This window comes from Mchenga conophoros, linkage group LG17 (assembly GCF_057382185.1).
Source record: "Mchenga conophoros isolate Kocher_MC1m ecotype Shallow Benthic linkage group LG17, M_conophoros_male_GT1.1, whole genome shotgun sequence".
Lineage (NCBI taxonomy): Eukaryota > Metazoa > Chordata > Actinopteri > Cichliformes > Cichlidae > Mchenga > Mchenga conophoros.
In genome coordinates this window covers 14696948-14840675 of record NC_140542.1, presented here as the reverse complement: position 1 = coordinate 14840675, position 143728 = coordinate 14696948, and the positions used below count along the sequence as shown (strand labels likewise).

Here is a 143728-nt window from a genome sequence, read left to right as displayed (position 1 = left end):
CTACAACAATTAAGGGCATAAAATGTAAGAACATAGAACATAAAATCAGTCTCTATGCGGATGATGTGTTGCTTTTTCTGCAAAACACACAAACAAACCTCTATGAGGTAATTACTCTAATAAACTGGTTTTCAAGAGTTTCAGATTATTCAATTAACTGGCCAAAATCTACAGTTCTTCCCATTAACTGCTCCTTCCATAATTCTTCCTCTGCCCCACTACAATCTGGAAATATTAAATATTTAGGTATTAATGTTTCTCCTAAGCTTTCAGACTTAACTAAATTAAACCACATCCCACTTCTAAAGAAAGTAGAAGGCGATCTGACTAGATGGAAATCTTTACCCATATCACTCATGGGAAGGGTCGCCTCTATAAAAATGATGACCTTGCCAAAAATAAATTACTTATTTTTGATGATCCCTAACAAACCATCACAAGATTGGTTCAGATCTCTGGATTCATATATTTCCAAATTCCTTTGGAAAGATAAACCCCCGCGTATCAGCTTAAAAACGCTACAAAGAACCAAGGATAGAGGATGATTAGATCTGCCTAATTTTCACCAATACTTCTTAGCCAACAGGCTTCAGTTCATCTCAGAATGGTTAAAACATACCTTCTTAGATGAGCCCTGGCTAGATGTTGAACAGGCACTATGCAAGGATCTAGAGATTTCAGACCTACCATTTATTAGCTCAAACATCAAAAGACATGAATACTTTAAAAGTATCAACATCAGGTTTTCTCTGACAGCATGGTGGGAGTTTCTAAAAATAACTGAGTCTTCATTAATCCCATGCAAACGTACACCTATCTGGAAAACCCTGACATATTACAAAACAATAATATGATTAATTTCCCAGAATGGAGTTGTAAAGGAATTAAATACTTAGAACATATATTAGAGGGAACAGAATTTATTCCATTTGACAGACTAGTTGCACAATATGGGATCAACAAGAAAAGATTTTTAGAATATCAACAAATTAAATCCATAGTAAAAAGGAAATTTAACCTCAGTCAAGTTGAATTACAAACACCACCAAGTGCGGCACATTTCCTTACTCTTAAATCCCCCAAATTATTATCTAAAATATACAGAACACTTTCTAAATTAGATGAATCAACATCCCTTCCTATTTCAAAGTGGGAAGCAGATTTATCAGTCAGCTTAGAACAAAACTTCTGGTCTCAGGTATGCTTAAAAACCTTTAAATTGATTAAAAATCCCAGTCTGCAATTAATACAATACAAAATACTACATAGAGTGCACTATACAGGTCATCGGATGTTCAAGATGGGCTCTACATCTTCCAACAACTGCTCACACTGTCAAGGCAATACACCAGACAATTACATTCACGCTCTTTGGTTCTGTCCACCAGTGCAGAAGTTTTGGCACGAGATATGTGAAGACTTATCAAAGTGTCTGAAATGTAAAATTCCAACCTCCCCTTTAGTATGCTTGTTGGGAAAATTGGATGAGGTCACTACAGAAACTAATACAGTCCACATGGTTTTTACTGCCCTATGCATCGCCAATAAAACGGTCCTCATAAACTGGAAAAATAAAAATTCTAACCTTAATTCTAACCAATATAGAAACCTTCTAATAGATCACATTAGTCTCGATATAGCCTCTGCCACCACATTAGATCAATCCCTCTGGGCTCCTTTGATTGGCTCCATCACCTAGCGGGGGTAGGGGGTCGTGGTTTGGTCCCGCCTTAGCTACTGTGGTTGATATGGAGTTGGGGCGGGCTTAGGGCGCCTGGAGGACACCTAGAGGCGTTATCCCTGGTTAGTGGCTCTGGTCGCTCTTAGAGGTTGTTCTCCTCGTGGCTGCGTGCAGCGGGGCTGGAGGATGGTCTGTACTGGTGGACGTAGGTTACTGGCCTGGTGGCCTGGCTGCCCCTGAGTGGATCCGGGGCAGGCGTGGGGGTTTGGGGTTCGGGGGTGCTTCGCCTCCATGCTGGGGCTCTGGCTGGGCCTTGGGGGCTTCGGTCCTCGTCGGTGTGTCACCGAGGTTGTGAGCGGGTGGGTGCATGGGGGCTCAGCCCTGGCGCAGGGGGCCTCTTGTGCATCGGCCTAACTGGGGGGCTCTTCAACTGGCGGGGAGGTTGTTCCATCCTTGCAGGAGTCCACTCTGCAGGTGGGGGAGAGACATAAGAGAGGTGGAGAATAAACTTAACCTGGGTGTTTGTTGTCTTGTGTAGTCTGGGAGACGATTGAATGTTGGGGTGGGTACAGTTTCCTCTGCGGTGGGGTAGGGTGGGCTGCCCCAGTGGGGCTAAAATTCGCCGTCTTAGTGGGGCGATGTACAAAGCCGCTCAGTGGGGTTTTTTTGTACAGAAGCATTAAGTCGCAGAGTTGCGCAGTTCGAACTTTTTTGGTTCGCCGTCTTAGTCGGGCGAAATGTAGACCACTTTGTGGGATCCGCCGCTTTGTGGGGAATTTAGAAGTTCCGCGGGGTCCAAATTGTGCTGGACAATAGGCCTATTTTGTGTTGTTGTTGTTGTGTTTGAGTGTGTTTGTTTGAGTGGGTGTGGAGCAGAACACGTGGTCTGTGACACCGGCTGCTGTTGTTATCATGGGTTCCTAAACAACCAAGAGTGCGTCAGAGGGTGACAGACGTTTATGCTGGACTTTGCTCCTGGCAGCACAAAGTATTTTAAAAAAAAACAAAAAAAAACAGAGCAACGGCTCCTTAGCTACGCGGGTTCACGCGAGCACGGTGGCGCGGGTTTCACGCGGACCTGAGCCGTGCGGTTAATCGCAGGCTTATAAATGGAAGAGATTCAAATGTCAGAAGTTTTCATAAAATCAGAATCAGAATCAGAATCAGAATACTTTATTGATCCCTGGGGGAAATTATTTTTTGTTACAGTGCTCCATTTTAAACCAACATTAAGACAAGACAGACAATACGCTAACTAAGAATAGTACAATATATACATATATATACATACATACATACATAAGTCACTTATAAATAAATATTTGGAAAAGAAACATGTGTAGTTGTAGCAGCAAACAGTGTGTTAAGTGGATGCGTTGTACAGGGAGATGGCCACAGGCAGGAATGATTTCCTGTGTCGTTCAGTGGTGCTTTTCGGTAATCTCAGTCTCTCACTGAACGAGCTCCTGTGACTGACCAACATGTCATGGAGTGGGTGGGAGGTGTTATCCAACATTGTCTTTATCTTGGACAGCATCCGCCTCTCCGACACCACCTTGAGGGAGTCCAGCTCCATCCCCACAACATTGCTGGCCTTACGGATCAGTTTATTAAGTCTGTTGGCATCTGCGACCCTCAGCCTGCTCCCCCAGCATGCAACAGCATAGAGGATCGCACTGGCCACCACAGACTCATAGAAAATCCTCAGCATTTTCTGGCAGATGTTGAAGGACCTCAGTCGCCTCAAAAAATAGAGACGACTCTGGCCCTTCCTGTAAAGTGCTGTGGTGTTTTTAGCCCAGTCCAGTTTATTGTCAATGTGTACTCCAAGGTATTTATAGTCCTCCACAATGTCAACACTGACCCCCTGGATTGAAACAGGGGTCAAGTGTTTCCTGGTCTTCCTGAAGTCCACGATCAGTTCCTTGGTCTTTGCCACGTTGAGCTGCAGATGATTCTGCTCACACCACGTGACAAAGGAGTCGACCACAGCCCGGTACTCTGTCTCATCATCCCTGCTGATGCATCCAACCACCGCAGAGTCATCAGAAAACTTCTGAAGATGGCAGGTCTCTGTGCAGTGGCTGAAGTCTGTGGTGTAGAGGGTGAAGAGGAAGGGGGAGAGGACAGTCCCCTGTGGTGCCCCTGTGTTGCTAATCACCTTGTCAGACACACACTGTGGGAGACGTACATATTGTGGTCTTCCTGTCAGGTAATCAACAATCCAGGACACCAGAGAAGCATCCACCTGCATCGCTGCTAACTTATCACCCAGGAGGGTCGGCCTGATGGTGTTGAAAGCACTGGAAAAGTCAAAAAACATGACCCTCACAGTGCTCGCCGGCTGGTCCAGATGGGTGTAGACACGATTGAGCAGGTAGATGATGGCGTCCTCTGTTCCGAGACGAGGCTGATAAGCGAACTGAAGGGGATCCAGATGTGGTCTTACTATGGGTCGCAGCTGGTCCAGGATGAGCCTTTCCAGGGTCTTCATGATGTGGGAGGTCAGTGCCACGGGCCTGTAATCCTGGGGGCCACTGGGACGAGGCGTCTTTGGTACAGGGACGAGGCATGATGTCTTCCACATCACCGGGACCCTCTGCAGACTCAGACTCAGCATAAACAGTTTATGAAAGACTCCACACAGCTGGGGGGCACAGGCCTTGAGGACAAGGGGACTCACTCCGTCTGGTCCAGCAGACTTGCCTGAGTGAAGTCTCCTCATTTGCATCTCAAAACACACCAGCCTTAAAGAGCGTGTGGAGAAGGCCAGCCCACATCAGCAGCACTTAAGATATGCTCTGGTGAATGGCTTTCCCCCACCCCTTGCTGACATAAAATGTTTATTCTTTAGCTTGCCCTGATCGACAACAGCCTGTGTGCCAGACAAATCTGTTAAATCAAACTTCACATTTTCAACCAACTATAGATCATGAGAGTGATAAAGTACTCAGCATAACAGACAAGTATCATGTGCAGGTTTTCTCCAATCATTAAATCACTATTATTGCCATAATTTGTCCCAAATCATGAATCATCCCAATTTATTCCACAATTTAATCTGTGACTTTCCTTAAACAATGTCACTCCACCCATTTTATCACTATGAGTTCAATAGTTGCAGGCTAATGAGCCCATATTCAACTATTCCATAAACACTGCATCTCTTATTTGTTTTTCTCATGTCACTTGTCTGCTTCTGCTGAATCCTCTACATGCACTCTTAGAGAAAAAACAAACATTAGCAACACACATGGATCGTGTGGTGGGCAGACGTCGGCCATCCACATTCCAGAGGTGCCGTAAAAGGCCATAAAATTAAGCCTGCTGTAAAAAGAATAACACTGGTTTCAACACAGGAAATTTCTCACGTTATTCGCATCGTCAAAGTAATCTTCAACATTTTCCCAACAACACAGTGTAACAGCATCACCAACTCATAACCTGTAGTAGAGAAACAAACATCAACCCATTGTTCTGTTAGAAATCACATCATCAAATCACATGAAGAACTGTAATGCTGTAGAAAAGAGAATGTAAATGTTAGTGCTGCGCAGGTGTGTACACACTTTCTCACAGTAACTTCTGTGAGCAACACACCCCTGGTTGATTCCCAAACATAGAAAATGGCATTTAAAAGGTTAAACCATCACGCAACCTCAGATGTTGCTGTCATCTTTCTGCTCCTGTAAAAGGAAACACATAAATTCATCCACCCTTTTGTCCTGTCTAGGTGGAGGTTAACCTTGAGTCGTGGTCAAGTCTTGTCAGCTTTTACCAGTCAGTCAGTTTGTTTTTATTTCCATTCATTCATTCATCCATTCATTCATTCTTTCTTTGCTGATAGTGGAACCCATCGTCGCATTTAGTTTCCACTCTCAGCAAAATGACGTCATTTCAAAAAGAAAAAGAAGAACTTTAGATCGGATTACCTCGCTGAATCCTTTTTAGGCCGGGACTCTCATTTTCTAATTGTCCCAAATAAGTGGCTTTCTCCAGAGCCCATTTTAATGTGGAGAAACTCACTTACAACAATTTTCTCGACGACGTGTAGCACTTTTAATTCCCGACGTGCAGATCTGCTTAAAGAAAAGAAATTCACAAACAGAAATCAGTGCACTGTTCAAAAAATAAAAATAAAATGAAAAATGACAAATAAAACTGAAAAACAAAAGAAAAAGAAAAAATACAGAAGCCCGGTCTTAGGACTTGTCACAGAATATTCTTTCTCTTATAGGTGAGAAGACACCAAATCTAAAACTTGGTGCCATGGTAAAACCTTCCCCATACTTCAGAAACAAAAACAAAACAAAACAAAAACAAAAAATCTGCTAGTTTGACTCATTTAAACTCTGGCTGCAGGATTCTGTTCACCCCTGCTATCATGTTCCCCAAAATAATACTAATTCAGTCGTCTATGTATCAGTTCTCACCCCACTCAATAAACCAGACCAGATGATGGTAACAGTATTACCTACTTAAAATTGTGTTTGATCTTCATTACGTGTGTGTGTGTGTGTGTGTGTGTGTGTGTGTGTGTGTGTGTGTGTGTGTTAGTCGGGTTAATACATTTTCTGTTTTTATGTATCCTTTTATGTATCTCCCCCTTTTTTCTGAAACAAAACTCCGTTCACTCCAAATTTTGTTCCAGAAACATCTAACTGAAAAACTCTGCCATAGACAGGCACAGCTAAACCCCAAATGCTTGCAGGTTACCATAGGCAACCACACTGAGTGTTGTTAACCCCTTCTACAAATGCCCTATTTTAATGTGTAACACTTTGTGTATGATTTTTTGTTATCTCTGGTGCATATTATCTGCATGTGTGGTGTCACCTTTCCATTTTTTCTAACAGTACACTTGCATACCTCAGTGCTTGTCTTCCTCCCCCTTTTGTGGTGGTCTGGACACTGTGTCAATCCTCCATTTCCAGGCAGTCGCTTGTCTCCCCGGATGCTTTAACCTAATTTGATTCCCCACACTAAAACAGCCGCCTCAGTCCTCTTCTGCTCCTTTTCTTCTCTCCCACTTTGCAGTCCAGTGGCAGTCAGTTTTCTTCAGCTTTGTCCCGCGTATCTCTTTGTCCCACTGTCTCTTTCATTGCCATCTCACTCCAAACATGGCAAATGTCAAGCTCAGACAGTCTTCTCAAAAGTCCTTCACACACAGTGAGGTTGCAGCTTGCTGGAAACGCATCTCCATCCATCCAATCTAGATGGTGGATCTTCTCTTTCTGATGCCGTTTGCCCATAGTGCTGCTGGACCTCTCTGCTCAGAACTCTGGTATTGTCTCTTGGTCTTCTGTCCAGTGTTGATGTTCATGCTTGTGCTTCTGGAACTGCACTCGGTGTCTTCAGGGAGAGATTAGCTTCCTTGGAGCTTGCTTTTTCAGGATGAAGACGGGAAGCTGCAAAACAATTCAGCCAAAAATTCTGGCTGGGTGTTTCTATTTTTTTCTAATGATTTTAACCTATAATTTTCTTCCGACTGCTGCCCGTGGAGAATTGATTCAGGTCCGTTCCCCACCTGTAATCGACAGACTGAGAGACTTTCATTATTCGCTGTGACTGCATATGTTTTCATCACTCCTAAAGGCACACATCTCTATTCATTTTGTTTCTGAACTCTGACTTTAAACCTCAAAAATGAAATTTTTATTTGTTCTTAACTGCAAACACAAAAATCTTCTTGATGTTGTTGTTAATTATTTTCATCCACAACACTCCAAATTATGTTTTCGTTTTGTGTCCAGCAGGGGAAGAAGGTGACCTGTAGCATCACTGCTTCCCCCAGTTGGAGACAATTTCCCACTCACACTTCCACACTTTTTATTTTCTTTGTTTTCATCATTTTCTTTCTCTCTTTTTTTACCCCATTGTTTTACACCCACACATTAACCTGTTAACTCACTCCTCCAACCTCATCTTCCTTTCACCCCAACAACTCTCATACAGTCAGCAATCAAATTCTCCATTCATCCTTAAATACTTGGTCACCTTTAAATGTCACTGTTAATTTTATCAATTTATTTGTCATTACCTTAACACTAATCCACTGTTAATTTTTCTTTATTTATTTTCAGTTCACTTTCTCCTCTTTGATTACTAAGATTTCTTAACTATTATTATTTCACAGAAAATCAACTAATCTACTTTGTCTCCCTTTTTGTCATCAAGGAATTCACACACACACTCACAGGCTGGTCACTATCCCCCACCTTTTCTTTCTCTCTCACACACACACACATTTTACTCTTCGTTCGTTCCACCTGTGAACCCGCAGTCCCATTCAAACTTTCTGCGAGACACTTCTGCTGATTCAGGACAACGCCCTAATCAGCACACAGAGCGGGTGCTGTCCGCTCTTACACCTCAACCTAACTAGGACAATTAGGCTCACGATCTTCAGATCGCGCCACATTTGCCTCACAAACTATTCAAATTGCGCCACGGACTGGATACCGCAGTTTCTCTTCCCCATAAAAAATAAAACCAAATTAAACCCCCAATTGACTTCACAATTTGCAACAATTCGCGACACGGTCTCCTGCCGCAATTTCTGCATACCGCAAACACACACTTTTAGACACAAATTATTTTTGTTACTTTAATTGACTTCTGTGCTTCAGACGAGACGCCGACTCTAACGGCGCTTTCACACAACTACACAGTCTACACACACTGCAGTCAGTGGGACAAGCCAAGCAGTCGTTCTCTCACTAACAAAGCAACTTGCCCCCACTCTCATGCAGGTTATCAACCGTGACTAGGATCCAACATCTAGCTTTAGTTATTTAGGGCGCCCCCGGTGCCCAGGTCACCACCCCGGCAAATCCCAAGGACGCGTCCGACCAAGGGTGGAGTTGCCAAACTCGGAGCGCACACGGCCCTCAGCCGGCGACGAGGCCTTTCAGCCCCGCTTTCTAACTAATAGTAACACAAGTTCCCTGCTTTAATGCACGAGGACGGATCACACACTGCCACTTTTTTCCTAATAACTAAAGACGGATCACACACCGCCACAGATGAAACACCGATGCTATTAATTACTAACTAAGACGGATCACACACCGTTTCTTTAACATACTGAGTGAATTTACACTGCGATACGTTCAACTTAGCGAACAGATAATTTAGGCTTTAAACAATATGCACGGTTCGAAAATAAACAGGTCGTGCTTACCTTTTAATCATGTGAGCTAGCTCTCTGTTCGCCTCGTTTCACGATCTCAGCTCTGCCAATTCATCCTCTCTGGGCCTCGAGTGAATCCCGGGTTTCAGCACCAAAACTGTTGCGAAATCAGTTTTACCCCGGTTCTTTTATTCGTCGAAACTTCCAGAGACGGCACCGGAACTCAGTAGTCATTTCACAAAACCTTTATTTATCTTTATTCATCTTCATTTAAGCATGCACTTCTAGAAGGGAAGACGAGGCCGGTGTGTCCCTCTGCAAAAAATCTTCACTCCTTTGTCTGTGAAACACAGTTTTGTAGGGGCGACCCTATCATAAAACCCCCACGGTGTGCTGCAAACTCTGTGTCTGTGTCTATGTGCACGAGCACATGAATGCCTATGTGAGCGCGTTCCCGCATGTCTATGTGAGTGCTCGTGTGTGACTGTGTACGCATACCTGTGTGTATGTGTGAGTGCACATGAGTGAGTGTGCATGTGGATGTGTGTGCGTGACAGTTAAAACACTGTGGATTTAGGTGACTCCCTAGAGGTCATAAAACCCATCTCCCTTCCAGACCACAGTTATCCAGTTACAAATGTTGAGACCCCCACCCAAACATTCTCTGGGGAATTTCCACTCAGCATTAACTCCTCTCTGTTTTACTTTCACAGTTCAAGTGGGAGAGGGGTCTCCTACAATCTACTCCTAAGTTCACGACACAGTGAGGCCCTTATTATATTGAGGGCAGTGTCAGTGTCTCTACAATAGTTCTACATTCTATGTTAACACATTTCTAAACTCTAAAATAAGCTAAACATTCCTACAATAGATAGATAGATAGATAGATAGATAGATAGATAGATAGATAGATAGATAGATAGATAGATAGATAGATAGATAGATAGATAGATAGATAGATAGATAGATAGATAGATAGATAGTGACTCCCAAGGTAGATGAGTGGCTCCAGCAGATCCCAGGAACAACATCCGAGATCACTGTCAGGACTCTCAAGCTCCCAGGCCTGTGGTAGAGGACCTGAATTAGTGTGTCCTAATTTACATACATACATACATACATACATACATATATACATACATATATACATACATACATACATACATACATACATACATACATACATACATACTAAACCTTCTGGTAGTTCTGACTAGCTTTCCTCTTTTTGTTACCCACCTACTACACTTCTACAGTCTAAATGACATTTCTATCCTAGTAGTGTAAATCAGTGAATCGATGTCTAGTCTCATTCACTCTCGGCATACAGCTTTTATTCAATACTGGAATTTGAGGAATAATCGGACTGTTCAACCGTATCCGTTTCACATGGTTGTTCGGGTTTTTTCTAATTGTACTGTAATTAACTTTTACATTTAAGATATTAAGTGTGTGATAGATGGGGCGGAATGATGAATCTGAATACAGGCAGGAGGTAAAAAGGCTGAAAAGATGGTGCAGGGATACCAGTCTCAGTGTTTCATGAAGGGCAGAAACTCCCTTCCACCCCTACACATTGAGGAGCAGCTGAAAAGGTGTTCAGTTTTAATTATCTTGTTGAACATCCCTCTGAGGACCTGATCTGGAACAACAACCTTTTCTTTGTGGTTAACAAGGTGCACAGGCAAACTCTACTTTCTCAGGAAGTGAAGGAACACTGGACTTGGAAATTCAGTACTAAAACTATTTTACAGATGTGTGGTAGAGAGTTCCCTGTGCTCCTGCATCACTGGCATGGAATCTGCTCTATGGCAAAGAAGATGACTCTGCCAGCGGTTGTGAAAACTACACAGAGGATTGTAAGCAGCAGCCTCAACACCACCAAATTAATCTATACCAGCATATGTCAGAAATGTTCCCAGTTTAACAGTGAAACACAGAAGGATATAGGACAAGGGCTTTATTGTATCTTTATCATCAGCAGGGGCAGATCTACAGAAATTTCCTAAATTCTAAAGACCTACACCAAAATTTTGTAAACAATAAAGTTCTATACAACTATTTACCAAAAGATGCAAGCATCTTTTTGTTTTTTTGTACCTCTATTTAAAACTACTAAAACAAAAATTAGACAACAATCAGGTGTCACAGTAAGATGCCACACAAATTATTTGTGCCAGTGCAAAAAAATAGTTTGTCTGCCATAAGACAGAGGAGAACACCACAAGCTTAAACCCTGCAGGTCTGACAAGAGGAGGTGCAAACTTACTGTATTGCTCACTCTGTCAATGTTAACTGTAGCTAGGCTCAAAGTGTTAATATTAGCTTATTTTAATAAACAACACTGTCATATGCAAAACTTGGGTTCCACTAGGGATGGCAAGATATTAATTTTAGGTGGGCACATGCCACCCTTGCAGATTCACCATTGATCACTAGTAATATACAGAGAGAAATGCAGAAAATAAAAAGCACAAAGCAAAACAAATGAATAAATAAGAAATAGAAATTCTCCTTCTTGCTTCTATTTCCAAAGCATGCTTTGTTGTTGTAATAAGGATTCAGTTGTATCATCCATTATAAATAATTATTATATTATTATATTATTTTGGACATAATGGACATAATTGTCCATCATGACAACATACAAAGAAGTCTTACATACTTATTCCAAGTCAGCTTCAACAAGACTCTATCACCTTTTTTCATTGACTATACTTTAACAGTGGTTTGTAAACATAAGGTGAATATCCAAAAGGTTTTTGAGTCTTGTTAAAACATCATATGTTCTTTTGTTTGTTTGTTTTGTTATTCGGGACTTTAATGAAAGGTAAAGAGAAGGAGTCCAAGCAGCAGATGGAACATTCCCAGTCTGATAGAACAAGCATCACTTTTGGTTGTAGAGGCAGTTGTTGCAGTTGATGTAGCAGTTGTAGCTGCAGAGCTTATAGTTGTGGCGGTACTTGTAGTTGGGGTGGTGGTTGTAGTTGTGGCGGTACTTGTAGTTGGGGTGGTGGTTGTAGTTGTAGTTGGGGTGGTGGTTGTAGTTGTGGCGGTACTTGTAGTTGTGGCGGTACTTGTAGTTGGGGTAGTGGTTGTAGTTGTAGTTGGGGTAGTGGTTGGAGTTGTGGCGGTACTTGTAGTTGGGGTGGTGGTTGTAGTTGTGGCGGTACTTATAGTTGGGGTGGTGGTTTTAGTTGTGGCGGTAGTTGTAGTTGGGGTGGTGGTTATAGTTGCAGCTGGGGCGGTGATTGTAGTTGTAGTTGGGGTGGTGGTTGTAGTTGTAGCGGTGGTTGTAGTTGTAGTTGGGATAGTGGTTGTAGTTGGGGCGGTGGTTGTAGTTGTAGTTGGGGTGGTGGCTGTAGTTTTAGTTGTGGCGGTAGTTGTAGTTGTAGTTGGGGTGGTGGTTGTAGTTGTAGCTGGGGTGGTGGTTGTAGTTGTAGTTGGGGTGGTGGTTGTAGTTGTAGCGGTGGTTGTAGTTGTAGTTGGGGTGGTGGTTGTAGTTGTAGCTGGGGTGGTGGTTGTAGTTGTAGTTGGGGTGGTGGTTGTAGTTGTAGTTGGGGTGGTGGTTGTGGTCATGGCGGTGCTTGTAGTTGGGGTGGTGGTTGTAGTTGTGGCGGTACTTGTAGTTGGGATGGTGGTTGTAGTTGTAGTTGGGGCGGTGGTTGTAGTTGGGGTGGTGGTTGTAAGTATAGCGGTGGTTGTAGTCGTAGATGGGGTGGTGGTTGTAGTTGTAGTTGGGGGGGTGGTTGTAGTTGTAGCATGGGTGGAGGTTGTAGTTGTAGCTGGGGTAGTGGTTGTAGTTGTAGTTGGGGGGGTGGTTGTAGTTGTAGCATGGGTGGAGGTTGTAGTTGTAGCTGGGGTAGTGGTTGTAGTTGTAGTTGGGGTGGAGGTTGTTGTTGTAGTTGGGGTGGTGGTTGTAGTTGTGGCGGTAGTTGTAGTTGGGGTAGTGGTTGTAGTTGTAACTGGGGCGGTGATTGTAGTTGTAGTTGGGGTGGTGGTTGTAGTTGTAGTTGGGGCGGTGGTTGTAGTTGGGGTGGTGGTTGTAAGTATAGCGGTGGTTGTAGTCGTAGATGGGGTGGTGGTTGTAGTTGTAGTTGGGGGGGTGGTTGTAGTTGTAGCATGGGTGGAGGTTGTAGTTGTAGCTGGGGTAGTGGTTGTAGTTGTAGTTGGGGTGGAGGTTGTTGTTGTAGTTGGGGTGGTGGTTGTAGTTGTGGCGGTAGTTGTAGTTGGGGTAGTGGTTGTAGTTGTAACTGGGGCGGTGATTGTAGTTGTAGTTGGGGTGGTGGTTGTTGTTGTAGTTGGGGTGGTGGTTGTGGTCGTGGCGGTGCTTGTAGTTGGGGTGGTGGTTGTAGTTGTAGTTGGGGTGGTGGTTGTAGTTGTAGCTGGGGTGGTGGTTGTAGTTGTAGTTGGGGTGGTGGTTGTAGTTGTAGCTGGGGTGGTGGTTGTAGTTGTAGTTGGGGTGGTGGTTTTAGTTGTAGTTGGGGTGGTGGTTGTAGTTGTAGTTGGGGTGGTGGTTGTAGTTGTGGCGGTACTTGTAGTTGGGATGGTGGTTGTAGTTGTTGTTGGGTCGGTGGTTGTAGTTGTAGTTGGGGTGGTGGTTGTAAGTATAGCGGTGGTTGTAGTCGTAGATGGGGTGGTGGTTGTAGTTGTAGTTGGGGGGGTGGTTGTAGTTGTAGCTTGGGTGGAGGTTGTAGTTGTAGCTGGGGTAGTGGTTGTAGTTGTAGTTGGGGTGGTGGTTGTTGTTGTAGTTGGGGTGGTGGTTGTAGTTGTGGCGGTAGTTGTAGTTGGGGTAGTGGTTGTAGTTGTAACTGGGGCGGTGATTGTAGTTGTAGTTGGGGTGGTGGTTGTGGTCGTGGCGGTGCTTGTAGTTGGGGTGGTGGTTGTAGTTGTAGTTGGGGTGGTGGTTGTAGTTGTGGCGGTACTTGTAGTTGGGGTGGTGGTTGTAATTGGGGTGGTGGTTGTAGTTGCGGCGGTACTTGTAGTTGGGGCGGTGGTTGTAGTTGTGGCGGTCGTTGTAGTTGTAGTTGGGGTAGTGGTTGTTGTTGTAGTTGGGGTAGTAGTTGTAGTTGTCGCAGTACTTGTAGTTGAGGTGGTGGTTGTAGTTGTAGTTGGGGTGGTGGTTGTAGTTGTAGCTGGGGTGGTGGTTGTAGTTGTGGCGGTAGTTGTAGTTGGGGTAGTGGTTGTAGTTGTAACTGGGGCGGTGATTGTAGTTGTAGTTGGGGTGGTGGTTGTAGTTGTGGCGGTACTTGTAGTTGGGGTGGTGGTTGTAATTGGGGTGGTGGTTGTAGTTGCGGCGGTACTTGTAGTTGTAGTTGGGGTAGTGGTTGTTGTTGTAGTTGGGGTAGTAGTTGTAGTTGTCGCAGTACTTGTAGTTGGGGTGGTGGTTGTAGTTGTAGTTGGGGTGGTGGTTGTAGTTGTGGCGGTAGTTGTAGTTGGGGTAGTGGTTGTAGTTGTAACTGGGGCGGTGATTGTAGTTGTAGTTGGGGTGGTGGTTGTAGTTGTGGCGGTACTTGTAGTTGGGGTGGTGGTTGTAATTGGGGTGGTGGTTGTAGTTGTGGCGGTCGTTGTAGTTGTAGTTGGGGTAGTGGTTGTTGTTGTAGTTGGGGTAGTAGTTGTAGTTGTCGCAGTACTTGTAGTTGGGGTGGTGGTTGTAGTTGTAGCTGGGGTGGTGGTTGTAGTTGTGGCGGTAGTTGTAGTTGGGGTAGTGGTTGTAGTTGTAACTGGGGCGGTGATTGTAGTTGTAGTTGGGGTGGTGGTTGTGGTCGTGGCGGTGCTTGTAGTTGGGGTGGTGGTTGTAGTTGGGGTGGTGGTTGTAATTGTGGTGGTGGTTGTAGTTGCGGCGGTACTTGTAGTTGGGGCGGTGGTTGTAGTTGTGGCGGTCGTTGTAGTTGTAGTTGGGGTAGTGGTTGTTGTTGTAGTTGGGGTAGTAGTTGTAGTTGTCGCAGTACTTGTAGTTGGGGTGGTGGTTGTAGTTGTAGTTGGGGGGGTGGTTGTAGTTGTAGCTTGGGTGGAGGTTGTAGTTGTAGCTGGGGTAGTGGTTGTACTTGTAGTTGGGGTGGTGGTTGTAGTTGTAGCTGGGGTGGTGGTTGTAGTTGTGGCGGTAGTTGTAGTTGGGGTAGTGGTTGTAGTTGTAACTGGGGCGGTGATTGTAGTTGTAGTTGGGGTGGTGGTTGTGGTCGTGGCGGTGCTTGTAGTTGGGGTGGTGGTTGTAGTTGGGGTGGTGGTTGTAATTGGGGTGGTGGTTGTAGTTGCGGCGGTACTTGTAGTTGTGGCGGTGGTTGTAGTTGTGGCGGTCGTTGTAGTTGTAGTTGGGGTAGTGGTTGTTGTTGTAGTTGGGGTAGTAGTTGTAGTTGTCGCAGTACTTGTAGTTGGGGTGGTGGTTGTAGTTGTAGTTGGGGGGGTGGTTGTAGTTGTAGCTTGGGTGGAGGTTGTAGTTGTAGCTGGGGTAGTGGTTGTAGTTGTAACTGGGGCGGTGATTGTAGTTGTAGTTGGGGTGGTGGTTGTAGTTGTGGCGGTACTTGTAGTTGGGGTGGTGGTTGTAATTGGGGTGGTGGTTGTAGTTGCGGCGGTACTTGTAGTTGTAGTTGGGGTAGTGGTTGTTGTTGTAGTTGGGGTAGTAGTTGTAGTTGTCGCAGTACTTGTAGTTGGGGTGGTGGTTGTAGTTGTAGTTGGGGTGGTGGTTGTAGTTGTGGCGGTAGTTGTAGTTGGGGTAGTGGTTGTAGTTGTAACTGGGGCGGTGATTGTAGTTGTAGTTGGGGTGGTGGTTGTAGTTGTGGCGGTACTTGTAGTTGGGGTGGTGGTTGTAATTGGGGTGGTGGTTGTAGTTGTGGCGGTCGTTGTAGTTGTAGTTGGGGTAGTGGTTGTTGTTGTAGTTGGGGTAGTAGTTGTAGTTGTCGCAGTACTTGTAGTTGGGGTGGTGGTTGTAGTTGTAGCTGGGGTGGTGGTTGTAGTTGGGGTGGTGGTTGTAATTGGGGTGGTGGTTGTAGTTGCGGCGGTACTTGTAGTTGTGGCGGTGGTTGTAGTTGTGGCGGTCGTTGTAGTTGTAGTTGGGGTAGTGGTTGTTGTTGTAGTTGGGGTAGTAGTTGTAGTTGTCGCAGTACTTGTAGTTGGGGTGGTGGTTGTAGTTGTAGTTGGGGGGGTGGTTGTAGTTGTAGCTTGGGTGGAGGTTGTAGTTGTAGTTGGGGTGGTGGTTGTAGTTGTAGTTGGGGTGGTGGTTGTAGTTGTGGCGGTAGTTGTAGTTGGGGTAGTGGTTGTAGTTGTAACTGGGGCGGTGATTGTAGTTGTAGTTGGGGTGGTGGTTGTGGTCGTGGCGGTGCTTGTAGTTGGGGTGGTGGTTGTAGTTGTGGCGGTACTTGTAGTTGGGGTGGTGGTTGTAATTGGGGTGGTGGTTGTAGTTGCGGCGGTACTTGTAGTTGGGGCGGTGGTTGTAGTTGTGGCGGTCGTTGTAGTTGTAGTTGGGGTAGTGGTTGTTGTTGTAGTTGGGGTAGTAGTTGTAGTTGTCGCAGTACTTGTAGTTGGGGTGGTGGTTGTAGTTGTAGTTGGGGCGGTGGTTGTAGTTGTAGTTGGGGTGGTGATTGTAGTTGTAGCGGTGGTTGTAGTTGTAGTTGGGTTGGTGGTTGTAGTTGTAGTTGGGGTGGTGGTTGTAGTTGTGGCGGTACTTGTAGTTGGGGTGGTGGTTGTAGTTGTGGCAGTGGTTGTAGTTGTAGTTGGGGTGGTGGTTGAAGTTGTAGTTGGAGTGGTGGTTGTAGTTGTGGGGGTAGTTGTAGTTGGGGTAGTGGTTGTAGTTGTAGCTGGGGTGGTGGTTGGAGTTGTAGTTGGGGTTGTGGTTGTAGTTGTAGCTGGGGTAGTGGTTGTAGTTGTAGCTGGGGTGGTGGTTATAGTTGTGCCAGTGGTTGTAGTTGTAGTTGTGGCTGTGGTGGTTGTAGTTGGGATGGTGGTTGTAGTTGTAGTTTGGGTGGTGGTTGTAGTTGGGGTGGTGGTTGTAGTTGGGGCAGCAGAACAGGTAACACCTGATACTGTACCAACGCTCTGCATGAAAGGTAGAGAACCCAGGCTTAAAGCAGCTGCACACAGGTTTGCAGATGCGCAGCCGTAACCTGGATACGTGCTGGTGCCGCTATTGACTGCAGATCAAAAAGAAGAATTTCAGGATATGTTTTAAATTGGCTACTTTCCAGGAAGCTTAATATATTTCATGCATAAAACAACTTAACAGCTTTTTAAAACGTTTATGTGTTTGTCTGACTTCCAGGCTTGAAATTTAAAATCTTATCACAGTAACTTTCACACCCAAGGATAACATTTAGTATAAATTAGGGTAAAAGTTTCCGCTCTTTTATATGTCAGATGTATTACAAAATAATTTGAAATCATCTTTGATTGAAAACCGATGACACAACTGATACAACATAAAGACTCACTGGTTGATTGGAAGCATTGGTTCTCCACTCCCTGACACTGTAATGTGGAGGAGCACTGACCAGTGGAAGGGTCACAAAAGTTGCATACTCCACCATTATTTGACTGAGAAGAAGGATCTGAAACAGAAAAGGAGGACATTTCATTTCAGAACAGAGACTCTTACAACATCAGATTATTGCTTTTATTTCTTTATATTATTCTTTTGTCTTCGATGAGCAACGTAGTATTTAACTTACTTGGTAGAGTTGCTGAGTTGCAGTTATCTGTGTTGCAGCATTGAGCAGAAGCCAGAGCACTTTGAAAACCCAGGTCGACTGAAAATGTCTGAGAAGTTACGGCTGGACACAGGGAGGAAGATGCACATGCCTTGTAGATTTGTGTGACCGGAGTTCCAGATGAAGTAGCTACAAATTCAAAGTGCGGTTTGTCAATGTTGATGGAACACAAATAGCTTCACAGCAGTTGTAATTTGGTGAAAATATGAAATATGATATGAAGAAAACATTACCTAGAATGGTAGCTGTAACACACATTGTTTCCAATGAGGAGCATGTAAGTAGTGCTGTGCTTGAACATGCTGAATTTGTGCAGGTTTGGCACTGGAGGGCTCCAGCTGCAATCAGGAGAGAAACACAAAACTGATCATCACAATTTAAATATATAGCAAATATGAGATGTTCTGAAAGTTCATATTGGGTTACAGCAGGTTACAGTTGAGTCAATTCTACTCACTAACTTTGGGGGAAAAAATTACAATGTAAGATTTAAATAAAAGATTTAAAGCTTTAAATTAGACTCTCTTCTACCTGCAGGTGAAATGAGTGTAGTTACCTGTGGTGGAGAATGCCCAGAGGAGAAACAGAGAAAACAGCAGCTTCATTGTGATGAACAGGTCAGTTCTGCAGATTAGTTTGCCTGGACTGTGATACTAAAGCTGAGGAGCAGCACTGCACTTTATATACTGAACAGGTGACCTCACAATTGCATGTGTTCACATTTTTACAGCATGACCATTCATGCAATTAACTCTTCTTTTGTCAAATCATTATGTCACAGCACCTTACCACACCTTTCCTCTTCAATTCAATAACAAGTATTCGTGCATCACAAAAAACACAGGAATTCTTTTTTACATTATTAAGTTTTTAACAAATGAGAATGACCTTGCGTCTTGTGTCATTAAGCCATCATCTTTAATTTTGACTTTGAAACCATAATTGACTTTTTGTTCAGACAATTCCATTTGTTTATAACAGTTGACACTTCCGAATAAAATCAGGACCAAATGTTATGAAACAACCCTGGAATAACTTTTCTACAACTGATGAAGATCAAGCCTAAATGCTTTACATCAAGTATTGTCCTCTACATATACTACTAATCATAAATGGTGTCTAAATAGATCAGGGGTTATCAACTACATTTGTCTAAGGACCAGAATTTTATCAGCACACACTGTGAGGACCAGATGCTCTCATAAAGTAACTGAAGTAACATAAACATAACATCAAGTACCTCACATTACCTGTACTGTAGTAAGCCACTAGAGAGCGACTGCAATATTTTAGGCTTCATATTTGTGAGGCTAATAATGCATTCAGCGAAATCATACAGTTTTTGTCATAATGTAGCTTCATGTTTGTTTGTCTAAGAGAGGGACACAAACTTAGAGATCCTACAGAGGTCAAGATAAAACAAAAGAAAGAAGTCCAAAAAGAACTATTAATTTGCTAACAAATGTTGTGTTTTTAATCTCAAAATTAATATATCTGAAAAAAACAGTGATCATTGTAGATGTCTATTTAATCAGCTTATACTCCATAACAGTTTTCATTCTGGCAACATCTGGCAATAAACCCATTCTGATTCTGATTCTGATTCTGATTCCTACTTGAATGCCAGTTGTTGACCATTTCGATATGAAAACTTGATTTTACTCACTAACACAGTACAAACAGTGTGGTGTAAAATCTGTTTGATTTTATGTGTAAGTTGAAAGAAAATCATCAGATGTTCCTTAATGCAAGAACTAACAGTCATGACTGGGAGGTAACTGTCTGAATAAAATATAAAACATGTTAATCACTTTTTATTTTCTTGCCCCACACCTGCTTCATTCTTTCCTGTAGATCTGGTTTGTTGAGAAACTGACGGCTTTGTGATCAATGGTGTAAAACCTGCTGCAGGTGTGGCAGCTGCCTTACCCGATCAAGATCAATACTTGAACAGTGGAGTAACTTTACTTTTACTCAGCTACTGTACTGAAATGTCTTTTAGCTCAAACATTGATTTTCTGGTTTATGCTTCTATGCTTTGTACATTTTGCTCTTACACGCTTCAAACAGCCAAGGAATCATCTAAACTTCATGATCTACCATCTCAAATGTTTTCAAAAACCATCATGAAGCACAACTGACGCTGTAACTCTGTCACAGTGTTGTGCTACTCTGAATTTACCACACCTGCTGTTGTTAAACGGATTTCATTGGCACGCTCTCTTTGTAACATAATAATAGCACGCCTATTCAAATCAAACATAAAGCATCTTATTTATCAAGTACAATCATGTGTTACACACACCTGACTTACGTAGAACTTCTTTTTGTTCTATTATGGACTATCACAGAAATAACGCAGGTTGTTTCTGAATCACTTAATTAAGGGTTTGGCCATTGCAGTAATTCTTTAGCTAATGCCCTGGTATGTCACCTACACCCTACAGCCGAGTTATTTTTTAATATATGCTTCTCTTTACTATTTCTTTACTCCTTTCTGTTTCCATGTCTTAGATGAAACATCTGAAACACTACTGTGTGTCAGGGTCCTGGGAGCGTGAGCGAGACAGATAAATATGAAGGCATGCCGGCTCGGACGTCGCCCGGATCAACAAGGTCCACGTCAGGTGTTGAGGAACCAGGGCACCCTGACGAAAAGTGGGCTACTGGAACAAGAAGGCATCGGTGGGCAAGAGACGAAAACAGGGCGTTGTTGGAATGCTACTGTAAAATAAGGAGGGGATGTTTTTCTCATTATCATTTAATATTTTAATATGGCATTATTAGTTCATTAGAAGTATATAACCAGCTTTGCATTAAGCATAAATTGAAGTTTTTGACCTTACATTATTCTTTGCATTACAGTGATGGTGATAACTTTAGTTTGATCTTTTCTTACAGGTACCAGAATAATAACATGATTTTCCATTGCAGATGTAACCCTGATCATTCCATACACATTGCAGTTTGTTGCTTTTTCTAGAGTTGTGCTCAAGGTAATTAAAGGTTAAAAGCTACAGCCAGCGCGAGTCTGGCTGATCTATGGAGGGCAAAGGCTTTGAGCTTGGAAGGCCGCACGCGCTTACACAGCACTTATAAGATGTTATTCTTGGTGATTTTGTGCTTAGTCATGTTTTAATATGTTTTAAGTAGAAGTAGCTGATCCAGCAATATTCATTTAATATTATAGACTTGATTTAGAGCAATACACACTGATGGTCTTAACAAATGAAAGAGTCCTTGTAGCTGCCATGTTGTGTCTTAGCAGGGTACAGACGGTTCCAGGAGACGGGGGCAGTCAGCGTCTGCCCTCGGGAAGGAGACAATGTTATTCTTTGTGTTAAATAAAATTGTCAACATTGATTGTATTACACCTGTCACTACGCATGAGGGGGCGTTCTAATACCCTGATTTCATAAAACTATGGTGATGTGTTTTTTGAGATGAGATCTGAGACTGTCTGCATACAGTGTCCATCTCCCACGTGTGTGATCATTAAATCATCGTTTGACTCAACCCGACCGGACCAGTGTTGTTATTGTGGGTTTTTTCCTCTGGTGTCCATCCCCAATATTTTTGAACCTTAACACTACTATGCAAGTAACCCTGGCGGAAGGGGCTACATGAATAGGATGAGGGACCTATGGATTCTTCGATACCCAACATCCACAATGACGGCGAAACAACTAGTAGCTCAGTGTTCCAACATTCGAAAGAAGGGACTGCTCTCACAGCTAGATGTAGCGGTTCCGAATGACAGCAATATCAGGAAGAAGGAACACGAGAAGCTGGAGAAATACCAAGGGCTCAGAGAAGAGCTCGAGAGGATGTGGAGGGTGAAGGTAACGGTGGTCCCCGTGGTAATCGGAGCACTAGGTGCGGTGACTCCCAAGCTAGGCGAGTGGCTCCAGCAGATCCCGGGAACAACATCGGAGATCTCTGTCCAGAAGAGCGCAGTCCTGGGAACAGCTAAGATACTGCGCAGGACCCTCAAGCTCCCAGGCCTCTGGTAGAGGACCCGAGCTTGAAGGATAAACCGCCCGCAGGGGCGTGCTGGGTGTTTTTATATATATATATATATATATATATATATATATATATATATATATATATATATATATATATATATATATATATACAAGAAGGCATCGGTGGGCAAGAGACGAAAACAGGGCGTTGTTGGAATGCTACTATGCAAGTAACCCCGGCGGAAGGGGCTACATGAATAGGATGAGGGACCTATGGATTCTTCGATACCCAACATCCACAATGACGGCGAAACAACTAGTAGCTCAGTGTTCCAACATTCGAAAGAAGGGACTGCTCTCACAGCTAGAGATTGACGAGGTACAACACAAATGCTACGGCAAGGAGGAGTCAGGACGCCAGGTCAGGGGGGAGATATCATCACCCTCACCCGAGATTGGGTACATAGCCCCAAGTGCGATAGGAGAAGGATCGTTGAGTGCGAGAGGAACTGACCTGAAAAATAGGATCATGGCCAAGCTTGAAACCTGGATCCCGCGTAGCCGGTTACCAAGATTACGTGAAGTTCCCTCAGAAGGTCTGCTAGATGATGTTAATGCAGCACTACGGGCAATACCTACAACCACGATTACCGACACTAACAAGCTGATCTACAATACGGCAACAGTGATCAGTGAGATGCTTGGCTACAAGTTGAACAGCGACAAGGGGCAGTACCCTCCATGGAGAAGGAGGCTAGAGGGCAAGATCAAAGTAGCACGGAGGGAGGTTAGCCAACTAACGGAGTTGCAGAAAGGTGCGACAAATAAGGTGCCTAAGAAATACAGCAAGCTGTCCATACCTGAGGCCTTGGAAACTGCCAAGCAAAGACTCACAGCCTTGGCCAGCCGCTTGAGGAGGTACACCAGAGAGATAGAAGGCAGGAGAATAAACCAGCTGTTCTCCACAGAACCAGCAAAGGTGTACTCTCAGTGGCAAGGGAACAATAAGAGAACAGCACCACCAAGGCTGGAGACGGAGCAATACTGGAAGAGCATATGGGAGAAGGATGCAACCCATAACGGCAATGCTCAGTGGCTAGAGGATCTGAGGGCTGACCACAGCGACCTCCCTGAACAGGGTCCAGTAACCATCACAGTGGCAGATATCCAAGAAAGGGTCTCCAGTATGAACAGTTGGACAGCACCAGGGCCCGACATGGTTCACGCCTACTGGCTGAAGAAGCTGACTGCACTCCACGAGCGTCTGGCAGCACAAATGAACCAGCTGCTAGTTAACGAGAGACACCCGGAATGGCTAACTGAAGGCCGGACGGTCCTGATCCCCAAGGACCCCAAGAAGGGACCGGTCCCCTCCAACTACCGACCAATAACCTGCCTCAGTACTACATGGAAGCTCCTGTCAGGCATCATATCGGCTAAGATGAACAGGCACATGGGTCAATACATGAGCGGGACACAGAAAGGAATTGGCAAGAACACCAGAGGCGCAAAACACCAGCTACTGGTAGACAGAACAATCAGCCGAGACTGCAAGACCAGACTGACCAACCTGTGCACTGCCTGGATTGATTACAAGAAGGCCTATGACTCAATGCCCCACAGCTGGATACTGGAATGCCTAGAATTGTACAAGATCAATGGGACCCTAAGAGCCTTCATCAGGAACTCAATGGGGATGTGGTGTACAACACTAGAGGCCAACTCCAAGCCCATAGCACAAGTCACCATCAAGTGCGGGATCTACCAAGGAGATGCTCTGTCCCCACTGCTGTTCTGCATAGGCCTGAACCCCCTCAGTGAGATCATTAACAAGACTGGCTACGGATACCGACTACAGAACGGAGCAATTGTCAGCCACCTCCTGTACATGGATGACATCAAGCTGTATGCCAAGAGTGAACGAGACATCGATTCACTGATCCACACTACCAGGCTATACAGCAATGACATTGGAATGTCGTTCGGACTGGAGAAGTGTAGTCGGATGGTAACAAAGAGAGGGAAGGTAGTCAGAACTGAGGGGATTGAACTACCAGAAGGCAACATTGCAGACATAGAGGACAGTTACAAGTACTTGGGGATCCCACAGGCGAATGGGAACCATGAAGAGGCCGCTAGAAAAGCTGCAACCACCAAGTACCTGCAGAGGGTCAGGCAAGTCCTGAGGAGTCAGCTGAATGGTAAGAACAAGATCCGGGCCATCAACACGTACGCCCTGCCCGTGATCAGGTACCCTGCTGGGGTAATAGGCTGGCCAAAGGAGGAGATAGAAGCCACTGACATAAAGACAAGAAAGCTCCTTACCATGCATGGAGGGTTTCACCCCAAATCCAGCACCCTGAGGCTGTATGCTAAGCGGAAGGAAGGGGGCCGGGGACTGGTGAGTGTCAGCACCACAGTCCAGGATGAGACAACGAACATCCAAGAATACATTAGGAAGATGGCCCCAACTGACCGAGTGCTCAGTGAATACCTCAGGCAGCAGAAACCCAAGAAAGAGGAGGGAGACGAGGAACCATCATGGAAGGACAGGCCCCTGCACGGTATGTACCACCGGCAGATAGAGGAGGTGGCTGATATCCAGAAATCCTACCAGTGGCTGGACAAAGCTGGACTGAAAGACAGCACAGAGGCACTAATCATGGCAGCACAAGAACAAGCTCTGAGCACAAGATCCATAGAGGCTGGGGTCTATCACACCAGGCAAGACCCCAGGTGCAGGCTGTGTAAAGATGCCCCAGAGACAATCCAGCACATAACAGCAGGGTGCAAGATGCTAGCAGGCAAGGCATACATGGAACGCCATAACCAAGTGGCCGGCATAGTGTACAGGAACATCTGTGCCGAGTATAACCTGGAAGTCCCGAGGTCAAAATGGGAGATGCCCCCAAGGGTGGTGGAGAATGACCGAGCTAAGATCCTGTGGGACTTCCAGATACAGACGGACAAAATGGTGGTGGCTAACCAACCGGACATAGTGGTGGTAGACAAACAGAAGAAGATGGCCGTAGTGATCGATGTAGCGGTTCCGAATGACAGCAATATCAGGAAGAAGGAACACGAGAAGCTGGAGAAATACCAAGGGCTCAGAGAAGAGCTCGAGAGGATGTGGAGGGTGAAGGTAACGGTGGTCCCCGTGGTAATCGGAGCACTAGGTGCGGTGACTCCCAAGCTAGGCGAGTGGCTCCAGCAGATCCCAGGAACAACATCGGAGATCTCTGTCCAGAAGAGCGCAGTCCTGGGAACAGCTAAGATACTGCGCAGGACCCTCAAGCTCCCAGGCCTCTGGTAGAGGACCCGAGCTTGAAGGATAAACCGCCCGCAGGGGCGTGCTGGGTGTTGTTTTTATATATATATATATATATATATATATATATATATATATATATATATATATATATATATATATATATATGTATCTATATCTATATATGGTAAATGTATCTATCTATATCTATATATCTATATATAGATATAGATATATACATATATTTTACCATAAGTGTGTGAATGTTTGTGCCATTACTTTAATAGCCAGTTACAGTACGGATTGGAGGATATGTCAAGGCACACCGTCATTACCAAACACAGGTTGGACACCATGTAAATATTTATCTGTTTTTATTTATTTGTTTGGTTTTTTATTCTATTCTGTTTGGCCTAAGTATGACCACCAGCATGACATGAGAAAAAACAAAACAATAAATAAAATTCGTGTCGGTTTCAAACATTTTTATTTCTTGTTTTTATTTATATATTTTTGCTTTTCATGTATTTGATTTTATTTATTTTGTTCATGGTTTTACATTGAGAGCCATTTATGCAGAATCCCTTGTGCAGTAGATTGTTGATGCCTGTAAAGTCTTTAGCATTGTTTGAGTTGAATCTTCATTGTTTTCAGATATTGATACTATTTTTCCTGCTACAAGGAATGCTCCAGTTCCACATTTCACACAAGCCTAATATCCTTGATAATTAAAAGAAAAAAGAAAATATGCAGAAAGTATGATATATTGAGTAAATACTGGTATGTATGCTGTTTTTTTTTATTTGTCTTATATTGATGCCTTTTTACTGTACCTCAGCTTCAGACAGATTCCAGCCTCTTTTAACTAAATTTGGATTTCCTAACCCCAATCAGGTCTTGAAAAAGGTGTTTTCTGAGTATTTCTGATACTTCAAATGTTTTTCATGCCTTTTTATTTTATTCTAATAGATAATATATATGAGTCCAAATATAAGATAGATGAACGTGGTAGTTGTTGTTGGAGCAGTATTACACAAATTGTTATCACAACAGCTGACGTTCCCAAGATTCAAGACAGGGAGACTTGACAGGCTGGACACTGCTGTACAGATGTTTTCAGACATGCAGCCCTTGACTGGAACTGAAGTGCTGATACCTGATGGCACTGTAGATAAAAATCATCATTTCAGATTTTTCATCTTTATAGAAACAATTTTGCTCAAATCAGAAAGAAGTATTGAAAGACGCTTTAAGCAAAAACCTTCTACAGCATGTAATTACAACATTTACCAGCAAGGTGTATTTTACCAGTGGGTTTGTAAGGTGTTTTTTTCACGTAGCAGTCTCATTAAATTAGCTTCCTTATTTCGTCAGTGTAATAGTGACTCATAATATGACTCAAATAACAGAATATCTTGAAGTTGTATGTAATATAATGCTTTTTTTTCCTTTTGTTGATGTTTCATTTTTCATATTACAAAAACACAAATTTGTATAAACATTTCAAGGTAGCAAAACAGGTTTGAAGAGAATTACCAAATGCTTGAAAGCAGCGATTCTCTACTCCACTACACTTCACTGTAGAGTTACACTGAGTGGAGCCGGGGTCACATGAAAAACACTTCAGATTGTTCTCGGTCTGATCTGCAGGGACTGAAATAGGAATGAAAATCTTTTTCAAAAACAGAAAACATTACAGTGACCAGATTTAACATTCCAGGTCAAGAAGATGGCAGGATTCCGACATTATTATCTAGCTTGTGTTTTCTTGTCATATAGAAACTCTATCTTTACTTGCCAGGCAAAATGTTTAAGTTGCAGTTGTCTTTGTTGCAGCATTCAACAGATGCAGCTGCACTCAAAATACCCAGGTTTGCTGAATATGTCTGAGAGCCTAAGACAGGACACACGAAGTCTGGTGCACAACCCCTGATGATTTGTGGTACCTTAATTCCAGACGATGTCACTGCAGAATCAAAGTGGAGTTTGTTAACATTGATGTAACCTCCCAGTACATGTATGCTCACTGAAAAGTAAAAGACAGAATAAAGAAGAGACTACCTAGAATAGAAGATGTCACACACGCCTTCTCTATAGTGCACTTAACTGGGTTTGTCGTTAAACATGTCACATCTTTGCAGGTTAAACACTGAAGGGCTCCCGCTGTGAAAAAAAAAGTGAAATTGTGATCACATTTTCATTCACATTCATGAAGATAGCTGGGTTTTGCTTTATTGGTTGAAAGGCTTTAAGGGATCTTGCAATACATAACGTGCAATAATGGTGAGCAAAAATAGGCTAACTCCTTAAATAGTGCTTAGAAGCATGATTTGAAGTCAGTTCATAATTAGTCAGGATAACATTTATATTCCCTTTTAAAAAATGTTTTCTGCAGAAGTAAAAACGTTTAAGTCCTTACATTTTTGGAGAAGTCTAAATTTAAGAACAAGATGATGTACCTGTGCTGCAGAGTGCCCAGAAGAGAGTCAGGGAAAGAATCAGCTTCATCATAATGTGAAGATTTGTTTTCCCAGATAGTGACACTACACATAACATAAATGGATCCATTTATATACTCTACAGAGACTGAAAAACAAAGACAGACATCAATTTCCTAGAAGCTCCTCCTTCAAAAAAGAGAAAAGCAAACAAAAAGATTTCTGAAAGGACCTAAAGATCAAGATTACAGATGAGCTGATGAGGCAGTTTGGCCTACAGTGTTACTGCTACAGTAAGAGATATGATTGGAATTTAAATTTACCGCATTAATTCTTCACTCCACTGCTTTGGAGTGAACTCCACTGCTTTTCTAGACCTAATAACACACACTGTACCATTCAATAATTTATATTTAAATATTGCTGGTTGTTATATTTTTACTTCTTAGGGAAAAAAAACAGCAGATGATATTCTGTGATAATAAATGTTTTTCTCCAAAAATGAGTGCTGTAAAACCTCAAAATTGATCTTTCCCTGCTCTCTGAAACATCATTAAGGATAAATCATACATTTATTACTTTATTTAATCAGAGAAAATGTATTTACTCAAAGAGGCTGTTTACACATGTTAAATTGATGTGTGGTTAAAGTGTATTGTATTGTAGAAAAAAATTTCTACACTACACAGATCCAATCATGATATAATCTAAGTTATGCATTTAAAAAAAAAACTACATAGCAATTATATACTTACATTTCAAAGCCCACAATTGCTCCCTTCTGTCATTGTCTCCATTGAAGGCGTTCTCAATACAGGTTAATACCAACATTAAAATGTCTAACTTCATGATCCAGAACATGAAACAATAATTTACGTAGGACGTAAGGATGTAAGTATGTTTTGTAATGTAAAATGTACTGTTTTTCTTTAAATCAAACATGACACATTAGAGGTCATGGTATGCAAAAGTCATAGCATGTTTACTTTTTTACTCCATCACTAGCACAAACATTTGCTTGCTCTTCTTCAGAAATCCCTCAGCTTGTCTTGTTCCAAATGCCACAAATACTTGCTTAGACTCCAACCACAGCCTCACACCCAGAAAAATACAGCAGGTGTTTTAGAAACAGTTTCTTTGGAACGTCTTTGTTCTGGCATTTTGTTCGTTTTTATTTAAGGCTGGGTAAACAACTTAGATACATACAACCTCCACAGTCACTCTTGCTGAGGTTTCACTAATGCTTGAGAGAGTCTTTTCAGTCTTTCCAAACAACACTATTTTGAAACAGATTTGCAAAACACACACGCACATCAAAATACATTTTTTAATTTTATGTAGCCCCTGACCTGAACGTTCCTTTTAAGTGAAAACTGCAACCACCTTCCACTAATTTTCCAGCTCAGTGGTGGTAATAACAAGTAGCTTTGCATTATATTCCACTGAATTATTGCTTTGCTATTTTTGTTAGTTGGTTAGGTATTTAAAACTGATGACCACAGCAAAAGTAGAAATTCAGAACCAGGTATTTAGTTCAGTTCAATTTTATTAATTTAGCACTAAATAACAGATACAGTTACCTTAAGTTTGGTTATATTGTATGCTAAAGACCCTACAATACACGTTTAAGATACCACCTCTCCATTCCTTTTGCTATATACTTACATTTTAGATCCCACATCTAGCCCCCTATATTTGACTTTTTGTGTGTTCTGTCTTTAATCATAGACTTAAGGCACAGGTATCAGTATTGGAATGTTTCACTAATGCAGCTGCATTCATAATCCTGAACATGAAACAGGAAATCTTTTGCATTTTACAACTCTTATTTAAATAACATATACTGTATATAGGGCAGTTCCTGGTTCAAATCAAATCTGAGATGTGAGAGGCCATACAGTAAGGTAAGAAAGGAGGAAGATTGTGAGACACAAGGTCTATTGACTGCTGATATTTTGTTACTGAATCAAAAGTGCAAACAGAAAACAAAAACCTTGTGGTTCATGAGAAGTCCCTCACCATGCCTGCTGTACTGGATTCCAAAAACATATCCCACCGTATAATAACACAATGGATGTTTTGAAGATGATATCTGGAAACTTGTTTGTTCTAGCATTTCAACACTTTTTATTTAGAGCCGGTTTAACACGTTTCATACATATAAGTCAAGATTCAGTTACTTTCTGCTGTGGTTCTAATGATTTCAATTGTGCATTCAGGGAGCACTTGCAGTCCAACAACAGATAGGTCTGTATAAAAGATGAAGCAATCACTTCCAAAAGTATTTTATGGAGAATGTTATCCAGGAGCTGTAACAGATGTACAGATAGAATAGAAATAATAGATGAATGCTTCATGTTTCATGTCGGATTGTGACTCGGACATTCATTAATCCTCCACATTTCCATTGCTTGAAGAGAGATAATGCTTTTTAAGGAGCCAGGGTACTTGTAACTGTTGAATCTCCTGATCAGCCTTCTAGGAACTCCACCCCGTCAGTCCAGATCCCTTTCCCTCTCTTTTCACTCTTTGGCCACACTGAACCTATTGTTCAAATTATGCTGTACCCTCCAGCTGTGAAAGGTCATTGTGGATGCTGGTTTTCGTCTTATCCCATGGTTCATATATTGCACTGTGTATGGGGAAAAGAATAAGAATTCAGCAATTCATATTCCATTATCAATGTTACCTATCGATTTGCTTCCTTTTTGATTCATTTATCAGTTCTCATTGAGTTCTTGTTTGCTCCTCTTTGAAAGTCACCATCATCACTTAGCAGCATACATTGCTTAATTAATTCCAGGAGAAACTAATTTGATACATTACTCATTGCATTACTTTCATGTTTCACCGTAAAATGACCAGAAACGCACTTTCTCACACTTAGCAGTTAACTACATAAACCTGAGGCCAACACAGCCTGGCTTCATATTAAATAGTTTTTTGAACAATAATAAAAATTTTAAAAAATTGTCAAGTCATTATGCAGGCCGCAAGATTGAGACATTAGAGCATCTTAATGTGTGTTTTGTTTCCATTGGTGTGGAATTACCTGTCACGGTCCTGGGCCATGTTGGCCCAGTATTCTTAGTTCTCATGTATCTTTGTATTCAGTTCCCTGTTTAGGCTCTTTTTCCTGAGTTGCCCTGTTGTGTTGTTCCCTGAGTGCTTTCCCTTTATGACTCTACCCCCTGTGTGCCCCTCTGTGTATTCATGAGCCCTCGTCCCCTTTCGTGTTTATTCCGTGTCTCCCCTGCCCGTTATGTTGGTGTTCTACTCGTGCTCTCTCTCCTCCTGTCTGAACCTCTGTACTTCCTGTTTCGCCTCGCCCGTCTTCCCGCCAGTGTTGTGTTCACTCCTGCCATGTCTCGTGATTATTATCAGTGTCACCTGTGTTCCCCATGTGCTCCCACTCCGCTCGTTAACCCTTGGTGTATTTATGTCTGCGTCTTCCTCAGTGCTGTGTCGCGTTCTCCCTCATGTTGTGTGGATCTTCCTGTGTCTACCTGTGAGTGTTAGTTTACTTTTCCCAGTTTAGTTTTGTATTTCCTGTGTTCTGCCGTGCCAGCATTAAAGCTGTGTTTTTCGAGTTCATCCCCGTGTCTGTGAGTTTTGCATTTGGGTCCTCCTCCTGCTTGCCACACAGCGTTCCATGACAGAAGAACGCGACCAGTAATGGACCCAGCAAACTCCGTTCGGAACCGGCAGCGTGCAAACTCCGCCTTCCCTAACGAGAGGAGAAGGCAGGAGGCTCGGCACGCCCGGGAGCACGAGTCTGCCTTTCATGGGACTCTATGGGCGCTAGGTGGGCCGCGCAGCGTCCAAATGGCAAAGGCTGCTGCTTTTTCCCCACACCGCCCCACGGTAAGAAGAGTTGGAGGAGTCAGCCTATCGCCTGCCACAACTCCTCCGGCATTTTCGACTTCTGGTTCGCCTCTCCGGTCGCCGCCCATGTCCCGCGCAAAGAAGAGGGTTACTCGGCGGTCGGGGAGTGGTTTCGAGCCGACGACAAACGGCCTTACTCCGCTGCAGGCTTTTGCGCTCTACCTGGGACTTCCGCGCTCAGAGCTGCACAAGTTCCCTGTCTCTCCGGCGCAGCCTGGTTCGTCATCGGCTCAGCCAGCCGACATCACCGAAGTGCCTGCGCCCACTGCCTCGGGAACTCACGGCACAGTTCCCGGGAAAACACGACGCTCACGCCGTCGCCACGCTAAAGCTACTGAGCAAGCTCCGGTGGTGAGTGAATCTGACTGCTTTTTCCATGCGAGTTCCAAGCCCGACCGTCTCGGACAGTATTCGTTTTCTGAGTCCGCTGTTTTTCACGTCCGTAACTCACCAGAGAAGAACAAAAAGGTTGAATATGACTGTGTTTCTAGGCCTCATACTGTTTCTACGTTCGCCTCCGCTTCTATTACGCACGAGACTGACTTCATCACCACTCTAGAGACTGCTGTTCATGCTAAATTAAAGAATCCTGGCACTATAAGCCCCGTGCGCGTCATCCCTGAGGCCATTAACTCTGGGTCTGTTAATTAGTATTTTAGTATTTAGTATTTATTTATTTATTGTCATTGTCAAGAACAATGAAATTGCGTTTGGGGCTTCCATACAACCCAAAAAGAAGAAGAAAATAATAAATACCCCTTAAAACCTAAGTGTACATATTTAACCCAGTGTGACTCCAATGCAATAAGACAATCCTTAGCAATAATGTTCGTAGAAATTCAGACAAAGACCTGAGAAACATGACAAAATACAACAATGCAACCCATTCAATATTATTGTACTGTGAGATATGATATCAGATATGATAGTTATCTATTTAAGAAAGAGGGGGGGGGGGCAGGAGGGGGAAGAGAATAAAGATATGATGCACCAATGCAGACCAGTTCATTGCTATTAAGAAGTTGGATATGGTTATTGTCCGTGAGAGGGGGGCAGAGAGTTCAGGAGCCTCACAGCCTGTGGATACAGGCTGTTGGCCAGTCTGGATGTTCTGGCCTGTATAGACCTGTACCTTCTCCCTGAGGGCAGCAGATGGAAAAGGTGGCGCGCAGGGTGATGTTGGTCCCGCAGGATACTGTGCACCCTCCTCAGACAGCGAGTGGGGAAGATATTACTGATCTCTGGCAGACTTGTTCCAATAATTCTGCCAGCTTCTTTCACCACCCGCTGGAGTGCTTGCTGATCGGCCTTGGTGCAGCTGGGGAACCACACTAGAAATCCATACGTCAGAACGCTGCTGATGGCACAGTTGTAGAAGTTCAACATCAGAGGTCTGGGAATGTGTGCGCTCCGCAGTCTCCTCAGGTAGTAGAGGCGCTGTTGGGCCTTCCGTACAACTGAGGTGATATGGTTGCCCCAGGACAGGTCCTCGGTCACAGTTACCCCCAAGAATTTAAAACTGCTCACCCTCTCCACCGCCTCACTGCCAATGAAGAGAGGCAGATGGTTGTTATGACCCCTCTTCCGGAAATCTACAATGATCTCCTTGGTCTTTTTGGTGTTTAAGACCAAGTTATTGTCGTGGCACCATGACTCTAGTTGTTGCACCTCTGTCCTATAGTTTGTCTCATCATTGTTGGATATAAGTCCGAGCACTGTAGTGTCATCTGCAAACTTAACAATGAGATTGGACGCGCAGGAGGAAATACAGTCATGGGTGAAGAGAGTGTATAGCAGAGGGCTCAGAACACACCCCTGAGGGGCACCGGTGTTGACCACAAGGGTGGAAGAGGTGTTCTTACCCACTCTGACACTCTGTCTACGGTTAGTGAGGAAGTCCACAATCCAGTTGCACAGAGAAGAGTTAAGTCCCAGTTGGTGGAGTTTGGGACGGAGTTTGTATGGCCGGATGGTATTAAAAGCCGAGCTGTAGTCTACAAAGAGGAGCCGTGCATAGGTGTTCCTGTGTTCCAAGTGCTTCAGTAATGTGTGCAGCACTGTGGCGATCGCATCCTCGGTTGACCGGTTCTCCCTGTATGCAAACTGGTGCGAGTCCAGGAATGGTGGAAAAGCAGCTCTGATGTGTTTAATGACCAGTCTCTCCAGGCATTTGGCGGGAATGGGGGTGAGTGCCACAGGTCTGAAATCGTTCAGACATGTGACATTTGACTGTTTTGGGATGGGAACGATGGTTGCTGCTTTGAAACAGGATGGTACCAGTGAACAGGACAACGAGGTGTTATATATAGAGGTGAAGACGTCCGCCAGGTCCGCAGCACAGTCTTTTAGCACCCGGCCCAGCACTCCATCCGGCCCGGCCGCCTTCCTGGTGTTAATGCTCCGGAACACACGCCTCAGCTCATGAGTGCTCAGGACCGGAGCAGGGTCGGTTGAGGGGAGAGGGGACAGGACAGGGTCGGTGTTCTCCCTGTCAAAACGGGCATAAAAGAGATTTAGATCCTCAGCCAGAGTAGAACTGTCGGCTGAGGGTGATGGTGTTCTTCTTTTGTAGTCCGTGATAGCCCTGATGCCCTCCCAGACCTGCCTTGGGTTTGTGTTGTTCTCAAACCTGGCCTCGATACGCCTCCTGTGCTGCTGCTTGGCAGTCTTGATGCCTCTTCTCAGGTTGGCCCTGGCAGCACTGTATGCCTCCTGGTCCCCGGATTTGAAAGCGTTGTTCCTTGTTCGAATAAGTTGTTGAACTCCGTGTGTCATCCAGGGTGGATTATTAGGGAACACACGGAATCGTTTCCAAGTTGTTACATTGTCCACACAGAAACAGATGTAGTCCAAGACAGTGGAGGTGTAACTGTCCAATGCGACACGATTGTCAGTGTCCTGCACCTTGAATACATCCCAGTCTGTGCAGTGGAAACAGTCCTGAAGCATCGGAATAGCATCCTGCGGCCATGTTCTCACGGTTTTGGTTGTAATCCCAGTGCTCTTGATCTTTTGTGTGTATATTGGGTGTAGCAGAAGGGAGAGATGGTCTGACAGACCCAGGTGGGGATAAGCCTGGGCTCTGTACGCATTCGCCATGTTGGTGTACACCTGGTCCAACGTTCTATCTCCTCTGGTAGCACACTTCACATTACGGTGGAAATTGTGAAGTACAGATTTCAGGTCCGCGTGGTTAAAATCCCCATTCTGGTCCTGCAGTGCCTACCCTCACGCCCGTGTTTGAGAGCGACTATGTTTCCTGTGCTCCTCCCAGGTCAGCAGCAATTAACTCACAGACAGATTATTTCACCGTAGAGAAGCAAAAGACCGTTTTTGAGCCGCATACTTGTGAACAGCACTGTGAAGTTAACAGTTCTGCGGTCTCTGTACCTGCTGAGTGTGAGACTGTGAGTGGTGTGTCTCCACTCCTGGACTATGCTGCTCCCCAACCTGTATATTTAGAAACGGTCTGTGTAAATGCTCCTGTGTCCATAACGGATCCCTTTGTGCCCGGTATTACAGACTCTGACTCTGCTAAACCTGGATCTTCCTGTGCAATGACTGTTTTAGAGACTGCTACTCCTAAGATGGACAGCTTAAGGCCTACAGAGTCGCTAGGAGTGGCCCGCCATGAATCTCTGTTCGCTAACACTGTTTCTAGCTCCACTAACTCTGTTTTCCCTGTGTCTGTTTCTGCTCCTGAGCTCAGCTCTCCCGCTTCAGTTTCTGTAACCAAGGCAGCGTGGGCCCAGCCTTCCCTAGCTCCCGTATCAGTTCTTCGGGAGAGGTTAGCTGAGGTCCAGCTGGTCCCTGCTTCTGTTCCCAGACTGGCAGAGGCTCCTATCATCCCGGCACCCGTACCTGCTCCTCGGGTGGGGTTGATGGACACCCAGACTTTGCCTGCTCCTGTTCCGGTTCCCCGGGTGAGGTCAGCTGCGACCCTGCCGCCTCCTGCACCTGTCTCAGTTCCTCGGGTGGGAGCGACAGAGGTCCAGCTTGCTCCTGCACCTACACCGGCCCCCAGGGTAAAGGCAGCCAGAGCCCAGCTCGTCCCTGCACCCGTATCTGTTTCTCGGGTGGGGATGGCTGGTGTTCGGCCAGGCCTAGCACCTGTTCCTGTTCCCAGAAGGAGAGCAACCCAGAGTCAGACACCTGTTCAACCACAAGCGCAACTACCACTTCAACTAGCATTACTATCCATAACACAGTCTGTAGCTCAGTTGTTAACACAGATTCTTGTTTTGTCACCAGTCCAGACTTTAGCACAGTTAGCAGCTCTGTCTCCTGTTCAGTCATCGGTTCTACTACCTGCTGTCCCACCATCACTGCAACGTGCACCCCTGTCTTTAGCGCAGTCAGTAGCTCAGGTCATAGCACAGGTTCCTGTTTTGTTACCAGCTCTGTCTCTAGCGCAGCCATTAGCTCCTCAGTCATCGGCTCCGTTACCGCTCCAGTCCTTTGCTTCATTGCCTGTTGGTTTGTCAGCTCAGTTATTGACTCTGTCACCAGCTCAGTGCTTAGCCCAGCAACCCGTTCAGTCACTGTCCACCTCAGCTGGAAGCCTTTGTGAGCCTTCTTCGCCAGCTGAGGATTACGCGGTGCTGACACACTTTGAACTGACTGTTTGCCCTGCACAGCTCCAGCTGTTGCATCCTAAGCCGGCTGCGTGCCCTGTGCCGCCACAGTCAGAGCCCGCGGTGCCAAAGGTCCCCGCACCCGCTGGCTCTGCATCCGTTTCCGCTGGAGGGCCCGAGGGGCCCGTTCAGCCTCCTGTCTCCGCTGGAGGGCCCGAGGGGCCCGTTCAGCCTCCTGTCTCCGCTGGAGGGCCCGAGGGGCCTGTTCAGCCCCACGCCACGTCAGCTGGAGGGCCCGAGGAGCCCGTCCAGCTGCCACCTGCGGCCGCCTCGCCGTCGCCTGGTCCAGCCTCTGCAGCTCCGCCTGGTCCGGCCCCGTCAGAGTCTGCATCCTCGCCTGGTCCGGCCTCAGCCTCAGCTTCTCCTGGTCCAGCTCCAGCATGTGCTTCCGCTTCGCCTGGTCCAGCTCCAGCATGTGCTTCCGCTTCGCCTGGTCCGGTCCCCGCTTCGCCTGGTCCGGTCCCCGCTTCGCCTGGTCCGGCCCCCGCTTCGCCTGTGGCTGCCACGCCACCGTCTGGTCCTGCCTCGTCCGGTCCTGTGCCCACCGGGCCTCGGCCAACACGCCTGACGCCGGAGTGCCGCCGTTGCCTTCCACACGGTCGGCCTCCTGAACTGCTCAATCGTCTCCTTGGCCGCCGCCTTCTTCCACGCGGCCGGCCTCCGGACCAGCTCTGTCACCTGTGCCACCCGTCTGGTCGGCCCCCCGACCGTGTGACCCGTGAACTTTTGTGCCTGTCGGCCTCCTGACATTTATTATGGACTAGTGTCTTGTGCTCCTGTGTTTTCTGTTGGTGGTTTTGTTTCCTGTTCTGGTCCCTCCGTCCTGGTCCCCCGCCTCCCGCCCTGGGTGGGTTGTTTTCTGTTTTTCTTGTTTTTGTTCGCGGGTTGGGGCTGTCGGGAGCCAGCCCTTGTGGGGGGGGGGTGCTGTCACGGCCCAGTATTCTTAGCTCTCATGTATCTTTGTATTCAGTTCCCTGTTTAGGCTCTGTTTCCTGAGTTGCCCTGTTGTGTTGTTCCCTGAGTGCTTTCCCTTTATGACTCTACCCCCTGTGTGCCCCTCTGTGTATTCATGAGCCCTCGTCCCCTTTCGTGTTTATTCCGTGTCTCCCCTGCCCGTTATGTTGGTGTTCTACTCGTGCTCTCTCTCCTCCTGTCTGAACCTCTGTACTTCCTGTTTCGCCTCGACCGTCTCCCCACCAGTGTTGTGTTCACTCCTGCCATGTCTCGTGATTATTATCAGTGTCACCTGTGTTCCCCATGTGCTCCCACTCCGCTCGTTAACCCTTGGTGTATTTATGTATGCGTCTCCCTCAGTGCTGTGTCGCGTTCTCCCTCATGTTGTGTGGATCTTCCTGTGTCTACCTGCGAGTGTTAGTTTACTTTTCCCAGTTTAGTTTTGTATTTCCTGTGTTCTGCCGTGCCAGCATTAAAGCTGTGTTTCTCGAGTTCATCCCCGTGTCTGAGTTTTGCATTTGGGTCCTCCTCCTGCTTGCCACACAGCGTTCCATGACATTACCAAAAATAGACAGGGCATAGCCGAACACATGAAACAGGAAAAGACCGCCATGTAATCCCTTTATTTCAACAAAGTTACTGTATTTCTGAATACCACCTTTTAAAATGGTAACTGTAACGGAATACAGTTACTCATATCTTGTATTTTAAATACGTAATGCCGGGACATTTATTTCGTTACTCCCCAACACTGATTGTTCTTGAGATCTCTGAACCACACAGCTTCTCCACCATGAGAAGATGACAATCTTGGAAGAACAACAAAATTATTTTACTGTTTCCCCGGTAACTGTTATTTTTATATGCAATGTGCACAAGTAATTGGACAATTTCATGTGTTCGCTGTTCACTGGAATGAGGCCCAAACACGATGATGACGTTGGTCATCATTAGAATGATCTTTGGGAGTGTCTAAACAGTCTATTAAAATCTTTTTTTTTTAAGTAAATGATTCCAGAATTTTTCTCTTACCTAAGAAAATTTCTTCACAATGTAATGAAAAGTCATCTGGGTTTACAGCATAGTGCTGGTTAGACTCAAGTACAAAATTAGACTTTGTCAGAGAATATCTGTCTATGAACAGCATGTAAGGTTCAATACTTAGACACTAAATGCTTTTATACTTTAATCAAACCTGCCTATGTTGTTTTTCATGCAGCCGCACGATGAGGTTCCGTGCAGGTATGTTCATGTCTGTTTCGTCACGCCATTTGGTTCACAGTTTCCATGCATCTACACAGCATTCTGTTCACAGTGGTCATAGTTATTCCTTTCAGTCAGGTTAGTGTTTTTCCAGTTTAGGTTTTTGGTTAGTTGCAGTCTCTGTCCCTGTTATGTTTTGTCTACTACCTTCTGCATCAGCCCAAATAAAGGCTTGCTTTCAGTTTAAGTTCACTCCAGTCTCCTCGCCTGTGTTCGCACCTGGGTCCACCACACACACTCTCCACATGGTCTGCCCCCGCTGGCCGTGACAACTACTAGGTATGGGGTAAGTGATTACTTAATCAGGCAGACCATAGTGATAGCATGAATGACATTTCAGAACCAACTGTGTTACTTAGGATTAAAATAATTAAATAAAGCTGCTTTTATATACACATTGCATATTCTCATTAACAAGTTGGCGCTCTGTGTTTTTGAGGGTCGGAAGTTTCATTCAGTGTCATGACTGAATCAAAATATTGTGATTGACATAGATGGCAGAGAGTTTTTTGCAGCATGCTTAGATATCATAACTAGTTAACAGTCAAGATGATATTTGTCCCAAACTTAGATAATAAAAAGAATCAATAAGATAATATTAATAATCAAGGCTTGGCAGGTAGGTGTTTTTTCTGTCTTTGTCATTCCAGGAAAAGGAGCAGATACAAGGTTGGACGTGAACAGAGAGGAGACTCGAAGGGAGACAGCAGGACAGCCACGTTGCTTCCGGAAGAAGGTAGTAATAATAAAATGTGTTATTGTTGGGGTATAAAACTGTACGGCCTGATCCGGGGTCATCCTCTTTGTGAAGACATATAGCTGATTTCACATAGAGGGCCAGCACTGTAACTTGTAATTTCAACAGCTAAAGCAAATTAAATCTTTTGAACAGGCAGATATTTCAGATAAATAAAGTTGACATGACTTTTGGAAAAACTGGACACAACACTATATAATTTCAAAGCCCACAGTTACTCCCTTTCATTGTTTTCCTTTTTTGCAGATGTTCTAAAATATTAGAGAAGAAGCAAAGGTGTTTTAAAATTACAATCTAAAATTAAAATGTCTAGCAAAAACAGCTGCATGAAACAAAAAATGAACTTCATGTAGGTCAGTTTTTGTTTCAAATCAGACATGACACATTAGAAGTCATAATACACAAAGGTAAGAAGGGAGGAGTTGCAAAGAAAAATAGATAAGGTGTGTCAACTGCTGATATTTGTTTTTACAAACAGCTAGCTCTTCATGAGAAGTCTCTCAGTTTACCTTGTTCCAAAATGCCAAAAATACCTGTTGCTTTGGGTTCCAACCACCAATCCCACACCCAGAAGAAATGACAGGTGTCTTAGAAACAGTATCTTTGGAAGTTGTTTGTTCTGGCAATTTATAAATTTTTGTTTAAAGCTGAATAAACAACTTAGATACATAAGTGAAGGTACAGCCAACCTCTTGCTGTGATTTAAATGGATGGCATTCGGGGACTGTTTGACTTCACAATTGCCGTTTTACAATTCTGTAAAGAATGATAAATATACATTTTAATGTTATGTAACCCCTGACAAAAAGGTTCTATTAAGTGAAAACTCTCACTGACCTCCACCAGCTTACCAACTCAATGGTCAATGAGATATAGCCAATACCTAAAAGCTGATTTTGTTATATTGTATGTTAAAGACTGGTGTGAATTAGATAGACATCTTTAATCAGAGCCATCTTTATTCATTCCGCTGCAACTCACAAGCTGCCAGCCACACATAACGCTACACCACAACTCTCTACCCCTGCTTCCCCATGGTTTTAAATACTGCGGACGGATGCCGTGCAGGTGCGTCCGCACGGTACCGCCAACCACACCTCACCACAAAGACCTACAACAGGGGTGTCCAATTCCAGTCCTTTAGAGCTACTGTCCAGTAGCCTTCAGACACATCCTTGTTCTAACACACCTGAATCAGATGAATGGCCTGTTACCAGGCCTTTGCCAAACTTGAAGGCATGCTGAGGAGGTAATCCAACCCTTTTATTCAGCTGTGTTGGAAGCATCTAAAAACTGCAGGACAGTGGCTCTGGAGATGGATACCCCTGCCTTACTATATACATTTACCACCTCTCCATTATTTAATTTTATACTTACATTTCAAATCCCACAGGTACTCCTCTATGTTTGTCCCTTTGTGAATTCTGTTGTACTTTTTCAGGTTTTCAAAATTGTTAGATTTGAAGCACAGGTGTCAGTATTGAAATGTTTCACTAAAGCAGTTGCATGATCCTGAACATAAAACTCATTAAAGACACTTGTTGGTTTAAATCAAATACGACGAGGAAATAGAAGTGTATGTAGTGCAAATAGCAAAAAGCTTGTGGTTCAAAACTAGTCCTTTTGTCCAAATGGCAAAAATACCTGCTTCACTAAATTTCAAACACAAACCCCACACCCATAATAACTCGACGGATGTTTTGAAGACACTTCTTCACTTTTTTTCCCGCCCAAACCGGATTAACAAGTTTGCCACATAGTACAGACGGCTTCTTGCTGTGGTTCTAATGATTTAATTGGTGCATTCAGGGTGCCCTTGCAGTCCCACAACTGACAGCACTTATATACTCATAAAACATAAAACACTGACTTCCAAATATATTTTGTGGAGAATGTTATTGAGAACACACACACACACACACACACACACACACACACACACACTCTCTTTGCTCTTTGCTTAGGCTGCTGCCCCCGCGACCCGACCCCGGACAAAGCGGATGACGATGGATGGATGGATGGATGTTATTGAGAAGCTGTAACAGATATACATTGCATTTTGATTTCATGGTTGACTGATTCTTATGTGTCCAGAGTCAGGTGATACAACAAGGTGTTGCATTCCTTCACTCTTTGCTGCAAATTATTTTCACTTTTTATTTTCTCTGTCTTTAGCATTGCTACTATACTGTCAGCCGGTTATGAAATCCTGCAGGTTAGAGCACAAACATGATCCCTGCACAATCTCACTGAAGATTTGCTCACATCTCACAACTCAATAAAGTCAGCATCAAAACACAAAAATATCTCATAATTTGAAAAGTCCAACAACATAGCAGTGATGAATTGAGCCCATAAACAGTACAGCACATTCACTACTGTGATGCACTTACTTTGTTTTTCATATGTTAATCTTACAAAATCCTTCATATACATAATGATCTTCCTGGTGGTGCTGTTGCACAACCAGGTCTGTTAAAAAATGTTATAATGATATGGCTTCCAATTTATGTATATTTATTATATTATAGTATTCATAATGACACTATATCCAGGGTACTGTAAATTCTGTTTGTCAGTTTCACAGTCCACTTTAGGTTTTTGTAAGATTTATTTCTGTATCAATGATTTGAATCAAACTTCCATGTAATTTGAAAGAATGTGTCAGAATGTGTCAATGGGCAATCATAGAGGTCCGCCAAACCTCCTCACTCAGGTAAAAGATCTTAGTTTCCTCCTTGCTCAAAGTTGCTCTTAAACTGCTAACCAACTGAAAGTAGATTAAGATTCCATCCATCCATTCGCTTCCGCTTATCCTTTTCAGGGTCGCAGGGTGCCCTGGAGCCTATCCCAGCTGACATAGGGCGAGAGGCGGGGGCATCCTTGACAGGTCACCAGTCTAACACACAGAGACATACAACCATTCACGCTCACACCTATGGGTAATTTGGATTAATCAATTAACCTATCCTCACAAACTGTCTTTGGACAGTGGGAGGAAGCTGAAGTACCCAAAAGGAACCCACACAAACACCGGGAGAACATGCAAACTCCACATAGAAAGACCCCGGCCTCATGAGAGAATTGAATTCAGGATCTTCTTGCTCTGCGGCAACAGTGCTAACCACCGTGCCACCCGGTATGTTAAGATTTGATCGCATTTTAGTTACACAATAAACAAGCACAGTTTCAGAATTTCCTACATGCATTATGGCCTCACACACAGGAGATTCCCATGTAGGTATGGCAAATATAAAAGGCTTAGACCCTTTGCAGATGAACTGTTAGAGCTACAGGTGTCTCTCCTAAAATGATAGTGTTTGAAGAACGCAGCTGTAAGACTAAGAATGAGTTGCTCCTTGTAAGCATGTTTGTGCTATCATGAATTCAGAACTATCAGGATTCCCACATAACTGATAAATTCTTGATCCTTGAGTCATTTGGGTTTAAATTACCATCAGATATTTTTTTTCTTTTCTCAAACTTGGTATTATCACAAAACAACTTGGTGCATGGTCGGAAACTACAGTGCTATCATTGTTTACTCTCTTACATACATTAGAGTTCCAAAGCTGCAGAAATGCCAAATATAAAATGGTGTTCTGAAGTGTTTGATGGTTGTATCTGCATGATCCTCAACATAAAACAGGAATATATAGGACAACATCTGACTATCTTACTTTAATAAAATGTACTGCATGTAGCAAAGTCATTGTAGGTAACTAAAACTAAACTGAAAAACTAAAATTAGATGTGAAAAAAATATTTTACTTAACTAAAATAAAATAAAAATATAAAAGTAAACTAACTGAAGTGATTTTGTGCTTGCAGAATTTACTACAATAAAAGAGAAATATAGAGGAAATATTAGTTTTAGTTCCTGTTAGTTTGGTCAAAATGTTATTACAACTTGCTTGATTTGACATTTAATGAGACTCTGGATGTCTAAAATGTCTAAATTAACTGCTTTCAAAAGCTTTTGTGTTTCTATAGCAACGTTTGTGCTGGTTTTCAAAATTGTGCCCCCGATACATGCCAGCTATAAAATAATAATGAAAAAGACTGAAATCAACAATGAAACTAAATAAATGAAGTAAAACTAAACATTTTCAAACCATATAACCTAAACTGAAACAAGAAAAAATCCACTGTGGAAAGTAACTGAAACTAAACTGAATCAAAATCCAAAAGTCAAAATAAAATAAAAAATAAAAACTTATTAGAAAATTCTAAACTAACAACTCTGGTATGTAGGACGGTTTTTTCATCCAAGTCAAACAACACATTATAGGATGTAATTACAAAGTTAACCAGTGCAAACAGAAAAAAGCTTTATGAGAAGTTCAGTCTAAATGCTGAAAATGCCAACTACAATGGAGTCCAGCCACAAACCCCAACCTCATAATAACATAACAGATGTTGTGATAAGGTGTCTTAGGAATTTGTTTGTTTTGGCATTTTATCAGTTTTTATTTGAGCTAGTCTAATGAGTAAGTAAAGATGCAGATAACTTCCTTCTGTGGTTCTAATAATTTAAATGGTGCATTCAGGGAGACAAAGAAAGCAGACATCTATTCTCTAAATAGGAACAAGAAGCACTCCAAGCAGGCCCGGCCCTAACCAATCTGGCGCCCTAGGCAAGATTTTAGGTGGCGCCCCCCTACATTGGCAGTGTAGTGTATGTACTCACAAGAAACCGAATAGCTTTGTCTTTGACCTTTTTTTTTACTTAAAGAAAGCAAATTCACAATCAGAATAATTAACAAGATAAAAAAATATATGAATAAATAAATGAATACAAAAAATAAAAAAATGAATATATGAAATACAATAACACCGCTTGATGCTGCTGCAAAACTGGTGGATTGTGCTGCTGAGGTGGAGGCAACAGGAAGACCGCTTGATCCTGCTGCATCATGGCTGGGTTGTGCTGCTGATGCTGCATCACTGGTGGGTTGTGCTGCTGAAGTGGAGGCAGCAGCGGTAGATGTGGTAGATGGCCCAGGGGTGGGATTTAGAAACTTCAACAGTGCATCTGAAGAGAGGAATATGTGACACCACTGAGTATTAAAGTCTAATAATAAAAACATATGATTCCAGGAATAAAATGAAATGATATAATATAAATGAAAAACCAAAGAGATATATGTATGATGTTAACTGATATGCAAATTAGATTAGATTCAATTTATTGTCATCATTACAGTGAAATGCTGAATAGCAGAATGCAAAGTAACAGTATAATATCATATGAGAATGTTATGTTATGATTATCTTTGACCGAATCACAGCAGTGCTCATATTAAAAAACAGCATTCCCTCTCATGTGATATTGCTTAATTAACATTAATGATGTGCACTTTAACAACTAGGCTTACAACTATAATATATACAGGGGTGGAAAAGTGACTATTACCTGCAGGGTAAACGTTAGCTAACCAGAAGGCAATAACAATGTAAACAAAAAACACCTGCTTAAAAGATGAATACAAATTAGGAATGGTGGGAAAGGTGGGAGTACTGTAATTACCTAACGTTACATTATTATTTTCCATAACAATTTAGCCCCCTCCACAATATTAACTGACGTTAAAACAGTTAACTAGCTATTTATTGATTAGCAATTAGCGAATCATGTAACATTAGCTTAATGCTAAAAATTTAGGTTACTATCACATTCAGACAAATAATTTCATGTAGGCTAACGTTACCTACCTCTGTCTTTTTCTCGTTTCTCCTCCTCTTCTTTTCTCTTTTTTCTTCCCTGGGCACCTGACAGTTTTGGCCGTTTTGACATCTTGTGTTGATTTTTTGATGTGGTGACATCCAAAAGGAACCATGATACGGGAAGGGAGGGGGCGCACCGTGCGGGGAGGGGGGGGGGCGTAATGTTTTAACAAATAATATTTCTATTAAATAAGCTTTACTTTGCATTTTAATTAACGTGGGATTATTTTTTGTATTTAGAAATAATAGTACCAACTTTTTTTTCATTTTTTTTTTTTCAACATTTGTGGCACTGGCGTGGCGCCCCCTGATGGACGGCGCCCTTAGCATTTGCCTATACGGCCTATGCCACGGGCCGGCCCTGACTCCAAGCACAAACCTCCACTGCAGATATACATATATACCGTAATTGTCGGGCTATAAGCCGCTACTTTTTGCACAAGCTTTGAACCCTGCGGCTTTTAGTCAGGTGCGGCTAATGTATGTACAAAACAGGATTTTCCCCTGATTTTAGCTTGTGCGGCTAATATTCAGGTGCACTCTGTAGTCCGGGAAATACGGTATACTGAAAGTGCTGGGTATACAAGTCTGGCCTAAGTCTTCAGTCAAAAAGACTGCAGCAGTCCAGGAGTTTAGTTCACTGTCTTTAATTGCGCTCCACAAAAGAATTAGTTACATCAGAGCTTGACATGTTTAACCCAAATGTGGGACAGCCAGACATGAACTTATGGTTAGAGCGGATGCAGTATAATTGACTATAAGCATGGTTGTCTGGAAACAGAAACAGGGAATTCTATGTCAAAGATAACTAAGAACCAAGCATAACACATCATCTACTCAGACACAGCAATAGTTGACAATGTCCACAAGGGGTCACTGTAACACCATTAGTTGGCTAAATAGCACATGTCTTACAAGTTACTAGTGATGGGATTTCCGGCTCTTTTTAGAGATCCGGCTCTTTCGGTTCGGCTCACTAAAAAGAGCCGGCTCTTTCGGCTCTGAACCGGCTCTTCAGGTTGTTTTGTTGCTTTAATTAATTTATTATTAACAATAATATAAAATTGTGCACAAAAGGAATTACTAACGTAAAAAAAAAAGTGGTTTTATTTATATATGTTTATATATAAATATAAAACACATTTCTAGCATGAACTGAACTTCCAAAGCAGAGATACTAGATCACTTAAATTACACAATTGAAAGCATGTGTGTATTGTTTGTGTATTTATACACAGGCACTCATATATATTCAAATAATTTTTTTAAAAAAAAGGTCATTTACCTGTTATTACCACACACCAAATCCGGTCGTTGGTACTTGCTGGCTTGTGTAGCCACTAGGTAACAAAAGCTCAACACTGCGCCCAGCATCCTGGAGCACTTCTGTTGTCTTTTGTACGTGTTTTGAGTTTTTATGTGCTTCTGAGTTTTTACGTGTTTTTACGTATTTTGGGGTTTGTATGTGGTTCAGAGTTCGTACGTGTTTTGGAGTTTTTACGTGCTTTGTCTATAGGGGCCACCGTAAATATACTTTTATTTATTCACTCCACAAAAAAAGGTAATAAATAAATCATATAATACAAAAATCAACTATTCACACTTCAACTTTTAACTATTTCAATTTTCCGCTTTTTCCTTTTACAAATTTAAAGTGAAACAACACAAAACACTGCAAACCACAACACAATTAAATATAAATTATAATATGAAAACAAAAAGAACATGCATATTCTCTGTCATATGGGCCCGCATGAATAAACTTTCTGAATCCTTTATCATCTGCAACTGAAAATAGTTGTGTATGATTACTATACCTTTCTAATGTGATGTTGTTGTCCCTGGCTCTCTTTCTCTGTCTCTACCTCCTGCTCTGTTCCTGCACTATAGGGCTTTGGAGCGTGATGTCACGGGGGGTGGGCGTGGAAAGGATTTTGGCCCGATCCGCCATTTTGGGGGTCTAGCGCAAGTGAAAAGGGAGCGAAGTCACACACAACAGCCATGGTTCGTATTTGCTGTGTGGTCGGCTGCAATGTTCGATCGCACGACCGGCAAGAGAATAAGCTTGAAAAGGGTTTATCTTTTCATTCTTTCCCAACCCGGAAGCAACATGAGGCAGCTCGTGTATTGATGTTACCAAACGAAGGCGTCCAGCCTGGATAGCAGCTGTGAGACGAGCTGACGTGTAGTTCTCTTCCATCTCCAAATATCTGTTGGTGCTCCAGACATTTTCATTCCGGTAAGTTCTAAATATGTTCATATCACTCTTTATAGCCTATTAGTTTTATTTTCTATGCGCTCTGAGGTCATAGCAAATTAGAACAAACATCCTACTGAGTGATTTTGCAGAACTACCTTCTATCTATAGAGATGCTAATTATTTGGCATTATTGCAGCAAACCAGCCAATGAAATGGATGAAACATCATGACTGGGTTCCAGCGCTACACAAGGGACCTGCTTCAAACATACCACCATGCCAATCAGATTACTTCTTCCATGTGAGGGTGAAGAGGTGACCCTCCTGGATAAGATGGTGAAGGTTTGCTGCGTTTTGGTGAACAGTGTGATAATAAAACCAGGGGAAAATGAAACCTGCTCCTGTTAAATATTCTTAAGTCTTGTGCTGTTAAAATTGCTGTATTTTTTCAAAAGATACAGTAAATAATGTTAGTAGTGGGTGATGTCATGTAAACACTCATGATTTTGTGTAAACATTTTGTCATTTGTAAACTATAAATGACATGGATTCTACATTGTAACTGATGTGATGCTCTATAAGGTGGTTTCAATAAAAAAAAAAAAAAAGAGGCAAAAATTAGTTTGTTTCTTTATTCAACTTTTGAACAGTGGTACTCAGTCAGTATATATTCAGTAAATGCAAATTATTTACATGGCAGTGCACTACAGGCATAAATCTAGACCCCTAGATAAAACATTATGGGTCATTCCCACAACCCACAGCTTTACTGTGTTCCAGCAAAGTATCCAATAGCAGTGACAACTCCTCCAAAGTAGCAGGTGGGATTTTTCTGTTTTGAGGACCCCTCCTTTTACCTGTCACTACAGATGGTCTGTTTATGTTTTGATTGAGAGCCTTTTTTGGGCAGCTGAAGAGGAGAAGTCTATCTTATGGCCAACCTCTGGCTGTATCTTGGTCATATTACCCAGCAAAACCCAGTATGCAGGTTCATCTGTAACAGTCCTTGTGCCACAGATCAACACTGTTGCTTCTACATTAAACAGAAGAGCAGCGACATGGCTGCAGGTCTCTGCGACTCTGGCCATACAGGTGCAGTGGGCGGCTTCAACCTTCCCTGTGATGCTCACAGTGACCCATGGCTGCAATGCTGGTTCATTCAGTCTTTGAGAGTGCAGGACCTGAAACACACACAGACAAAGTTCATTTAAAGACAAGAACTATGAGCCAAGGCAGACATAAATGTGTTTAATCTACTTTATCATAAATGTAACAAAGTGTTTAGAAAGTTAGCACATACATGTAATTTTTCATTTCTTTTTCCATCTATAGAACGCTGCATGTTATATTCTAAATCTGCCTGTTCTCTGTCAGAAACCTGCCTGCAGAAAATGAACCTAAAGGATGTAATGCAAGGATGTCATCACTTTAGAGATGGAGAAAGCATAAAGTGACAATTATGAATCACTTAATATGATAAGGAGATTCTGCAGGTCATTGATCAATATATAAAATTAAAATAAAATATATTTTTAGTGACACAAGATACAAACATGGAAGCAAGATGTATAATTAGGATTATTTATAATAAATATGAATAAATTAGTGCAATTTCTTTAACCATAAAGAATAACAATCCTTCAGGACAGTGTCACATCAATGCACTGAACTCACTATGTTATCCCTCTAACAGCCTCCACATGTTCTCACTGTAATTTCCCCTCATGAATGAATTTATGCTGCACTAATCTGAATGTTTGCAGGGAAATCAAACACATTTCACTCGCAGTACTCGAGCTGACTTACCTTTGCTTGAATGACGACTTGTACGCGCTGACTCCACAGACAAGGTACGAGAATATGTCAGGCTACATCAATAGCGGTTGGTCTTCAGGGTTTCTACTCCACGGCCGTATTTCATACGGGTTCACATTTCCAATGCAGGCTATTTTCTGCAAGTACCGCTGCTTCGCCTCTGAATGAAATCGGTCTCTATACAGTTCATTCTCTTTTGAGCTGCTTTTAAGCATCTTTCTTGTAGTTGTCGTTCTAACACAGTGTGTTTGGTTTGATTCGTAGACCCCGAAAATGGCGCTGCGCTCCCATAATGCATTGCGGCGTGAAGTCAACTCCAAAGAGTGTAACTACCGCCCCTCCCCCCTCTGCCCAGCATAAAGCACAAGACTCGCGTGCAGAGTGAAGCGGAAAAAAAGTGCGAGAGAGAGAGGGTGAGAGAAAGAGGGGGAAAAAAAACAAAAACAAAAATGTGACGGCTCGCGATAAGGAGCCGGCTCGCGTTGTTCACGTCAAAGAGTTGGCTCTAAGAGCCATTTCGTTCGCGAACGACCCATCACTACAAGTTACTAGTAGTAAGGCAAGAACGTGGCAAGCTAACAGCAGTTAAACTAAACAATAAACAAAAGAAAAATCCTTTAACGGCTTGATGTAATTATTGCAGGACATTCTGGCCACTGGCATTAACAAATTAATTAAATAATTAAATAATCCTACCAATATGGTATCAATATACCGAGGCATAACTTTAACATGCACAGACAACTATAGCTATTATCATACTAGTTAACCCGTCAAAGCTAATCACACTTACAGGTTAAATAACGCACGTGTAATCACACAACACCAACTGCCATGCTCTGCCGCTGCTCCTTTCGTCTCTCACTCCCCCTCTGCTGCGCACATGATCACTGATTCCCTTTGGGTGCGCTTGATTCTTGCCTGGCGACATCCTGAGGCCAAGTCAGCAGGTAATTTGCACAACCACCAAGGCAATTGACTCTCAGGGCATTATTCACTTTTAAAGGAATAGAATTCAATACAAAACAAGTACTATCCAAATGCAATGCAACACACTTTTTTCAGAATTTATTGAAAACCTTTTGAGCAATCATTTTTATAGACAGAATGACAAGCACGTACGCAAATGCTCTCAAATAAAAAAATTTTTTTAAAAAATTTCACCAGGAGCTTTTATTATGACTGGGAAGCCGTGTTTAATACAGGAGCAGTTGATTACTTCAAGACCTATCCTATAATGGTACCCGCAGCCACAGCAAACGTGCCATTTCAGAGCCTGTTATGTTACCAACTCTGTTTTTTGGGGTTTTTTGGTACTATCCTAATGATATATTTAGATTTTGAACCCCTGTCCATCATTTTACCCTTTGTGCATATTTTGACTTAGCACCTCGAGGCAGCTGTTGTTGTGATTTGGTGCTATATGAATTGAACTCGGTTTGCATTTTCTCCCTGTGTTTGCATGGGTTCTATCCAGGTACTTGAACTTCCTCCAACGGTCCAAATACATGCAGTTGGTGGGGTTAGGTTAGCAGGTTACCAGCGACATTTCCCTGGTGTGTATGGGATAAGCTCCAGCTCCCCAGTGAACTGAATAAGAGAACTGATGGATGGATGAATCAAACTGAACTGGTAGACTTAAAAGCAGGTGTCCGTAATGAAATTAAAATGTTTCACCAGTGCAACTGCTCTAACTAATGATCCTGAACATTAAGCAGGAAGAACTTTTATATGCATTTTATTTTATTACAAGGTGCTCTATGTGGGGAAGTTTTTGGTTCAAATCAAACACAATTCTTACCTTTAATATGCAAAAGTAAGAATGGAGGTGGAATGGAGGAGGGTTGCAAAAAGGGAAAAAAGAAGCTTGTACTTCATAAGAAATCCTTAATGTCTTAGTCCAGGTGCCCTAAATACCTGCTTCCTGCTACAATGGGTTCCAACTACAAACTTAAAAACAAGTTCTTGAGGAGTTGTTTTCTTTGACATTTTATCTTTTTTTTTTTTTTTAAGATGGTTTAAAAAGTTTGGTACATTATTAAAGATAAAGGCAACTTCCTGCTATAGCTCTAACAATTTAAACGGCGGTGTTCAGTGATTCTTTGTCGTCCAACAAACAAACTGAATGCATTTAAATACTAATTATAAGAATTGCTTTGATTTCTCTGTCCTGCAAAATGGCTTTTTGGGTAACACACACACACGCAACAATGTTATAATAATAATGGATTGCATTTATATAGCGCTTTTCAAGGCACTCAAAGCGCTTTACAATTCCACTATTCATTCACTCTCACATTCACACACTGGTGGAGGCAGCTACAGTTGTAGCCACAGCTGCCCTGGGGCAGACTGACAGAAGTGAGGCTGCCATATCGCGCCATTGGCCCCGTTAGCAACCAAAATTACACCTTGAATGAACTCTTGAGTTGTTGATGTGTATCTGGGATCTGATCCAGACAGGTCGGAGCTCCTCTTCTACCAGTCTGTCTGCTGCTGCAGGCTGAGTTCCTCTTCTGTCTCCAAAGTGGAACAGCTAACAATAAATGCATGAACAGTACAATGAGACTGATGCACTGCAAATGTACTGGCTTAATCTAAATCCAACTTCCTACAGGGAGTGCAGAATTATTAGACAAATTAGTATTTTGTCCACATCATCCTCTTCATGCATGTTGTCTTACTCCAAGCTGTATAGGCTCAAAAGCCTACTACCAATTAAGCATATTAGGTGATGTGCATCTCTGGAATGAGAAGGGGTGTGGTCTAATGACATCAACACCCTATATCAGGTGTGCATAATTATTAGGCAACATCCTTTCCCTTGGCAAAATGGGTCAAAAGAAGGACTTGACAGGCTCAGAAAAGTCAAAAATAGTGAGATATCTTGCAGAGGGATGCAGCAGTCTCAAAATTGCAAAGCTTCTGAAGCGTGATCATTGAACAATCAAGCGTTTCATTCAAAATAGTCAACAGGGTCGCAAGAAGCGTGTGGAAAAACCAAGGCGCAAAATAACTGCCCATGAACTGAGAAAAGTCAAGCGTGCAGCTGCCAAGATGCCACTTGCCACCAGTTTGGTCATATTTCAGAGCTGCAACATCACTGGAGTGCCCAAAAACACAAGGTGTGCAATACTCAGAGACATGGCCAAGGTAAGAAAGGCTGAAAGACGACCACCACTGAACAAGACACACAAGCTGAAACGTCAAGACTGGGCCAAGAAATATCTCAAGACTGATTTTTCTAAGGTTTTATGGACTGATGAAATGAGAGTGAGTCTTGATGGGCCAGATGGATGGGCCCGTGGCTGGATTGGTAAAGGGCAGAGAGCTCCAGTCCGACTCAGACGCCAGCAAGGTGGCGGTGGAGTACTGGTTTGGGCTGGTATCATCAAAGATGAGCTTGTGGGGCCTTTTCGGGTTGAGGATGGAGTCAAGCTCAACTCCCAGTTTCTGGAATACACCTTCTTCAAGCAGTGGTACAGGAAGAAGTCTGCATCCTTCAAGAAAAACATGATGTTCATGCAGGACAATGCTCTATCACACGCGTCCAAGTACTCCACAGCGTGGCTGGCAAGAAAGGGTATAAAAGAAGAAAAACTAATGACATGGCCACCTTGTTCACCTGATCTGAACCCCATTGAGAACCTGTGGTCCATCATCAAATGTGAGATTTACAAGGAGGGAAAACAGTACACCTCTCTGAACAGTGTCTGGGAGGCTGTGGTTGCTGCTGCACGCAGTGTTGATGGTGAACAGATCAAAACACTGACAGAATCCATGGATGGCAGGCTTTTGAGTGTCCTTGCAAAGAAAGGTGTCTATATTGGTCGCTGATTTGTTTTTGTTTTGTTTTTGAATGTCAGAAATGTATATTTGTGAATGTGGAGATGTTATATTGGTTTCACTGGTAAAAATAAATAATTGAAATGGGTATATATTTGTTTTTTGTTAAGTTGCCTAATAATTATGCACAGTAATAGTCACCTGCACACACAGAAATCCCCCTAAAATAGCTAAAACTAAAAACAAACTAAAAACTACTTCCAAAAACATTCAGCTTTGATATTAATGAGTTTTTTGGGTTCATTGAGAACATGGTTGTTGTTCAATAATAAAATTATTCCTCAAAAATGCAACTTGCCTAATAATTCTGCACTCCCTGTAGAGGGTGCATTCAAATAAACCTGATCACTCTTTCTTTAGCAGTTAATATACAATGAGCTAACATTGTAACAGAAACAATATGTACTCTGTGGTTATGAGGTTAGTACCAACTAATGCAACCAGTCACTGTCAAACATGTAACATCCATATACATATGTGTTATACTCTGTATTTTGTTCTTACCTTCACTTTGTCTATGCTGTACACCTGGCCTTTTTTTAAAAAATTGCTATGGCTATATCTTCTCAAACATCTTCACTTTTAGCTGATGTGAGAGATTTTACATGGTGTTCAATATGAACCAGCCGAATCAGACATTGCAGAACGGGTGCTGTACATTTAGCACTGAAAGAACTGACATAAAAAAAAGCAATAAAGTCTGATTGACTGATAATAAAGACCAAATAGTATTTGATAAAACTGAAAGAATAAGAACAAAACAATAATAATTGTAAAAAAAACAAATGTGACAAATAAAGGCTTCATCCATCTATCATAACCTTGGAGTTGGACTTCACATTTTTCTACCGCAAACCGACAAGTCAAACACATCAGATTTTTTTTTTAGGATGACCTGATTCTTATCTACAGTCTAAAAATGTCTGTTTCACTACATTTTTAGATACGGCCAAGTAAAATAACAACACAGGTATTTAATATGTAAAGATTACAATTAGAATTCTATTATTCTTTTCTAATTTGTCGAGCCTCTCATGAAATATACGCGCGTTACATCTGCATTTCAAACGTGTGCATGATATCATCCACTAGGTGGCAGCAGAAAATAAATGACCACATTGCACCACTTAAACACTTCCGGGTAACGTTTGTTCGATTGTAAACACTTGGGGCTTTAATCTGAGTTGTGTAAGGTGTGCAAATAGCAGAAACACACAGGCTGTCGTTTGTGAAACACCACATTTTCGGTTCCCGTGTTTAATACGGAGCCTATTTACTATTACTCGGTTATGTTGTTCCTCCGGACCGCGGCTTTCAGCGCCAGAGCTCTGGCCGCTCTGCGCCGCGGACCAGCCGGCTTAACCGCCTCCAGAGCGACTGCTACGTACGTCCAGGGCCAGAGCCCCACACCACGCATCCGAGAATACTTCTACTATATCGACCATCAAGGACAGGTAAGAAAGTAAACTAGCTCTTCAAAAAGTAAACATCCGGAGTCTCCCTTTAGCAGTAAATATCATGTTAACTTTCATTCCTCTACTTGCAGCTTTTCCTCGATGATACCAAAGTGAAAAACTTTGTCACCTGCTTTAAAGGTAACCAAGAAACATACAGCACAGACTTATTATTTATTTTGACATTAAGAAATGACAGCGTTACAGTACACAGCAAAACTCTTGACTGGCCCATCATTTCTTTATAATTGAAAATGGGCAATGTATGTAACGATTTATTAAAATATCCAAACATGCATGGAAATACAGTTTAAGGCATAAACAGTTTGTATAATTCTAACGAGCTTGGAACCTCTCTCTCTTGGATTTTGGCACTCTTTTGTTCTCATCCCTTCATTAATTCTGAGGTCCAGGCTCAGGGAAGATAGTGTTTTGTTCTTCCGTCCCGTTTGGTATCCTCAGTACATACTGCCGACAATTTGAGCCCAAAATGTAAAGTTTGTATTCATCACTCCATACGACCAGTTGTCATTGATTTTTCAGTCCGGTTCTGGTGTAATGGTCACACCCCTTTTTCCCATCCTTAAGAATGTCTTCTTCTTCTTCTTCTTCTTCTTCTTCTTCTTCTTCTTTTTTTTAAAGGTACAGCGTGTAAAATATCACCGCTATATGCTGGTAGATTGCAGTTGACTGATTTCTGTTTTCTTACGCCTCCCAAATCATGTGCATTATCGTAGCTTTAGTGACTTCTGTAGAACAAACAACTCTGGCCAGCGTTAATCTGTAGTAAGAGCAGGCAGTCAGTCCACTATTTACCTCAAACATCAGAATTCTGAGTGTCCACATCTGTTTATTCTGGAGGATGCTGCAAAACTTTGTGAATGGAGTCTGATACACATCAATGAATCACTTAAGCTCACGTCTGTCAGATGACATGATATTGAGATGAGGTGATGAGGATGTCCTGAATTTTTCTGTTGGTTAGCGGTGCTGTTTTACCAGTGTTAGCTGCTGTTAGGCAGCATTGATGAAACTTTCTCTGAAGTGGATCAAACCTTGCGGTGAACCCCAGGAGAACTGACGGCTCTGACGGCATCCCATGGGATGTTGTTAAAGCCTGCGTGAAACAACTGTCAGGGAATCCTCACCATGCTGTTCAACCTCTCCCCGACTCATGCCACCATTCCCACCTGTCTGCCTTAGCCATCATTTCCATCCTCCAAAAGACTGGAATAGACCGCCTCAATGACTACAGACCCATAGCCCTTACGTCTGTAGCCATGAAGTGTTTCAAGCAGAAGGCCCAACAGCAGCTGCACTTTCTACGCATCCTGAGGAAGAATAACCTGGACCAGAAGCTGCCGCTGGTCTTCTACCACACCTCAGTGGAGAGCGAGCCGTCCTACTGCCTGGGTGTTTTGTACTCCACTACTGAGCCCAGGATGTCCCACACCTCCAGACTCATGAACAGGTTCTTCCCTGGGACATTTAGACTGTTAACAAAAATTGTTCTCCCACACCCCACCCCTGCCCACCATCCTCACCAATATGAGCTATGGTCTGAGTAAACCTCACCATTCAGACCACTTACAAGAATGATACACGTGATAATGCACTGCTTCCAAGCACTTTGTTCTCCAGTGTGTGCCTTTATTTCCTTTTTGATTGTATATATTTCTCCTGTTTGTTATTTATTCCTTCTGTCTTACTGTTATTCATGTACAAATGTTAAATGGTTATATTTGAACCATTTGCGCTTTTTAAATTAAAAACAACTTATAAGGTGTATTACATATGCGGCCGGTCCTTAGCTATGTACATTAAACACATGATGTAGAAATACTTCAGAAAATAAGTGCTTGAGACCACTTATACCAGGTATTTCAGTTAATTATAAAAATGTCTGGATTCTTGGATGCAAGGAACCAGACTAAAGAAATGAGAGGTAACTTGTGACATTTCACAATTCGCAATTCACTTAAATTGCAGCCAGCTTGAATACATTGTAGTGTTGTACATTAAACTGGGAAAAGAAAAAAAAATTTACTTTGTGATAATCCTTGAGAGACATTTAAATTGTGTTACACTGAGATGATAAACTGTGACATTTAATTATGGATTTAATATCACATTCTTATGTTATACTAAAAAAGTTTTATACAAAATGTAGTGCGATGTTCATATACAGTTGAATTATTTTAATTTCAAGTAAATTGCATTAATACCACTTGTGAGACCATTACTGATGCCCTCATTTTTTATTTATTTGTTTTTTGTTACCAGATAAGGAATTCCTAGTCTTCTTCTTCACTCGTCTGCGCATGAATCATAGTGGTCGTTACGAGGATGACTTCCCCTTCCTGTCACTGTGCGGCAGGGAGAGGAATTTCCTGCGCTGCGATGACCGACCTGTGGTCTTCACCCACCTGCTGCAGAGCCCCACTGGACCGGAGGGCGAGCAGGAGCTGCTATCATACTGTGGCGGCGCAGAGAAACTCTCCGTCCTGTTCCGCCCCGAGGCGCTGTACATGCATCCTGTCAGCGGGCGAGTTTACCACCCCTGCTCAGAGCTTTCAGGTGGAGTCGGCCTGGTCAGGTCGGCTCTGGCAATTGAACTCAGCCCCTTCTTTGTGTATACACAAGAGCGAGACCAGTCAGGACAGCCTACATACTTTGTATGGGCAGGACAGAAGCACGCACTGACCAATGAGCTTGCAGGATACTTCCCTGTAGCTGAGCAGGGCAATGGACACCAGGGAGAAGTGGGATAATTTGGTAATGATTCCAGACTGAGTTTAAAATCTTCTTAGGGATGGGATGTGTGAGAAATGAGAATCACTAATGAATAATAGCTCCAACATTTTTTTGGCTTGCAAACAAAGAAATGCCTTCTTTTGTCTCCGTGTTTGAGGCTGTAGCCCACTAAAGGTGTCACATTTGAATTCGGTTTATGTGCCTGAAGCGATGAAATTATCCAGACAGTCAAAAGAGTACAGCTGTCTAGTGTTTAGGACTGTTACATTGCAGCAAGAAGGTACCCAGTTCAAATCCAGGCTGGGACTTTTCTGTGGGTTATTTGCTCTGTTGTGGTCTTCCTGTGCCTACGTGGGTTTCCTCCTCTTGCTCTTTCCCACAGTCCTGAGATATGCGTATTTTAGGAAGGATATTATTTATACTTCTGTTCTATTAATTAAGCTGTTCTCCTGAGGAAACTTGAAAAGAAATCCAAGTTGTTGTATCACAATAGAATGTGGTGTAAAACTGAGTTTTTTTTAACAGTTGTATATATCATATTATAGTTACAGTTTTTGCAAATTTAGGTGCAATTCCTTTTAAAGAAAGATTCAGATGTAGCCTCACTTTTAAAAGTTGAAACTTGATACAAATGCATTCATTGTGTTGAATGCAAAGTCTAAGAGTATTCATTTGAACACTGTAAAATCACAAGCAGTGTGAACTGAAGTGTGCTTTGGAAATATTTTGGAATTAAACTAATAACATATTCCAAGGTTTAGTTTTCAGTTTATTTTTGTCACACAAAAAACAAAATGCTTGGACACTGCTAGCATGGGCGCCTACAGAAACGCAAAGCAGTAGATGAAGCATCGCTGAATATGTTTCCAAACCAACTTCATTCTAAGCCAAAGACTAGAAAATATGGTGAAGCATATCTTCCCTTTGGTTTCACCTGCACAAGTGCCAAGGTAGGTCTCCACTGCAGAATTGGTTTTCCCTTCGTCGGGAGCAGCGCTGGGCTGTTTAAATCACGGACAAACAGTATCCCACATTCGTGATTTAGTTCACAAACACTTCTTGTAATGACTAACTACTCCTGACATTTTGGAGATATACATACTATACTTTATAGAGTAAAGTTACAGTGGGATACAAATGATATCAAGCTGATCCTGCCACGATTTGTTCCCCCGGTTCAAATCACGGACAAACAGTATCCCACATTCGTGATTTAGTTCACAAACACTTCTTGTAATGACTAACTACTCCTGACATTTTGGAGATATACATACTATACTTTATAGAGTAAAGTTACAGTGGGATACAAATGATATCAAGCTGATCCTGCCACGATTTGTTCCCCCGGTTCAAATCACGGACAAACAGTATCCCACCGTTATTTATGTTTTAAACCTGTTTTGCTCAGAGAGGCATTTTTTGAAAAATGTATTGATAGCAATGTTGAATATTATTACACAGAAAAAAAACAACTACATGTAAAATAATTACACCGTGACGCCTCTGCCTTTGTAAATGGAGGGACAGTAACTGCGTGTGTAAATGTAAGCCTGTAAAACCTGAAGATGGTCAGATTAACACATTTGTCTCTATCTGCCAGTCTGCAATTCATCTCATGTAAACAATAACGTGGCGCACAGGGTGATGTGGAAAAAGGCACATACCTTTGACGTTGCATGATGAACTCTGTATTCCTCGTCCACACGTAAACGCAAAAAAGGAGTTTTAAAAAAAATCTCCGTTTTCGGTGATTCGAAACGCCGTTTACGTGTGGACGAAAGGTCAAAACGCATAGAAACAGCTGCGTTTTCAAAAATACCCGTGTAGATGTGGACGTAGCGTAAAAGAGTTAGTAGTTTATTTTCTTACTACCTGTCATTTATTGCAGGTTACTTGTATTTGCTTAATTGTTTACTAAATGTTTGAGGTGTGAAATAAACCGCAATGGAGCAAAATATGGGTGTGTGTGGTTGGAGGATGTGTTAGTGCGTGTGCGTGCGCGCGTGCACGCGGTGGGGGGGGGGGGCGAACATTTTTCTTGTAAAACAAAGGGGGGCCAGCAAAAAAAGTTTGGGAACCACTGGGTTAACTAATGATTGTACATTGCCCATGCATGTGAATGTGAGTTTGAATAGTCTGCCCCTCTGTGTTAGCTTTCCGACAGACTGGTGCCTCTTCCCCTGTTGCAGCTGGGATAGGCTCCTGCTGCAAACCGCTCAGGTCCTATGGCTGCACAAGCCCAAATCATTAACCCTTCACCACTGTGCTGTGTATTACAACTAAACTTCTCCACTTTGCTCTTATCTGTCCAAAAGACATTGTTCCAAAAGTCTTGAGATTTGTTCAGGTGCAACTCTGCAAATCTAAGTCGTACTACCATGTTCTTTTTAGAGAGAAGAGACTTTCTCATAGCAACCTTCCAAACAAGACATGCTTGTTCTTTCTTTTTTATCTACATTCTCTTGTCATAATGGTTAACATTTAAAATCCAGAGGCCTGTGGCTTTATGGTTGTTGTTTTTTTTAATGTTCTCTAAGCATAAAGCAGTATGACCTTGGAGTAAATTTGTGTGATGTTCAAGTCTGGGAACACTATGGGAGTGTGTTAAAACAACTCCTGCTGTGACTGGCCCTCTCAATTACCTATGGAAGCACTAAGGATGTGTTAGTTTTTCATAGGACTGCATAGAGTCACGGGAAGACTTTTTCACATGACTCTAGCTCATTGCCAGATTTAATTTCAGCTTGACATAGTGGCCTGCAGAGAACAAACTAAGACCAGTCATTACTAGATTGTTGATAACCAGAGATGGGCAGTAACGCGTTACAAGTAACACGTTAGTGTAATCCGATTACTTTTTTCAAGTAATGAGTAAAGACAGGGATTACTATTGCAAAGAAGGTAATTCGTTTACTGTTACTTTCCCGTGAGCACGCTGCGTTACTGCATTACTAAAACCATGATTTTTTTTGTGTGTGAGTGTCTCACGACAGTGACCTAAGCGAGTGCGGCATTCGTGGCAACAGCTGCGTGCAGATCAACAATGGATAATATAATGGATACTATAATATATCTCGAGAGAGAGAGTATGACCGTGCAGCATTTAAAGTGTGGAAGTACTGACCTTACTTTGAGTTTGATTCCGTAAGTGACAAAAACATTAGCATCTGCTGTTCGAAGAAAACTTTTACAGCATCTGTTTGAAAGTGTGAGTTTAAACACAAAAGCCTATTTTTTATATGCTGGAATGTGCAGAAAATAGGTTTAAATGTTAAACAAATTTCTTCCAGTCAGAGAATGTTGCATATAATTAAAGTTTTGCTTGATGCATAAAGTTTAAAAATTAAAACTAATAAAACAAGTTTTAAAAAGAGACTTTTTCATTTGATTACATTTTATATGATGGATTATGCAGAAAAATGGTGTAAATGTTTTTAAAGATTAACTAAGTAACTAATTACTTTCAAAAATAAGTAATCAGTAGGGTAACAGGATCACTAGACCATAAATGTACGCCAACAAAGAGACTAACTGAAAAGTCTTTAAATGGCAATGAGCCGTGGCTGTATTTCCCAGCTGCCCCGCTCCGTCTCTGCCTCAGGGGGTAAAGGAGTCGGTGGGAGAACTGCAAGTCCCAGAAGTCTCGGCATCAGCCCTGGGAGAACATGGCAGCGCCGTCCAGCAGCAGCACGTGCAGCGGGGTTATGGAGCGGTGTATCCGGGAGCGGGTTCCCCCGCTGCTCACCGACTTGTACCAGTTCACCATGGCGTATGCGTACTGGCGGGCCGGTCGCCACGACGAGCACGCCGTGTTCGATCTCTTCTTCAGGGACAATCCGTTCGGCGGAGGCTTCTCGCTGTTCGCCGGGGTGCACGACTGCCTGCTGTTCCTGCGCAGCTTTCGCTTCGCAGACGAAGGTGAGGAGATCAACTAACTACATGTTACTGTCACTGACTACAAACTGGACATAAACGCTAGATTAAATAATAAAAGTCTCGTTATTAATCCGCTGACAGTCACGTTTCTCTCCCGTGGAGCTCTGGTAGGCATACAGAACTGGTTGCGCAATACTACTTATTATTTCTTAAGAACTGGAAAAGAGAAAGTAGTGACTTGTGAAAACTTACAGAAGCCCAAGAAGCAACTGTGCTTCTTTAAGTTCGTAAAGTCCAGTTTCCCCAAAGCCGTTAAGAATACCACCATTAATCGTATGATCGTGTTACTATTTGTTCCACCAGCAGCAGCTTTGCTACTCCAGGACCGATTTAACCGCAAAAGGCACACAGGGGCTCTGCAACCTTGGCTTTATGTAGGAATATAAGCAAATCATCTGTAGCCCACTGCACATCTACTCAGACTGACTGCGAGGTGTTAGTGCTCTGTCTGTCTGTATGAGAGTGACAGCAGTCAGTCCGAGTGGGACCACTGTTGATTTTGGATACACAGATATGCCAGTCCAGCATCAGTATCGGATAACATGACTGCATTAGATGTTGCTACCTATCCCAGTAACTAATGTTAATGTGCTTCCCTCGCTTTGCTATAGGACTGTTTCAGTGTTTGAAAGTGATGAGGTTTGCACAGTAGTACACAGCAGAGGAGCACTGTTTCACACTGCCTTCAAAGTGGTGGACCTATGATGTTTCTTCTATACATGTGTTGGAACGTGTACTTGAGTAAAAACAGGAAATCTATTTTCTCTACCACAAAAGTATGGTCTAAAGTAGCATAACACAGAGGTGTGGACTCGAGTCACATGACTTGGACTCGAGTCAGACTCGAGTCATTAATTTTATGACTTTAGACTTGACTTGAAAAAATGTTCTAAGACTTGTGACTTGACTTAGACTTTTACACCAATGACTTGGGACTTGAATTGGACTTGAACCGGTTTACTTGAAAAGACTTGATATTTTACCCCAAATATAAAATTTAACACGCATATTATATAGAGATTGAAAATGTGACGTCATTCACGGGTAGAACCGCAAAGGATTCTGGGAACTCGTGGCAAGCGGTACTAGCGCACGCAGGCTTTCAATTGAAATCAGTCACACAGCGATAAAAAGAAACACAAAAATGTCAAGAAGCTGTTGTATTATTAACTACAATAGCCGGTCGCATGACAGCCACGGGAAGCCGACGGGTAAAGAGATCGGTTGTTATCGGATTATGTCGTTGAAGAGAAATTGTTCGAGCCATGTTTCCGAAGTAACAAAGACGCGACTGGATTGCAGCCATTCAAAGATCAAATATAACGTCCCAGAACACTCCAGCTCACAGGTTAGTCTGCTCCAAGCATTTACACAAAGGTCAGTCTGCTGTTGTAGTTAATGCGTCATTTTCATAACATAATTGGTGATATAGGTTACAAGCAAGTCTGGCGCTGAACAGAAATTGTCGCGCTATGCTCCTTTATTTATTGTGCATAAATAGTGAATTGTCCTGACACAATATTGCGTTTCGCTTCTGTTATTATGGTACATTGACAAAAACATATACTTTTATTCACAGGATAAAACAGTTGTTTTGTATCACTAATTGTCCAGTGCGATTACAGCATACAATATTATTGTCACTGCTACATTTCTGTAACGCGTACCAGAAATTATTTCTACTACTAATTAATTACCGTTAAGCTCAAAGGTTATATTAATAAACGGTTAACGAATGTGTATTTATGACGACGATTTGTGAGACTGGTAAACTTATGATATGTACGATGGTCTTTCGTTCTACACGGTGCATTTCAAGGTCCTGTACCCATCCGTCGGTAAACTGTACCTGGGCTTGTTGCAGTGACCGGAAGTTACTAAACTTCACGAGTGTATGCACTCACAAGAACCGTATAATTATAAATATGCATATAAATATGCTACGATGAGATAGCTGACTTCATCTAACTAGCAAATGTTGTCCAGGCTACGTTGGTGATGCAGTTTTTTTAATGTATATGATATTTTTGTCATGCGATTTTAAAGCCGGTGTTGTGCCAAAAAGTGATTGTCTGCCAAAAAGTGATTTCCAGTGTTTCTGTGTATTTTTTATGTGTAATATCTTTACGTATGTTCGTAAATAGACTTCGGTGAACAGGGGATACAAAGGGGTTACATAAAGAATTAAAAAATTATCTGTTTTTTAAGTATCTTTACAACTTGTACTTACATTATAACCAATCCGGTCCTTTATCCCCACTTAAAATATTTTTACAGAACTATTGTAATATTTGCTGCCATTTCTGCTGTGCTCTTGGGCAACTTACTCTTACAAAATACATTTTTAATGTTAATGAGATTTTTTTTACTGCATAAATAAAGGTTATATAAAAGTCGCTGCCAAAAACTGATTGCGGCTTGTATCTTGCTACACGAATGTTGTTTGTGGCTCAAGATGACTTTATGTCATCCATAAGGGATGCATTTGACATATGTTTAACATATTATAGCCCAACAAGTTACTTATAGCACTTTAAATATGAGCAATCGCTTTTTGGCAAATACCGGAAATCAGTTTTTGGCAGACAATCACTTTTTGGCACAACACCGGTCCTACAACCGCATCCAAGAATAACATGCAGCTTATCTCAGAAATGTCAGTGAAAATTATTCTTGGAGCTAGGTTTAATTGAGCTGCATTTTAAAGAGGTGCAATTTCACAATTTGTGTATATTTTCTAAGTTCACTATTTTGTCATGTGTTGAGAAAAACACAGATTTAAAAATTACATGGTCTAATATTTACATTTAGCATAACTGCAACATACTTTTTTCTTTTTTTTTTTTTTTAAAGACTCGAAAGGACTTGAAATTCAAAGTTTCAGACTTGTGACTTGACTCGGACTTTTACACCAGTGACTTGAGACTCGACTCTGACTTGCCTGACATTACTTGAGACTTGACTTGAGACTTGAGGATAAAGACTTGAGACTTACTTGAGACTTGCAAAACAATGACTTGGTCCCACCTCTGGCATAACATCATCAGTTAAGTAAAACCACCAATTTCTTTGCAATACTTGAATTAATGCACTTTTTAAAACTTTAGCAGCTGCACAGGTGAAAAGTAATCAGCGCTAAGACAGGATCACTGTGCCACACTTGTGCAACAAACATGTTTAGTCTAACCTTCGTTATAGTCGCACCACTGATTTACAGGAAACGATGTGATTTTTTTTTTTTTTTTTTTTTTCTGTTCCTGTGAGTGTAGGTGCGTGAGACAGGAGGACAAACAGAGAAGTGAGTCAGGAGAGTGTTACAGGGTTGTGTTAACATTTTGTGTTCATGGATCCAGATGTGGAGTTCCTGCGCTCTGTCATGCCTCCAGACACTGACCCTGCCTTCTTCCAGTTTCTGCGATGCCTCGACTGTTCGGGTGTAACGCTCCATTCCGTCCCCGAAGGCACTGTGGTCTTTGCCAGGGTGAGCTATGAGTCTTTAAGGTTAAACTGAGGTTCAAAGGTCACAGTCTGAGGGACTAACTAGTGCTGCATGTCATCATATCTTCAGGTGCCTCTCATGGAAGTGGCTGGTCCACTGGCTGTGGTACAACTACTGGAGACAAGTCTATTGTGTCTTGTCAACTATGCCAGGTAATACATAGTCATATTTCTGTCTTTCCTGGAAAAGTAACGTCCTGGTTATTTTCCCATGTTGTGCCATCTTTAAAGCTACTGCGTTCACCCCGAGGACCTTAGGAAATATATTTCTGAAGAATTCTATTTCATATTTGGGAAAATGTAAATAAGCTTATTTGCGATATTTTGTTTGTTGCTTTCATGGAATATAAATGTCATATACTGTAGCTTCATTGAAGCAAAGCTAAATTTATATAATGGACTGTTGCTTCAGTGTCCTCTCTCTTCTCTGTTGTCAGTCTGGTCTGCACTAATGCTGCCCGTTTCCGTCTGGCGGCAGGCCCTAAGAGGAAGCTGCTGGAAATGGGCCTCAGGAGGGCTCAGGGTCCAGATGGAGGACTCACCGCCTCCCGATACACACACATCGGAGGTGATTGCTGTGTGATTACTTTGTTTTGATCCTCCCAGATCTCGACAGATAACTTGGCACATTTGTGGAGTTGTCACTTAAAGGCTGCTTTCCTATATATATATATATTTTTAAATGCCAATATCAAAAATCAGAAATGTGATTTTTTTGATATTGGCATTCCATCCAACGAAACTCATGAAGAGGACGCCTGTCTTAATGAGAGGATAAAAGCATCCATCTGTAACCTCTGAAGGAATGTAGCGATCTGGACTTCATTTCCATGCTGTCTTACACAGCGTGTCTGCAGTATTTACTGAAATTCCCAAAGAACATTACTATGTGACATCAAATGAACAAAAACCAGCATGTTTTATGTTGAAATAATGCATGAAATAATGTGGAAATGATTTTCTTCTGTTCTGCATACACACAGAGACTTTATTCCATCTTTCAGGGTTTGATCTTACCAGTAATGTTCAGGCTGGTTTCCTGTTTGGAATCCCAGTTGCAGGGACCATGGCACACTCGTACGTAACTTCTTTTACCTCCCTGGAGGAAGTGTGGCCGCAAGTGAGTATGTGCACTCTGTCTTTACGTCATCTGAATGGAACCATACCATTCAGATAATTGAGCTACACATCTTATGTGTTTATACTGGCAAACCAGAACATGACTTCCATTTTACACTCGGCAGGGTTTGTAAAGATCAGCTGTGACATGTTCCACGACTCATTAATGCAAATATCCTATGAGCCAATCACATGGCAGCAATGCAATTATGGCAGCAATGCAATTAAGCGAATTAAAACATTACTATACTAGCAAGGTCTACCAAAAAAGCTGGTCTGGGAGTTTATGTAAGGTAAAGGTGATGTAATATTAGAGAGAATGCAAGAATCAGACCACTCGGCGACAGTGAGGAGGACACCCCCCCCCCCCTCTTACCACACTCCCTGCCGGTGCCTGATGCCCTCGTGTGTTGGTGGTTCCCGGTGTCTGGGACTGGGCGCTCAGGTATGTACTGGCTCACTCCCAGTGGCTGCTTGACAAGGCCTGGCGCCCGGGACTTGGTCGGGCCCCTTCTAGGGGGTGGGGCACCCCCTGACAGTGGGCCCCTGGGCCCGGGATTCGGTCCGTCCAAAAAACACAAACTACCAGAGAGAGTTGACAAATGAAAATGAACGACGTGCACCAGTGGCATATAAACACCACAGTCCCCAGCCACCTGAGTTATCACCACCAAAACTACGGGATGGTTCAAAAGATTCAGCTCCCATTTGAACCCTAATTTCAAAAGTAGAGAGGGTATCAGTCTCCTGAGGGCTGGTTTCACAGGAGAGGCACACGTTAGGCTCTCCTTATGTTGTAATTTGGTAACTGAAATGCTCTATTGCATTTAACAAACTCTTAAACGTCTTGTTTGTCTCTTTACAGACACTTTCGGCGGTGAACGGGGAGCATAATCCAGTCGATATCATTTCTTTAACAAAAGGCTGGCTGAGTCGTGTGTGTGATCTTCTGGGAGCAGAGCCAGGGAAGATCCATGAGGGAGAGCTGGCTGCTTTCTTGTCTTATGCCATCGCGTATCCTCAGAACTTCCTCCCAGTGATTGACAGCTACAGTGTTGGCTGGTAACTCCTGCCTTACATTAAGTTAAAGTTAAAGTTTACACTGCATATATGAGATAAAGCTGACAAATTGGCAGTTTGGCTAATGAAAGCCAGAAAACTAAGAAGCTCTAAAAACTAAAGGAACACTTTTTAATCAGAATAAAGCATCTAGTCACTGAAACTTCTGGGATTAGAGTTAAAATAATGAGACAAGCCCCAAAACAAAGGTGGAGGCCACTGACATTTTTCCCTCATCTTTTCTGACTGATTTATTCATTGGTTTTGCATTTGGCTACAGTCAGAGTCACTACTTTTAGCATGAGGTGATACCTGGACCCTACGAATTGATGTTGTAGAGGTAATCCAACTCCACATCAGTCTATCACAAGGTAGGCTGGGTCTTCCAGCAAAGTTTGAAGTGCATGGAAGAGATTCCAGGAGACAGGCGGTTGCTCTAGGAGAGCTGGACTGTGCAGGAAAAGGTCTTTAACCCACCAGCAGGACCTGTATCTGCTCTTTTGCGCAATAAGGAACAGGATGAGTGATGCCATAATCCTATGAAATGACCTTCAACAGGCCACTGGTGTGAATGTCTCTGAGCTAACAATCACAAACAGACTTCACAAGAGTGCCTGATGACCTTGGAGCACAATTAGCATTTTCCATACAATATTAGAACTGACAGGTCCACCACTGGTGCCCTGTGATTTTCAGTTTAAGAGCAGGTTCACCCTGAGCACATGTGACTGATGTGTCTGGAGAAGCTGTGGGGAATGTTATGTAAAATCATTAAACATGACTGGATTGGTGGTGGGTCATTGATGGTCAGGGGAGGCATATCCATGGAAGGACACAGACTTGTACAGGCTAGGCAGTGGCACCCTGACTTACATTAGGTATCAGTTTCATGTGATGAGAGTATGCAGTCAGCTCCTGGAGGACGAAGGAATTGATATCACTGACTGGCCCTTCTCTTTTAAGCCTTGTCTTTTCTCCATTCCCTAGCTTTGTTTCCATTAAACAAAGCTAAACACAAAGCAGTTCAATGATCTCATCTATTCTGTGTGTAAATATAATTTCAGCAGCGGCATCTTGAACTTCTGTGCTGTGGCACTGGTACTGTGTGAGCTGGGCTACAGGCCGGTGGGGGTTCGTCTTGACAGCGGGGACCTTTGCAAGCAGTCCCTTGATGTGCACCGTGTCTTCAGACTCTGCAGCGAGCAGTGAGTAAGGTGTCCTCCCGTCTGTCTTTAAACTTACAGTGAGATATGTTCTGACTCCTCCAGAGATCTGTGGCTCGCGTCTAATTTTGTGTCACTGCTTTTTGATTCCTCTCTTATTGTTCATTTCATCTCTGCAGATTCTCCATTCCTGCTTTTGATTCCCTGATCATCGTTGGGACTAATAACATCTCAGAAGAGAGCTTGGCTGAAGTCAACAGTAAGGTAAATTGAGTGGCCATACAGGGTAATTCATTAGGAGTCAGTCAAATTTTGTGACTTGTAAAAGTGACTCCCTGCAAGACCTTTCCATGTCAGCTTGATGTGTCATTGTCTTAGGAGAACGCGATCAGTGTAGTTGGTGTTGGAACACATCTGGTGACTTGCACAAAACAACCTTCCCTTGGCTGTGTATATAAGGTGATTTAATGAGAATTCACACTTACTAGCCTCTCTCCTCTCCTGCCATGTTTAACACCTGTATGGTTTTGTTTGTTCCTCTGTTCATTAGCTGGTGGAGGTGAGAGGAAGACCCAGGATGAAGGTCAGTGAGGACCCAGAAAAGAGCACTGTTCCTGGGAGGAAAGCTGTCTACCGGCTAATAGATCCTGAAGGTGAGAATTGAGTACTACCTGCTGCAGCTGAGCTTCTTTCTCTGTGTGGCACAACAACAGGAACGCCACAAATTACTTGTTATAAATGATCAGAGACAGGTCCGTGAATGGCAGTATGATCGTCCCTTTAGGCAGAAATGAATATGTTCCTGTAAATCTATAATTGGTTTCTGTCCTTTCTCCTCTGCAGGTCATCCATTTCTAGACGTGGTATGTCTGGCGGTGGAGTCTCCTCCAGAGGCGGGACTCCCACTGAGCTGTTACCCCCTGGGATGCAACCACACCGCCCTCTCAGTCACTCCAGCTCGGGTCACCTGTCTGCGTCAGGAAGTGTTTAGTAAAGGACAGGTGAGGATGGGCCGCTCTCTCAAACATTAGCAGACAGCTTATGAAGAATTGTGGGATAATCACACTGAATACATACTTTTTTTTTTTAAGCTTTGTATCTTAAAGATTTTCCATTTAGATTTTTAATCAGTGACTAATAAGTTTACAAAGAACACCAAACGTATGTAATATAACAGCAAAGAAAAGTACTTTCTTTAAAAACTATTAAAAAAAAATCACACTTCATGTACTAAACAGTACCAAACAAGCCACTATAGTGTGTGGGAGCTTTGCCTTTATGAGTGTCTCCAACATTTTCTAGGTCACACAGCCTTTGTGCAGCACTGCAGAAACTAGAGCAAAGGTCCAGCGCTCCCTCCAGACTCTGCACCCTCGGCACAAGAGACTGCAGAAGCCGGATTCCTACACAGTAAGTCTCTCAGTACAAGCTGTACTGAATGCAAGAGTACAGACCAACTTAGTCCTTCACTAAGATGCAGAAATTAACTCTCACAGATTGTGAAAGATTTCTTTACCTATGCCTGTGGCTTTCTCTTCCACTAGGTGGCCCTCTCCCAGAAACTCCACAACATGGTCAAAGAGATCCAAAAAGGAAGCAGCAACAACACCAACTTTCTTTTAGCCAACTAAAGCGAATCAAGTGTTTCCTAAATTGCCTCACAGAAGTTCTTATATTTATAGAGCATCGTCTGAATGAACCCTTACAGTGGGGACACTCCAAATACTGGAATAACAGCTGTTGTGTCGCCGGTGTTATTCAGATGTAACGAATGTTTTTAAAGAAGGATTAAAATAAAGGTGTTTAGTGCAATGATCATCAGGGTTAGACACTCTTTCAGACATATCCTTATAGTTATGTTTTCTACATTTGGAAACTTTCGACAATAAACATCCAACAAATCTAAAAACAGGAGCCGCACTGTGAAATGAAGACATAACAGTGCAGAAATAATCATGTTCTCTGAACCAGACTTTGCTGCCTTGTTGCAGATTAATATCATTAAGTTCATGTTAAGGTGCTGAAGAAAGACGTGGTTGGAAACTAGAAAAAAAAATAGAAAGCTGCCCGTGCATTAATTATTTTTTCATATTAATAATATTCTAAACTTGGGACTAAGACTCAGGTTAGTGGAATTTTTTTAATAAATATGTAACCTCAGACCCTTTGATCATGCTTTTGAAAAAGTGGAAGCAATTACAGGTTGATATTTTAGCTCCTGTCAAAGATTATGATTTTGTTTGACAGTATAGAAGCTAAGGAAGTTTGACCCTAAAGTATTTGTGCTTTCTTATCCATAACACTTCATCCATAATCACAGTAATCAACATTTTTATGTAGGTGAGACTACACAGGATGAAGGCACTGAGGAATATCGAAATTTCAGGTTACTTTAGGTTCATCACACTGTCGTCTTTTCACTTAAATTAAGAGGAAATCACCAGATTATAGATTACGTTTCCTTTGTCTACATGATATTAATGTAAAATGATTCATATGTAATGTGTAAAACACACACTTTTCATATTTAATTGTAAAATTCCAGAAATCCTGCCATGCAAAAAAAAGGTAAATTATCTTCATATAATCACCTTGAGTGTGGGGGTCTTTAAAATTCTTACTGATAACTTGTATTTAATAATAAAATCTCATCTTCAATAACAAAGGCTGCTTTTTGTGAACAAGAAATCACCACTTCAGTTGTATTTACATCTCTGAACTTTCCTGCTGTATTACTGCAAATTATAGCACTTTTTTAACCAACAAGTGTATTGATTGTCATTGAGTGCTTGATTTATGGAACCGTTTTACCTAATGTGTTTCTTTCTGGGCTCTTAATATGAAAATAAAATGACACAACAATGAGGTTTTTATCAAATATTCACATTTGTTTTGAAAAGGTATGCTCAAGTTAAACATAGAAATGTAACAAAAAAGTTGTAAACATATTCTTTATGTTAGTAATAAACAAGCCCAGTTTCGTAGTGATATGTGTTAGTAATAAAAACCTATTCACAACTAAAGTCTCTCAAATCCAATGGAAGGACTCGGTAAAAGATAAATGGCTGCTTGTGTTAAATCCACACAGAAAAAGAAAGTTCTAAAGCTGTGTATAAGTCCTTGGACTCACGTGTAGCTTATTTCTTTCAGCTGTTCTGACAGTATCTGTGTTTCTGTCCAGTGATGGTAAAGAAACTGAAAATCAAAGACTGCAGCTGTTTCCAAGTGTTCTTCTCATTTACCTACAAACCAAACGCATGCCACTAAAACAGTATTAAATGTGCCATGATAACAACTTTAAGTTCATTTCAACATGTTTTTCTGCTTTTTGCAGTTTATGGTTTCTTTGCAGGATTCATTTTAAGTTTGAAAAGAAGCAGCAGAGTGAAGATGGAGACAGAGTGTAATGGTACTGCTCTTAGTTTAGATGTAAAATTTAACCTTTAGGCGATTAACTGAATGCTCACCATTCCTCTTTACTCTGCTTCAATCTGAAAACTGTTGGCAACAATTCTCTACATCCCACCCCCCAAGCCTCTTTTCCTTGCTGCTGCAGGACATGTGAGAAGAGTTCCCTTGAATTCTGATTGGCTGCCTGCTGACCAGTGGTAGTGGAACTGGAGATACACCCAGTGGACATATGGAGCTGATTAAAAACAGAGAGGCAGTGATATCATCCTTGACTGTCTCAGCGGTGGATCAGTCCACACTCTTTTACAGCCTCAGGGAGTCCTGCTAATGCACATTACTGAACTTTAGTCTATTTCACTACATAAATAATGGTCAGTAGTGGGCGAGTTATTCCTTTAGTTATGGGGATCACAAGGCACAAATCCTCTATCCAAAATTCCACGACACTACTTTTAAGCCATCCCTAATCTCTTTATATTTTGCTGGAAAAATGGGAAATAGGTGATTTATTGGAATGTCCAAATATATGGAAATGTAGTATATAAGGCAAAAACAGTTTGTGCTGTTCTATAGTTTGAAAGTCTGTAAGGCATGACCACCTAACTCTATAAGTAGTTTTCAGGAATAGTTCTCCAGGATTCTTGCAAGACATTCAAGCTCTTCTTTTGGATGTTGGCTGCCTTTTGTTCTGTTCTCTGCCAAGATGATCCCACACTGCTTCAATAATGTTGAGGTCTGGTCTCTGCTGAGGCCAGTCCATGATTGATAGTGTCATGGATAAAACACTGTTTTGGGATCATTGTCATGATAAAAAAAAAAACTTTCTATTTTTGTGTTCTTAATGCCATCTATTTTGACAAGTTCCCCAACACCACTGGCTGAAGTGCAATTCAAATCCACCTTGTTTGTGCAAAGATACAACTCAATGCCTGTCAAACAGTCTTTTCTTTAGCAATTTGTCAATTTGGTTTTTTGTATTTGTGTAAAGAAATGGGAACCAATTATGTGCTTTTTGCCTCTGGCTGCTAGTAACAAAGTGTCTAAAGGTATAATTTTAAGTTGTTTCTTTGCTAAGTTTTCTGTTTCCTGCAGACAACACACTGATACACTGCTTTTAATGCGTAGCTGATAGGTCAGTGGTAAGTGACTTAAAAAACAAAAGTGGCGATGTGCATAGATGCGACTGAAAACGAGTGAAAATCTCCACACACAAAAAAGCTCGGGACCACTTTAAAAGTTAGAAGAATGCATTTTTTATTATAAGAAAAATAAATGACTAGTGGCTCAAGACTTCTGCAAAGTACTGTACATAATAAAAGTTACTAAAGTTTTGCATTGTGCAGTAAGATGAGAATCAATTTATTATCCTGTTAGGTCCACATATATTTGGACTTCTTCTTCTCTATTTTCCCTATCCTTCTGTTCATTCTCTCCCAACCTCTCTGTCCTTTTTCTTTCTCTTCGTCATCCCCCAGTTATGTCTGTTCTGATTGTAATGACTTAAAATAAAATAACAATATTAAAATTTAAAAAGTAATAAAAAAAAATCCTGACAAAATTCTAATTAACTATGACAATCAAGTGGACCAGAATAGCAAAAGGTCCACTTGGCACAATCAATCTGGGCATTTTCCTTGGACTTCAGAAGACAATTCCGATTGCTACAGTGACGCGGGAAAAAAAGTGATCAATACAATCCTAAAATTAGTTCTAATAGGTACATTAAGAAACCACAGAGCAGCATTTTGAACAGAGTTCAGGATGACTTTTTAGGGATACCCCAGAGGAGGGAGTGGAAGCGGTTAAGAAATACTGTATATACTAGCTGGAAATGACAAACTGGTTTTAGACTCAGATTCTGACTCTAACCAGTATTCTTTTTATTTCAAGGACATAAATTACTATATTTGGAAAGAGGGGGGGCATATTAAATAGCACACGCAATTTGCAAAGTGCATCCATAAAATAAGCGCAAGATGCAGACATATTGGCTAATTAGTGCTAGGTAATGGACTGATAAGCCACTACAATTTCACCCCCCAGAATTAAAGCACAAACTTGCTGAATGGTCTGTTGTACACTACAAACATGTTGGTCAGATAATCCATCAAAATGCTCCCAAACATGCTCCCCTTATTAACAGTATTAGTTTAAAACGATTATATGTATAATGTCCTGGAAATCTAAATTTCAGCTACGACATAAAAACAAAACAAAATAAACAAAAAGAACAACCTCTAGCGAGCTCACCAGTCTTTTGATTTACTGTTACTGGGTGACACATCAGTGACCTTTGTAATTTGAACCGCACTTAACCTCCTGACATGCCCAGATACCCGCTGAGTCCACTGCGCATTCGCTGCAGAAAACGCTTTCACCTGCAGATCTTGTAGAGGCCGGCAGGGGGCGCTCTGTTCTCTGGCTTCTCTCCCTCTCTGGCTGTCCCTGCGACTCTCCCTCTACTCCCCTCATCTTCCCTCAGATACTGTACAGCAGGCAAAAAAAAAAAAGTCGGATCAAGCTTTTCCGGTCTGCTGGCACTAATTTCCTCTCAAGACCTCTGGCGTTGAAGCTGAGGATACGCACAGATCCAGAGACAGAGAGCGACATCCTGGGGAAGGAGCAGCAGGGAGGACCTGGTGAAATTAACCGCACAGTCTTGCACCCGTCTCAAGGGGTTTTCTACCACGGGTGAGTGGATCCTGTGAGCAGGGAGAGGAGGAACAGAGAGGGAGAAGGGAGCAGAATGCTTCGGCAGATGGGAGCGCTCCCGAGTCTCGTCGCGGCTGCTCCGTGCTTTCCCATCCGCGCGTCTCTTCGTCTCCGTGAAGCCGCCACATAGCGGCCGCCGCTGCTCGTCCTCCTCTCCGCCGCCACTCCGGGTATTTGCCCGGCTCGTTATTGCATAACCCAGCGTCTTTGTCACCAGCCCCGACTTGATTCTCGTCAGTCAGCGGTGAGGGGATCCACATCTTGTTTACCGGCCCAGCGAGAGCAGCGAGGCGTCCAAGCAGGATTTTAAGCCGGATCATCACGCTGTCTGGCGGTGATGAGAACTCACCCCGAGTGGATTTCACTGGTGTGCTGCCAGAAGCATCTGGAAAGGATAAGACAGGAATACACTCCCCCCTCCAGAGTACCAGAGGATAGTTCACATCTCAGACGGGTCGGTGTTTGAGCTGTGCAGCTGCTGACTGATGCCTTTTAGCTTGTGTTTTATTGGGGAATAGTTTTATTCACTCTGGCTGCCCCAACTGACACAGTTCATAACCAGATTTCCTCCTGACCCCAGTGGGCTTGAACATGTTGAATACCCCTGTCCTGGTTGCTTGCAGCTGGTGACTGAAGGATAAGCATCCTATTCGACAAATCACAACAGATTAGTAATCCAGCAAGGTTTACTTTTAGCGATGCAGTGAAGATGTGTGCAGCCAGATTCAGTGGCTGCCTCAATGGCTGTGCTGAGGAGGCCCCCAGTAGTGTTGCAGGGGCTGCTGGTTCAGTCATGGTCTCCAGGATGCTGGACTGGTCTGAGGCAGGTGCCCGCATCCTCCACAGCCTGGAAATGGGCACAGTGATGACCATCTTCTATCAGAAAAAGTCTCAGCGCCCTGAGAGGAGAACGTTCCAGATAAGGCAGGACACGAGGCAGATAGTGTGGAGCAGAAACCCAGACAAAATAGAAGGAGAGAGTAAGTATAAAATTGGGGATTGATTTCTGTGAAATGTTTAAAGTCAGTAATTCATGTTGAAAAGTCAAACAGTTCTTCTAAACTAGCAGCAGTGAAACAATTGTGCTTTTAAGGCTTTTAAGGCTAATCCAATGTTTGCGTCTGCCAAGTTTAAACCAGCCCGCAAAACACAAGCATGTTTAAACCATGGAAACATCTGTCTCACATTTATAACACGCAGAAGTGTGTTTGAGTCAACCAAAGAGTCAACCTGGTTGAGCCTTTCCATCTTGGAGCTGTTCTGAAACAAGACCACAGATTCAGACAGCAGCGCTCCATATAAAACAACCTGAAGAACCAATCCCATAAACGTATAGGTTTGCTCTACATCACAGGTGTCGAACTCCAGTCCTCGAAGGCCGCAGTCCTGAAACGTTTCCATGTGTCTGTGCTGCAACACATGGAGAAAATTAGTAGGTCATTATCAGAACTCTATGGAACTTGACTGCATGCTGAGGTGGCAATTCAGCCATTTGATTCATGGTACAGCAGCTCATGAATATGGTGCAATAAAAGTACTTTTAGAAGTTAAAACTTAAATTTATTTAAACTTACTTGCACAAGGGTTAGGGGTTGCCACCTCGGCATGCAGTCAAGTCTTTCCAATGACCTAATTTTATTCAGGTTTGTGCAGCAGGGACACATTTCAAAGTTTCGAGGACTGGAGTTTGACACATGGTCAGAGCTGCTGACCATGCATGTAACGCATTATTAGAAATCTGAGTATGATGTTATTTATGTGGACTCTTTCAGCTCATTGTGAAAGTCTCTACTGCTGTTTTGGTACCATTGTGCTTGATTCTCTCCTCTGCTCGCTGTTTTCTGTCTGGTTTAGGTTGATACCTGGCTTTTTTTTAAGGCAGTAAATGAGAATTTTTAGGAAAAAAACCCCCACCATCACTTCATCAAGACAAGGTTATTAAAGAAAATCCAATATTCTGATGTTCCAGTTCAGTCTTTATTTGAAAAATCTTCAAAATAGATATTATGCGTCATATAAAAGTGGTTAGAAACAGTCTCACATAGATGCAGTGCCAACACTAGACAGCAGATTTTCCCACGTCAGTTACATTAAAAGCTGAAATGAAAGGCAGTGATCAATACAGTTTTCTCCAGGCGTTAATCTGCTTAACATGGCTAACTAGCATAGGCAACATGAGCACTTGGCTAATTAGCCATCAATATATAATTCACATTATCAGAATTATGTCCTGACCCCTGTTTCCTTTCTTTATTTACAATCATCCCATTACAAACTGTAGTCTGTATAAAAATGTTAAAGAGTTATTATGTGTATTTATGTGTATGCTCATATGCTCCCTAACTTGCTGCACTTATGCAAGATTTCTGTATCGTGCTATTAAATAATGAGAGCTCAACAGCAGGGGCAGTGGATCATGTGTTTGATGACCTGAAGTTGAGGCAGCAGCACAGAAAGGCCTTCTGTCTTGAACCATCACACCCATGTTCACAGACTCATCAAGCCTCAAAGATAAATCTGCGGATGTGACAAAGTTTTGTATTCACACAAATGAATGTGAATGGCTGTGTTTACGCTATATTTATGAGTTAAATGAAGGAGAACAATAGATCCCATAGAACTTCTTAACATTTTTTACACACCTCACACAGTACAGCCTCTGTCTGAGTGCTCACTGCTGATCCGTACAAAGAGAATACCTTGTTCTGAAAGCAAGGCATAATTGCGTGATGTGGTACTGTGTATTTTTTTTTCTTTTTTGGGAGGTGGGGCTGCTGTAGGGCTATAAAAAGTGGGTAAATCTAGAGAAAATAGTTGATATAGAGATATATAGTTGGCAACACTGCTGTAAATAAGGGTTGCAGGCATACAGAGAATTCTCTTTATTGAAAAAAAGAGAATCTATGTCTATTATTAAAAAAGAATATATACAACAAACAAATATCCAGATACATACAGTGATTACATAGTTATGAAGAAGCTTTATAAAAATGCAAAATAACAATAATTGGGTGTATTTCTCTATAGCAGAGGTTTGATTGATTTTAAATATTTGTGCTCAGAAATCTTTTAACTATTGAGAATAACACATTCATACAGGATATGATGGCGCTGTTTTCCACAAATCACATGCACAGATTGTGTATCAGAAGATGTTGAAGTATCAGCCAACGATTAGGTGTCAGTGAAATATGCTGACAAGCAAAGAAACAGGACACCACAGTCTGCTTCCTCAGCTCTGTGTTCACGCTTTTAAGAGGTGATTACCAACTATAGACTGTATGTAAAAGATGGATATGGACACCTTGATGTTGGTCACTGGGCTGCAAAGCTTTTTAAAGCCTCAAGCTGAGGATTTTTGCAGGTGCCATTGTCAATAGAGACCTGTCCTAAACCACACTCTGCTTTAATGTCCTAAACAGTGTGAAATCCACTTCTTGAAAACACCACCTTCAAGCGGTTACATCTTTTAAATCCATCCATCCATTTTTTTAAATACAGCATACCAGCTGTGACCCATTAAGATGCAGTTTAATGTTAATTTTTATCTGTTATGGCAGCAGGATAAAGGATAAAAGTACAGTCAAGTGCCCAGTGAGGCCTTATACTGAGACAGTGCAAATGTACAAAAATTACACATTTTGTTGCTTTTCTGTCTCAGTTTCTTTGTCCATAAGTGCACTATGGATAAAGAAAGTGAGGTTTTACAAACCAAATGACACAAATATTTATGCACACCGTGTGTGTTTGTGTGTACAGCACTTTCTTTCTCCACAGTGTGCTTGTGGGCAAAGAAACTTTGACAGCCTAAAATAAAACCAACTTCAAAGTAAATGTAGGAAAAGCTGACTTTGAAGGCTTAGCCAACTGTTTAATCAAGTTTCTTCTGATTTAAAACTAAATTTGTCCAGTTTTACGCTCTAATTCAGATTCCTTATAAAGGTTTTGTATTTAACAATTTTAAGAGTGTTTTAGAGCTTTAAAGTTTGATTTCTCATGGAACTCATGGCTCAGTAGCTTTCCTTTTTCGGGGGTTTTGAGCTATGAGATTCCCTCTGTAGTCACTGGATGAAAACCAGACCTGATGTGGTTGAAAGCTCAGGAAAAAGGCATTGTTTTGCTGGTGATGCAAAAAGCTCTGAGATCTGGATGCTGCTTAAGCTTGAAGCAAAATCAATATATAGTTAACTGATCCTTTGAAAAAACAGGTTTCTGGGGTTTTCGTTCTAAGCGTTGCTGTAAAATGACATTTTGCTGTGGCAGGCTGTTCCCCACAGTGTCGGAGTGTCTCCCGTCCCGACACTGTGACAGGGCCCTCAGACGACAGACAGATCATGACCCTGTGACCTCTGTTTCCTCCAAGTCAGCCTGCCTGTCACTCTCAGCACACATGCTGCTGCGGCGTGGATCTTTGGCCAGCTTTAGCTTTTCTGCCGGCTGCCCAACATCCTGACTGACTGACTGGCAGGTTGTGGGCTTAGACGACTGAGACAGCCTATTGGAGTGGAGTCAAGTGGCAGTGGTAAACTTAAAGCAGGCGGCTGTTGTTGGGCTGTTGATTCGTCCTGTCTGGGGTGTGGACGCTATTGTCTGCGTCCTGGATTTTGTTGCCCGGGAGTGGATTTGTTACAGATTCTGTTAGTACTGAGAAAACTTATGGTATTCACAACTGGCATGCTAGAGTTTCCTTCTGTCTGCCATGTGTTATTTTAACTCCAGCAACTCTTCAGAGGCGACGCATCACCCTGACAACCAAGAAAACTGAGGTTTAAATAGGTGTCAGGTGTTGTATTTTGATCCAAGCCATGATTTTTTAAAAACCAAACCAAGTAGGTCATATATACAAATATATATATATATACAGTATTCTGTAAGTCTTGAGACAACTGAATTTCTGTGAAAAATTGGAAATTGGTGCAGCGATTTATTGAAAGCTATCCAAACATAAATGGATATATAATCTATAAGGCAACAAGAGAGTGGTTCAGAACAGCCTCCTTGTAATTTCGATAAGTATTCTTCATGAGTAGCACTCCAAGCTTCTTAAGCTCTTCTTTGGATGGTGGCTGCCCTTTGTGCTGTTATTTGTCAAGATGATCCCACACCACTTCAATAAAGTTCAGGTCTGGATTCTGGGGAGGCCAGTCCACGACCGATAATATTTCATTGTGTTTTTGTATCTAAGTATGCTTTTACTGGATGTGTTTGGGGTCATTGTCATGCTGAAAAATGAGGCTGCTGCCAATCAGACATTTTCCTTGAAAAGCAGCCCTAAACCAGGACATACATTTGAAATTAGGATTCACTACAGGATCTGTTGCCACTGATTTTTATTAAAGTCATTGTGTAATTTGGCTTAATAATAAGATATTTTGTGTTATTTGCTTTGTGAGGGTTTCGATCATTGTCTGTTGTGTGAGCAGCAGAATGAAATTTTTATTTTATGAACACATTCACAATGAAAAGCTAAAACATACAGCACAGAAGCTGGGAGAACACAGAAAAGCTAGCCTATAGTTTTTAGATGACCTTCCTTTTTTTTTAAATTGTTGAGCTGTGATATTCAAACTGTAGCAAAGTTCATGTGTGCCATCTCGGCCCTCTGTTTCAACAACAAACAGTTCAGTATCAGTAAGCATTTCTTAAGCTAGCAGTCATTTAAGGGGTTGGGCAAGTCAGCAGTTGTTACCCATACAGAAAAGAAATAGTAAAAACTTATATGTGATTACTCATGAAAGTGGCCACTTTCGCATTACTTTCATACATTGTTTTAGTAAGTATCCAAAACATACAAGTTTCATTATATCATTTTTCAAGGGATCTTATATCTGTTTTCACACTTATATGCTTTTCATACAAGTTTCACACAAGACAGATACAAACTTTATAAGATTTATATATATCTTTTCCATATGGGTAGAACCACAGACTGTAAGTAAAAGATGGTTTCTGGACTTCTCTGCATCTCATTTTTCACAATCACATGTTGTTACTTGCTCTGCAGATGATGTCCAGTAGGTGAATAATGAAGAATTTATTAATACTGTTTAGTTATCTGTAGTTGCCCCTCCTCTCTTCTGAACTCTCCTCTGCCAATCTTTCTCTGAACGCTCAGAGGCTGATTTAACCTTAATTGTAAACCTAGCAAAAAACAACACCTTGGCTAATGAAGGGAAAAACATTCAAGTGTGAGCATGTACAAAATCACAGAGAACACCTACTCTGTCCAAGTCTACACATTCCCACAATGGTAAAAACAAAAACACCCCGTTTACACAAAAACACAAAAATCCTCCCACTGGAAAAACTCATCAGTAGATTCTAGGAATTCAGCAGGTCTCTCTTTGACTTTAGCTCCCACAGCTCTTACTCTCAGCCACCCATGTTTATCCCTCCTCTTCTCGCCTCTCCATTTTCTTCCCCCAGCTGTCCTTTCTCATTTTCCTGCCCCCACGCATTCACCTAAACACCCTTCTCATTTCCAGATTTTCTCTGACCTCCCACATTATTTTCTCACTCTGCTTTCTTTCACTTTCTTTTTGTAGTTACAAGCTCATTTATCTCACGCTTAGACCATCATGACCTTCCCCTTCTCTCCTGCTTTTCTTTCCTTTGTTTTTGTTGTTTTTTTTCCCTACTGTTTGCTCAGCTATGTACACACCTGCATGCTTGGATTCAGTGTTTTTTGTCTGAGATGAGCACTTTGGCAAACAGTGGAGGTATTAAGTCTTGAGGCAAAGGAAGTATGGGGTTATCAAGGAGTGTCTCACTTCCTGCCTCAGATTGAAGGGCCGAAAACAAAAGGCCCAGCGTCATCTACAGGAAGCAGAGACATGGTCCACAAATGAGGAGTTGGATGTTTGAGATACTCAGAGTATTTTGAATCAACAAAGAACAATTTTGTTCTTGATTAGGGTTAGCCAGAGTCAGTTTATCTGAAATGTGCATATGTAAGATCACTATGCTGAAAAATATGAGATTGCTCTCAGCGGTGTCGATTGTCCTCCCATCTTTAAATTTTTTCTTTAGCTCCATTAAGCTGGGACCATACAGAGTATAGAAAAGTAGCTTCAGAATCTGAAAAATGAAGTCTGCATCCTTTATAATGGCCAGCAGGGGGCAACTCCTGTGGTCACTAAAAGAAGGTTGTAAGTATGTGGAAAAACTTCTCCTTTGTTATTTGATCTGTGACCTCAGTAAATGTTTTCCTTCTAATTTATTGTCTCCATTAGAGTGAAAAACAAGGATAGAGCCAGGCATTATTCAGTGCTTAACAGTTAATCGAATATAAATTTTAGGTATGATTTTGTCTTTTAGTATTTATGAAAAAAAAAGTAGTGCTATCAGCGTTAATCTTCATGGGGCTGTACGGCGCTAACGCGGTAACAAGCTAACCGCTCTAATGTGTTGACGCCGTGCAGTCCCACGCACGGGACGACCCATGCTAACTCGCTAACGGAGATTTGCCGTGTTAATGTGGTTATGGCGTTAACGTCATTTTAACGAGATTAATGCTGACAGCACAAAAAATTGGATAAATTGCATTTTTGTATTCATTTTTACTATCATTTTCTCTTGTCTAGCATGAACATTTTCCTTTACAGCAATGCACTTTCTCCCCTCCTTCAGAGCCAACTCAAAATTTAGTTCAACTACATTATTTGGTTGACAAGATTGTCTAAAAGTGAACCTGCCTATTAGCAGCGGTAGGTGCCTTTGTGTACAGATCACCAGAGGTGTTTCACCTCACCAGTCCTGGAGCACAGTGTTGGTTGGCTTCAGGCTCTCCATCGCTCCCTGCATGGCTACCACGCATGTCTCTTCCTGAAGATGCAACATAATTACCAGTAGAGCCCTATGTCTGTGAAGGTTCTCAGTCATCCAGGTCTAAGGGCTTGGAAAGAAAAGCGTCTGAAGAGCCCTACCTATTTATACATGGGCCTAAATTATTGTCTGTTATAAGCTGTTTGGCAGTCTTTCAGTATCTACATTTATAACTAAATGAAAACTAAAAAGTAAAGAAGAGAGAAGAGAAATATCCTTTAGTCGTGTTGCATAGTTTGTCCATTAGAGGCCACAGTATCAGTCCACCTCTGATGACCAGTTTACATGTATTTGAAGTGCCTGAAGAAAGCTGCTGTAACTTTTAGAAGTTGTCTTCATCCACAGCCTTTCCCACTCCTTTCTACTCTTCTTATTAACAGTAAACATCTGTGAATTACAGTAGAAAATGGAAATCAGAGCCAGAAGTGGGGCAACGTGGCATTTTTGATGCTTTTTATATAACTACAGCAAGTGCAAGAGGTTCACATCGTCGACCCAGAGTGCATTGCTCATGCACGGTAATGACAGCTTCCATAAGTCATAATATGTATTAAAGTGGGATTTTTTGATTATTTTTTAAATATTTAAATTCCAAATTTGTAATCTCCATTAAATTTAACTTCATTTTGCCTTGTCTAGCTGGGCTATACATCTGTGTTTGGATGTCAGCTGAGTTCTTCGATAATGAAAGCTTAGAAGTTTTGCGCAGCAATAATACTATTAAACCATGTTACAGTTATGTCATATCAAGCTTTTCAATGACGAGTCCTTCTAACTGTTCATTATTTAGTCCTTGTCTAACCTGAACACCTCCCTCCCTTCAATTCAAATTCTTTGAGCTGCCATAAACTATTTGTTCCAACGGGCAGGAAATTCTGTTACTAGCTGTACCAGAAGAAATTTGTTTCACTGGAAGTCCACTGCAGCTATCAGTGGTGTGTGGTTTTAGGTCAGCTATGCACAAAATGGCTTTTAGGAGAGTTTCTACAGCCAGTGTCCGTCTAGCACTGAGTATTGACAGCAAACCAGAGAAGTTCATAAGCTGCTCTCATGATAAAACAACTGATTATATCTCTTTTTGTGATGGAGGTTTACCTTGTATTTTCTTTCTGTGAGGCTTCTGACATTACCTCACACTCTTACATGCTAAATGTGCAATTGGCCCTTTGGATACGTCTCCCTACTTATTCTTTAAACTTTACTTTAGATTGCAGAGTCTGTGTGTCTTTATCACAGCTATGTTTACAGCTTAGACCCGGATTAAAGACCGTAATATGTGTGGTATTTATCAGTCTCTGCATACTGCGGAGTGGGAAAGGCTGGGTGTGTGCTGCCATAGTTATGGTGAGCGAAGTGTGACGTTTGGTGAGCCGAGCGCCTGTTTGCCTTATTGTCCGGAGTCCAAACGAAATGGCAGGAAATAATAACGAGAGCGAGCAGAGGAAAACAAATAGGAGGTTTTTGAGGTATTTCTAAAATTAGTTTGGGAAGAAAGTGACTCAGCTTAGACTGTGAAGCACTTTGTATAGCTTCATGACTGATGCATATAGTGAGGCATTTTTGTTTTTTACATGTCTAGCTTGAGGGATATAAAAAAGGCCATGGCCTAAAAAGGAGTTTTATGATGCATCAGACAAACAAAAATAAAATTAGACTTAAAAAAGTGAAAGTTTTTGGTGTTGGGCTCTGACTAGGTCTTTTCTTTTTCAGCCAGTCTGTTGCAGGCTTGCTGCTGTGTTTGGGATCACTGTCCTGTTGCATGACATCTATCTGTCTTCTCTCTCCCCAGCAGATGGCCGCCCCTCCCTGAGCTTAGTTCTGCTGGAGGTTTCTTCCTGTTAAAAGGGAGTTTTTCCTTCCCACTGTCGCCAAAGTGCTTGCTCATAGGGGGTCATATGATTGTTGGGGTTCTCTCTGTATGTATTATTTTAGGGTCTACCTTACGATATAAAGTACCTCTAGGTGGCTGTTGTTTTGATTTGGCGCTGTATAAATAAGATTGTATTGAATTGAACCCAGTTTCAGACAACTTTCAGCTGTCAGACATTTGACTCTTTGGTATACAAAGGGGTTTATAGTTGATTCAAGGTGTCAAGGTAAGGTGTCCAGGTCCTGTGGCTGCAAAACAAGTCCACTCCCCCCAACCCCCCACTGTGCTTGATAGTTGGTATGAGGTGTTTGCGCTGGTATGCTTTGTGCATTATGTGCATTATGGCCAAACATTTCCACTTTTGTCTCTTTTCTTGTAGGAAGTCTTGTTGTTTGTTCAGATGTACCTTTGAAACCTTAAGCTCTGCTCTATGTGCTTTTAGAGGTTTTTCTTGGTCCTCATTCGTGTGAAGACTTTCTTTTACACATGACTGTATATGATCATGAAGACCGCTATTAAGAGTTACCAAGCAAACATTAGCTGTGTTTCCTCTTGGTTTAGTTTGAGTGCAACACCAGGTTAGTATTTCCAAGTACGAATAACCTGGATCTTGTTTTAAATTTCACCATGATTTTCACTTTGAGACAATCAAAGGGATATTTTTTAAGCTAATGTATGTGTGAATCATTTATGTTTATAATGGTGTTTTTTTTTTACATCTTATAAAGTTATTATTTCCATGTACTGAAACCAAACAGATCTCTGGTTAAGAAATTGCTGCTTCCAGTGCTGGACCCCATCTCAATGAAGTACGGCCACATTTCCATCTGAGGAAAATGGCTTTCTCTTAATCTCATGCCAAACGTGCTCCATGTCATCTCCACATGCAGGAGGCTCAGATAGGAACCAGATTTCTGTTTGATTCCAGATTATTTACAACCTGCTGAGGATGGCCTTGGCTTGATAAAGACCCGGAACACTGTTCTTTCCCCTGCTGTGTGTTCCCTGTTGTGTATGCCCTGCAGTGTACATTTTGGAAAGATAGCTTTTTCCTGGTGGGATTTTTTTATGCCAATGGGAAAAAAGCTGTTGGGCTTCTGCTTGATTCCTGTTTTTATTCGGAAGAAGCTTCTCTGTGGTGGAAAAATCACATCCAGGCTTATAAAAGTCACATTCAGTTCAAGTGTGTGTGTGCTACAGTGGGTCTTTCTGTGGTCTGTGAATGGCAGAGCATTTTTGAGCCTATGTTTATGTGTGTTTGCACAAGACATCTGCTATGTCAGTAAGCTGGGGTTTTCTTTGTGGGTGTGTCGACTGCTGCCAGTGTCAAAGCAGAGGCCGGAGTTTACATCATATTCGGCGGTCTGTCACCCGACTCCATAAGCCTGCCAGTGGAGCTTTCACTGACTGAGCCACAAGTGTGCATTACATCTGTGAAAGCCTTTATATGACACAGGAAATAAGCCAACGGTTAGATTGCATGTAAATCTTCATCAAATAAACAAAACTGCTTGACGTGCTATATTTTGAGAAATAAAAATGACTTATTTATAATAACTTTATGTTATGACTAAGACTGCAGTGCATATTGTAGGCACTGCAGTGCAGTGCCTACAATGTGCACTGCAGTCTTAGTCATAGAATAGTTTCGGACTGTGTGCTTACCCTGACATTGAACAGGCATGTTCACAATTTGCTTCAGAATTCCAGAAGAAGTTCCAACCATCAGAACCAAAGTAAAGTTTTCTCATGTTTCGTTTTGTAATTCTAACCAAAGTTTATCTCTATTTATGTTGTTTTCATGGTCACCGCCTGGCTGCTTGCACAGAGACTAAAGGTACAAATTGGTTTTATAGCAGGCCGAATATTTTTTTGTCCAGATGCTTAAGACTGAGACCTATCCCAGCTGTCATAAGGGGAGAAACAGAGTACACCCTGGACTCTTGAAATGTCGTTGAGCATCCTCAGTACATTTTAATTAAGTTAATAAACGAAATTAAGTAAATTTAGTGGCTTAAAGCCATGATTATAAAAAGGGGCCTAATCTATTTTTCTGTTTCAGTGAGTTCAGAATATTTCTAAGTAATTCCCATGACCCAAAAGTTTAGCTCTAAACTCGCAATTTGAGACATTTTTCTTTCTTTTCTTTGCTCTGTGATGTCATTGAGAGCAGATAGACCTAATATGGTCATCTCAGGCACACAGCTCTGGCTGTGAGTACAGAAGCCCCACCCACCTGTTATTCAAAACTTCTTTTTCCAAGGAGAAGCCAATCAGAAGGGAGACTGAAAGTATAATCTCGCACTGTTAATAATGCAAAACTACTAGAGTCTCAAATTAAAAATACATTAGAGAATCTTTTCCTTTAATAATGTGGAAGGAAAGCGTAAACATCGGTGTGTTGCAGACATTCTGCAGTCAGCAGAAATGTTAGTGTGTGTTTTTGGGCTCTCACACACAAACACTGAGTATTTGTTCAGCTCTTCAGCAGCAGATTTCTGTGTGTTTGGCACTGAAATGAACAACGTGCCAAAGTGTGATTTATGGTTGTGCATATTTGCATTCATGCAACACAATCTTTCCTTCCTCTCTCTCTCCCTCCTACAGTCGACATACGGGAGATCCGGGAGCTGCGGTTGGGGAAGGGCTCCCGTGATTTTGAGCGCTACCCTGAGGAGGCTCGTAAGCTGGACTCCACCCACTGCTTTATAGTGCTGTACGGCCTGGAGTTTCGCCTCCGGACCCTCAGTGTAGCTGGTCAGTGTGTGTGTGTATATAAGCTACTGTCTGTGTATGTGTACTGATGATTCCCAAAGTGTTTTCACAGCTACTGTTTGGTTTTTCTCACAGTCATGTCTGCTGCTCAACTAGAACTCGCATCACATCACATAACATATTTTCTGTTACTCATTTTCACAACTTTGTTCATCTTAAACAATCAGTTTAGCACTGCTGTTTATTTAATTACTGTCAAAATGCCACATTTTGACACAATCTAACAATGTGCTTGGTTTCTCTATCATGATGTTAAGGCTCTACTGCAAACATATGTTGGTGGGCCCCTGGTGTTCAGTGTACAGTATCATAATTTGCCAAGTAACCATATAAGCAAAGCTTAGTTATGTAATCAACTTAAAATCACATCTTAAAATTTGATTTTCAACAACAAATAAAACAACCGTGTTTTATATTGTACTGTTACTTTACAATGAATCGTACAGACCTCAGTTATAATGAGTAAACCTGGAACCTACGTGGGTTTAAAACTACTGGTTTCCAAGTGAAGGTGTAAATCTTCAAAATAACAACTATGGGGAAAATGAACTCTTATTTGTTAGTGTGTGTTTTTAATAGTTTTTGATACAGAGTTATATTTGTTATGAGAATCATTTTACTGTTGGGTATGGTCTTTTATTTCTGGAGGAATTCAAGACAACAATAAAACTACAAAATTTAAAATACCTACAATTCAGTTTTAGCAGGACAATTGTTGCCCTAAAAACATTCTTGCTCTGTGAATTTGTGTTTGTAGCCTTCAGTGAAGAGGAAGTCAACATGTGGATCACTGGACTCAACTGGCTAATGATGGACACGCAGAGGGCACCGGCACCACAACAGATTGACAGGTTTGTGTGTTTGTGTTTGAGAGAGCTGTAAACCTGAGGCTTCATATACACAAATGGATATGCTCCTATATCAACACACAAATCATTCCTGTCCATCATCTTAAAGGGCAGTTTGTGCTGGGAAGGTAGAGGAACGACAAAGAGACTCTCAGATTTATTACAGTTGGTCTTCTGATCACATCAGTGTAGCTTTGTACCAGAATGACAAGTATCACAAGAAACCTGTGGCAAACATCAGAAGAAACTCTGGGTGAAAATCTGTATTATGAGTAATAATAAGAGTAGAAAACAATAATCATATACTTACACATATATAGACCACCGGAAGGGACCGGTCCGGTCTGGGGGATCTTGAGGATCAGGACTGTCCAGCCTTCGGTTAGCCATTCCGGGTGTCTAGCAGCTGGTTCATTAGTACTGCCAGAAGCTTGTGGAGTGCAGTCAGCTTCTTCAACCAGTAGGTGTGAACCATGTCGGGGCCTGGTACTGTCCAATTCTTCATACTGGAGACCCTTTCTGCCACTGTGATGGTTACTGGACCCTGTTAAGGGAGGTTGCTGTGGTCTGCTCTTAGATCCACTAGCCCCTGAGCATTGCCGTTAAGGGTTGCGTCCTTCTCCCATAAGCTCTTCCAGTATTGCTCCGTCTCCAGCCTTGGGGGTGCTGTTCTCACAAATTCACATTAACTACTTACATCCAGGGTCTAGCTAGAACCTCATAGATTTGAAACTGAAAGTTAGAAATTCCTCCACAAATAGTGATCCAATTGCTGCAGTATGGTGATATAGGCACTCTGCAGCTTTGCTTTACATAGAAATATGTCAAGTGTCCTGATTTTATTCGGTGTGTTAAAGAGACAGTAAGTAAGTAACAATTAAAAACACATCTTTTTATAATTGCATTTTGTTAACTTTTGTCTGTTTTTGTTTTATACCTTGTGAAGCACTTTGTGATCTTTTATCTAGAAATGTGCTATATAAATAAAATTTTACTTACTTACTTATTAAGTATTAATGTACAGGATGTTTTATTAAATGTCAGAAGTTTGTGAAGCTTTTATTTTGACATTTAAATAAACAGGAAGCTGGAGGTTCAGAGAATAGTGGGGAAAGCATGGCTGCACCTTTGAGACCATTCATCAAAACAATCCTTTGGAAAGCAAAGGATGTGAGTTCCATCAGTTCTTTGGGAACTGATTATAGTGTGTTTTGTGACAAACCAGTAATAGAAGTTCTAACCTGCTTATTGTGTTAATATAAGATTATATGTGTAGGAAACTTAACTTGTAGTCTCTTGTGTTAGTACTATTTACATGACAACCTATTAAGAGTTTTTTTTCTGGCTTTCTGATTTCACTCCAGTTGATGTCAATGATGTCAGTTCGATGTGATGGATGTGTACGAAGTCAATAAAGGAGCAAGTATGCTCTCTTTCCTTTCCCTGAAAAGGAGTTTGGCTGGTTGATTATCTATAACTCATTTATTCAGATTGATTAGTTAAAAAGAAGTTAGCCCCACTCAGAGTTATTATGAAGAGGGAAGCTTTCTAAAGAAGGCTATAAACATGCTTTTAAATGCTGTAAAGTTGCCCACAGGAACCTATATAGACTGGCCACCTGGGTTCAGCAGAAGCTATAGGTTAACAAGTAGCTTTTCTTTAGTCAAAATCTAAACATGAACTCTTAAACTTTTTCTGGCATGCCCCACTTCAACAGCCCAACGGGTCAAGCCCCATAGCCCACATTTTTTATCGATTATTAACAATGAAAAAAAGATCTACGTTGAATTTGACTTAAATAGGGGTGAAGATAATCAGTGCAGTAACAACAGGAAATTCTCCTTTTCTCTGGGAAAAAACAGGAAACTGTTGAACAAAAACTAAACAAAATGAGCAGGAAAATTATACACCCCCTCCCACTCTCTTCCCCAAAACTAAAAAAAAGGCTTTTCAGTGCCTCACCTGCAATGTCTCTGCATCTCACGTTACCTATACATTCACATCATCTGGCAATCATTTTCAATTCAATTTCAATTCTTGTTGTAGTGGACAGCAAGAGAGAGGGGCAAATGCACAGCAGCCACTATCCATTATTAATGAGTAGCAATGTATAACTTAGGGCTTTTTAGAAATACAATGTGTGGAAGGCAAAATAAGACACACATATGTGTGTATGTGATTTTGGTCTACACAAAGAGTCTTCAAATCCTGAGGCTTCTGTTTTTCTATGAGGTTGCAATTGGATTCAGGTCAGGTGATTGGCTGGGTCATTCTAGCTGCTTTATTTTCTTTGTCTGAAATAAATTGAGAGTTTTCTTGGCTGTGTGTTTGGGATCATTGTCCTGCTGAAACTTCCATCCCTGTTTTATCTTCATCATCCTGATAGATGGAAGCTGGTTTCTCACAAGAATGTCTCAGTAAATTTTCCATTTGTTCTTCTAGCTCTGCACAAGTGGTCCTTGGCTCTGGGGAAACTCTTGTGATAATTCTTTTCAGTTCTCTGTCTGAAATCTTGTGGGGAGCATCTGGTCGTGACCAGTTTACGGTGAAATTATGTTCTTTCCACTTCCAGATTATGGATCCAACAGCGCTCACTGGAACCTTGAGTAGTTCCGAAGATTTTCTGTGACTAATACTAACAGTATATTTTGCAACAATAACTTTGCAAAGGTCTTGAGAGAGCTCATTGGTTTTACCCATCATGAGATGTTTCTTCTGTGACAACTTGGTAATGAGACACCATTTTATAAGCCATCAGTTGGGACTGAAAAAGCTGATTTTAATTTGCACTAAGTGGCAGATGCTAGATATCAGCTGGTGTCCCATGCCTTTTTGCATCTCCCTTTCTTCAATACTTATTGTCCTCGCTGTATATACGTGCGGAAATTGGGTTGTTTTTAATATGAAACATTAAACTGGACAATGCTCCCCACAACCACCAAAACGGGAGGTCAATTGGTGCCAATTAAAAGTACAAAACTGAAGTAATGGAAACAATTAAAAAAAACCTGTCTATATTTGTGATCTGGGTATATCAAAGGAGTGGTGACCTGGACAGAAACGGAATTGTGAGTCAGCAGTGAGGACAAATATTTATTTTGGGATGAAAATATTTGTTCCGGACAAATGTGCGGAGGCAGTTTTTTGGCTTATGTGGTGAAAGCAGAGGAACAGAGAGGTGTTGTATGGCAGAAAGACAGTTTTGTTGTCTACATAGTGAGCACAGTTTATGTTTGGAAGTGGTCGAAGGGAATGAAATGGATAATTTTATCTATTTATGAAGTTAAGGAGAAGAACCATTGGCTGAATACTTAAAATAGACGCAGGCATTATGACAAAAGTCAACTTCAATGTCTTTGAAAGTTTAATAGTTAAACAAAAAGGGAAACTCTGTATAACATTGGTAATGTGTGTCTTTGTGTGTTTTAACACTGGAACACTAATTAGATTAGCTTTGTAATGTTACAGTATGTTGTAAGTAGCACTAATATTGAAGACATTAAAAGTGAAACTTTTTCATCCCAAATATAAATGATGATCTTTTTAAAAGAAAGAAAAAGAAGGGTACTCTTAATGAAAGACAATAAAAATATCCTACTTGAATGACTTGGCACTATGACCGGCAATTTCAATTCCATTTTATTTATATAGCACCAAATCACAACAGCAGTTGCCTCAAGGCAATTTAGAATGTAAGGGAAAGACCCTATAATAATATAGAGAAAACATCAACAATCAGGTGCAAGCACTTGGCAATTGTGGGAAGGAAAAACTCCCTTTTAACAGGAAGAAAACTCCACCAGAACCAGGCTCAGGGAGAGTCAGCCATCTGCAGCAATCCCAAGTTGTTAGGAAATGAGCACACCATGGATAATGTTCCTTCCTCACACTAAGAATAACCAAAATCGATAACATCGACTTAATGTTTTAGTTAGTATGACCAAAAATGATGCACTGGGCACATTATCATCAGGAAATTATTTATTAGTTTTACCTAAAATAGAATGACTTCTTTTCAGAGCACAGTCTGTCAGAATACATGTTCTGCTTCTATGTTAACAGTTAAAACAAAGTCTAAAAATATTCAGTGCTTTCCTTTAACTTCAGTGTTTTAGCACAGTACCCAGAAGTGTGTATGTTAGAGTTTAATGCTTTTAAATGCTTTCTCTCTCCTATTACTTTACCCTCTCTCCCTCTGTAGGTGGCTGAGGAAACAGTTTGAAGTCATGGACAGGAGCCACGAGGGCAGGTGAGTGACATGCAGGCCTTCAGCACCCAATTGTAAAGCCTATGACGGCTGCTCATTAGTGGGTGCCACAGCAGGTGGAATTACGGTGAAATCATATCCAGATCTCATCAGAGAGACTCTGCCAGGGACCTGCCCATACACCTCCATGCTCCGAGGCAAATATCACGCAGACTATTTTAAATCCAGGCTTCTGTTTGGGTGGAAGTAGCTCCAGGACAAACAGCCTGCCACCCCCTGATAAGGAGGAGGAAGTGATGTGATGCGATGCCGGGAGAGGGCAACTTCCTGTCTCCTGTGAAAATAGTAACAGTAGCTAGAGAGAAAGAGGTGGGAGGTGGCAGGTCTGAGACCAGTAGTGATAGCGGTCATTGAACCTAAAAGATCCCAAGAGCGCTGACCTAGATTCTTTTCCAGCTTCCTTCTGTAATCTCTTATTGATTTCTGAAGTTGCATATGTAACGGTATGGTATTTGCCACCATGTGACTCACTCTGAACAAACTAGATGATTTTTTCATGTGCTGAGTTTAGATTCACTGCACTTGAATAAGGTTTTTCTTTCTTTTCTTTTGTTCCCATCCCAGCATTACAGTAAAGGATGTGAAAGCTCTGCTGCCTCAGGTCAACTATCGAGTGCCCAACATGCGCTTTCTCAAAGACAAGCTACAGGTTAGAGTGAAACATAAGTCTGAGGATCATTTTAATGTTTTACTGCCTGCAGCTTCTTTGCCTTTTTGAATTTGCTCTCCTGCATGTTCTGACTTGACCACAGCACTGTTTGGTGTCACTGTAACTCACAACAAACCCATTTACATAGGAGGTGGAGGCCAGGAGCGACCTGTCATACCCCAACTTTGCACAGCTCTACAGAACACTGATGTTTGATGCACAGAGGAGTGTGAGTGTCAGATATAAACCTACATACATTTGCAGAGCACTGGAGGAAGTATTAAAATCGTATACTTAATAAGTAGCATCATCAGGATGGAAAAGACAATAAAGAAGGTTTTTCTTAAGTCACTATTATAAACCATATACTAAATGTTATGCAAGGAAAGTTTTACTGTCCAAGTGGTTTCAAGGGTGGGGGGTACACCTTGCCACACCAGAATGTGAAATAAGCCAGCGAGCTTGAGCTTGAGCACAGCCTACACTAATGATATGATAAGGAACTCATTATTGGAGTTTGGATTTCATTAAATCTATATGATGAGATATAGTAGGTTGTTCACCAGCTAAATTGTTTCATGTCCTCTGGAGGATTCATTTTGACATTAGGAACTGTAGGAAAAAATCTGGGTTAAGTTCAATATCAGCAACTAGCGCTATAAACTAAGCATGCTACGTCCTGCGACAATTTTCACTTTGATCAGGAATAAGCTTACTGAGGAAACTGAGACTCAGTTGCCTTTTTTAGGATGCCATTACATGTTGTTAGTGCTTCGTAGCTACAGGGTGTTATACAGCATGACCCAAAGTGGCAACTGATGAAAATCTTTCAAGAACCTTTTTTTGTTGTTGACTTAGCAAGCATAGACAGTGAAGGAAATGGAGCTGTCATGATGTCAACCATCAGTTTCTGAAGTAACTTTTGAACCCTCAAGATGAATGTTTTCGCTGTCTTCATCTTGGTTGCAATAAACTTGACATGAAAGGCAGGTCTGGCTGAAAAGCACACTCATTAGCAAATGATGCCACTAACAACTCTTTAGGCAGTTAGCTTGCTGTTTCTCACGGGTCCTCCATTTTGAAACACAGCATGACCAAAATGTACAAAATAGGCTTCATTTTTTTATTTAGTATATCCCAAAATGAGTAACTGAGCTCACAATTTACTATGGTCAACACATGAAGTTGTTTTTTTCCTAGACTTCTATGCTATGTTAAGTAGCTAGCAAAGTGTCTGTGTTAGCATGCTACGAGCACACATTGGTTTTGATACCTAAGACCAAACAGAGAAATCCTGTTCAGGATGTTTTATTCAAGAAATCATGCAGCACGATTTTAGTCGTTTTTATATTCTTCAATTTTCTAAAGCTCTGGCTGCTACAACAGCAATATAACATAATTGTTTTCAAAACATTTGTAGACAAAATTAAAGAGGTAAGGATGAGAGTGTTTGGTAGGGTTGCCAACTGTCCCGTTTTAGCCTAGACATGGCGTATAATGAGGCAAATTAGTTTGTTCCTTATTAATGTCCCTGGATGCTTGTGTCCAGTCACAACCAACACTGATGACCTATCAGGCACACCACATGTGAGGAGTAACACGTGATTCGTAAAAATAACGTTTGGTCTCCGTAGCATAATAAACTGGGTAATTGAAGCCTGTATTTACAGTATTTTTATTTGAATATTTTTTTCTTTTCTGATTATTTTTCAAAAAAATGACCATCATTTACTTTATTTTTCTTTATTGTGTTAGAAAAGGCATTGAAACTGATTACCAACATTTTACTGCATTTTTATTATAAGAATATGGACATAAAGTGCATATTAAACTTTGCCCAGCTGACTGTGCATTGTGCTTCTGGTGCACCAGTGTCCCTATTTGATAGTTAAAAAGTTGGCAACCCTATGATTGGGACATGTGCAGAGAAGCGATGGGGATATATTGGTCAAAGGATGTTAACCATTGAGCTGCCAGCAGGAAGGAAAGAAGGAGATTCCAGAGAAGATTCATGAATGTAGTGAAGGAGGGCATGCAGAGGATTGGTGTGACAGAAGAGTTTGCAAAGTATAGGGTGAGATGATCCACTGTGGCAACCCCTGAGGGGCTAGCTCAAGGAAGAAACAACAGCAATATTTTATATGTTTATACAGTATTATATTTATCTGATCTTGATTGTTGTACTTAAATATCACTTAGCTAAAAGTTTCAGTAGCTCAGAATTCCACTAAGTAAACACACCAGTGCTGTGATACTTCCTCTTCTGCTCTCATGCACGCTTTGCTCACTTTGTCCTTTACTGCTCCCTCCCACCTGTCCATCACCTGGTTCCTTCCCTTTTGTTCTTCAGATTATTGAGCAGCTGGAGCTCTCCTTCCCTCTGCGGTGAGTTCCTCCACCTTTTTGTCCTCAGTGTCTTGTCCTTCATCCTCACATCCCCTGCTATCCCACTACTCCTCCAGTTTTCCCAGTTTATCAGGGAAGTTTTGCATTTCAAATCTTTATATGATTTGTCACATTAATGAAATTTAATAATTGTTTTGGATGTCCAAAAAAGTGAAATGTTTTCTTAAAGTTATGTATGCGATGGGGCGGTGGTAATAAAATAAAGAAAGCTATCACAATGAAATTATCTATCACTAAAATTCTTGATGTTTCATGCCTGCTTTCTCATTCAATAGTACTTTCAGACGTCTGCCATCTAATATCTTGTAAATCACTGTCTTTTCAGAAATGTTGACAGACCAGAGCTATGTCAAATCTCCCTCTATGACTTTCAAAAGTTTTTACAGATGGACCAGAAGGTACAGAAAAGATTGAGTGCCCATCAGCACACAGAAAAAGCTTCCCAAAACTTCTTTGCGCTTACTTTTCTTTATCCGGCTCGTCTCAGGAGTCCTGGGCGTCAGATCTTGGTCGTGTCAGGGAGTTTCTTATGGGCTACATGAGGGGGGCACCACAGCCTGAGCCGATGCTACAACTGGATGAGGTGACACACTAAATAAGCACAAAAAGTTAACCTCTCAACAATCCACCAGGTCACTGACAACCTCGCTGTACGGCTGCTTTTGTTATAGACACATACGTGGTCAGTGCTGGTGTTCCAAATGACCAAAGGAAAATGGTACATTACTGAAGTGAAACCCTAACCTGAGATGAAATGCCATTGGCCTGATGGATGTTCTCGATAAACTTGAGCATACAGTCAAATCACAGTGTTTTCCTGACAATTAGATCTTTTTGCTGTTTTTTGTTTTTGTTTTTTTTTTAGTTCCTGACCTTCCTGTACTCTAAAGAGAATTCTGTGTGTGACCCTCGTCTTTCACCCGTAGTTCCTGATGACATGAAAAGGCCATTGTCTCAGTACTGGATCTCATCTTCGCACAACACGTAGGTCTCACAGGAAATCTTTCAAGTTCACAAATATTCATAATTCAATAAGAACATCTTTTAAGCTAAACACAGATGACAGTTTAAAAAGTTCAGTGATAAACTACCAACTTTATTATAGAGAGCATGTCATTAGAGACTGAGTTTGCAGATAGGAATTTTTATTCTGCTTGCTAATATTTTTAGGATTTTTATACATTTTTTGAATGTTTTTTCCAACGCAGAAGTGAAAGGGATATTGCTGTTCTTTGACATCTTATTATCAAAAATGTTGAGTTAAAAAAATTGGAAATTGAAAAGTCCTTCATGACAGAGATATTTCAAGAGAGATATTCAAAATCCTCGGATTTGCTGGTAACTGCTGAAAACAATACGATTCAATATTTCTGTGGAAATTTAAAGACTGGAGTCTGTTTTGTTTTTGGTTTTTTTTGCTTGCTAGTTGCGTCGAGGGGTAGTGCTGGGGGTTGTTAGTATTTATTTTTTTAAATATCATTACGGTATATTTTTACTTGCTACAGTATTAGTTATTCTATAACCACCGCTGCTATAACCAGGTTGTTTTCTACATTCATGCTTTTTCAGGTACCTGACAGGTGACCAGTTTTCCAGTGAATCATCTCTAGAAGCCTACGCTCGCTGTCTGAGGATGGGCTGCCGCTGCATTGAACGTATGCGAGATGTTTTTTAAACTCACTGGTGAACTACTCCTTCCTGCAGTTTATTACATACATAGTGCTGTTCCACAAGCTTTGGGTTAACCAATACAGGCTTCATTTCAGGGTCTAAAATCTTAACTATATGTTTGATTTTTAATTTCTAATCTAAGTGGACTGCTGGGATGGACCTGATGACCTGCCAATCATCTACCACGGCCACACATTAACTTCCAAGATCAAATTCCTGGATGTGCTGCATACCATCAAAGAACATGCCTTTGTTATATCTGAGTGAGTACATGATTGTGTTCATTTACTGAGCCGTATTGCTAAAGTAGCAGTTTTAAGTAGCGACTGAATCACCATTTTTTTTCTTTAGCATTACAGCTCTTCTACCTACTGTTGTGTCTTTGCAGGTATCCTGTGATCTTATCCATCGAGGACCACTGCAGTGTGGTCCAGCAGAGGAACATGGCCACGCACTTCAAGAAAGTTTTCGGAGATCTGCTGCTCACCAAACCGGTTGACAATAACGCAGAGGAGCTTCCTTCGCCCTACCAGCTCCGCAGGAAGATCCTCATCAAAGTATATACTCAACACCTCAACACTGAAGAGATTTTTCATTTTAAATTGAAGTTAATATCACACAGTGATGTTTGTCAGGTGGTAACAATGTGTGCAGAGATGTGAGTTAATTCAGAACAATGGAGGAGGTGTAGATAATGGAAAAATAAAACTATTTTTAAAGGTTGCCTTCAAAATAGATTCAAAGCTGTATTGCTCTCAGCTCTGTATATATCTGGTCAAAAGTTTCATCATATCCTGAAAATTTACACCACATGTTCACCAGAAAGCTTGACTATTCCACAGAGTGGTAGATAGAGTAGCTGACAGTAATTACGATGCTGCCCTCAGCTCTCTGTCATCAGCCCCAAAGCACAGCGTCCCACCCTGTCTATGACCAGCCAATCCTTCCTGATTATAGGCTAGAAATGCACGCAAGCACAATTAGTCTGCCTATAGTTAAGACAAAGAGTTACTTTTGGCCATTTGAAAAACAAAAATCTCTTTGAAGTTTAAGTTAATGAAATGCCACCTACAAAAAAGGTGTTAAATGAAATGTCGAAAAATCGTTTTATATTTATACATTGGTGTGGAAAAGTGTTTTTGCACCCTTTCTGTTTTCTTATTTTGTTTTGTTGTTTGTCACACTTAAATGTTTCAGATCATCAAACAAAATGTAAATATTAGACAATGATACACAAGTAAACACAGCATGCCATTTCTAAATGAAGGTCTTTATTATTAAGGGGCAAACCTTAATAATGAACTGCATCGCCCTGTGTGAAAATGTGATTGCTGCGAAAGCTGTGGGATTCCAGTGAACCATAGTGAGAGCCATTATCCACAGATGGTGAACACATGGAATAGAGGTGAACTTTCCCAGGAGTGGCCGGCTGACCAAAATTAGCCTAAGAGCGCAGCGACGACTAGTCCAAGAGCTCACAAAAGACCCCAGAACAACATCCAAAGAGCTGCAGGACTCACTTGTCTCAGTTAAGGTCAGTGTTCACCATAAGAAAGAGACTGGGCAAAAAGCAACATAAAGGCTCTGTGGACTGATGAGACAGAAGTTAAACTTTGTGGAAGGTGTGTGCCTCATTACATCTGGCGTAAAAGTAACAGGAACATCATATTAACAGTGTGATGGTCTGGGGCAGGTCAGGACCTGGAAGACTTGCTGTGTTAAATGAACCATGAATGCTGCTGTCTGCCAAAACATCCTGAAGGAGAAAGTCCAGCCGTCTGTTTGTGACCTCAAGCTGAAGCACACCTCAGGTCTGCAGCAGGACAATGAACCCAAGCCCACCAGCAAGTCCACTTCTGAATAGCTTAAGAAAAACAAAATGAAGACTTTGGAGGGGCCTGGTCGAAGTCCTGACCTGAATCTGACTGAGATGCTGTGGCATGACCTTAAAAGGGTGTTTCATGCTGGAAAACCCTCCAATGTGGATGAATTATAACAATTCTGCAAAGATGAGTGGGTCAGAATCCCTCCACAGTGCTTCACTACCAGTTATCACAAATGCTTAATTGCAGTTGTTGCTGCTAAGGGAGAAATCAGGAAGGGGACAAACACTTTTTCAAACCACTATAAAATTTATAATGCCAGGTATTTATTTCTTGTCTTGATATCACTTGCATACTCTTACCTCCACCTAGGCAAGATATATTTTTTCCCACATTTTTTTCCACACAATTTGTCATAATTTAAAAAGAGAAAAAGGTTTCTGATTATGACAAGAAACTCAAGAAAAACTGCTTTGGTAATGAGTGCGGCAAAATAATACACTGTTTTGATTTGTATGTGTAGATTTTTCTTCCCCTTGATTTTACTTAAAAATGGCTTGTATGTCATGGCATGGTGGCCAGTTCTTTGACATCATTTCAGGCCGTGTTGAAATCGTACAAATGCAAACACTGACAGTTCCATTCCCTAAATGGTGATGTCTGACAATGAGATCACTGTTTACCTTGAGCTGTCAATTAACATTTCAGATTCCACATTAATGGAAAATACACCTGGTTGAGATTTTCCTGGGACAGTAAACCTGTGGTGCTCAGCATCTTTCTTTCTTCCTCTGTCACAGCACAAGAAGCTGGTTGAAGGAACCCTGTATGAAGAGGTGACGTCAGCCAGCTACTCTGAAAACGACATCAGTAACTCCCTAAAGAACGGCATCCTTTACCTCGAAGACCCCATTGACCATGTGAGTTTGTGTAAGCTTGGCTAAGTGATTATGAAGAAAATATACTTTAACCTCTAACTCTAACTATACTGATCGTTGTGTGTCTAAAATGTGTGTATCCATTTGCAGACATGGACGCCACATTATTTTGTCTTGACCAGTAATAAGATTTACTACTCTGAGGAGACGTCTCATTATCAGACAGCTGATGAAGAGGAGGATGATGAAGGAAAGGAGGTAGAAAAGTGGCACATAGCAACACATGGCAAAACTTGGTGCTTTCGCAGCCAACTTTGGTATTACTACCTCCTATGTCTTTGTAATTGGTCAGGAGTGCAACAACAATGAGCAGCACTGTGCAGAGCGCTGGTTTCATGGGAAGCTGGGTGGAGGACGCGATGGCCGACAGGTGGCTGAGAAACTCCTGCAGGAGTACTGCGAGGGCGGGGCCAAAGACGGCACCTTCCTGGTCCGGGAGAGTGAGACATTTGTTGGAGATTACACCCTCTCCTTCTGGTCCGTGTGTTTTCTGTCATAAAATAGCTGATAAATTAGTAACACAATCTGGTGCAGAGAAAGAAAAAAAAAAAACAACATTTGTAAAAAAAAAATTGCCATTTCATGATCAGACATCTCAAATTTAAATTATCTCCAAACCCCATATCCAGGAATGTCAGAAAAGGTTTCTAATTATCTTGAAAGTTCATTAACAGAACAGCTTTACACACTAGACAGACTCGCTTAGGAAAGCCCAGGCTTTCCTAAAATGACTAGCGGTAACTAGGCTTAAAAAAAACTTTAGCAAATAAGGAACCTAAATGTTTAGAAGTTGCCTACAGAAGAATAAATCATCGACAGTTCAGGGACCCACATATGATAAAACTCTGACTGAAGAAGATAGGACTAAAGAGACTAGAGAGAAGGAACTAAATCACAGTACTAATGCAATCTTATTCGCCTTCCAGGCGCTCTGGTCGGGTCCAGCACTGCAGGATACATTCACGTCAAGAGTCTGGCTCCACCCGCTTCTACCTGACTGATAACCTGGTGTTTGACAGCCTCTACCGGCTCATCTGCCACTATAGAGACACGCCGCTCCGCTGCAACGAGTTTGAGATGAGGCTGGGAAACCCTGTACCTCAGCCGAATGCACACGAAAGCCGAGAGTGAGTGACTCACATCTTAATATAATAGAGGGTAAATGTATTGATACTTTAGTGTAAAAATACATTACAAGTTCAAGTCGTGCATTAAAAATGTCCTGTAATGTAAGCAAAATGATGCTAGAATAGAGGAAAAAATATGAATCTTTATTATTGATGCCTTTAATATTTATTGTATTTTATAGACTGCAGGTTACATAATTTTCATTACTGAATCAAATCGTCTTTGAATTATGTTAGTAATTAGTTCATTAAAACAATCATAAAATTAAAATGCCAGCAATTTAAAAGGTTGAAGCCCAGGGAGCAAACTGAATTCATTGCTCAATGTACTCCACAAGTGACAGTGCAAATAACAAACTGTTAAAATGAAGTTTGTTGCTGTTCAGGTGGTACCACTCCAACCTGTCCCGTGTTCAGGCTGAACACATGCTGATGCGTGTGCCCAGAGACGGAGCTTTCCTGGTTCGAAAACGCAGTGAACACAACTCCTACGCCATCTCCTTCAGGTAGAACTTGACACACCGTAAAGGACAAAAATATGAGTTCTGGTCTCTGCTCAGTTAATTCTTAAAGCCAGCATAAAAATGTCATTTATTTTTGTCTATAACTTTTTTGTGTGTAGGGCAGAGGGTAAGATCAAACACTGCCGTATCCAGCAAGAAGGCCGTCTCTTCATGTTGGGTAGCTCGGCAGAGTTTGAGAGTCTGGTGGATCTGGTGAGCTACTATGAGAAACATCCTCTGTATCGTAAAATGAGGCTCCGCTACCCCATCAATGAAGACACTCTGGACCGGATGGGCACCACGGTTGGTCAAGACACACCTCACTTCAAAGCATAACCTTGTTGTACAGTATTGTGTAGTCTTAAGCGCCCCCTCATTTCTTTTTATTTTCTCTACAGAGAGACAAAATGTAATGAAATTTTCACTCCTTTTCAGTCCAGTCCTTGTACTGGACCATTTTCAGTGTTTTGATTGTTTGTTGAGCCACTCAACACTGAATTATTCAAACATAAAAATGCATCTAACTCAAGGCACGGACCTGTGTTGTTACACATAACAGACAACTTGGCAAAGAACGAATTTTACATTTTATCGTTTTGTAACTAGCAGCCGGTCACAAAGACACATCATTTGTTTACATTTCACTGGTTGAATCACGAAAAATGCACAGTGAAAAATCAGACATATGCCAAATTACAGAAGAGCTGGACTGAAAATCAGTGGCAACCATTTTTATACACTATTGAATTTCAGCCAGTGGGGATGGGGATCTTAATAGAATTGATGGAATTATGTAGAAATGTACCATCAGATTTTGATCAGTCATGCAATAGCATCTGGAAAGCACCTGAATGGCAGCAGCTATATTTTTCAGCATAAGAATGATCCCTGATACATTACGTATGCAGTAAAAGCATAGCTGCATACAAAAACACACCAATGGAACACTGTCAGTCATGGCACCCCCAGATCCTGAGTCCCAACATTGCTGTAGTGGTGCGGGATCAGTTTGACAGAGAACAGAACAAAAGGCAGCCATGATCCAAAGAAGAGCTTTGGAATGACTTTAAAGAAGCTTTGAGAACCATTCCTGAAGAATATTTACAGAAATGACAAGAAACCTTGCCTAAAAGATCTCAGGCTATGTTGAAGAATAAAGGTGCTGATACTAAATATTGGCTTTCATGCTTGTTAAAATTGTACAAAATCAGTTCTTACATTATACTACTACTACTCATCAAGAAATGCTACACAAGTGAATTTCCATTCAATATGAACATATAAAAAGCTGATTTTCAGAGTTTTAGGGTGCAACGGAGTCATTAATCTAATAATAATTTAATGTGCTTAATATTTCGTTGTTGTTTAGTCTATGTCTGACAATAGCAAACAAAAAGGCAGACCTTGTATTTCCTGTTAAACATGCACACTGTTCCAATGGTGGAATGCTTCTATTAAACATTGCCAAAGTCAAATATTGATGTTAGTGTATGTTGAATTAATTCAAAGTCAGTCAGAAGTAACAAAACAAAAACGGTGGCTGAAAACTTGATTATTTATTTTTCCAGGAGCTTGACTATGGAGCGCTGTATGAAGTTCGCACTCCTCATTTCTATGTGGAGGCTAATAAGATGCCCACAGCACGGGTGAGTGTGACTGGAAACACATGGCCTATGGCCCTTAAGTTTAATGGGTTTGTTTATTGATTATCACATATTATCATATTCTTTAGTAAATGATTAGTAGTTTTAATTGCCTCATTTTGCTACTATGGAAACACGGTCTAATAGCCTTTGGCAGCTCTCTGCAGTAGCAGCACAAGTACAAAGTACAGGAAATGTTTGTTTTCAGTCGGGTATTGGGAGTCCAATGTCCTTCTTGAGGGGCTAACAGTAAAACTACTGGCACCAAAGAAGAGAGTGGGGTTTGTGCTTTTAGAATAATTAAAGGAACCAAAAAGAGAGACTGTTTATTTAAAAAGAGAAGCTGTGACTGAAAGAAACAAACGAAGAAAGAACAGAAGGAAAGAACCAGCTGTGTTTTTAAGAGACAGTTTAAAAAAAATGTAATTATCAGGGAGGTCAACCCAAAGTGGTAATGACCACTTCAACAAAGAAAGCAACAATAAGGCTTCAACAGAAAGAGACAGCAATGCTGCTAGCAAACAATATCCAGGCAGGCCACACAAACTAATGAAGGCTGCCGTCACTCATGGGCAATCACTGCTCAGTTAAGCACTACTCACAAAGAGCCACACACCAGAAGGCTGTTCCACACCTAAGCCAGTAGCACACTCTGACCAGCACACTCTGACCAGCACACTCTGACCAGCACACTCTGACCAGCACACTCTGACCAGCACACTCTGACCAGCACACTCTGACCAGCACACTCTGACCAGCACACTCTGACCAGCACACTCTGACCAGCACAGCAGAAATCCACCCGAAACCTCTCCCTCCTCCTCCACACTGCTCTTCTCCAGCTTATATCACCCCTGAGGGTAATTGGTTGTAACGAGAGCAGATGAGCAGCAGGTGTGACCTAAAGGAGAAGGCAGGGGCAGAGAGAGACAAGGGGAGGGGCCAGAACGAAGGAGGAGGAGAGGGAGAAGAAAACACCACGCCCACACAAGGGCAGTATCAGGAGGCCCAGCTAGGGCCGTAACAGTGGCATAAATGCTGCAATGAACTCAGTGAAAGCAACACATGTGATGCTTCTTATCACTTTAATTCACGTTTCAAACCTCCACAGCATTAGTTATGTCTCAAAGTGCGTTCTCATTTCTCTAAAATTGTGTTTTCTTAATTGCATCAGAGTTTGTGAATTGGTCCTGTTTCTCCCTGCATGTTTTAGTGTACGGTCAAAGCTCTGTATGACTATCGAGCTCAGAGAGAAGACGAGCTATGTTTCCCCAAACAAGCGCTCATCCTGAATGTGGATAAGCAGGAGGGCGGCTGGTGAGTGACGCTCAGGTGCACATGTACCTTCTTCTGTTTTCTGCATACCTTCTTGCTGTTGATATGCGACCTGCCTTTAGGTGGAGAGGTGACTATGGAGGAAAGAAGCAGCTGTGGTTCCCTGCAAACTATGTAGAGGAGGTCCCTAGTTCCCCCACTAGAGAGATGGATGAAGCAGTGAGCTCTGATTCACTCACTACTTTCAAATGAGCTTCCAGCTTTCACTGTGTATTATTCTGACAAATATTTATTCTTTTGTGTCAGTCCACAGAGAACAGTCCTCTGGGAACTTTCCTCAAAGGCTTCATAGATGTACCAACCTGCCACCTGGGTTAGTGGATAAACGTTCTTATATGTTATAGTTTTATCAGGTATATTAAATAATTAGGGAAGGGACTAGTTCCTGCTCAAAATGATGTTGAAATTTAACCTTGATCAAAAAGATCAGTCCACAACTAGGATCATTGACTATTTTAGAAATCGAGGATTTGGTCTTTTAAAACGAGCTGCTCTCTGGTTTGTATTTTAGACAATGCAATGTTTTTAATAGTTTAACTGCATACATGTGTTTACCAGAACAATTTATTGTTTTACATGTCATATTAAAAAATATTATTTTAAAGAAAACAATTTCTTACATGCAAAAGAAAAGAAATAAGTAAAGTAGTGTCAAATAAGATAAGGTGTACATGCAACCTAAATAAGGTATATAAAAAAATAAGCCTTTATCTTCTTGGAATGCTTTCCAACATTATTACGAGGCAAAAAAGGACTCTGACAGTATTGTATCTCCTGAGTGAGGTAATTGTGGGTTTTTATGTGAAATACATACATCTTGTACACTCCAAGCCCTTATTTAAAGCTGGATAGCTGCTGTCAACCTTAAGCTACCAAATTGAAACATGGTTTCAGACTAAGTTAACAGTTGATCTGAATCAGTGTTTTTGTTGAAAAATTGGGCGTCACTTTTTATTCATACACATGATACATTTCTACTGCAGGTGTATTTTTAGTCACAAATGTGGGTGAAGCGGTTGCACTTACATGGTGACAACTGGGCTCTACAGAGTTATATTAGTATTGAAGTATTAAAGTAAAAACAGCATAACAGATTTTGTTAATGCTGTTTTTAGATTGCTCTGTGGAAGTCCTGTTCTCACTCCTTGCAGGCTTGCCCCTGCTGTGACTTCCACATGTCTCAACTTTCTCAACTTTAAGACTTCATCATCGTCACCAACATGAATTTCAAGTTCAAGATTTCTGTGTTTTGACACAGAATGAAAGAGACTTGTCGTGCATCACAGAGGCCACAAAACAGAGCAGTCTAAAAAAAAAACCCATCACTGGTAGCGAGGCAGAAATGCAAAAGATGATGAACTTGAAGGTGAGATTGGCCTAAATTAAATTAGTCAGGGTTTTAGATTTGCGTGGATTCATTAGTGGAAAGTAAAGCTCTGGGCTCTTACCTAGGCATAATACTGCTTTGCACATGTAGATGATACTGGGCTCAAAATTCAAAACCAGGAAGTCCAGCCAGTTGTTTTAGGACTGAAGAAGCCTCTTGGATGATCAGTAAAATGTTTTCATAAACCAGCTCTCAAGACTATCATGACCTAGATGAATGAGAAACTACACAGGCACATTTATCCAATTCTAACTTCTTCCCTCCCTTTTTTCTCATTCCACTTGTACCTCCTTTAATCTCTGCAGTGGTGCATAAAGACGGAAAGAATTCCCGGGCCTTTGTGTTCACTATCCACTCCCAACACCTCTCTTCTCATCCGGTCCAGACTCTGGACGTAGCAGCTGACAGTCTGGAAGATCTCACCGGCTGGGTCAGCAAGATCAGAGAGGCTGCACAGAATGCTGATGCACGAGTGAGTGCAACTCCGCACACATACACAGATGAGTGCAAACACATCTGTTAGAGTTTTTGCTACTTGAATAATTAGACCGCAGGTCGTCAGGACTTCACTTAAGGACTTTCCTTGCTTACATGAAAACGTGACAGAGCCTCGATTACACTTCGCATCACAACTAAATTTTGTAAATAGCAATATTTATGACTATGTATATGATATATGTGGCTTTTCTAGAACAATTAAGTATGAATATTTTTCAGATGTTTGTGTAAAATGATTTGTTTTATCTTTATGCTCGATTGGACTGGATGTTTGCTGTGTTTGTCAAACTGACTTATGGTTACTCTTTTGATCATAAAGCAGGAAACTACATATAAAAAATTTAGAGATTAGGAAATGTTTTCATCTCTAAGCGGAGTCTGCATTTATGGGTCCGAGCCTGTGGTGAGCTTAGCAGTTTTGTCTTGCTGAATATCTAATTTTGGGGGTGACAAACTGAGAGATTAATGGGTTGGTGAGTTATATCTGTGCTATGAAGGGGGCTCTCTCTTCACCTGGTCAAAGCACTTTAGTCACTTGCCGAGGACATCATCTGCTCCTGACAATGTTGTATTCAGATTTCACTTTAAAATTGTCTACATGCACCACGTTTTCATGTCTTCTTTAATACACTACAGCAGGGGTGAGGGAACTCCAGGCCTCGAGGGCAGGTTTTAGATCTCACCCTGGGTCAACACATCTGAATCAAATGATTAGTTCATTAACAGGTCTCTTGAGAACTTCAAGACATGTTGAGGAGGTCATTTAGCCATTTAAATCAGCTGTGATGGATCAAGGACACATCTAAAACCTGCAGTTCCCTACCCCTACGTTATGGTGTAGTGTAAAACTTGAACACGCTCTCAGTCTTGCAGAAGTCCACTTTACTGTTAGTGTGAACACTGAGGTTCTTGTAACCCTCTGCTGTCTCCAAACAGAGCTTGGGAATGGAAATAGGGATCACTGGTGTTGTTGTCCTCCTCATGCCCACAACCAGTTCCTAGGTCGTTACCTCATTAAGCTGCAGATGGTTGTGCTTTGCTGCATTCTTCCTCATCACCAGCCTAAAGTCTGTGGTGTTTGGGGTGAAGAGAAAGGGAGACGGGATAGGAGATATGTTTCCTGTGTTTTGTGATCAGCAACACACAAGTCTGTGAGAAACACAAAAACACTGTGGGAATCACTTTGTTGACTCTTGCATGCTAACTCCCCACTTCTTCGACTCCACTGCTGTTGGCTGGCCTTAAACCAGTGATGGTCTTCAGACCTCCCTCATGTTGTTTTGCTGAGATTTCCACTCCAGCTCCCTCCTGTATTTGTCCTTGGCCTCCCTGACTTATGCCTTCAGTTCATTTTGAACTTCTCTCACTGCCTCCCTGTTAGCAGACCTCAAAGCTCTCTTTTTCCTGTTGAGCAGTGCTTTGATGTCCTTTGTTACCCATGGCTTGTTGTTTGGATAACACTTCACACTCTCTGTTGCAATTGTGGAGTCGGTGTACAAATTTATGTAGTCTGTGGTTAATTCTGTGAGCCCATCGATATCCTCCCACAGAGTGCTTGGCAATTAGTCACCTCAAAACAGCCCTGGAGAGCCACAAAAGCATCCACTGATTATTTCCCCACCGTCCTTGTGGTCACAGGCTATCTCTTGACTAAAGGGGCATTGCACAGAGTGATGTGAACCAGGCTGTGATCCAAACGACTAAGCGTGTGGGGGGGAGGATCAGGTTTGGAGCAGATCTATTGTCCTGTCATTTTTGGTGGGGCAGCTAGCCTGCTGGGTGAAGGTGGTTATTGCGGTGTCAAAGGTGTTGTGGTTAAATTCTCAAGCGATAGCAATAAATGCACTTGGATTTTGTCTCTGTAACCGGGTCTGGGCATTTAGGTTCAACATGGCAGTGGAGAAAGCGATCCCCTCAAGATGCTTGGATCTGTTTCCTAGTCCACTGTTTACATCACAGAATGATACATGGGGAACTTAGTTGGAAGTTGCTGTCAGTTTAAGTTGATATAAGAGTTGTAGGTCATAGGTGGGTACATTCCAAATGGGATTCCTAGAAGCTGCTGAAGCATGTTTTTGAATCAAACTGCTACACCACCAGCAGTAATCTCAGCTAGAGTAGAGAGTGTGAATGTATAAAGTTTTCTACGGGACAACCTTGTCAAATAGTGAAACTCCAAACTTGACAGTTTCCTCATACTCATATGTCAGATACATGCTGTTATAATGTCGGTTGTTTATAGAAAATATAGTTAATGTTGTCAGAAGATGATGCCATGTTCAAGATTCAAGATTCTTTATTTGTCACATGCATAGTCTGAGCGGAGCGGTCAGGAACGTTGCTCCTTGTTGTCCATGTTGTTGTTTTCATGGTGTGAAAACCGTTTGCAGAAAAAAATGTGACATATGTTTAAGAAATGTTCATATTTGTATGGTTGTCTCATCTCCATGGTAACAGATGCAGGAGGAGAAACAGATGGAGAGGAGGAAGAAGATTGCAGTGGAGCTGTCTGACCTCGTGGTCTACTGCAGACCAGTGCCCTTCAATGAGGACAGTAAGGACCATACCATTTCATTTCTTTTACCATTATAAACTGTTGCTGTATGCAATCTCATGTCTCACTTCCTGTTTCATTTGCAGAGATTGGGACGGAGCGAGCATGTTACCGGGATATGTCCTCCTTCCCGGAGACAAAGGCAGAAAAGTTTGCGACCCGTGGCCGAGGGAAACGCTTTCTGCAGTACAACCGTCGTCAGCTTTCCAGGATTTATCCCAGAGGACAGAGGCTGGACTCCTCCAACTATGACCCTCTACCTATGTGGCTCTGCGGCTCACAGCTGGTTGCACTCAATTTCCAGACCCCAGGTTAGTGTGTGGATGCATTACTGTAGAGAGCCTTTCTATCCACACAGTGAGTCCAAGACAGCATGGGTTGATGGCAAGTTGTAAGATTTTCCTCATCTCAGACACTAATTCATGTCTGTTCTCAGAGAAATTTATCCATCCATCTTTTTCCACTTATCTGGGGCTGGGTTGTGGGGGCAGCAGCCTAAGTAGAGAAGCCCAGACCTCCCTCTCTTTGGCTACCTCCTCCAGCTTGTGTGGGAGAACACCAAGGTGTTCCGAGGCCAGCCGAGAGATATAATCTCTCCAGCGTGTTCTGGGTCTGTCCCGTAGCCTCCTCCCATTGGAGGAGTGAGGAGGAGCAAGAGGCCGGGCAGACCCACCTCACCCGGGAGACACTTAGGAGGCATCCGTGACAGATGCCCGAACCACCTCAACTGGCTCCTTTCGATGTGGGGGAGCAGTTGCTCTACTCTGAGCCCCTCCTGGAGGGCTGTACTTCTCACCCTATCTCTAAGAGAGAGGCCAGCCACTCTTCGGAGGAAGCTCATTTCCACCGTTTTTATCCACAGTCTTGTTCTTTTGGTCACTACCCACAGCTTGTGACCATAGGTGAGGGTGGAGACGTAAAACAACTGGTAAATCGAGAGCTTCACTTTTATACTCAGATCTCTCTTCACCACGACAGACCGTAACAGCATCCACATCACTGCAGTCACAGCACCAATCTGTCTGTGGATCTCCCGCTCCCTTCTACCATCACTGGTGACCTGTCACCCTGGATACTTAAACTCCTCGACTCAGGGTAGGAACTCGTCCCTGACCTGGAGTGGACACACACCTTTTCCAGCTGAGTACCATGGCCTCAGATTTGGAGGTGCAGACTCTTGTTCCCACTGCTTTACACTCGGCTGATGCTTGCCCTCAGGCACGCTCCCCGGGCCTGGCTCCTGAGCAAGTTATCGCTAACAAATTCCTAACAAATTTGACTCAAGCAGTGGCCACCAGGGGGAGACATTGATACAGTGTAACATCTGGCTTACTTTAACAGAAAAGCTCCTATTTGCCTCTAAGAACAACAGGCCGCAGTCTGTCCACATACTCAACCTGTGATGGATCAGTAATCAATTAGTGATGCTAAATACAATTTTACACTCATTCTTTAAAACCTGTCTGTTTGTAGATAAACCCATGCAGCTGAATCAAGCTTTGTTCATGCTTGGAGGTGGGAGTGGCTATGTTCCCCAGCCTGACATCATGAGGGATGACATGTTTGACCCTTTCGACAAGGACACATTGCACGTGGAGCCAATCACCATCCAATTACAGGTCAGATTAAATAAGCAGGATAGAGGGAGTTTGATTGTACAGCTAAGTCAATCCTAAGAGAAAGCAAAGGAGCAGTTCACATTGTCCAGGCATGCTCCCTTTCTAGGTGAGAACAAGCTTAAAACTACACTTTTATTGTTCTTTGAACCATAATGAAAGTTAATGGAAGAAACTGACCATAGCTAGAGTTAGAAAGGCCACAAAGTCACACTCAGCCACCGTTTTGGCAGATCAGTTCATACAGAAGGTGGTATTTTTGCTCCCCCCTTTTTTCAAAGCGGAGTGAAAAAAATATCATATGAAGTCAGTTGTCTGACAATATGATCATGAGCCAATTTCAGCTGATTTCTAAAAAATACAGACCGATTTTACTTTGTCTATAAGTGCTCCTGGCCCACTTTAATATTCTAAGTGTCCAATTTTCCCACTGTCTTGCTTATTCTTGCTCTGTTTCCCAGGTGCTGGGAGCTCGCCATCTGCCTAAGAATGGTCGGAGCATTGTCTGTCCTTTTGTAGAGTTGGAAATCTGTGGAGCCGACTATGACAGCTACAAGTGCAAGACAGATGTTGTAGGTAAGACAGCTGCTGCATAGCAGCAATGAAAATGCAACATTTCAGCAGTTTATGTGCACTCACTGCAGTGTTAACCCTCTGCTTTTCTCCACCCTCCTAGCTGATAATGGTCTGAATCCTGTGTGGGTGCAGAAGCAGTTTGTGTTTGATATCCACAACCCCACCTTCGCCTTTCTGCGCTTCACTGTCTACGAGGAGGACATGTTCAGCGATCCCAACTTCCTGGCACAGGCAACCTACCCAGTCCGTCTGCTCAAAACAGGTGAGTGCGCAAATGTCTCCAGAATACAAACTTATGAGTTATTTATTTTTGTATTTTTTAGATTGCAATGTTTCTGGAAATATTTCCTAATCTTAATTTACATTGAATTGGTTTAATTTTCTGTTTTACCAGGCTACAGGAGTGTACCTCTAAAGAACAGCTACAGTGAGGAGCTCGAGCTAGCGTCCCTTCTGGTTCACATAGAAATCGTCAATGCTAAGGTTTGGGCTACTTTATCTCTGCAACAAACAGGACATCTGAATAATAGTACTCTGCAGGCATGAGGCAAGATTTTTGGTTTCCATTTGTAGTTCAAAGATCTGTTGATGTGGAATCTACACACAGAACCCCTGACTTTCACCGCTGTGAGATACATAGCCACAAATAACATGGTATCAGCAAATAAAGTTCACTAAGCACAGTCATATTTGATGATTTCTGGATTTCCAGTTAGCAGCACTGCTGTTAGTTGAAGCTGAACACCACCATCTGAACGTGAAAATTCCAGCGTGAAATAACCTTTTTGAACACGTCTTCATCATTATTTCCACAAAACAAATATCACACAGCCTCTTTTTTCAACTAGGCACTAAAAGTCACAAATTCATGAATTGTTAAAAATGTTCAAAATTTATGATTCATTACAAATCCACATTTATCAAATCCCACTGTTAAGTATTACATTCTGAAATAAAGCTGTTGTATTCTCTATCCACCTTGTGGCTACAAGGAGGAAGACGATGAGAACTTGTACACATCCATCCAGCGGTTGCGAGATCGAACCTGCGAGCTGTCCAACCAGGTTTCTCTCCTGGAGAGGTCAGGCTCCGCAGACCTGAGCTATCAGCAAAGTCTGGAGGAGCTCCGAGCCGCTCAGGACCAGCTGAGTGAGCTGGTGGAGGCTCGCAACCGCAGGTTAGTCCCTTAGCAGTGGCTCCTGCAAGCTTTAATTTAACATCTCCAAATTACATCTGTATCTGCTACATCTGCTATCTGTCTGTCTTCCACTAATCTGTCACTGTTTTTCTTGCTGCTCTTTCAGGCTGATGGAGAAGAAGAGAAGGGAGAAGCTGAGACAACAGGTGATAGCAAAGCGCAGCTAATCCTCCCGTCCACCCGAGAGCGCTAAACTCCAACACAAACTGTGCCTCATAGGTTGTGTGGTGACAGCCTGAATAGAACAGGGCTCGGTTCCAGGAAGTATATTCAATAAACTGTTAGTCTGATAAACTCTTAGTTGATTAACTCTGATATCAGAAGCTCAAGGTTTTCAGTTTCAGAACTGCTCATAAGTGTTTTCTTTCTCTACTCACTTGCATGAGTAGAGAAAGGAAACACTCATCACTGAAGATCAGATACCACAATGCAACAGGGGAATATAGTGCAGAGTCTCAATTTTAATCAAATGAATGGAGGAATGTGAACATGTGCCAGTGCTGACTATGACATTTATCGGGGGGGGGGGACTCATTTTAATTTGCTTGGACCAGTCTGTTATCATTACAGACCTTACAAACTTTTATATGAAATTTAAAATTTTCTATCGTGTTCACAGTCCTTTACATGAGATGTGCATCCAAAACGGACCAAAAACGCATGAACTGGGAAATTACTGAAGCCGAATTCAATCCAGGCCCGATCCAGTATGAATCTGTGATTCTTGTCCATTTTTAATCTTTTCTGTTGTGCAAGTGGACTCCAACCTGAACATAGTTTTTGATCCATTGTGGAGCCTATCATAGGCTACCTGTGGGCAAATCTGGGTCTGAGTTGATCCAATGAGAAAGATTCAGGTGATTTTTTTAGTCGAAAACATCAGATTCAAATTCTGATTTTCAGACTCTCTACCATTCAGCCTGATGTTTGACTTTAATTTAATGAGTTAATGACTGAATATCAATCTGTGAACACATTTCAACATGAAATCTACAGAACACACCGCATTTTGCCTAAAAAGCCAATTTAAAATACATTTTTAGACTCTTAATGCCCTTTCAGCCTAATCTTCATTCAAATATTCATCTCCAACATCTGTGACTGATAGTATGACCGATAGCAACACGGGAAATGAAGTTCATTGACCAGTGTGTTGTCTGTCTAACGCTTCATACAGATCAATTTAACATAAACAGTAATTGCTACAGTGCTCTAAACTTGTTGATAGGCTGACAGTTACACAGCTGTCCACAGGGTCACAGAAGAGATGGATCTGAGTGAGGGTAAAAGCACTCAAATCTAAAAACAGCTAACTGAGGTCTAACTGGGATTTGTGTTTTTCTAAAAATGTAAATTTCCTTAAATGAATTACCTGTGCTATGCACTTTCATAGTGAATGAGGAGCTGAATCAGAGTATCAGTCAGCTGATTCAGCAGCAGCAGGACATTGAGTGGGTTTAGTTCTGTTTACCCAGTGACTGAGTTTAAGTTAACTCGCTTTCTGGAACAGAAAACCTGGCGTTTTCCTCATCTCAGGGTTAACAAAGAGTTGTTAGATAAACCTGCTTCCTGGAGTAGACTCTAGCAGGCTTTCTACAGCAGCCACATGCAATCCATTTAGAAGTGAAGAAAACATGTTCTTTGACGAGAAAATATCATATAGTATAGCAACGTTCTGTGCTGAGGGCAGAATGAAAAAAGTAAACACAAACATAAGTATCTCATGGACTGAAAAGACATAAAACTAAGCTATAAAAACAATCGTGGACTAAAGGCTGAAACATATTAATTGCAAACTGGTTTTTCTGTGACAGATTTCATGAAAAGTAGATCGCATAACAAAACTACAACGTGTTTCTAATACTTTTGGCAATAGTGTCCAATGAAATGGAATCTGGGGAAGTTTAAACCATTGGTGAGAAAAAGAAAGTGTTTGAAAATGAAATATTTATGAAAACAGACATTATTCATTATTTTGATGGACCTGGAAGTTATTTAAAAAGGAAAAACAATCAGTACAATAACAAATAATGAAATTATTCTTTAATTATTATTTGCCATTATTATAAAGAGTCATTGTGGGAATCAGCAGTAAATACAGCTAGCACTTTTTCAAATGCAAACACAATATAAATTTCCATTTGACATTTTCAGATGAATGCTGTACAATTTAAACAATAATTTACCTACAAAGCTCCCCCTGAAATTTGCACTTACTTTGTTTCAGGCTTTATCAAGAAAAACAGGATAAAAAGGGAGACGAAAACTCAGGTTACACAAATGTGGGGAATGAAAAATTAAACTGTTCGTAATGGATGGAAAAAGGGGTTAGAGGGCACTTGTAGCAAAAAGGAAGTATCCTGTATGTGCCTTTGTTCTGGAGTGTAATTACTCTTGTATTTAAGAAAGAACAGGAGCTCTCTTTACAACTGGAATAATTTCCCTTTTAGGGAAAACGATCTACAGTCTAGAGGAACATGCTCATTTGGTTTTTGACCACTACCCATGAAATAGGGTTTAAAGGGATCTAAAGATGCAAGTCTGTTCCTCCTAATCAAGACCAAGTCCTCGGTTGATCACTTGAACTCTGCCTCCAGGTGGTGGGGGCTTCTGTCATAGACTTTCTTGTTCTGCCGGGGAGAGCACAAATTCTCACCAAACCACGTAGAGAAGTTTTTTTTTAATATTTCTTCAAAGGGCTCTAAATTTATCTATACTACCTTCAGAGAAGTGTGAGAACAGTGAGTGGGGGAGGAGACGAGAACGCTCCCCTGGGTGTCTGCATAGGGGCTCAGATGTGTTCGCCTCTACAGGGAAACACCCACAAATAAAGGGCTATCACTAAAAAAAAAAAAAAACCAAGCAAAGAAAAAAACAACAACAAAAAAAACCTAGTAAAGCATTCTTTTTACCTGCCAGCTCTGATTTCATGCCTTGTTTCTAAACCATCGATCAAGATCAGTTTCCATCATCTGACTTTAATCAACAGATGTGGCCCAACTGGTCCTGAATTTGCCAAAAGCAGCTTTGATTGGACCCTCTGCATGACTTTATATTTAACCACCCACCCCTGTAGCTACTTCATCTCCTCCCCTGTCTGATTTCTCATTGTATATAACTTCTTTTATTTATCAGACAGCTGTAGATCCTGTTTTAATAGATAAAAGAACGTGCTACAAGGATGCTAGCGGACTTCAGATTGAAGATACTATAACTTTATGTAGAAATTATTATTGTGTACCTGGAGCTCCCTTTAACAGTCCCCGTAGACACAAACCTCTCTTTCTCCCTACACTGCAGTTGCACTGGGTAGGGACTTCTATGCAAAGGTCATCGTTTTGGCCTATAGCCATTGTGTATTAGGCGGTTGACACAAGTTGTGTTTTTCTCTCTGCACCTATGCTAACTGTCCAGTATTATTATTCTGCATTGCAAATCATGTGCAAGTTTCCATTTAATAAAGCTCTTTCATGTAATCGGCAGAGTGTCTTTTCATTTTAAAACAAAAATCCAGAAAAAGGAGTGATCACATTTTTATTGATATATATATTTTTTTCTTCTTTTTTTCTTCTTCTAATGATTAAAAAAAATTGCATCCAAACAAATTCTGTCCCCTAACGTGCGGCAACCAGCCGCTCTCCACCTAGCTCCCTCCTCAGGTATGGCTCCAGGGTGGGGCCCTGGTTAACCGTCTCAGGTAATTTCACCCCATGGCAGGAAAGGGACCGTCTAGTCCAGGGCTGCCCAATCCCAGTCCTCAAGAGCTACTATCCTGCAGCTTTTAGATGCATCCCTACTCCAACACAGCTGAATCAAATGGTTTGATTACCTCTTCAGCATGCCATCATGTTTGGCAAAGGCCTGATAACAAGCCATTCATTTGATTCGGGTGTGTGGGAACAAGGATGCATCTAAAAGCTGCAGGACGGTAGCTCTCGAGGACCGGGATTGGGCACCCCTGGTCTAGTCCAAGTCTGCTCTGTTGTATAAAAGCTAAACTTATACAATTATATATGTGTCAAGTAATTGATAAGCAACATTTTTCACTGAGTCATTATGTGAACCAAATTAAGAACTGTTTAAATGCTGCTATGCTGCTACCAGTTAAAGAAAATTCAAAGTTATGGGCTAGCACAATCCATTTCATTCCAAACTTCCCAAAATATTCTACTTTTGCACTTTGTCATAGTTGTCTGTAAAAAGATTTCCCACTTTATTTTAATGTTGTTTTATTAGTTATTATTTTTCCTCTGTACGGTGTTTATCCTTATTCCTATGTTGCATTTCTGAAGAATAGTTGTTGCCAAGCTTTTTATCCTTGATCGGCAAATGAAGTAGATTTCTATTCTGATTTTGTCAAAGCATTACATTACAAGCATTACAAAGAGCTTGTTCAACAGGTAGTCATATGATAAAAATATTTATTGACCCTTGTTTATTTATTCGGAACATGCTGATATGTATGTGACTGGAGCCCCAGTGTAAATTAAATAAGAGCCTTATAAAAGGAATGGTGTCATTAATAACTGCAAAAACAGTTGCGTATTAAAACCACAAATTTCTAAAATATTGTGATCTATTTAAAAATACAAGTTAATATATAAATATTCTTGCTTGGGTTTTACATTACATTATTTTCTTTTAGACCAGTACATAGGTCTCTTTCTGGTCAAAGAATTACATATTAAACCTGCAGTCCCATTTCATTCTGTTGAAGTGGTCCACCAGTTAGTTATTCTTTAATTTGTTGTGGTAGAACAGTGGTTCCCAAAATGTCTGTGAAGGTTCTCAGTCATCCAGGTCATCGTAGTCAAAGGAGCTTGCAAAGAAAAGCGGTGGTTCCCAAACTTTTTTTCCTCCGCCCCCGCGCGCGCACACTCACACTCACGCACAAACACATCCTCCAACCACACACACCCATATTTTGCTCCATTGCGGTTTATTTCACACCTCAAATATTTAGTAAACAGTTACGCAAATACAAGTAATTGCAATAAATTACAGGTAGTAAGGAAATAAACTACTAACTCTTTTACGCTACGTCCGCACCTACACGGGTATTTTTGAAAACGCAGCGGTTTCGTCCACACGTAAACGGCGTTTCGAATCACAGAAAACTGAGATTTTAAAACTCCTTTTTTGCGTTTACGTGTGGAGGAGGAATACAGAGTTCGTCATGCAACGTCAAAGGTATGTGCCTTTTTTCACGTCACGCTGTGCGTCACGTTATTGTTTACATGAGATGAATTGCAGAATGGCAGATATTCAGATTTACAGGTTTTACACGCTTGCATATAAACACGCAGTTACTGTCTCTATTTAGAACGGCAGAGGCGTCACGGTGTAATTATTTTACATGTAGTTGTTTTTATTCTGTGTAATAATGTTCAACATTGCTATCAATACATTTTTCAAAAAAATGCCTCTCTGTGCAAAATGGGTTTAAAAACATAAACAGCTGTGGGATACTATTTGTCTGTTTAGACAGGGGGACCAAATCGTGGTAGGATGGCAGAATCAGCCTGATATTATTTGTATCCCACTGTAACTTTACTGTATAAAGAGCTAACATCTGAAAGGGAAGATATGCTTCACCATATTTTCTAGTCTTTGGCTTAGAATGAAGTTGGTTTGGAAACATTCAGCGATGCTTCATCTCCTGCTTTGCGTTTGTGTGGCGCCCTGTGCTAGCAGTGTCCAAGCGTTGCCCCCGCCCCCCGCAATGGCTTTGGGCGGGCCCCACATTTTGGGAAAGTCTGTGCTAGAAAGTAATTTGGAAGAAGCAGTGTCTGTCTGGCAAAGCTCCTCGGACTGCAATAGTTTTAAATGGACAGCTCCAACATTTGAGTTCAACTGTTTCATGGAGATGATGACTTCTCTTCAACATGTGAACCCCACAGTGAGAGGGCTTAGAGACTCTCCGCAAACTATGCTTCAGAATCTGGCTGAACGAATCAGAAAAGAGATTTCACTGGTAAGTCCTGGCAATCAGCTCAAACGTATATATCCAAAATATCTTTCTTTTAAGTAAAAGTGTCCGTGGAATAAAGTAAATGCAATCTCTGTAGCAAACATCGGGAAAGACTAGCCTCTCTTCAAGTGGTAACGCAATGTGTGGTTTTTTTTTTTTTATTATTTATTTTTAGAACATGTAGCCAAATGTGTAAATGAGAATGCATACATTTCCCTACTGGAGATGTAAATATAGGTAAGTTGACACTTGCCAAACTCCTTGATTTACACATAAAAGGTATTTACAGATCTGTCATAGCAAACAATCACAAAAATCACTTGTGACAAGACAGCTCTACTTGCTTACAGGATTTACAGTTATCTACACACTCTTAGATCTACTGAGGAGTGCTAAATTAAAGGAGTTAAAGTAACATACAGCATCTCAGTAAGGTGACAACATGCAACTACACTATGCGGCTGTGCCTTAGATGTTGAAGCAGGCCGTCTACTAATCAGAAGGTCTTACAAATTGAGAGTTACAGATTCCTGTTTAATTGTTTATTTTTTAATGGTTGTCACAGGGTTGTGAACAAATGTCTACATCTTCTCCACATACACAGCAGTAGTGTTACACCACCTTTAAAGGTGAAGTCAGTAATTTATTTTACACTATTAAATAGCCAAAAACCATAGTGTACTCCGAAATATATAGGAGGTTGGTGTGTAATTACGTCTTCCAACAAACATATAATTAATCTATTAAAAATACACATCAGTGGGTTTGCAGTTTGTGGAAGCAGCAATGTTGTCCCACTCTATTTGAATGCAGTGGTCGGGAAGGACTTCTTTGATCAGACTAATCACGTTTTATGTGGGCCAAATGTAAAATACCAAATGTAGAAGAGAAGAGAGTCCCCGTAGGCATTTGCATACTGTGAGGATACATTTTAATTCATGTCTGCTCCTCCATATTCAAGATATGAAGCATCACATCTATGTTCTGTTGTAGGAGAAAGATTCCAACAGACAAAAACTGGCTAAATAATAACAACAGCTGGTTAAAAACTAACACTATGTTAATGTTCCATCACACTTTCTCAATGATAAACAGTTTGGTTACATTCTTACGGTGGCCCCTAGAGACAAAGCACGTACAAACTCCAAAACACTTGCAAACTCCAAAACACGTACAAACTCCAAAACACTTGCAAACTCCAAAACACATGCAAACTCCAAAACACTTGCGAACTCCAAAACACATGCAAACTCCAAAACATGTACAAACTCCAAAACACTTGCGAACTCCAAAACACTTGCAAAATCCAAAACACGTACAAACTCCAAAACACTTGCAAAATCCAAAACACATGAAAAATCCAAAACACTTGCAAAATCCAAAACACTTGCAAACTTGTTACGGATTCAAATATTGGGGATGGACACAAGAGGAAAAACCACAATAACAACACTGGTCCGGCCGGGTTGAGTCAAACAATGATTTTAATGATCACACGCGTGGGAGATGGACACCGTACGCAGACAGCATCAGATCTCAAAATGGTGGAGCATTGATCAAACTCTTATAGCCTCTAGTGGCCCCCACCTTATCATAAAAGCCTAAACATTCACATGCTTTCTCTCACACAGTGCCTAAGCTACGACCTTGGCTCCCTGTTTATCTGCTCCTGCTGAGATGGGGCAGAAAACTCCAGTATGTTCTGTTCTCTTCTAATCAGACAAATAAGGCGATGACTTTCTGCGAACAGTATTTCTTATAACTCAGCAGTATAATGCATCATAAAACAATATCATTCATTCACAATAAATCAGCAATCTAATGTAATGCAAATCAGTTTAACAAATGCAATAGTTATCACCTTCTTCTAATTCAGGAGAATAATGCAAACTAAAACTACATAATAATTCACAATCTTTAATTAGGGGTATAACATGGCATAAAATAATATTATAATCTCACAAACTCCAAAACACGTACAAACTCCAAAACACTTGCAAAATCCAAAACACTTGCAAACTCCAAAACACGTACAAACTCCAAAACACTTGCAAACTCCAAAACACTTGCAAACTCCAAAACACGTACAAACTCCAAAACACTTGCAAAATCCAAAACACTTGCAAACTCCAAAACACTTGCAAAATCCAAAACACGTACAAACTCCAAAACACTTGCAAACTCCAAAACACTTGCAAACTCCAAAACACGTACAAACTCCAAAACACTTGCAAAATCCAAAACACTTGCAAACTCCAAAACACTTGCAAAATCCAAAACACGTACAAACTCCAAAACACGTACAAACTCCAAAACACTTGCAAAATGCAAAACACATGCAAACTCCAAAACACATGCAAATTCCAAAACACAACGGAAGTGCTCCAGGACGCTAGGGGCAGTGTTGAGCTCGATTTGCAAATTAAACAGCAAGTTTGTCTGTATGCGACGGTCTAGTCTCCGTCGCGCTTCCCAGGTTGCCTAGCAACCATGATACTAACCGCTGGAAATGTGTCATACAACTTTGCTTGACAGAAATGAAGGAGAACATATTTTGTTCATTTGTTTGTTTGTTTCTACAAGAGCTTTGTGTGATTTGATAAGTATCTGAGGCTGAGACCACAGGACAGTAAAACATGATTTTTGGGCTTCATTTCTGTACTGAACAGTTATTTCAAGATTAGTTAGTAAATAACAATTAGCTAATGTTGTTCATGAGACTAAAGTCATATCACTTTGGTAATGTAAATATAATATGCCCAATATTATTATAGTTATTATATTAATCATTATTAGCTATTACAGCAGTGAACATGAACTCTGTGTCAAATACTGAGCCTCAGTACAGATTCAAGTTGCAGTTATTTATATGTCTTATCACCTTAAATCTTCACTCAAAGACAAGTATCTTTGACAGTGCATATATAGGTGTATCATATATAAGAGACAAATGTTGTTCCTTCAGTTATTCCTTCAGTGAGTGCAATGCCTCACAGATGATGTGCAGCAGTGGGTCCCTCAGTCTGTCATCACTCTGGACACTTGCAGTTGTCACACATGGAAATCAAATGTGTGATAAGCTGCAGGATTCAAACACAAGTGTAACTTATAAATACATGTTCATACTTTTATTACACAACACAGAGAGAAAGAAACAGAGAGAGAGTGCAGCACAGACAGACAGGTGACAGTCTCAGGTGTATACACTGCTACAAAACAGCACAAAAGAAGGAGGATTTAGTATTTGTGTTATTACGAAACAAGAAGAGTTCCCAGATGGTTCAGTGGACACATGTGTGACTCCTGTGATTAAAGCATCTTTCTTTCAGCTTAACGAGTGAACCGTCAGCTCGTTCAAACACACGTTAAAGTCCGTTTGGCTCGACACCACCGAACAGAGGCAGCAATATAACATAGCTAACATTAACATCCATGCTAGGGAGGGGGACAGTAGTGGCGTGGCACTTTCAAAACACGTCTTTCAGCCTTCCGCACTGAGAAGCAACATTTCCAGCTTACTTAGTTTTTCTAAGTTAAGACAACTCAAATAAATTGAGTTGATCAGCGTTTTTGCATAAAAAGTACTGGTAATTTACTTAAATTGAGTTCTAATAACAAATTGTTAAAAATTGAGTTCAACCTACTTAATATTTTTAATTAAACACAATATCAGTCCCTGATTCTTCAAGTCTGATTAACTGAGTGTCTTTGGGCAAGATATTAAACCCATATTTGCCCCTGATATATGTAAGCATATTCACAGAGCACACACACAACAGGTTTGCAGCAATTTCAAACATAGCGGAGCTGCTTGGATAAAATCTTTGAGGAATGAAGAGCTAGCAAAGTTGAAGTCTCAGTGAAAGAGTTAAACCAAAAGCGTTAAATATGACAGAAATGGCTCACTTCAGAAAGGAACTTCAGGGGTTACTTAAGGGTTAAAGAGTTAAGAAAATTTGAAGATGAGGAACACACTTCTGTGGTCCACTGCCATTTTGATTAAAAATCTAAATATTTTAACCAGGCTGGTTTTCATTAAATCAAAGAAACTTTCAGCTGTAATAAACATTCAAACTGCTTCTTCATTTATGAGTTAATTGTTTTAACTGAGTTGTTTCTCTAAAACTGTTAGCTAACTTGGGAGCTGAGAACCTCAGAAATGTTGCGAGAAATGAGAAAATCTGTTTCGGGTCTAGAGAATTGAGTCCTAAACATGTGTTGTCCTGCAGGGGGCGCAGAAACCCTTCAAGAAGGTGATTGATGTTAGCTCAGGTGATCCCCACAGAGTTGATTTACAACATGTTTCATTTCTTCGACAGGTTAGTGTTCATTAATTGTGTTGTGTAACTTTTTGTGTTGTGTAAGCATTCCTGTCAAACTTGTGTATCTGTCATATAAGTTGTGATTTTTTAAGTGTAATCTTATTTATCCATTTAATTTTCATGTGCTTTATTTATGTCCATTACTTTCTGCAGTGGATGTAATGTATAGTGATTATTGTTAATTCCTGCATTTTATATTACTCTTGCACCATACATATCCTATATTTGTAACCATGTTGTCTTCTTAATGTGTTAAAAACACTTTCCTTGTTCAAAAAGTCTTGTCTACAAACTCCTCTCTGAATCTGGCCTACTTCCTCAGGTCTTGGCAGTGTGTATATACCCTCAGCTGCTGGAAGACAAATGTTTTCCTCTGGATGTCAAGATAAGAGCTCAGAAACTCCTGGAGGCCTGTGACGGAGCAAGTGTGGGTGAGGGTTAAAAAATTTGCATGTACAAACTGAATTTTAAACTTGAGAGTCTGGGATTTTAACTCACATGTATATTGAAATATACTTAAATAATTATAATTTGATAGGTTCATACACTGCATCCTCTGGTCTTCGTCATGTGAGGCAAAGCATCGCTGAGTTCATCACAAAAAGAGATGGAGTTCCTTCATATGCCCAAAACATCTTTATTTCTGCTGGCTCTCAAAGGGCTATAATGGTATGACTATGAACACTATTCGTACTATTTCTAGTTACACAAATGCTACATGTATCTACTCTGGTCGAAAGAATCCACGCTTCATACTGATGTCCACAATTCTTTTATTCCTCTCACAATCATGGAGCACCGTGAAAACTAGAAACAAGTAAACTAATATCAACAGCACATATGACATTCATCTCAGCCACCTATTCCTATAAGTCGCAGGGCAGTGGATCAGTCCCAGCCTATACCAAACGACTCACGAACCGGTCCGATGCCCGGGGGGTTGGGGACCGCTGCACTACATAATTAAACATGTCTAACATCAAGGGAGGCCACACAATAAAACACATTTTAAGCAAGATGCAATGTCCAACTTTATCAGCCACTTTATCTTTTTTAAAATGCTTTGAAAGGACACAATAGCATAAAAACAGACAGCTGGAAAGTGCAGTTATCTGAGTGAACAGACCTATCACTCAGACCACACACCCACAAATCTTTAGGGTTTACCATCGCTCAAAAAACTAAAATTGGATAGTTATTTCATTTAAAGAGTCTAAGTTGTAATTTGAACTAAACAATTTGATGTTTCTATAGTGAACATAGTTGAAACATATACAATCTGCATCAAATTCATCAGCATAACACTTGCTAAATTTATTCTTGTTGAGATGACATAATGCAAGCTAGCAAGACTGGTTAGTTGCCTGGACTAGCAATATCACAAAATCATTACAAACCACAGGAAAATCACTAGGGTCACAAGAGGCAGGAAATTATACACACACCACGTGTATGCTATTGCTATTTATTGTTCATAAATGACTTTTTATCAGCATTAAGTGCTTTTGCTGGACTAATGTAATTTGCGTGGCTTGGATCAACTCAATTAAATTAAGCTGGACTCAACTGCAGTAAATAAGTTGATTCATCATTAATTAATAAGCCAACTCAAGTACTTTAAGTTGGAATAACAGACCTGCATAATGCTGAAATAAAGCAATTTGATGACGTGGAAATCCTTTCCATGACTTTTTTATGTATCTTCTGCTATAGCAAACTGTAGTAGTTGTTTAGCTTTCACATTTTATCTTTGCACTTAACTGAAAAATAATATGATTTGTATTAATAATAATGTCCAGTCTTTACACATTGTAAAAACCTCAACCAAAATAACCAAAATATTCTCAAACAACAGCTTAAACATTTTTACTTCTACATGTAACATATTTTTAGAATCTTTGAAACAACCAGGTGTATTGTATTAATTTAGCCTTTAAACATAGTTTATTGAGTTAGTTGTAAAGAAAAGCTTAAATGTGTGAGTGATCTCTCATTGTTGCAAAGGGAGTTGCGAGGGGAAACAGTTTTACTTTGTTTTCTGCTTCAAACATTTATTTTATTTCATTAATTCCTGATTTTTTAATAACCTGTAGCAAAAAGTGACAGAAAAGATTGCTCTCCCTAAAGGAAAAAAATATAGCTTTTTCGATTATTGTTATAAGATTGCTGTGAAACTGCTGGCCAGTGGTGAGGGGAATACTCGGACAGGCGTGCTGATACCTGGGCCCTGCCCACACATGCTGTACAATGTGCTGGAGGAGGCTGGGGTAGTCTTGGTACCGTACCAGCTGACAGAGGAGAGAGGGTGGGCTGTAGACCTGGACAACATGCATCAAGCTTTAAAGGCTGCTCGGGGGTACTGTGAGCCCCGAGCCATTTACATCAGCAACCCGGGAAATCCCACAGGTAAGTAAAACACAGTAGCTAAGTGAAATGAGAATCCGAATCAGCACACCTTATTAATCCCGAAGGAAATTATGTGGTTACAGTTGCTGGACAGCAACTGACTGAAATAAATTCAATAATACAATATATTAAAAAGTTACAAAATATTAGAAATAGCTCTAATATATACAAATAGCTCAATTATAAATATCCAGAATATTAAAGAGGTTAAATATATATGACTGACATTTTACTTTAGACTGTAATCTGTAAAACTTTGCTATTTGTTATTTTCACTGTAGAGGATGTGCCAAATGGTGTAACTATTGCACTGTACTGTACATTAGATGGAGATACAGTCTTCTTTCATCACTGTTTATATTACCTTTGTCTTTCTAGGCCATGTGCAGGACAGGAAGTCAATAGAGGAAGTGATTCAGTTCGCAGCAGCTGAGAGAGTCCTACTGTTAGCTGATGAGGTGACCATGAGCTGTCTTTTCAGATTGGCTTTTTATTATGCATTTGTCAGGTTTTCTTTATCTATCAGTTTCTTTCCTCTGCACTCCAGGTGTACCAGGACAGCGTGTATGGGAAGGACAGAGAGTTTATTTCCTATAAGAAAGTCCTGTTTGAAATGGATATAGAGCTTGCAGAAACAGTGCAGCTGATCTCCTTCCACTCTTTATCCAGTACCTGCATTAGAGAGTGAGTTCTGTCTCTTATGTTTGTCAACAACAATTTCCAACAGGATCCTAGACAAAAGTTCTGGTGGATGGCCGCATGGACAGTGGTGGCATTGGAGCTCAACTGGAAGCCGGAGGCGCAAAAATGTAGTTTTTTTTAAAGATATTTGTAATAATATCATTTTAGGCCTCAGTCAATTTTCTATACTTTATAATTGAGATATTGCCAGTCCAGTGATGCTCCACTGTGGACCGGCGGAGGTGATGGGACCAGCAGGTGCAGAAACCTCCGGCTCGGGTGGAGGCCTCCAGACTTGTGCAGAAAAAATTGCATCTGTATGGCTTGATGAGCAAAAGGCATGGCTAAGGTCTGTCCATGCAAAGAAAAGGGTGCTCAACTCCTTCTAGCCAATGTCTCCAACATCATTGTCTATTGTTTTTTGGGAAAGAGACAGCGAGAGAAAAAGGCATATGGGTGCATTTTACCTGAGATGGATGTGGCTTAATGGGGATGGAGGCTGAACCGAAGAGTGTGTCAAAGGCTTCTTGAGTGGAGGCATCCACTGAAAAGGAATTTTGGGAGATGTTAGGTTAGTGAGTGTTTGGGCTATTTGGCTGAAGTTGCAAATGAATCAATTGTAGCAAATGCTAGGAAACACCGGAGTTGGTTCCAGCCTGGTTCCAGCCAGAACAGGCCATTCTACCACTACTTGCACCACAGCAAGTCTGCTGGGTCTGCTTTGGCTCTATCTATATCTGACACACTCTGCTATACAAGCTTGTCATTAGTACACGGAGATCTGCCTGGCCTGAGAGCCTCCGCCAGTCCCACCTGAGGCTCTCCCCAATCTACAGCCTTAATTCATGTTCAAACCATTTGCCTTTTATCTATTAAAAATGCCGCTGCGCTCTGCTTGTATGTCAGTTTTGTTTATGGCCGTTCTACATGTACTAGATGCCCCAGCTCCGTGTCATTTCAAAACATGTATCTCTGTGACTTTGTGTCCTCTTTGAGAGTTTGTGTTGTATTATGTTCAAATGTGAAGAAAAAAAAAGTATCTCTCAAAGAAGAAAGCTTTAAAGAAGAAGTTCTGGAAGTTTAAAAACTATGCACCTTAACTTCTGTCAAAAAGTTCACCCAACTCGAATATGCGCAAAATTTTTTTCTTCATCCTATGGTTGAACTTTATGAGGTGCCGTAAGGGACATTATTACTGAAACGCTCTCACACACACTACTGAAACGCTCTCACACACACTACTGAAACGCTCTCACACACACTACTGAAACGCTCTCACACACACTACTGAAATTTTAGCTCTCACACACACTACTGAAACGCTCTCACACACACTACTGAAATTTTAGCTCTCACACACACTACTGAAACGCTCTCACACACACTACTGAAATTTTAGCTCTCACACACACTACTGAAATTTTAGCTCTCACACACACAACTGAAACGCTCTCACACACACTACTGAAACGCTCTCACACACACTACTGAAACGCTCTCACACGCACTACTGAAACGCTCTCACACGCACTAGTGAAATGCTCTCACACACACTACTGAAATTTTAGCTCTCACACACACTACTGAAACGCTCTCACACACACTACTGAAACGCTCTCACACACACAACTGAAAAACCAAGTCATTTCAGTTGAACAGGAAGGCATTTCAGTTGAACAGGAAGGCATTTCAGTTAAACAGGAAGGTGTTTCAGTTGAACAGGAAGGCATTTCAGTTGAACAGGAAGGCATTTCAGTTAAACAGGAAGGTGTTTCAGTTGAACAGGAAGGCATTTCAGTTGAACAGGAAGGCATTTCAGTTAAACAGGAAGTTAATTCTTGACAAGGAAACTGAAGGAAAAAGTGTTAGATTTCAAACAAACCACTACACAGATGTCTACTCAGCAACCTGTTAGTTAGGGGTGGGTTTTTATAATCGATTTATTGATTAAAATCGATTCTGGCTTGGATAACGTGAAATCGATTCATTAAAATCCTGAATCGATTTTTTAATATAAATTTATTTTGCCCGAAATGCCAGAATCTCTGGTGAAACCTCACAAAATTTCAACAACCACCAAAAAGCTAAGACAGTAAATCAGAGCAGGTACACGGCTTCTGCACAAAGACGTAAACACACAGCGCGGACCCGCGGATCAGAATCAGTGAGATGTCGCCTTTCTCACCCGACAGCACGGACACGGTCGGGGCTGAAAGCCGACAGCTCGCTGATTCTGATCTGTCGGCAGGTCCGCGCTTTGTTTTCACGCCGTTTTTGCGCCGATTCTAAAGCTGTTAGTTTGATCTCTCTCCAAACAATATTGACTGAACCAGCAGCAAAAGAAGATCCAAACTGCGCTTCACATAAACATCGTCATGAATTCCCTAACTGTTTTGCTTCGCACGTCATGCACAGCCCTCTCTCTCTCTTTCTCTCTCTCTGTACTTCAAGAACAGTTTCCCGTTTAAAAATCTGTTTTCTGCATTATTCGCTTGCTTGTTATGCACAAGTCTACTGTTGTTTACAGCGCAGTCGGCCGCTGTTTTTTTTTTTTTCATTTTACATACTTCCGAAAAGAAAACCTAATTTCTGCCGTTCAATACTGAATAAATGTAAACTTTTTAAAATTATGCAAAATGCAAAACGTTAGCCGTGTCTCTAATAAAACCGCTGTAACGTCAGAGGTAACGTTCATATGTTGATTAATGGTTTTCTTTCGTTTTTGATGTACTGCAGAATATTTTTTTATAAAATCCCAGGCCAGGAAAACCACCTTCATGTTTTTATGTGTTTTATCTTCAGCTACTTTGACACAAAGGCATCTGCTGTGATGCTCACACCTTTGATAAAGTCTTGCGTGTGTCAGCTTCCTTTTTTTAAATACAAAAATATGTAAATGTACTGATCTGAATTATAATATTTCTGACTGTCAAAATTCCCCATAATCAAATCGAATTGAATTGAATCGAATCGTGGAACAAATCGATTCTGGACCTTAGTGAGACAGCTGCATTACTTAACAATATATTAGCCTCAGCATAAGTCAAAATTTAGAATAGCGGGAGACGTGCATTATCCTGGTTATTTTTTTGGCATATGTGCTTTTTGTCTTTTTTAGCAAAGAAAAATATCTTAAAATCATCAATAAAACCAGGGAGAGAAGGCTTAGCGTTCCTCCATTTAGCACAATGGATATGATATTTACTCAAAAGTATGATGATGTTAATAATGTCTGAGACATCCAATGCTAGATGATCCATATAAAAAAAATTATGATGTAATTCAAACAGTGGCACATCATTAATATTTAGGGAAATCCAATTTTTTAAGTTGCACCAAATACATTGTCTGATAGGGCATAGAAAAAAAAAGATGTTCTAGGGTTTCATTTTCATCAGTACAAAAAGAACACTGATCCACCTCAAAGCCAAATCTCTTTTTTTAGAAATTCTGCCACAGTATTAGTTTTGTTTAAAGTGTGTTTCTTTAACTTTAGGTAGAATAGGCTATTTCATAAATTTTTAGTATGCTTTATCCAGTGTATATGAAATAACTAAATTAGAACCATGCCATGTAACCATTCTGTTGTAACTATGAAATATTTTGTCTTTGAAGAAACTACTAACAAATTTCTTATTGCATTTTTATCAAACAGCTGACATTGCCCTAGCAATAAATTTGGGAGCACTGATGAGAAATTATTGTATATCATAAAAATTTTAATCAAATGAAGCAGAGGCAGTGGGACCAGTTCACAAAATTTGTTATATTCTCTTTGAGAACAGTTTAGACAATATTTTTCTGAAAAGTCTGTGTAACTTAGAATGACACCGTTATCATCCAACAAATCTGTTATGAATATAATATTTTTGTTCAAACCAGTCACTCTAGAAAATTGATTTTTGATTAAGTGTTATTACCCTATTATTCCATAAGGTTGAATTATGGGGAGAAGTTGTGGGTAAATCTCATTTTCCCAAAAATGCAACGTCTGTTTTGGAAAGTTTGATATCTTTATGGGGATTTTATTTGCCGCAAAATCACATTTCAAAATAAGGTCTAATCCTGTATACTATTTTATTAAACAAGAATCATGGGATGTGGAGCTAAGTAGAGTCTGGCTGTGACAGTAATAATGTCCCTTACGGCACCTCATAGAACTTAGTGCAACTGTGGGCTTCTTTTTTATTGGTTGCACAAATTTACATAACAACGCGCAGCAGTCAAAGTTAAACTGGTTTGAACTTTGACCACGGGATGTGTCAGTACCTTTTGCTGATATGCTTGCGCTGCACTTTGCTTGACGCAGCAGTAAACCATTATTCTGCACCACAAGCAATAGAAATGAATGTGTTTCTGTGCGCAGCACTGTATGCGCCGTGTCCTTTGTGAAAAGGGCTTTAGGCTTCTATAGCATAGCTTGTTTATGCAACCACATACTGATCATTAGAATTAATGTAGGCTAAATACACTTTGAAATATACTTTCAAGCTTCACTTTTCATGCCTTCTTATACCATGCATGCATTTAAATGAATAGTTTAGACATTTCTCAAATTTTAAATGCATTATATTGATAAATTAATTAAGATAATCTGTGTCTGCATCTTAGGTGTGGTCTGAGGGCTGGATACATGGAGGTAGTTAATATGGATCCAGAGGTGATTTATTATTTTGATAACACATTGTGTGGTGATATCAGTACTCCAGTCACAGGACAGCTTGGTTTGGATCTTATGGTCAATCCGCCACAATCTGGAGACCCATCGTATCACACATACATGCAGGTGAGGAAACAGCAAAAGCCAACAGTTGTCCTCTGTTACACTCTTACTTTTAATTACTGGTTGTTCTGTTCACAAAGGAGACCTTCTTCATCCTGGCTACTCTGTCCCATAATGCTCAATGGGTTCAGGAGCTCCTAAATAAACTGCCAGGGGTAAGGTGTCAGCCAGTGCTTGGAGGAATCTATGTTTTTCCTCGCCTGCACTTACCATGTGGGATTAAGGAGCAGGCCAAGGTGGGAAATGTTCCAACAATCTTCCATCTTTCTTTCTCCATCAGTCTATTATCAATGTTAATGGAATACCAAGTCTAACCACTAAGTTTAGCCATTACAAATGAATGCCAAACCATTATCCTTACTTGAACCTGATTCCATCTTTATTCCTTACATGGCTTAACCTTGAAAACAGACTATTGAGGGATTGTGAAAAAAATGTGAATATTAAAAAAAAAAAAACCATCATTCTGATGGTACAAAAGTTGAAAGCCATACTGTCCTATATGCACTTCTGTTTTTAGTTATTGGGGCTGAAAGCTGATGTTCTGTACTGTCAGAAATTACTGGAAGAGGAGGGTGTATTAGCTGGTGCAGGTGAACATGGGGAAATGACTGACAGCTTCCATTTGAGGTAAAGTATATGAAATCATAAAACCTTTTGAGGTTTGTACTGCATGTTGTATTGCTTCAAAAAGTTGACTCTTGTTTGTGGTGCTCTCCCGCAGATTATGCATCCTTGTTCCTCATTACACCCTGGTAGAGGTCCTAGCTCGCCTCACCTCCTTTCACTGCCGTCTCATGGGTGGCACTGTGACCCCAACAGAAGTGTAAAGAAAGAGAAGCAAGAAGTCAGCTTATAGTGCCCTGTGGAGGAGGGTGGCCTAAACTAAGTGTAAACTTGAGATTGGTCAGATTTATGTGAAGTATCTCAAGAGGATAATTCAAATAACTGTCTGTATAACTAAAATAATATTTTTTTTAGAAAGATTTCAGTGTCATTCTGCAATAGTAACATCTGCTTTGCAACAGTTCCAACAGTAAAGAATTTAGCCAAAAACAACATAGGCTATATTGAAGTTTTGACATGATGCTCATGATTCTCAGTAGTGAGCGTCTTCTTCTTCTTCTTCTTTCAGCTGCTCCCTTTTTGTGTGCCACAGTAAATCATTGATGTCCATCTCATTCTTTCCTGGTCTCATTCACACGCAAAACCTTCCTTTTCTCCATCATATCAGCTTTACAAATCAGAGCACTTTATTTAGAAGTTAGAGTGTTAGCCAGCACTCTGTCAGCTTACAACACTAGAGTCAGTCATTATTAACCTGGGCCACGAACAAAGTGATACAGAAATTTCATTCTTTATGATCTTCATGATACAACCCACACCATTTATCTGGGCTTGTATAAAAAATTTGAATAAAGCATAGGTGGATGATATCCAACAACAAATAAAACAGATTTTTTGGTTTTCCAGTTAATGTGAACAAAGCTAAGAGTGACGCTTTTAGATGAATTATAACTGTCTAGGTCTTATCGTTGATTCATATGTGTTGTGGAAATCTTAAATAAATTGAGGTGCATGGAAACATGTTGTCTCTATGTGCTTTATTTATCTTGAAAAGGAATGTAATCGTTGAATGTTTAAACACACACATGAACACGTGGTATATCTGAAAGATTACATTGACAGAATGGAGCTTAATTAACCTTGTGTTGTGGATGGATCTCAGATGTTGTCTTGACTGAAGTCTGGTCCATTTTCAGCGTCTGTTTTACTATATGATTGCATTTGTCTCTGCCTATCAGGGATTCCCACATTAACTTTTACTGAAAAAAATTTATTTTCTCATCCTTCTAACACTCATCCTCCATCTTTGCTCTTCTAATGTGTTTACCTTATCTTAACCATAGCTCGGTAGGTAGGCAACAATTAGCATACGATTAATGTCATGTTTTGTGTGCAAGCAGGATATTGGATTCAAATGCAGGACTCGCAGGACACAGAGGAATGAACTAAAGGAAGCAGCTTTTATTTCGCTGTACATAACTTACTACAAATACAAAAAGAAAACTTGAAACTAAAAAACTCAAACTAAAACACTACAAAATAAATGAGGAACTGACAACTAGGAATTAAGTGGGAATGCGGAGGGAAGAAACACAGTATAGTGAAGGTACAACATAACAGCTAACAGGAAGGAACACGGGACTTAAATACACAAGCAGGACAATGAGAGGATGGAAACAGGTGGTAAGATAGCTGGGATGAATCAGACCTAATGAGACAAGGGGAAGCAAAACCAGACACACTGAGCACTAGGGATGGGAATCGTTTAGGTTTTATCCAATACCAGTACCAAACCGGTACTTTTGAAATGGTGCCGGTGCTTAAACGGTGCTCGAACTGGTGCTCGAACCGGTGCTTAAAGAATGGAGAACACACACTTTGTCCAAAAACCTCTTATGTTTAGCTGGTTTTTTTGTAAAAAGATAACAATGTTAGCCTTTTCTGCAGCTATAGGGCATATATGGTATCACTCTTGGCTGGAAAAAGTGCTTAATCAATGGAAAAAAACCACCAATTTTGTCTAAAAACCTCTCATGTTTCGCTGTTTCCCACTTTTCTTTGGTCATTTTAGGCTTTTTGGCCAGGGTGAAGGGAGTATCTGCCATCAAACAAGAAGAAAGCTGCAAAGTTAACATAATTCATAGAGCGACAATAGATATAATTACAGGAAATACTCCCAGATTAAAATATACTCAGTTTTTTAAAAAGGCATGACAATATCTGCTTGTACTAACTCTTTAAAACGTTATTACACCAAGGAATAATAAAAGATCTTATTTTGCTGTATGATTATACTTTTGAACTTAAGGCCCATTATGTCAGTCAGTAACAAGCAGTTAGTTTTATATTTAAACTCCAGACTGTGCTGCTTGTCACAAGGTTAAAACATTTCTTTTGTTTTTAAAGTAGGAAAAGTCTTAAACGAACAAGTTCAAGTTCTAAGAATAGTAGACTTCTCTGGTAAACATTTAAAAGCGAACAAAATGAACAGACTGCAGAAAAACTACAAAGGATTCCGATTCAAACATATGCTGATATCCAAGTATGTAAAATTCATTTTTAAGCTTTATTTATACAAAAAGTGTCACAGTTGAAAAAGTCATATGGACAATTTCAGATATTAAAGGCAGTTTAACAATTAAGGCACAAAAACTTCAGATATAATCAGATAACACTATTGCGTTACCACTGGCAAACTGTGATTAGCCTGGAGTGTACCAGTCAGCAGCAACTTTGAAGGAAAGAGTATATTTCTTCCGTATTAGTTTCTCCTCATTTGCTCTTTTCTAAATCTGAATTTAAAAGGTGCTGAATAATCTGACACTGTCTTCTCTTAAAGACCAGACTCATCAGGAGGCGGGTATTCTAATTACAAAGTACCCGCCTCCTGAGTGTATTTCCAGGCCTCTCACTGGACCTTGATCAGTTAGACAGTTGAATCAGGAGAGATGAGCACTGTGCAGGACGTGAATCCCAGGGTGCGTGGGATCCGAGCCCCAGTGAACCTGCAGGGTCTAGCAGCATGCATCTCAGAGCAGATTGCACAGGTGAGTCAGCTGTAAAGAAGTTGAGAGACAGTATAAATTATGAGTCATTGTTAGCAGTTTAATAGTAAATAGTAGTCATTCAATTTGGTCAACCACACATCTGCAGCTTATCCTGTTTTGTCAAAGGATTATATCCACCTGTGGTATATATATATATATATATATATATATATATATATAGTAACTTGATAGTTACTACAAATGAAATGTCTGAAAACCAAATAAATATTAAGGCCACAGATCAGACTATTTTTTCCCTTGTGCTCTCTTATTCTTCTACTTATTCAAAAAAAAGGCCAGCATTTCCTTGACCTCCACGTCAAGGAAATGGATGAGGATGAGTGTACATTTTTAACCACAAGTATAAGCTATGGTTATGTCATATATGGTTAATATTGAATTCATTCTCTATCTCTATATAGTTTAAATTAGCCAAGGGAAAACCAAATGTCAAAGGGTTAAAGAGATAAGTACATGATTGGCATAGATAGAATTTAGCTGTCAATTTAAAAAACGGTCAATATTGATAAACACTGATGTATTTTTCCAGAGTGTAAAAAACCCTTCAAGAGTGTGATTGATGTCAGCTCAGGTGATCCACACAAGGCAGGAATGCCACCTATCTCATTTATTCGCCAGGTTGGTGTTTTATGTATCATCTGTGAATTTTACCTGCACTTCTCTGTCAACCTGAGCACATCACTTTCTGATTGCTTTCTTAGGTTATGGCAGTGTGTCTGTACCCTGAGCTCCTCAAAGAAAAAAGCCTTCCTCTGGATGTCAGGCAAAGGGCACAGAAGCTTCTGGACATGTGTTCTGGAGGGAGTGTGGGTGAGAAAAAACAATTATATCTGCAAGCAATGCACAAAGTGAGTATAAATGCTTCTGCTGGCCAGTCTAATCACTTTGCCTGTGACAGGTTCATACTCCACAACCTCCGGTGGTTTACCACAAGTCCAGAAAAGCATTTCTGAATTTATCACAAGGCGAGATGGTGGCGTGCCTTCTCATCCAGAAGACATTATCTTAACTACTGGATTACAGAAGAGTTTGTCGGTGTGACACTTTATACTGAACATTTTAATGAAGGTTTCTTTTTGTTTTCTTTTTTAAATAAAGCTATATCTTTCTGCTTTGTATAATTAGTTACTTAAGAAATGCTTAAAAATTGGCCAATTCTTGGAAAGGTGTTCCACCAGATGTAATCTGTGAGTGATGTGGTGTGTTTCTTAGCAAATCATTCTTATTCTCTGGACTCTGACAGACACTTTAAATCCTGATTGTGAGACGCAGGCCAACCATTCCTTTAACTTGTAACCACCAGAAATGTAACCACTTGGCAAAGCCAAGAAAAAGGAAAAGTAAAATGCAGTAAAAGTTAACGTACTTCTGCAACTTCTTCACTTAAGAAGTTGCAGAAGCGAACAAGTGCAGACTCTGAAATGTACTCAGAGTAAGAAAGTAAAAGGTAGCTCCTTGAAGGACAATTCTACCATCTATTTTTATACAAAGGTAACTGAACCTGCTGGTATCTTAATATAAAAATATCAGCACACGAGAATACAAATGTACTTAGCTTGAATCTGTATCTAGGATACAAGCAGTGAATGAAAAACAAAAAACCCCCCAGCTATTTAGACTGATTTCTATTTCCTACACTAACAGTGTCTTTATCATAGTATATAACTGGCATAAAGGAGGACTTGAGTGAATGAGTCTAAGCTGTAATCAACTCTCTTCAGCTTAAATTAAAATTAATCTCTGCTATGCTTGATGTAACCGAACACTGACCATGAGCACCACCGCCACTGTGTATCAGTCCCACACCATTCCTTACTGTGAATTCACCACTTTGCTGCAACCACATCTTTTGATCATGCACAAAACTACCCACTATTTTCATCTATTATTATTATTATTATTATTATTATTATTATTATTATTATTATTATTATTATTATTATGACAAAAACAACATAATTTTTGCACTATAGGTGTTTTTGAACCTGCTTACCAGCGGAGAGGGCAAAACTCAGACAGGTGTGCTGACCCCCATGCCCTGTCCACATACTCTGCCCATGCTGCTGGACATGACTGGGCTGGCACTGGTTCCATACCGTCTTTTTGAAGAACAAGGCTGGGCTGTAAACCTGGATGAGCTGCATAGAGCTTTAGAGGCTGGAAGAGTCCACTGTGAGCCCAAAGCCATATACATCAGCAACCCAGGAAAACCTACAGGTGAGCAGCCCATTGTTGGTACATCCTGCACAGCTTTTGATCTATTCTATATTCGTGTATACGTTAAGAGAATCCTCGTCCTCTTTTTAAAACTATATCATGCTAAGAGGTCAACTGTCTTAAAGCCTAAGAGTTAAATAAAAACTAAAATGTGAGTCTCTTTCTAGCTGTTTGCACTGCACATGTGGATTTGTGGTTTACAGCTCAATAATGTGACTTTTCCCCTGGTAGGTTACGTGCAAGACAGAGAAACTATTGAGAAGGTGATTCACTTTGCTGCTACCAATGGCCTCATCATACTGGCTGAAGAGGTGACCACAAGCATAACGTTTACTCTCCCCTCAAAGAGAAAGAGTACATCATCAGTCTGGCTGTTTTTGCCTGCCTGTTTGTTAGCAGTCTAACCTCCACAGTTTTCAAAATATCATGTACAAAGTTTGTGTGATGGTAGCTACCAGTAACAGCTCGAGCTGACTTAATGTTTGTGAAAATCAAGTGAAACCAAATATAAAAATATGTAAAAAAAACAAAACAAACTTATATTACCCACAATTTTCTTTAGAATAGAATAGAATAGAATATAATTCAACTTTATTGTCATTGCACATGCACAGGTACAGGGCAACGAAATGCAGTTTGCATCCATCCAGAAGTGCTTAGTGATATAGATATATTACAATATATATTAGCAATAATATAGATATGTAAGTATATTACAGAAATGGGTCTATTATGTTATAATGTACACGGTATGAAGTATGTTGTGAATATTCTATAACTATAAGTATGTACAGGCTGTAGTGAGTACAAGCTATGGACAGGCTATGAACAGGATATAAATATGAAAAACTATACAGAATATGAAATAAATAACTTTACAGGAATCTGAGATATACAGCTATACAGAAATGGGAACTATGCAAGTTGTAAACAGTTGTAGGGTTAAAAATTATCGTATGTACAGAATGATTGTTTACACAGGGCTATACAGTAGTGCAGTTAAGGTAAGTGAGGGTGTGGATAATTTCTACAGAGGCTATATAAAGTGCTAGTGGTTGTGAGTGGTGGTTCACTCCATGTTATTATTGTGTGTTTGAGGGTACAGTTGTCCATTGTGTGTGTGTGTGTGTGTATGTTCAGTCCATGAGTTAACGTGGGTCAGATGTCAGGAGGCAGAGTTCAGGAGTCTGACAGCTGTGGGGAAGAAGCTGTTCCGGTACCTGGTGGTCTTAGTCCGGAGGCTCCTGTAGCGCCTCCCAGAGGGCAGGAGGGTGAAGAGTCCATGTGATGGGTGACTGGGGTCTCTGATGATTTTCCCAGCCCTTTTCAGACACCGCTTCCTGTAGATGTCTTTTATGGCAGGAAGTGGTGCTCCGGCGATGCGCTGGGCAGTTTTCACGACCCTCTGCAACGCCTTCCGGTCTGAGGCAGAGCAGTTCCCGTACCAGACTGTTATACAGTTGGTCAGGATGCTCTCGATGGTGCAACGATAGAAGTTCACCAGGATGTCTGAGGACAGGTGGTTCTTCCTCAGAGTCCTCAAGAAGAAGAGGCGCTGGTGAGCCTTCTTGACCAGCTTGGAGCAGTTGGTCGTCCAGGTGAGATCCTCGGAGATGTGGACTCCCAGGAACTTGAAGCTGCTCACACGCTCCACAGCCGTCCCCTTAATGTGGATGGGTGGATGTGGGTCAGCATTCCTCCTGTAGTCCACGATGAGCTCCTTGGTCTTCTCGGTGTTAAGCAGCAGGTTGTTTGTGTCGCACCACTCAGCCAGACGATCCACCTCCTCCCTGTAGGCGGCCTCATCGTTGTCACTGATGAGGCCAATCACCGTGGTGTCATCTGCAAACTTAATGATGGTGTTGGAACCATCAGCAGGTCTGCAGTCGTGGGTGAAGAGGGAGTAGAGGAAAGGGCTCATCACACAGCCTTGTGGTACACCGGTGTTCATTGTGATGGTAGATGAGCAGCGGTTATCCAGCCGGACATGTTGGGGGCGGTTGGTCAGGAAGTCCAGTAACCATTTGCAGATGAGGGAACTGATTGTCTTCAAACTTTCATTGTTAGCATCCAAGGTTGACTTCAAGAAACCATGTTAAGTAATATGTCATATTAAAAAGGGCATGGAGAGAGCTATACAACAGTTTTTATTACCACAATGATGCTATAATGTTTCAGAAAATCACACATAAGCAAATTCTTCTCCAACCATATGGGTAAAGACAATAAAATACACAATTTTAGTATGTAATCCTTCAAGATCATAGTTCCAAGGTCAGAAAGCAGTGGGCTATTATAAAAGCAGCTCAAGGTCAGCACGTAGTAATTCAAATATCATAAAACCTCATTGTTTTAGTTTAGCCCTTGCCCTTTGGAGGAGTTGTGCAGGTTTTCACTTTTCACTTTTTCTTTTGATGTTCACTTGTACTGTCTAGGTGCACCAGGATAGTGTGTACGGCCAGGACAAAGAATTTATTTCCTACAAGAAAGTGCTGTCTGAGATGGGTAAAATGTATGCTGAGACAATGGAGCTGGTGTCTTTCCATTCAATTTCCACAGCCCACATAGGAGAGTGAGTGTCATTCAATGATCAATGTCTAACCTCAACATGTGTTAGTCATTGTCCCTATTATCCCAATGTCCTTATTAGTTAGCTCTATTTCACAGATATCTATGTACTTGTACAGTTTATGGACTTTCTAACCAAGCTTGCTACTGTTAGTTGATAAATGAACACTCATGTCTAAATATGATCACTTTTTCCTTCAAATATAATAACTCTAAAATTGACTTTTTCTTAAAGCTTCAGAGCATAAAAGTGGTTGACATCTCGATAGGGTCCATTTTTAATATACAAATCGACTGCTGATGGGAATATAAGAACACCCTACGAAGTTGATTCTGTCACTCATCCTAGTCAGTCACTGGTTTGAGTGACTGAAGGAGTCACTGGAATGAGTTCGAGAAGCGTTTTCTCTGCCTCTGAAAATACAATGTCCAGATCAATACAATTAACCTTTTGGAATTTCCTTTCCTGAATGATAGAGCATTCATCAGTGTTAATCAATGCTGTTTATTAAACTCTGCATTTGCTTTGTTTAGGGGTGGTCTCAGAGGAGGGTATATGGAGGTAATCAACATTGACCCAGCAGTGAAAAAGTACTTAACTGTCATTTCCAGCGCTTCAGTGTTACCACAGCTGGCACTGGAACTTAGTGTTAATCCACCTAGACCTGAAGATTCTTCCTATAACTCATACACACAGGTAAGGGGACTGTCCTATGGTAACGTCTTTATTTAATCAAAAAGGATCTCTGGTAAATGCATTGTATTAAAGTGTAATCATGGAGACAAAACAGTTATGCTGTAGGAAAAATGCAATAAGGAGCTTAACAAGGATAAACACATTCACAAAACTAAAGGAAACTGCAGAGAAATTAGATTTGCTGTTGGTTTATCATCATAAGCCGCAGCATCCACATTACATGTTGTCATGGTACATTTAGCAGATGCTTTATAAGGTACACCGACTCAGCTATTAATGCAAATATCTAATCAGCCAATCACATAGCAGCAACTCAATGCATGTAGGCATGTAAACATCCCAATAAGGGTGTTTGAGGGTGGCTGTAGCTCAGGTGGCAGAGCAGGTCAGCCACTAATCAGAAGGTCGGTAGTTCGATCCCAGGCTGCACCCTGGCTGCATGCCAAATATCCTTGGGCAAGATACTAACCCCATGTTTGCCTACTGGTGGTGGTCAGAGGGCCCGGTGGCGCCAGTGTCCGGCAGCCTCGCCTCTGTCAGTGCGCCCCAGGGCAACTGTGGCTACAATGTAGCTTGCTATCGCCAGTGTGTGAATGAATGGGTGGATGACTGAATGTAGTGTAAAGCGCTTTGGGGTCCTATGGACTAGAAAAGCGCTATACAAATGCAGGCCATTTACCATTACCATAACACTTGAACTGTTAAACTGGCAGGGGGATTGTTCCTTTCCCTGATATACTCTGTTAGGTGAATCCAAAGTCTTGTGAATATTTACAGCATTGGTGCAGCGTCAGCATGACCCAGTGAGCCATAGCATCCAAGAGGATATGAGATACAATATGTTGAATAAAACTGCAGTTGAGTAAATGAGTGTTTTTCAAGGAGCTCCCCAGCCTACAGTAATATTTATTTTATTCTTAAAGGAGATTCATCATATTGAGGATACTCTTTCCCAGAATGCTAAACGGGCGTGTGAGTTTCTGAATAGAGTAGAAGGGATGAGCTGTCAGCCATCAATGGCAGGACTCTTTCTTTATCCCCGGGTACACTTGCCACCTCACATCGTAGAGGAGGCTAAGGTGAGATTTCAAAGATAAAAATATGGATGTTATTCTGATTGTGTGCCTGTTTTTTTTTTAATTCGATTTCAGGGAACTTTACATTCCTACTTTTTTAAATTTCAGGGGTAAAATTTAATCCAGTATGTTTTTACAGCTTTGCTTTTAAGATTAAAATAATGTCAAAATAAAAGCCCACTGCAGTTTATATTAACTTATAAACTGCCCCACATCACATTAGACTTCCCAGTTTGGGAACATAAATGCACCCTGAAGAAAAAAAGGTCTCTCTTCACTTGGATCTCACCCAAGTCACTTCTTCTGTCACTTGGGTGAATGAAAGAATCAATTTAGCGGGAGAAGCATTTTTTCGTCTCCCACAACTTGGATGAGCGAGATTTATAATCTTACCAAAAGTAAGGATTTCAGTCAGGAAAAGTTAGGATTTTTCAAGTGTTCCCTTCATTTTTTGAGCAGTATATATGAGTAAAAAAAATTGTTAACATTAAAAATCCAGCATTTAATTGCTTGCATTTTTATGTAACAGTGAAAATCATAAATTGATACAATGTTTTACTGTCTTTAATTTCAGAGGCTGGAAGTGAAGGCGGATGTGCTTTACTGTCAGAGGTTGCTGAGAGAAGAGGGTATTTGTGTGGGGGCAGGTTGTGAGAATGGACAGGAAGATAAAAACTATCACATCAGGTAAAATTTTATTTTATGTTTCTAGTCAGATCTTTAATTAGCCCTTAGTCCCCTAAATGTGTGATTTTGTGAAAAAAATGTAGAGAATGATTTGTAGACAAAATAAACAGTTTGCTGATGCTGTTGTGCTGACCATTATCTCATTAACATTTTTACTTGGGTCATTTTTGATTGCTAATTGCTTAATTTTATTGGAATTGCATTCTCATTCCTACCGCATTATTTAAAGAGGTTTTTGAAAAATCTTAAATAGCAAACTGTATGTAAAAGATTAAGTTAACCCACGAACTGTCACTCTTTGGTTTCTGAAGCCTCAATGTTAACATTCAAGTCCCTAACTGTGTTGTTGTTGTTTTTTAAAGCCAGAAGTGGCCATATTACAGAGTTGTCAGCTATTGCTAGCCTGGTTGGTTAGCAGCACAGAAACAACACAAAGACATATAATAAAATAAACCAGTTTCACAGATCTTTCTGTGAAGCCACGCTTACTGGCTAACACTTTAGTACAGATTAAAGCATTATATGAATGTGTGTGAATAGGGAAACATGTCTTGTAATAAAGTGCTTCTAGTGCTCAGTTAGAGCAAGTGCAAGAAATGCTATATAAGTACTAGTTAATCAGATACTAATAATTAGGTTCTAATAATTAGCACACAATCTGGATCCTTTATTTGTAACTTTATGAAATGTAGGGCTCTATTTAGTTTCGTTGTATATATTTAAAATTGGTAAAATCGAGCAAATGCAGGCACTATTCCAAAGGTCAAATGCTTGGTGATCTAAACACATTAAAAATGTAAGTAGTTTTCATGTGACTGTTCTTTTTCAAGGTAGTATATGTTAATGTTGTGTTGGTGTGTTTCTTTTTCCTTCTCTCTCAGGCTGTGTATTTTGACTCCTCCTTCCACTCTGGAGGAGATCTTGGCACGCCTTCGTTCTTTCCACCATCGCCTGCTGGAAAAACTTGCCTGATAAAAATGTCAACAACAGAATGAAGGAAACACCTTTTAATAATAATGCTGTTGCTTCCTTTGCAGCACAATGTAACCAATAATGTAGTTACTGTACATAAAATCAACTGTGAATACTACTGTATAGATAGAGATCTCTTTAAACCTTAATCTGTCATTTTAACCAGATTATGCACTGATACTCTGCACCAGCAGTTTAGCCACTCTCCCTTTCACACCTTTCCCTAACAAGCAAAAGCCCCCTGACGCAGTCCCGGGAGGAACCACAGATCTCTTGAGGGCTGTGTCAGTGGGGCATTTGGGATAAAAATAAATGTTAAAAAAAAATCCAAAACAAATATGTGGCAAATCTGTGTGATTAAGGGAGCCCTTGAAAGCAGCCCCACCACTCTGCAGTAACTGATTTTGGTTGATTACACTGAAGTTAAACTGTTGGTAATTAAAACACTAAGATTTTTAGTGATCACTTTGTGTAAAAGTAAAAATTCCCAAAATGTTTTGAGAATATTGTGTTTATAAATAGCTGCTAGTCTGGTGTGGAGATGCCGTGGAAGCAGGACAGATCTGGACATAAGCGAAAGCATGAGTGATAAGTAAGTGTTGGCAGTAAACTGGTTGTTGCCGTCTTCCAGGATGGGCTAAAGTTTAGTTTAGTTTAACCTTAACTAAACTAAACTACAGTGTAGTTTAGTTTAGTTAAACTACACTGTAGTTTAGTTTAAAACGCATAATAGCATAAAGCAATAGCAATAGAGAAACATGACTTGAAGTAAAAAACAGTGCCACACCATGAATTTTGCTCTATACCAGAAAATCCTGAAGGACTGTGTGGCCAACAATTCGTGCTCTGAAGCTCAAGTACACACAGCTTAGGAAGCAGGTCAATGATCCAAAACACAACAGCAAACTTCCCACTGAATAGCTAAAACAACAAAACAAAGGTCTTGGAGTGGTCTAGTCACAATCTGGACTTGAATCTGATTGAGAGGATTTGGCATGACCTTAAACAGGACATTCATGCTCAAAAACACTCCATTGTGGTTAAATTAAAACAATTCTTCAATGAGTGGGCCAAAATTCCTCCACAGCCATGTGAAAGACTCATTACTGGTTATCACACTTAATTGCAGTTCTTTATGCCAAGGATGGCACTGGCAATTACTTTTTCACACATGGCCAGTTAGGTTTGGATAGCTTTTTTCCCTTAATAAATTAAATCATCATCAACCATCAACATAAAAAACTACATTTTGTACTTACTCGTGTCATTTTTGTGACAAAATCACAAAAAATGAGGAAAAGAAGGGGACAAGTACTTTTTCACAACACTGTACATTGTTGCATCTCCATGAATGGCTAAGTCACTACATGATCTTTGTGTCCCACCTTAAACTAAATTTCATTAATTCATATTTTTTTACACTCAAATCACCACTGTTACAAAAAACAGAATAAAAAAAGACACATGTCCCAGTGTAAACTTGGTAAGTAGATGGATTTATATTGAATTACCCTCTGCTCACTGGGAGCCTAAACCCTCCCAAACTTTACTTTGTGTCATTTAGATCGAGGAAGTTTGTATTTTCATTGAGGTAGGACAGAACTCCTCTGTGTCTGAGATAGCAATGGGGAGGAGTCTGAAAGGAAGAATGGTGGAGAGCACCAATTTAAACCATGCAAAGCAGAGGCTAATTGGCTCAAAGAAGGCAAGCGAGAAGATGATTGGACCAGAGTAATGACGTCAGTATTTGGATTGACAGTGTAAGAAAGCAGTAGTCATGTAAGGAGCTAGGACCCATCAAACATTTGTGCCCAGTGGTCTGTAACTCAATCATATACACAGCAAATGCAGAAGTTCATTTAAGCTGAAACATTTTAGTGAAGTGAAAATGATCTGGGAACATTTTTTCTTTATTCACAATTACATTTTGTACTTTTAGTATAACAGGCAAAGGTTTTGATTTCTTGCATACTATCAAATGTACACCTTTGTGTCACAGGTTACAGCTACTTCAGTCTTTCTTCAAATGTATTCACTTCACTGTAATGTTTGATTGTGGTGGAGATTTTATTTTGAAATAGTAACATCTTAAACTTTATCATTACTTTTCAGTCACTGACCCAAGTGTTTATTTGTTAAATTATACTTTTTAATGTTTTTATTTTCTCCATGTGTGTTTTCATAAAAATCTTTTTGGGAAAATTGCTCCAAACAATGTGATGATTTCTGTTTTGTTCAAGATAACTATAAAAACCAAATATATTTTCTAAATTCAATCCAAAAAAACATCATTAGAAGAAAAACTGAAAACATGACTCCTGGTCACCACCAGGAGTCATTGTCAGCTTTTCCTTTAAATGTGCTACTTTGCCTGTAGGTGGTTGGTGGCTGCTGCTGCTGACCAGCAGCAACAAAATAAGCAGATACTTGGAGGAGGGTGGTTGGTCTGTGCTTTCATCTCTGTTTTATCTGTCTGTGTATTATCAGTGTCCTCTCTTCATATCAGTTATAAATGTATTTTCCTCCACATGTGAAAAGTGTCAGTTGAACTCATGTATCCACTTTAAGGCGGAAACAAAAAGGGAAATATCAGAAATCTTAAAATTTATTTCCAAGTTGCAAATGGACTAAACTTGGGTAAGACACAAAGACAATGATAACACGCACTGTATCACAGCCTGAAACACACTGCTACGATTCCTAAGCTATCCGTTTTCATTCTACATGGTCTTTGGCTCCATTATCATAACAGCTGGAGGACACATCGTGCAAGCAAGCTTCTGAACAGCCTGTGCATTTCTGTTGCTTGTTTGTTAGTAGGCGTATGTTAAAA

The 143728-nt window shown here is 41.1% G+C and overlaps 6 protein-coding genes across 9 annotated transcripts; 5 read left to right on the top strand and 1 right to left on the bottom strand.

Moving 5' to 3' along the window:
• Positions 1–11633: 11633 nt before the first annotated feature.
• LOC146555199 (uncharacterized) lies at positions 11634–30258 on the bottom strand. The gene is made up of 7 exons (XM_085252830.1): positions 30239–30258; positions 17746–17850; positions 17574–17641; positions 17237–17353; positions 16826–16939; positions 16243–16726; positions 11634–11706 (listed from the first exon to the last, which is right to left on the bottom strand). The coding sequence occupies exons 1-7, from the start codon at positions 30256–30258 to the stop codon at positions 11634–11636; spliced, it is 981 nt and encodes a 326-aa protein (XP_085108956.1).
• A 23140-nt stretch (positions 30259–53398) lies between these two features.
• On the top strand, positions 53399–57225 carry lg17h8orf82 (linkage group 17 C8orf82 homolog). The gene is made up of 3 exons (XM_085252791.1): positions 53399–53720; positions 53813–53861; positions 56004–57225. The coding sequence occupies exons 1-3, from the start codon at positions 53556–53558 to the stop codon at positions 56489–56491; spliced, it is 702 nt and encodes a 233-aa protein (XP_085108917.1). The 5' UTR covers positions 53399–53555; the 3' UTR covers positions 56492–57225.
• A 2856-nt stretch (positions 57226–60081) lies between these two features.
• naprt (nicotinate phosphoribosyltransferase) lies at positions 60082–70017 on the top strand. The gene is made up of 13 exons (XM_085252982.1): positions 60082–60392; positions 63764–63891; positions 63979–64061; positions 64346–64476; positions 64913–65028; positions 65893–66089; positions 67151–67291; positions 67429–67513; positions 67628–67708; positions 67800–67902; positions 68093–68250; positions 68552–68659; positions 68794–70017. Exons 1-13 carry the CDS (start codon positions 60140–60142, stop codon positions 68878–68880), a joined length of 1671 nt encoding a protein of 556 aa, XP_085109108.1. The 5' UTR covers positions 60082–60139; the 3' UTR covers positions 68881–70017.
• A 3015-nt stretch (positions 70018–73032) lies between these two features.
• Positions 73033–114362, top strand: LOC146555196 (1-phosphatidylinositol 4,5-bisphosphate phosphodiesterase gamma-1-like). The gene is made up of 32 exons (XM_085252981.1): positions 73033–74352; positions 85674–85823; positions 86599–86692; positions 90891–90938; positions 91521–91605; positions 91754–91834; positions 93956–93990; positions 94337–94409; positions 94499–94594; positions 94877–94995; positions 95581–95666; positions 95825–95945; positions 96071–96239; positions 98306–98425; positions 98534–98641; positions 98736–98920; positions 99370–99570; positions 99957–100076; positions 100193–100376; positions 101642–101719; positions 102930–103033; positions 103114–103210; positions 103298–103364; positions 104744–104910; positions 107394–107490; positions 107577–107801; positions 108964–109109; positions 109568–109682; positions 109783–109944; positions 110077–110165; positions 110675–110859; positions 110987–114362. Exons 1-32 carry the CDS (start codon positions 74082–74084, stop codon positions 111045–111047), a joined length of 3939 nt encoding a protein of 1312 aa, XP_085109107.1. The 5' UTR covers positions 73033–74081; the 3' UTR covers positions 111048–114362.
• Positions 114363–115947: 1585 nt separating this feature from the next.
• Positions 115948–130619, top strand: LOC146555195 (alanine aminotransferase 2-like). 4 transcript variants are annotated; one of them, XM_085252352.1, is made up of 12 exons: positions 115948–116070; positions 116781–116854; positions 121081–121170; positions 121496–121604; positions 121712–121842; positions 123336–123579; positions 123958–124037; positions 124127–124263; positions 128872–129046; positions 129124–129279; positions 129564–129673; positions 129768–130619. In XM_085252352.1, exons 2-12 carry the CDS (start codon positions 116810–116812, stop codon positions 129871–129873), a joined length of 1383 nt encoding a protein of 460 aa, XP_085108478.1. In that variant the 5' UTR covers positions 115948–116070; positions 116781–116809; the 3' UTR covers positions 129874–130619. The 4 variants fall into 4 exon arrangements, with proteins under 4 accessions (XP_085108478.1, XP_085108477.1, XP_085108476.1 ...); XM_085252351.1 differs by lacking the exon at positions 115948–116070 and having other exon boundaries at positions 116264–116854; positions 128962–129046; XM_085252350.1 differs by lacking the exon at positions 115948–116070 and having other exon boundaries at positions 116264–116854; positions 129600–129673.
• Positions 130620–133218: 2599 nt separating this feature from the next.
• LOC146555194 (alanine aminotransferase 2-like) lies at positions 133219–143060 on the top strand. Its single transcript, XM_085251749.1, has 10 exons — positions 133219–133296; positions 133380–133488; positions 133577–133713; positions 134652–134895; positions 135127–135206; positions 137331–137467; positions 137998–138160; positions 139084–139239; positions 139811–139923; positions 140805–143060. The coding sequence occupies exons 1-10, from the start codon at positions 133270–133272 to the stop codon at positions 140893–140895; spliced, it is 1257 nt and encodes a 418-aa protein (XP_085107875.1). The 5' UTR covers positions 133219–133269; the 3' UTR covers positions 140896–143060.
• The last annotated feature ends 668 nt before the right edge of the window (positions 143061–143728 follow it).

Excerpts from the sequence above, each read along its gene's own strand:
- LOC146555199 (XM_085252830.1), bottom strand. The coding sequence starts at position 30,258 with ATGGCCCAGGACCGTGACAG. Across the intron at positions 16,727-16,825 it reads GAGCGTTGGTACAGTATCAG|CCACAACTACAACTACAACC; the intron begins GTGTTACCTGTT and ends CAACCACCACAG. Across the intron at positions 11,707-16,242 it reads ACAACGACCGCCACAACTAC|AAGTGATGCTTGTTCTATCA; the intron begins AACCACCGCCCC and ends CTCTACAACCAA.
- LOC146555196 (XM_085252981.1), top strand. The coding sequence starts at position 74,082 with ATGTGTGCAGCCAGATTCAGTGGCTGCCTCAATGGCTGTGCTGAGGAG. Across the intron at positions 86,693-90,890 it reads GCACCACAACAGATTGACAG|GTGGCTGAGGAAACAGTTTG; the intron begins GTTTGTGTGTTT and ends CTCCCTCTGTAG. Across the intron at positions 107,491-107,576 it reads AGTGCCCTTCAATGAGGACA|AGATTGGGACGGAGCGAGCA; the intron begins GTAAGGACCATA and ends TTTCATTTGCAG.
- lg17h8orf82 (XM_085252791.1), top strand. The coding sequence starts at position 53,556 with ATGTTGTTCCTCCGGACCGCGGCTTTCAGCGCCAGAGCTCTGGCCGCT. Across the intron at positions 53,721-53,812 it reads ATATCGACCATCAAGGACAG|CTTTTCCTCGATGATACCAA; the intron begins GTAAGAAAGTAA and ends CTCTACTTGCAG. Across the intron at positions 53,862-56,003 it reads CTTTGTCACCTGCTTTAAAG|ATAAGGAATTCCTAGTCTTC; the intron begins GTAACCAAGAAA and ends TTTTGTTACCAG.
- LOC146555194 (XM_085251749.1), top strand. The coding sequence starts at position 133,270 with ATGCCACCTATCTCATTTATTCGCCAG. Across the intron at positions 135,207-137,330 it reads TCATCATACTGGCTGAAGAG|GTGCACCAGGATAGTGTGTA; the intron begins GTGACCACAAGC and ends TGTACTGTCTAG. Across the intron at positions 138,161-139,083 it reads CCTATAACTCATACACACAG|GAGATTCATCATATTGAGGA; the intron begins GTAAGGGGACTG and ends TTATTCTTAAAG.
- LOC146555195 (XM_085252349.1), top strand. The coding sequence starts at position 116,501 with ATGAAGTTGGTTTGGAAACATTCAGCGATGCTTCATCTCCTGCTTTGC. Across the intron at positions 121,605-121,711 it reads CTGTGACGGAGCAAGTGTGG|GTTCATACACTGCATCCTCT; the intron begins GTGAGGGTTAAA and ends ATAATTTGATAG. Across the intron at positions 129,280-129,563 it reads GGATTAAGGAGCAGGCCAAG|TTATTGGGGCTGAAAGCTGA; the intron begins GTGGGAAATGTT and ends TTCTGTTTTTAG.
- naprt (XM_085252982.1), top strand. The coding sequence starts at position 60,140 with ATGGCAGCGCCGTCCAGCAGCAGCACGTGCAGCGGGGTTATGGAGCGG. Across the intron at positions 63,892-63,978 it reads GCACTGTGGTCTTTGCCAGG|GTGCCTCTCATGGAAGTGGC; the intron begins GTGAGCTATGAG and ends TCATATCTTCAG. Across the intron at positions 67,292-67,428 it reads TTCAGACTCTGCAGCGAGCA|ATTCTCCATTCCTGCTTTTG; the intron begins GTGAGTAAGGTG and ends TCATCTCTGCAG.